The sequence below is a fragment of the Spinacia oleracea genome, chromosome 1 (genome assembly GCF_020520425.1).
Source record: "Spinacia oleracea cultivar Varoflay chromosome 1, BTI_SOV_V1, whole genome shotgun sequence".
NCBI lineage: Eukaryota > Viridiplantae > Streptophyta > Magnoliopsida > Caryophyllales > Amaranthaceae > Spinacia > Spinacia oleracea.
In genome coordinates this window covers 96,624,221-96,733,394 of record NC_079487.1, presented here as the reverse complement: position 1 = coordinate 96,733,394, position 109,174 = coordinate 96,624,221, and the positions used below count along the sequence as shown (strand labels likewise).

General features: G+C 39.1%; 2 protein-coding genes and 2 pseudogenes across 3 annotated transcripts; all 4 read left to right on the top strand.

The window, feature by feature from the left end:
• The first annotated feature begins 36,722 nt into the window (after window positions 1-36,722).
• Window positions 36,723-76,407, top strand: LOC110789662 (elongation factor 1-alpha-like; annotated as a pseudogene).
• Window positions 71,003-71,102, top strand: LOC130466488 (uncharacterized; annotated as a pseudogene).
• Window positions 76,408-93,394: 16,987 nt separating the features above from the next.
• On the top strand, window positions 93,395-94,447 carry LOC110778967 (uncharacterized). The gene has a single exon (XM_021983500.2). It carries the CDS (start codon window positions 93,395-93,397, stop codon window positions 94,445-94,447), a length of 1,053 nt encoding a protein of 350 aa, XP_021839192.2.
• A 10,903-nt stretch (window positions 94,448-105,350) lies between these two features.
• On the top strand, window positions 105,351-107,392 carry LOC130466045 (uncharacterized). Of its 2 annotated transcripts, XM_056834790.1 has the most exons (3): window positions 105,357-105,740; window positions 105,837-106,027; window positions 106,103-107,385. In XM_056834790.1, exons 1-3 carry the CDS (start codon window positions 105,620-105,622, stop codon window positions 106,694-106,696), a joined length of 906 nt encoding a protein of 301 aa, XP_056690768.1. In that variant the 5' UTR covers window positions 105,357-105,619; the 3' UTR covers window positions 106,697-107,385. The 2 variants fall into 2 exon arrangements, with proteins under 2 accessions (XP_056690767.1, XP_056690768.1); XM_056834789.1 differs by having other exon boundaries at window positions 105,351-106,027; window positions 106,103-107,392.
• The last annotated feature ends 1,782 nt before the right edge of the window (window positions 107,393-109,174 follow it).

The window sequence follows — 109,174 nt, the reverse complement described above, 5'->3', positions numbered from 1 at the left end:
AAATAGGAGTCACACTCATGTATATCTTATAGTACTAAAATTTTATGAGTGTTTGGAATTATATAGACCATTCTTAACATATTGCTAAAGTGTTGCTACTCCACATAGGTGAATCCTAATTTTACCGAAAACATAACACGTTCAAGCCTAAAACTATAACCTTGATAAGTTTAATAGTAGATAGAGAACTCTCCTTGAACATCAACAAATAATAAATTTTCATGTTCAAGTTATACAATCACATTATTAACTAATCACATAGCATATGCTAGGTTTTAATGACTTATAATACAACGTCAATATTAAGAATGCCATAATTTTGCCACCATTTCAAGATTTATATTTAGTCTATCTTATTATTTATATAAGTGTAGAGGATCAAATTCCTTTCTATCATAAGTAGTTGTCATTTCGGAAAAAAATCAAGTTAATGTAAAATATATACACAATTTATGACAGCATATTAGATGGTCGCCCTGTTAAAATTATGTCATCTCAAAGCCGTTTTTGCTGGCACTTGTTCCGGGTGTGGAATGAGAACAGCTGACTGTGGGATACTGGATTCCTGTTGCGAGTGCCGGTTGATATCTGCACAACAGAATGGATTAACTAGCCTCGGGGGTGGTTCGAGGATCCCCCTCCGATGCTTAAGTAAGATTACTGAGGGATTAAGAGATGATTAAGAGATGATTAGAGAGTAAGAAAGAAGTGTGTTTAAGTGTTTGTGTACCTCATAGCAATAAATGAGGTGCTCCTTATATAGACCAATCCAAGGGTACGATCAGGTGGGTCCCTTGTGTTTAGATAGCGACCTGTTGATAGTGACCCTTGGTTGGTTATCTTCATGATAATGCCGGTAGGGGTCTTTGCAACTATTGCCGGTAGCCCTTCTGTTCCTAATATGACCAGATTATCTGCAGGTTAAGTTTACCTACGGGGAGTTCTTCCGGTACCAAGTGGTGCCGGTAGGACACCCCGTACAACTAGCCCACTCAGAGTAAGCGCATATATGACAATTGCTGCGCTTGCTCTGATTAAACGGGAAAAAATAAGTACTATTTTGATACCTGGTGGTACAACTAGCCCCCTCAGAGTGAAGTGCGGGCGTAGACTGTGTTGCGAGTGTTTTTGAGGAAAGACCGTGAACAGTTTGCCGACTGCCTTCGCTCTGAATGAAGAATTACATTGCTAGGTCCTTTGGAAAAAACATTCGGGCGACTAGCCCCCTAATAAAAAAATATTAGGACGACTAGCCCTTCTAAAAAACATTTGGATGACTAGCCCCTTGAAAAATATTTGGACGACTAACCCCTTTAGAAGACATTTGGATGACTAGCCCCCTTGAAAAAATTAGGACGACTAGCCCCCTCAGAAGACATTTGGATGACTAGCCCCCTTGAAAAAATTAGGACGACTAGCCCCCTTAGAGAACATTTTGATGACTAGCCCCCTTGAAAAATACTTGGACGACTAGCCCCTTTAGAAGACATTTGGATGACTAGCCCCCTTGAAAAAATTAGGACGACTAGCCCCCTTAGAGAACATTTTGATGACTAGCCCCCTTGAAAAATATTTGGACGACTAGCCCCTTTAGAAAAAGAAAAAATTTGGGCAACTAGCCCCCTTGATAAAATATTAGGGCGACTTTGATAAATATTAGGACGACTGGCCCCTTCAAAAATTTTTTTTTGGGAGCTAGCCCCCTTGATTAAAGGACGACTGGCCACCTTGAAGATGCTGTGGGTGACTAAGCGTTATTTGAATTTTTTATCTTGCAAGTGGCGGGAGATTGTTACCCACGTTCTTCCACGTGGCCTTCATCCCGAGCATTATTTGGTGCGCTTAATCTGGGTCGTTGATTTCGAGTGTAACTGACCTTTTAACTGCTTGACTTACGGGTCGTGACGTTTCGCATACCCCCCCTTTGACCTATAAAAATCCTTAACCTCCTCGAGATTTTTCCATTTCGTCCACTTTTTTCTTGAACTTCCGACCTTTCTCTCTCTCTCTTCCCTTGGGGTTTTTCGCTGAACTTTGCTGCTGTTTGATTTTCGAGCTTTTGCTGTTGTTGTGGTTTGAATTTTCCAAGGTTTACTAGCCTCCCTTTTTATCGTTACTGAATTTCGGGTTTTTCTTCCTCTCTTTTATTTTTGTGTTTGATTTTCCTTCATTTCTGTGTTTTTTGTAGGTTCTCCCTGTTTTTCTCTTTCGCGTGCTTCATTTGTATTCCAAACTCCAGAAAAACAGTAGGTACCCCCTCCTCTATTTTGTTACTCTTTGCTATATATATATTTTTGTTTTTGCTTTTCTACTGTGTCAAATTTTTTAATTATCCGCCGCCTTAAAAACAAAATGACCAAAAATTTGGGTGGGGACAACCCTTCTTCTCAGCCTTCTGGGTTTACCGATTGGAGTGTTCCTCGAGAGAGTAATTGTAGTTGGGCCCGGGAGGAGCCGTACTCTCAATCTAATTTAAGACGGACTGCCATTCGTGAGGTTTATGACGAGGGTTTGAATCAGGCTGAGAGAGAGCGTTGTTATGCCCTACATCATCTGCGGGCTCGAATGATACGGGAAATGAGGTCTCATGAGCATCCTATTCCGGCTTCTGAGCCTGCTTTAGATGTTTCTCCCCTTTCGGTGCGGTATTATATTCGTGATTACCGGGAATTCTTGGATTCCGCCGGTAGTGGCCACGGGCAGTATGGAACTAATACTGGCAACTTCGGTGTTTCTTTTGGTCAGGCTGATAGGATGGCTTCCGAACAACCGGCTAGCACTAGTGGCCGCCGCCCTGGTAAAGAGCCTGTTAATGATGATATAGATATGGCTACCGGCGAATACTCTGAAGGTGATTCCATCTACGAGGATTCCGCCGGCAAGGATGTTGGTGATCATAGGGGTGATGATGGTGATGATGCTGGCGTTTCTGGTAGGAATGACGCAGACATTGGAGACGACGGTATTGGTTCAGACGATGACGATCCGGCCGACGTGATAGTCACTGAAGTTCTTGCGGATGAGGCTAAAGAGCAGCCTTATTTTACCGACGAATCCACGGATGTTCATAGGAAAGAAGAACTCCCTCCCTTAAAAAGTCTTCCTCGTACAACCGCGATTTTGACGACTTGGCGTGATCTGATCATAAAGAAGAATCATGTGGTTCATGGAGGGACCTTTCTTGGATTACCGACTGAGTATAAGCTGGTAGTGCCGGATGAAGGTGCAACTATATTTGACTGTCCTCCCGGCCATATTGCTGTGTATGCGAAGCATTTCGATTTTGGGCTTCGCTTTCCTCTGCACCCTTTTGTTGAGAAAATATTCCGGGCTTGGAATGTCTGCTTGGCCCAAGTTACCCCTACTACCATCAGAATTGTCATCTCATATGTCTGGTTGTGTTTGTTTAAACAATGGCCGCTGACGTTGAATTTATTCAAGCGGCTGTTATGGTTGAAGAAGGATGGAGAGACGGGGTGGATGTCGGCGTATAGCGCAACGAAGAGGAAGACTGTGCATCCTCCTTTGTCGAGCTGTAAAGATTGGCAGGATCGTTTTTACTTCGTTCAAGTTCCTGACGACTTTTTACTCCGACGGACTTTTACTAAACCCCGGCCTCGAATGGAGCAGTACAACCAGCGTGGTTTGGGCCGGCGGGAGAGAAAGGCTTTTGATTATTTGGCGTGTGACATTTTAGATGTCGGCCTCAGCAAAAAGCAGGCTGTTAATCGGAACTGGCTCCCTAATGCCTATTATATTTTGGGTAATCAGCCCTTGTCCGCTGTCGGCCTTTGCAACACCCACTGCTTTGGTAAACATATTTTTAGCTGCATGGGATGTACTTATTATTGCTTTTTATAGTTTTGTGTATTGCATAAGTTTGTTGCCGGCTTTAATTGAGTCGTTGTTTTTGCAGGTACTAAAACATTGGATAGAGAAATTCTCTGACGAGAATTGGAGACCTGTGTGCATGCAGCCTCCGCCACCTAAGGGAAAGTACGACACCATATCAACGTACTCCACACGGGCCTCCTCCCGTCGTTCAACTGCTACCGTTGCAAAGAATCGTGTTGCTGGCGGTTTTAAAACCAAATCTTCCTCTGTCTCAATTCCAAAAACTGTGCAACCGCCCACTATGCAATCTAATCCAACCGGCCGTGGTGGGAAGACTCGAAAGAGGTTGTCACTTACTAGTGGGCGTTCTGACCCCACTAAGAAGTCTAAGGCTGCTGGCGGCGATGATGTTTCGGCTGCTGTTGACAACTACGGATTCCCCGCTGACGATATTCTCAAAAAGACGGCTGATTCTGCTGTTGCGGTTCACCCGTCTCCGCAGCCATCCATTGAGATTTTGGACGTGGAAGGTGGTGGCGGCGAGAATGAGGCTCCACTTCAGCACTGTGCCACGTCGGCCGCTATGACAGGGGGTAATTCTAGTATGCCCCCTGTTAGTCGTAGTGAGAATCGATCTGGTGATTCTCGGCTGAATTATCATCTGCCGCTTCGTACCGGCGGTTGGATTGAGGATACACCCTTTAAGATCCCGGAAGCAATGAAGTCATGGTTCGGGTCTTCTGGCGGCGAACCCACCGATCAGTTCTACCCACACATTGATCTGCTGTGTGGGGAGTCGGTGGCGACCGATTCTGCTAAGGACGGTGGGGATTTGGGCTACCGTGCTTTTCGGGATCTGATAACTCCTGCTGACAGGCCACAGGGTCAGATTGACGCCCCTGCTGCTCAGCATTTCAACGATTTGTACAAGGTATTTCTTGCTTAATTTGTTACAACTTTCTAGCCGGCTATTTTTGATTACTCATTTGCTTTTTGTTTTGTTTTTTAGGTTGTTCAATCCAGCATGGATTTGTATTATATCTATCGTTGGAACCAGATGCAGCTGACGCAGAATAGCATTGATATTGCCGAGCTGAAGAAGCGGGCTGAGGCGGCTAAATCTGCTTTGAAGGATAACGAGAAGAAGTTGGAGAGTGCTTCTTCAGATTTGGAGGCGGCGAACAAAAGGCTGGAAGAGGTTGAGCCGAAGTTGAAGGCTGAAACTGAGAGAGCAGACGGTCTGACTCAGGAGCTGACTGATCTTAACCAGAGTTTGCCTGGGGTGAAGAAGACTGCCGCCCAGAGGGCTGTTGATAAGCTTCTCCAGTCCGACTGGTTTAATGATCTTCTTACTTTGCGCCATAATGGTGGTTGGTGCGCTGCTCATTGGGTCGTTTGCCATGTGAAGAAGCTGGATGAGGATGGGTGGCAAGAATTTGAGGATGGGTATGAGGAGAAAGAGCTGTACAAGGTTGCTACCGATTTTGAGCCTCAGGAGCTACCCGAGGCTGTGATTTGCAATGCCAATCAAAGAACCTTGCCTCCGTTGCAAGTTCCAGAAGATGCCTACTGGTCTGGTGATGAGCATGTCGTTTGACGGTTTTGGCAGTCATCACCCTCCTCCTCTTGCGGATCCTCTACTTTTCCCAGCCGGCCTCATACATGTTAGGGTTTTTTAGTTTAGGCGATTGGCTTTTGACTTTTTGCCAGATGCTGTTAGGGCACTTATTGTTGATGTAACATATCTTAGAACATCGTTTTATTGTAGGGGTGTCGGTTTTTAATCGACATTCTTTGTGCCTTGTGATCAGCTAATCACTTCGCAAGATTTTTTGGTGATGGCTGTCGGTTTTTAGTGTTTTTCTGCTGTAATCGTGCATTTATAACAAGTAGGTTTTGATTGCATGTTTACTTCATTTTGCGTATGATACTTCTATTTTATTAGCGTGAACTCTTGTTTGTTGTCGGCCTTTCTATATTGCTAACTTGTTGAATGATACACTTCGAAATGAATGTTGTACTTCGAAATGGAGTGCATCTTAACAGCGTTTATTTTCTCTAACATTATTAACTATAACAACTTATTGTGGACTGCTACGCTTCACAGTAAAGTGCCCATACGGCATTTATTTTCTTTACGGCTACTAATCACATCCATATAATTCGCTGAATGCTACGCTTCACAATGGAGTGCCTTTTAACGGCATTTATTTTCTCCAAAGCTACTAATCACAACAATTTATTATGGACTGCTACGCTTCACAGTAAAGTGCCCAAACGGCATTTATTTTCTTTACTGTTACTGATCACATCCATACACTTCGTTGAATGCTACGCTTCACAATGGAGTGCCCCTTAACGGCATTTATTTTCTCCAAAGTTACTAATCACATCAACTTATTATGGACTGCTACGCTTCACAGTAAAGTGCCCAAACGGCATTTATTTTCTTTACTGTTACTGATCACATCCATACACTTCGTTGAATGCTACGCTTCACAATGGAGTGCCCCTTAACGGCATTTATTTTCTCCAAAGTTACTAATCACATCAACTTATTATGGACTGCTACGCTTCACAGTAAAGTGCCCAAACGACATTTATTTTCTTTACTATTACTGATCACATCCATACACTTCGTTGAATGCTACGCTTCACAATGGAGTGCCCCTTAACGGCATTTATTTTCTCCAAAGTTACTAATCACATCAACTTATTATGGACTGCTACGCTTCACAGTAAAATGCCCAAACGGCATTTATTTTCTTTACTGTTACTGATCACATCCATACATTACCTTTGCGTATGATTAATGTAGCGTTTGTTTTTTGCTTTTTTCTTCCTTTATTTATGGACTGGTCGTATTTGAGGACCGCCCTAATTATACATAACAGCAAAATGCAGACTGCTATTGCAATCAGTCTGCTCCTACATCATCAATACAGTTTTTTCAAACATAGTACTTTCTCAGAGTACTGGCGTTCCAGGAGTTTTTGAGCGCGGTACCATCCATTTGCATTAACCGGTATGATCCAGGAACAATTTCCTCCCATATCTGGTATGGTCCTTCCCAATTAGCTGTCAGCTTTCCTTGAGCATTTCCTTTTCCTGTTGCCGCCGTTCTCCGCAGTACCAGGTCTCCTACTCCTAGAGGCTGGTGTTTCACTTTCTTGTTGTATGCTCTGCTCATTCTGCTTTTGTATGCTGCCGAACTGATTTCTGCTTTCATGCGGATTTCTGGCATGAAATCCAACTGATGTCGCAGCAGCTGATCGTTTCTCTCCTCATCGTAATGCTGGATTCGCATGGTTGGCAGAGCCATTTCTGCCGGTATGACCGCCTCAGACCCGAAGCTTAACTTAAACGGACTCTCGCCGGTAGCCTCCTTGATAGCAGTTCTGTTGCCCCACAAAATTTCTGGCATAAGATCTGCCCATTTGCCTTTACAGTCTTCTAGCTTCTTTTTCAGTGCAGCCAGGATTTGCTTATTCGCCGCCTCTGCTTGCCCATTGCTCTGTGGGTGACATACTGACGAGTGAGCTAACTTTACTCTGTATAATCCCAGGAAGCATTGTATGGGTGCACAATCAAACTGTGATCCATGATCAAAAACTATTGCCTGTGGCAGCCCGAATCTTGTTATTATATTTTTCCATATGAACTTTTTCACCTGGTTTGCCGTTATTTTTGCTACCGGCTCTGCTTCTATCCACTTGGTGAAGTAGTCCACTGCTACTATTAAGAACTTGCGCCCTCCAGCCGCCATTGGGAATGGTCCAACAATATCCATTCCCCATTGTGCGAATGGGATTGGGTTCAGAATGGGCATCAAATCATTGGCTGGCAAGTTTATCACAGCTGAAAACTTTTGACATTTCTCGCACTTTTTTACATAAGCTCGACAATCTTCTAACATTGTTGGCCAGTAATAGCCTTGCCTTTGACAGATGATGGCAAGGGGTTTTCCACCGGCATGGTTCCCACATGTTCCTTCGTGCATCTCTTCGATCAGCCTTGCTGACTCGAATGCTGTCAGGCACCTTAAGAATGGCAGGCTAAATGACTTTTTGTACAACCGTCCCCACAGGATGATGTACCAAACCGCGTCCCTTTTTGTCTTTTTGGCTTCTGCCAAATCTGCTGGTAGGGCTCCAGTCTGTATGTATGTTTGGATATTATTGTACCATTCTGAGGTAGCTGTGATGGCCATGACCCGTATTTCCTCCGACTCCGTACTTCGCTTATTCATGACTTCCATCATGACTGTTCTTTTCAAGTCGGCGACATTTGAAATTGCTAACTTTGATAGTGCATCTGCCAGCGTATTTTCTGCTCGGGGTACCAGATTAATGCTGAATTTCTCTAGCTGAGCAGACACTGACCTCAACTTCTCCAGGTATTTGACCATTGAAGGTTTTTTGGCCTCGTACTCTCCGCTGAATTGACTTGCTACCAGCTGGGAGTCTGTTGTCAGTGTTACTCTTTTGGCATCTGCTGCGAGGCACATTTGGATGCCGGCGATTGCTGCCTCGTATTCTGCCTCGTTATTTGACGCGTTGAACATAAACTTTATAGCATACTCAAAAATGTCTCCTGTTGGCGATTTCATGATTATTCCAGCCCCACTGCCTGTCTGTGCAGCTGAACCATCCACTGACACATCCCATACTTCAGCTTGTACTTCATCCTCTTGGTATGACGCTTCAACTATGAAGTCCGCCAATGCCTGGGCTTTGATTGCAGTTCTTGGCCGGAATTCCAAGTCAAACTCGGACAACTTTATTGCCCATTTTAGCAGCCGGCCTGATGTATCTAGCTTGCTGATGGCTTTTTCGAGAGGAAAGTTTGTTAGCACTTCGATTGTATGCGCATCAAAGTATGGTCTTAACTTTCTAGCCGCGATGAGGACTGCATATGCCATTTTTTCCACCAATGTGTATCTTGTTTCTGGGCCGTTTAGCACATGGCTCACAAAATATACCGGCTGCTGCCCTTTGTTTTCTGTTTCAGCTACCAGTACTGCTGCAACTGTTTTTGGCGACGCCGATATGTACAATTGTAATTTTCCGCCTTCTTTTGCCCTTGCTATTGTTGGCAGGTTCTTTAGGTGACTTTTTAGAGCTTCAAAAGCCTCTTGCTCTGCCGGCCTCCATTTGAATTTCTTGTTTTGTCGTAAGGTTGTGAAGAAGGGCATTTGCTTATCTGCCGACTTGCTCACAAATCTGTTTAAGGCGGCCATTTTTCCTGTCAACCGCTGTATGTCTTTTACGCTTTTGGGTTGCGGCAGACTGATGATTGCTTCTACTTTTTCAGGGTTAGCGTCTATGCCACGCTCGCTGACCAAGAAACCCAGGAATTTTCCCGACCTTACTCCGAAGACGCATTTTTTTGGGTTTAATTTCATCCTGTACTTTCTCAAAGTTTCAAAAGTTTCTCGGAGATCGTTAACATGATCCTCCTCTTTTCGGCTTTTTACGATAGAGTCATCTACATAGACCTCCACGTTTCTGCCTTTTTGGTCGGCGAACACCTTGTCGACCAGCCTTTGATACGTTGCCCCTGCATTTTTCAACCCGAATGGCATCGCCTTATAACAGAAAACTCCTGCATCCGTGATAAAAGCCGCCTTCTTCCTGTATGATTTATGCAGGCTGACCTGATGATACCCTGAGAAAGCATCTAGGAAACTGAGCATTGCATGGCCGCTAGTAGAGTCTACCAGTCTATCAATCCGTGGTAGTGGGTAGAAATCTTTCGGACATGCTCTGTTAAGGTTGGTGAAATCTACGCACATTCTCCATGACCCATTCGGCTTTTTTACCATTACTACATTTGCCAACCATTCAGGGTAGTCACATGGCTCAATAAAACCTGCCGCCAGCAGTTTATCCACCTCTTCTTGTATTGCTGCCATTTTTTCCGTGGAGAAATTACGTTTTTTCTGCCGTACAGGCCTAACATTTCTGTCGGCGTTTAACCGGTGGACCATTATCTCTGGATCGATACCAGGTATCTCATCCGCTGAGAATGCGAAGATGTCCGCGTGCTCCCTCAGCAAGCTTATGAGGTTGACCTTCATGTCACTCCCCATTTCTGTACCGATCACGACTGTTCTACCCATATTTCCAACCTCCAACTCGATATTTTCTGTCAGACCATCTGGCATTGGTCTTGGTGCTGATACCGGCCTCTCATCAAAGTGTTCCATGTTCAAGTCAGTTCGACCTCTTTTTGCGCAGTTCTTCTTTTTTGGCAGTTGTTCTTGTCTTGCCGGCTTAGTAGTTAAGTGTACCTCTTGCCTTGCCGGCTCAGTAGTCAAGTTTACTTCTGGGACCATTCTTCCCGGTGTTCTCAAAGCAGTCAAGTAACAGGATCTTGAAAAAAGTGACACATAAACAATCATGCCTTTATCATAAACAATCTAGCTTCTAGAAAACTTAGTTCATACTACCTGGTTTTACAAACATGTCATTTTGTCAATTTCTATTCTCAACTCCATTTCATTCCTCAATCATTCATAACTCTTTTCGAATTTCATAACATTCATTAATATCATCAACCTCATAGACAGAATTCTCGATAACTTATTTCAATGCTTTATATGCAACTCAATTTCATGTCCTCACTATAAATCATACTTTTCCTCACAACATTTTTGCAAAACCTTAAATTCTCTAGTTCAGCTTTTCTTTTATGGAGTTAATCAAGCGTCCTTTCCGATAACTACACAAAAACAATCCTTATAAATGATGCGAAAAGGTAAACCAAGAATACCATCAACCTTACTGAAAAACTAATTCTTGATAACTTCTTTTATAATTCTCAGAACTTCATGTGTAACCTTAATCATGTTTGGTTTCGCATAATATTCTTACATAACTTTAAAATTCTAGCTTAGCTTCCTTAACATATCTAAAAATACACTTAGGTACTTACAACCATAGAACAATCATTATAAAGGGTGCGGAATAGTAACTCAAAAATCAATTATACTCACACGCTTTAAACCTTGTATAACCTTGATTTAATCGGTGACTCGCCACTTAAAATACAAACTTATGTTCTTTCGGTACCCTATCATTAAATCTTATCGACAGACTAATTCTTGATAGCTTATTTTGGTAAAATCCTCAAGAACTTATTCATGTGTCAACTCAAATTGGTCATTTATCATAACTCATGTTGGGTTCATAACTTTTCTGTATAACTTCTTAGCTTCCTTACTCAATCATTCTAGATATTAGACTTTAGTACTTATAAACATCAAAATATTCATCGGAAAGGTAACCCAAGAATCACTTTTGTTCATAACTTTAATACTTTGAAATTCGAATAATCTTAACTTAATTAGTGATCAACCACAACCTTATGCTCGCTTGGTATTCCTAACGTTTATACCATCCTTAAAGATCAAAATTCCTCAAAACCATTCATATCCACAAAATCTTTGAGTTCGAACCATGCTTAACTTAACTCCCTTGAAGAAAATAGTAATGCTTAAACTTTTCCTAGACTTCCTAGGGTAGGAAACTCATAATATGACATATAACAATAAAAGTGAAATCAGCTTCAAAGCGAGAGAAAACTAAATTAAAATAATATCAACGTTGGCGTCATCTTCGTCTTTCATCATGTAAGCTCTTACATATGTTGACGGGCGTGATCGATTTAGCATTGTTGTTGTTTCGTTCATGATTGGTCGAGGTTGATGTTCCGGTATTCGTTGGAGGTGGTTTAGGACAATCTTTAACAAAATGATCTTTTCCTTGATATCAATAACAAGTATTCTTTTTTCGTACGATATTCGCTTCCATTCGTTAGAGCATGTCGAAAGTCTCGAGTAGTTGATCCATATGATTGATCTAGTATTCAAATTTCATCAAAATCGGCTTGCGATCATAGATTGGTGGATTCGGAGGTGAAAACTTCTTAAATAGTGACGCATTTTCGTTCGCATTAGTGACTTTCGTTTTTCGAGAATCTTTGACTAATTCAGTTGACATCGTACTTTCCGTTCCTAATCGTTCCATCATCTCCTTGTGGTCTCTTATAGATTGGTTGTCATAGAAATCGTCATGGGAAACATCATTGTGGGCGACGTCATCGTAAATGTTGCGCTTGATGTGAGCTTCGTTCGTGGCATCATTAGTACCTTGATAATCGATATTTCGCATAACATATTCAATCAAGAAAACATACATAACAGGAGAAATGAATCCCTTTTATCCCGTGCGTTCCTACGCTCACACTCATTTCATTTTAACTTAACATGATTTTAACATATTCTTTTTAACTACACTCTTTGCTTAAAGCCTATTGAATTCTATTACGTGCAAATCTGTAAAGTTTAGCACTTATGATCCAGAACCTTGGCTCTGAATACCAAACTGTAACACCCCGACCTCTAATTCAATTATTAAAGCATAATTAGCAGCGGAATTAACCTAAATTGGTCGGGACATTACCTGCCGTAATTCCCTCTTGGAAATTACAAGGCAACATCATACATAAGCCATAAAAACCTCCAATTTAATATAATAATCCTTTATATTCTCAAAATTAAAGTACATAACTTACTAAAAGTCTTTTAATTAAACTATTATAACTTTAAGCATAAACTAGGTGAATATTATTAAAGTGAAATTCCTCGCCTCTACTCGTTTCCATCGATCCCCGCAGTACCTAAAATGGAAAACAAAACGGTGAGCCGAAGACTCAGTAACGACTACCCTAGCAACGTAAATTCATTTCAACTCATTTTATTTAATAACACAGGGAGAATAGAATGGGTAAAACATTTAATAAAACATCATATTTAATTCATTCATAAACTTTTAATGAAAAACGTCATTCATAAACTTTTAATTAACATGCTAGTTGTCGGCAAGTACGAACCGTGAAGGAATTCTCCACTGGGCCTGGGCCCTGAGCCTGGGCTCATCATCGTAACATGGGCCTGGGCCCTGAGCCTGGGCTCATAAACCATGGGAGCCTGGGCTCGTAATCCATGGGTGGACAGGTGTCCGTGGTGCATGCATGACCGATAGATAGGAAGATGGTAGTTTATATACCGCCAGACAAACCAGGTCTTTCACTTTCATTTATCATGTTTTGTATAATTTTACCAAGCCTTGGCTTGTATTTCAATTCGAAATAACATAACTCATTTAGCTCATAAAACATCATTTTGATCCTGGGATCAATAAACATATCATTTCTTTCAAAGCATTGCATAAACATAATTTTATGAGAAAACTCAATCAAATCATATTATAATAAAGAATTCAAACGAATCATATTTCATCCCACAATCCATAAAACACATCAAAACATTTAATTCATAAATTCAACCATAACGTCATAATTTCATAATGCATTTATAAGGGGATTGCGGGTACTAGCAATAGCCGTTACCTAACTTCCACGATTTTGCTAAGGATTTTCGGTGGTTCGTTCGTCCTGAGCTCCGAGTCCAATTTCTTCCAACATAATAAATTATGGAATTAGTACTAAATCGATAAATAATTTGAAATCAATATTTTATAAATCATAAATTTTATAAGTAATGAATTTATAAATAAATTTTTTTAATAAAAAGTATAATTTCGAAATCTAACGAAAATATTATTATTAATCGAATTTTTAATCGAAATATATATATATATATATATATATATATATATATATATATATATATATATATATATTTATTTATTTATATTTCATAAAATCGGTTTTCATGAAAATATTATTTAAATTCCATTTTTATAACAAAACTAGTAACTTATTTTCGTAAAATTAACCTGAAAAATAGTAACTATTTATTAGTAAATAATAATAATTATTTCATAAAAATTTATTAAAACATAAAAATTAATAAATTTCAAAATCTGAAATAGCAAATTGGTTTCTTACCAAAAGCCCAATTTAGAATGGCCCAATTAATGGTGGGTTTTAAAGGAGAGTAAAAACCAACCAAAACCAAAAATTGGTTTTGGTTTTCTGGGAGCAGGCACGAAACAGGGGAAGGGGAAGGAACACGAAGAGGAGAGAAGAGGAGGGAGGAAAGGGAGGGCGGCTGAGCTGGGCGGTGCAGCAGTGCAAACCGCGCCGGAGGCGACGGCGATGGTGGGGGTTGGTTCACGGCGGAGAAACAACAAGGAGGAGGGGAGGGGTGGTCGCGCGAAACAGGGGAGTTTGGGGGCTCCGTTGGGTGGTTCTGGGAGGAGGAAGCGGTGGCTTGCCGGGAAATTTGGGACGGCGGAGGCTGGTTCACCAATTGGTGAGGGTGACGGGGTGTGGTGGTTGCGGTGTGGTGGCGCAGCAAGGGAAACGAGGAAAAGGGAAGGCAGGGGAGAGTAGGGGAGTTGCGACGAAGGAGGGGGAGAGCAGGGGGAAGTACGGTGGGGTATGATGGTGGTCGGGTGGTTGGTCTGGTGGTAATGGTGGTGGACGGTGGTTATGGTGGTGGTGGTTGGTTCAAATCAGAGAAACAAAAAGGGGGTGAACTTGGTTTTTGGTTTGATTTTTGATTCAGAAATGTGGTTTGTTTGTGCTTATAGAGGGCGGCAATGGTGGTGATTGTTTTCAGTTTTGTTAACTGATTTGGTTGGAAAAATTGAGACAAAATTTGTCTTGTTTATAGGGTCAAGTCCTTGGAGAGCAAGGCATGAACATGGACTGCTTTTAGGGAAGAGAGGGAGGAAGGAGTTACGTGAGGGACAAAGGAAGGGGAGGCAAGATGCCAATTTTGCTTTTAGGGGCATTTTGGTAATTTCATTTAGTTAGGCAAAATTCAGAAAATCAATTTCTGTTTTTAGAAAATTAATTAGAATAGAAATGTTTAATTAAAACTAAGTCTCAAAATAATCTTTTATAAAAGTGTCGTTAACGAAAAATAAATTTAGTTTTCGAATAAAATAAGAACGTTATTAAATTATGAAAAGTCCGAAAATAATTAAGATTTAAAAAGTCCGTTAAGCTCGTAAATATGAAAATTAAATTATAAATTGAAAAATAAATCGTGTAGCAATATTAAAAATTCAAGCGAAATAAAACTTTGTTAATTAAAATAAAGTTCGAAATTAGGATTTAAAACGATTTAAGCTAAATAAAAATAATTAAGCATAATTAATCAAGTTTTAAAAACTCGGGGTATTACAATTATACATTTTCGGTTCTGGCTATGCAACTATGCAAGGAGAAAAACAATGGTCTCTCTCCTCCTATCACCTCTCACTCTCTCACCTCAATTGATGAAGATATATTTTTTGAATTTGATGAAGATATCTCTGTCAATTGAGGTTAGGTCCTCATTTTTGGGTAAACATAGATCTTGTTTCAATAAGTATTTCATGGTTCTCGTTGGTGGTATTATTTATAGATGGAAATGTTGGTCTGTGGAATCTTCTCCCATTGATTTGGCATATAAATGCAATAAATCCTTATTTGACCATCATTTATTGAACTTGGATATTAATTAGTTGTAGGTGCTGGATTTTAGTTTTTGGGTAACGTTTTACTCTCTATATAAACACTTGCAACTAATTTGGATTTTTCTCTATTCTGCAAAAAATAGATTTTTGGTATAAAAAGTAATTAAAAATAAAATAAAAAATTGAATGATACAAAAATCGGGTACCCTGTAACCCGACCCGAGATAATCGGGTACCCGCTTTTGGCGGCTCGGGTCACGGGGCAACATTTTCACTACCCGCAAAAGCGGGTACCCGCCTTTTCGGGTACCCGATTAGCTGGGTACCCGCTAATGAACACCCCTACCTAAGGCCATAAGCCGGCCAACAATCCCACGAAGGGCATTAGGTGCGTATACAACTAGCTGGGCCGCGGGCCGCTACTTGCTGTTGCTTGCCTTGTGCTTTGTCCGTGCGCGCCACACAGCAGCGAGGCCTATGGGCCAGCACTGCATTTCCATGCGCGTTGCGCCCATGGGCCTTGCGCTTGTGCGCTCCGGCTCGTGAGTTGCTTTCGTGTTGCGATTAAATTATCTTTCGATAGTTTATTAATCGTTTTGTACTTGACGATCTAATGTCGTACGATACGATTATTCGTCTCGCCTAGCTTACGAATATATGTAATACGATATACGATTTCAGGATCCAATGTTTAATCGTATAATTATGTTTTCCGAACTAATTTCCCGAAAAGCTATTAAATGAATTTCCGATTCATTTAATCCGATGATCTGTTACATGCCAATGGTGTGACCTTATAGGTTCAGTCAAGAGTAAGATATGAGCCTAATTAGGATTAGTACTCATTGATCGGAAGCATTGATCCATCCAGTTGTTCCCATCACTTGATCCCACTGAATTAATTATTCGAAATTAATCTGAACCTTGGTATTGGACCAATGCACCTTGGGTGAAGGACATATTTCCTTCAGAAGACAAAAGTATAAGGTTAATCGAATCACCCCAAAACATTGCTAAACCCCCTCTCCTTTGTCGTGCAATCCACACACAGGAAATTGCCATAGTTTAACTTCCTTTTAACACTCTCCCACTCTATCCCTTTTAATTTCGTCTCTGAGAGAAAGACGAAATATGGATTTTCAATACGAACCACACCTCTCGGCGTATTCTATGCCCGAGGAATCCCCAACCCTCGACAGTTCCAAGAAAAACCTATTATTGCTCTTCGCGGTACTACAGTGCACTTGTCGCTACTTAGATAAAGCTCGCGCCAGAAATTATCCCCAACTCCACTGTTGTCACCTTCTTCATGCCATCATTCCCTACAAAGTATGTCTCATCATCAATGTCTATGGGGTCTTTCCTCTTCCCTCCACTATTCTTACCACTCGGTACTTCCTCTGCCATGTATCGTACTCCCTAGATTAGATTTCCGTTGCACCTTCTTAATTTCCCTCAATGTAGGCACATCAAGGCCAACACTGAACTGCAAATTCTATTCGGTCTGGTCTTATGTAGATGGTACTGTGGATGCTAGTTGGTCACTGGGTGTTGAGAGCAGTAGCAGTTGTGTCACTTCCCCCCCTTCAGCATTGTTGGCCTTGTTCGAGGTCTCCTCATCCTTGTCTTCCTTCGTGGATAGGGATACCTCTTCTGATTAATCTTTTGATTACCTCTCCCACCTGCTTTGTTGACTCCTTCTTCTCTGTGAGAGAATGGATGCTTTGTTTTGTTATGAACAACATTCGAGCACACCTAGGATTGTGTCCCCTTATTCTTCCTCAATACCTTCTCCTTTGTTCGCATACCACGGTGAAGCTCTCAGTTTGTCATTGAAAGCTCTTTTCGGGTTTGTGGTGTTCACAACAGTGTCACAATCTTTTTCACCATGCCCGAGTCGTCCACAAACGAAAAAGAAGAAAGGGAGTTTCTCAAATTTCACCCTTACTCTCTCCAACACTCCTCTACGAAGCTTAATCTCCACCTCCTTTTTCAACTGTTACCTTACATCGATCATCACATGGATGCGAAGAGACTTATTTATGCCTATTACATCAGTCCTATCCATGCTAAAAAACGTGCAAATCTTGCTACTAATCTGACACGCATTAGCCTAATTGCACCGACCTCTAAGGGGGAGATCGCATACCCTTACCCAAAAGGGGACATGGTGTAAGGGATACTCCGATGGCTTAAGGTCGTCATGGACATCATACAGGGCTAGAACATGCTTCTCAAAGTGCCATGGTTGGACCTCCATAACAAACTCCTTATCCTTCTAGCGATGAAATTGAAAGAAGTGGACGTTTTTTTCAATGCAATTTGCCTCCATACCATGTTTAGGGTTCCAAATTTTCATCATCACCGCTATAAGGGCATTGGCATCAATGTTTCTTTCCGTCCACAGATTCCCCATCACCCCTAATGCTACACGTGATTCCTCCTCCTCCCCATCCACAACCCAATCAATTTCCTCCTCATCCACCTCCTCGTTTTCTGTTCCTCGTCTTTCCTCATTTACGTCTGCAAGGTTCTCCATGAGAAAAGATATTACACAAATTAAATCTCGATAAGGGATCGAGAAATCTAGCCAGCAAGCGCAAGCAACGAAACCCTAGCAGGATGCTAGGAGCGGAACACCCTCCCAAGAGAAACCCAAGAGCTACCCTAGAGGGAACCTTTTGATTTAATTAAGCTACTATGTCACAAACGTTATGTAATACCCCGAATTTTTAAAACTCGATTAATTATGCTTAATTATTTTTATTTAGCTTAAAATCGTTTTAAATCCTAAATTTGAACTTTATTTTAATTAACGAAGTTTTATTTCGCTTGAATTTTTTTACACGATTTATTTTTCAGTTTATAATTTAATTTTCATATTTTTACGAGCTTAACGAACTTTTTTTTTAATTTTAATTATTTTCGGATTTCTAAATTTATTTTATTCGGAAACTAAATTAATTATTTAACGTTCTTATTTTATTCGGAAACTAAATTTATTTTTCGTTAACGATATTTAATAAAGAATTATTTAAAAACTTAGTTCTAATTAAACATTTTTAATTTTTATCAATTGCTGAAAATAGAAACCAATTTTCTGAAATTTAGCCTAACTAAGTGAAATTACCAAAATAACCCTAAGCAAACTTCACTTTCTCTTCTTCTTTTTTTTTGTCGTGTAAATGCCAGTGTACTTGGCAAGCATGGAGCTTGCCATGCAATTCTACTTTTTGACTTCCCTTCTTCTCTAAATTCAGTCTACATTCAACCTTGAGCCCCAAGCAAATTTTCCTTCTCATTCTCTCTATTTAGCTCTACAAATCAGCCATACATGCCCAAGGGAATTCTAACCAAAAACAAAAATCAAATTTCAATTTTTATTTCTCTTGTTTTTCTGTGATTCGAACCACCAAACCACCACCAAAAACCACCGAGCCGTCTCAGCATCCACCGTGACCACCACCATTACCACCATTGTTCGACCACCACCCCAACCACCTTCGAGCACCACCACACCTCCCTCATTCTCTCCCTTCCCCGCACGCATCCCCTGCCCCCTCCCCTGTTTCATCCCCCTTCCCCGCCTCGCAACACCACACCCGCCACCAAGAACCCCTCGGAACCAACCTCAACCACCACTGTCCACCACCTTCAACCACCGTTCGCACCACGCCCCACCGTCTCCCCTGCTTCCTCCCCCACACGCATACCCCTGCCTCCCCTGTTTCTTTCGTCTTGTCCTGCTCGCAACACCACCCCCGCCACCACCAACTCAAAACCACCAACCTCCGCCGTCCCACAGTTCTCGGCGAGCCACCGCTGCCTCCTCCCAGAACCACCCCAAAGCACCCCACAAACTCCCCCTTGTTATTTCCCTTGTTTTGTGCTCCCCTCCCTCTCTCCCGCCGTTCTTCCGCCGCAAAACAACCACCATCAGCGCCGCAGCTCCGGCGCTGCGCCTCCCAGCCATCGGCCTCCCTCCCTCCTCTCCTTCCTCCTCCCCGTGCCCTCCCATGTTTCAACCCCTCCCTCTGCTCGTGTTCCCCTATTTCCAGAGAACCAAAAATTGATCAAGTTTCAATCAGAAACCTAAGTGATTCTCCTCAAACCCAAACTTAAGTTGGGCCATATTCCCTTTGGGCTTTTGGGTGAGTTTAAAAAAAAAAAAAAAAAAACTAATTTTGTTTTCAGATCTTCTAACTTATTATTTTTATGTTTTAATAATTCTTATTACATAACTATTTACTAATAAAATGATTTATTATTATTTTTCAGGTTTAATTATCGATTCTACTAAAATAAATTACTAGCTTGATTTAGCAAAAAAAACCGAATTTATATAATATATTTCCATGTAAATCGATTTGTAAAATATATAAGTATATTTCGATTAAAATTTCGTTTAATAATAATATTTAAATAAAATTCAAAAATTATACTTTTTATAAAAATTCGTTAATTATAAATTCATTACTTATAAATTTATTATTTATAAAATATTGATTTTAGATTTTTATCGTTGTAGTACTAATTCACTAATTTAATATTCTGAAAGAAATCGGATTTGGAGCTCAGGAAGAACGATCCATCAAACAGGAAGTATAGAACAACGGTTGAGGTAACGGCTATTGCTAGTACCCGCAATCCCCTTATAAATGTATTATGAAATTATGACGTTATGATTGGATTTATGAATTAAATGTTTTGACATGTTTTATGGATTGTGGGAATGAATTATGATTTGTTTGAATTATTCTTTATAATATTATTTGATTGAGTTTTCTCATAAAATGATGTTTATATGATGCCTTGAATGAAATGTTGTTTTATGGATCCCAGGATCTAAATGATGTTTTATGATATTAAATGAGTTATGATATTTCAACTGAAATACAAGCCAAGGCTTGGTAAAATTACATACAACATGATAAATGAAAGTGAAAGACCTGGTTTGTCTGGCGGTATATAAACTACCATCTTCCTATCTACCGGTCATGCATGCACCACGGACACCTGTCCACCCATGGATTACGAGCCCAGGCTCCCATGGTTTATGAGCCCAGGCTCAGGGCCCAGGCCCCATGTTACGATGAGCCCAGGCTCTTATGGGCCCAGGCCCAGTGGAGAATTCCTTCACGGTTCGTACTTGCCGACAACTAGCATGTTAACTAAAAGTTTATGAATGATGTTTTCATTAAAAGATTATGAATGAATTGAATATGATGTTTTATTAAATGTTTTACTTATTCTATTCTCCCTGTGTTATTAAATAAAATGAGTTGAAATGAATTTACGTTGTTAGGGTAGTCGTTACTGAGTCTTCGGCTCACCGTTTTGTTTTCCATTTTAGGTACTGCGGGGATCGATGGAAACGAGTAGAGGCGAGGAATTTCACTTTAATATTATTTACCTAGTTTATGATTAATGTTTTAATAGTTTAATTAAAGAATTTTAGTAAGTTATGTACTTTTATTTTGGGAATATAAATGATTATTATATTAAATTATGAGGTTTTTATGGCTTATGTATGATGTTGCCTTGTAATTTCCAAGAGGGAAGTACGGCAGGTAATGTCCCGACCAAATTAGGTTAATTCCGCTGCTAATTATACTTTAATAATTGAATTAGAGGTCGGGGCATTACAGTTTGGTATCAGAGCCAAGGTTCTGGACCATAAGTGCTAAACCTTACGGGTTTTGCGAATAGTAGAATTCAATAGGCTTTAAGCAAAGAGTTTTAAGGAATAAGTTAAAAAGAATATGTTAAAATCAAGTCAAGTTAAAATGAAATGAAATGAGTGTGAGCGTAGGAACGCACGGGATAAAAGGGATTCATTTCTTATGTTATTGATGTTTTCTTGATTGAATATGTTATGCGAAATATCGATTATCGAACTTACCAACGATGCCACGAACGAAGCTCACAACAAAGCGCAACATTCACGATAACGTCGCTCACAATGATGTTCCCTATGATGATTTCTATGACGAGCAATCTATAGTAGACCCCAAGCAGATGATGGAACGATTAAGAACTGCAAGTACGTTGTCAACTGAAGTGGTCAAAGATTCTCGAAAAACGAAAGTCACTAATGCGAACGAAAATGCGTCACTATTTAAAGTTTTCACCCTCGAATCCACCAATCTATGACCGCAAGCCGATTCGATGGAATTTGAAGACTAGATTAATCATATGGATCAACTACTCGAGATTTTCGAAATGCTCTAACGAATGGAAGCGGATATCGTGCTAAAACGAATACTTGTTATCGATGTCGAGAAAAAGATCATTTCGTTAAAGATTGTCCTAAACCTTCTACAACGAATGCCGGAACATCAACCTCGACCAATCATGAACGAAACAACAACAATGCTAAGGATAATCATAATCCATCACCCCACCAACATATGTAAGCGCTTATATAATGAAAGGCGAAGACGACGCCAACGCTGATATTATTTTGATTTAGCTCTCTCTCGCTTTAGAATCGAACTTCCCTTGATTTTATGTTTATCGTCACATGTCAGGTTATGAGTTTTCTACCCTAGATAGACTAGGCAAAGTTTAAGCATTACCGTTTTCTTAGAAAAGTTAAGTTAAGCACGGTGTGAACTCATAGATTTTGGAGATGTGAATTGTTTTGAGGAACTTTTATGGTTATGAAATCTGTAAGGATAGTATAAATGTTAGAATACCAAACGAGCATAAGGTTGTATTTCATGAGTGGTTGGTCACTAATTAAAGTTAAGATTATTCGAAGTTCAAAGCATTAAAGTTATGAACAAAAGTGATTCTTGGGTTACATTTCCGATGAATACTTTGATGTTTATAAGTACTAAAGTCTATTATCTAGAATGATTGAGTAAGGAAGCTAAGAAGTTATACAGAAAAGTTATGAACCCAACATGAGTTATGACAAGAGACCCAGTTGAGTTGACCCATGAATAAGATCTTGAGGATTTTACCAAAATAAGCTATCAAGAATTAGTCTGTCAGTAAGGTTGAATGATAGATTACCCAAAAGAAGCACGGGTTTATATTCTACAAGTGGAGAATCACCAATTAAATCAAGGATATTCAAGGTTTAAAGCGTTTAAGTTATGATTAAAATTGATTTATGAGTTACTTTCCCGCATCCTTCATGATGATTGTTTTTGTGGTTGTAGGTACCTAAGTGTGTATTTAGATATGATAAGGAAGCTAAGCTAGAACTTTTAAAAGTTATGCAAGAATATGATTTATGGTGAAAAGATAAAATTGAATTTACACATGAAGTTCTGAGGATTATACCAAAACAAGTAATAAGGAATTAGTATGTCAGTTAGGTTGATGGTATTCTTGGTTTACCTTTTCGTGTCTTTAATAGGGATTATTTTTGTGTATTTATCTAAAAGGGATGCTTGATAATCTCCATAAAGGAAGTTGAACTAGGGAATGTAAGGTTTTGCAAAAATGTTGTGAGGAAAAGTACGATTTATGGCGAGGACATGAAATTGAGGTTGCATATAAAGCATTGAAATAAGTTATCGAGAATTATGTCCATCAGGTTGATGATATTAATGAATGTTATGAAATTCGAAAGACTTATGAATGATTGAGTAATGAAATGGAGTTGAGAATAGAAATTGACAAAATGACATGTCTGTAAAACCAGGTAGTTTTAACTGAGTTTTCTAGGAGCTAGATTGTTTCTAACAAAGGCACACTTGATGACTTAGCGTTATTCGCAAAGTACGAGATTCACTAACTTAAAATATTAAGGATAAATAACGAAGTCGCATGTCTAACAATGTAATTCCTGTAACGTGATTGAATTCGAACCCCTGCAACGAACGCAGTTAACGAAGTCACTCAACATAGAAGAAAGATCAGAGATCGAAATCAAAACGAATCGAATAATGAAAGTCAACGACAAAGATTTCTGCAACAAAGGAGCCAATAGCAAATGAAAGTGAAATGTCTCTAATTATTCGCCCATGAATGATATGATGTATGAATGACTATGTTTTCTATGAATGTTATGCTTATGTTGAATATGAAATTTTCAATTTATGAATTATGTCTCTATGATATGGATTACGTTTATGCTGACATGATTGTACTGGTAATCTAATGGTTATACGCGGATGCCGTCTTCGATGGAAGTTCTCCTGAGCTCAGAGACGAGATTATTATTATAATAAATAACTTTTACAATTATTTGAGTATTGCAATTGATAGATAAGTATTTATTTTCATTATATATATACATATATTTTCAGAATTATAATTTTTCATCAAATGTTACTATTTTTGGTGGGAAATATTTTCAAAACAGGATCTCGCAAAGTAAAATGAGAGCCTAGTCTATGCTAACAAGTTTGCCCCTTTTATGTTCTTTGCTCCTTGATCCTATTATATGAAATCAAGTGGAGATACGAAAGACGATGGCGAAATGTAATTGACCTTAATGACGATTAAGGATCAATATATAATTTTGCCCCTTTTGCATTCTTTACTCTTCGATTCTAGGTCTCGAGTTGAAGCGGAGTCCTAAAAGATGATGGCGGAATGAAGGCTAGACATTGTCGGGATTGAAATAAAATTTTGAGATCTTGATTTTAAAATAAAACATCTACTTTTATTCGAGCGTTTTCAATTTTCAACAAACATTTTATAAATCTAATTTTCAAGTTTCGAGGACGAAACTTTTTCTAAGGGGGTAAGAATGTAATACCCCGAATTTTTAAAACTCGATTAATTATGCTTAATTATTTTTATTTAGCTTAAAATCGTTTTAAATCCTAAATTTGAACTTTATTTTAATTAACGAAGTTTTATTTCGCTTGAATTTTTTTACACGATTTATTTTTCAGTTTATAATTTAATTTTCATATTTACGAGCTTAACGAACTTTTTTTTTAATTTTAATTATTTTCGGATTTCTAAATTTATTTTATTCGGAAACTAAATTAATTATTTAACGTTCTTATTTTATTCGGAAACTAAATTTATTTTTCGTTAACGATATTTAATAAAGAATTATTTAAAAACTTAGTTCTAATTAAACATTTTTAATTTTTATCAATTGCTGAAAATAGAAACCAATTTTCTGAAATTTAGCCTAACTAAGTGAAATTACCAAAATAACCCTAAGCAAACTTCACTTTCTCTTCTTCTTTTTTTTTGTCGTGTAAATGCCAGTGTACTTGGCAAGCATGGAGCTTGCCATGCAATTCTACTTTTTGACTTCCCTTCTTCTCTAAATTCAGTCTACATTCAACCTTGAGCCCCAAGCAAATTTTCCTTCTCATTCTCTCTATTTAGCTCTACAAATCAGCCATACATGCCCAAGGGAATTCTAACCAAAAACAAAATCAAATTTCAATTTTTATTTCTCTTGTTTTTCTGTGATTCGAACCACCAAACCACCACCAAAAACCACCGAGCCGTCTCAGCATCCACCGTGACCACCACCATTACCACCATTGTTCGACCACCACCCCAACCACCTTCGAGCACCACCACACCTCCCTCATTCTCTCCCTTCCCCGCACGCATCCCCTGCCCCCTCCCCTGTTTCATCCCCCTTCCCCGCCTCGCAACACCACACCCGCCACCAAGAACCCCTCGGAACCACCCTCAACCACCACTGTCCACCACCTTCAACCACCGTTCGCACCACGCCCCACCGTCGCCCCTGCTTCCTCCCCCACACGCATACCCCTGCCTCCCCTGTTTCTTTCGTCTTGTCCTGCTCGCAACACCACCCCCGCCACCACCAACTCAAAACCACCAACCTCCGCCGTCCCACAGTTCTCGGCGAGCCACCGCTGCCTCCTCCTAGAACCACCCCAAAGCACCCCACAAACTCCCCCTTGTTATTTCCCTTGTTTTGTGCTCCCCTCCCTCTCTCCCGCCGTTCTTCCGCCGCAAAACAACCACCATCAGCGCCGCAGCTCCGGCGCTGCGCCTCCCAGCCATCGGCCTCCCTCCCTCCTCTCCTTCCTCCTCCCCGTGCCCTCCCATGTTTCAACCCCTCCCTCTGCTCGTGTTCCCCTATTTCCAGAGAACCAAAAATTGATTAAGTTTCAATCAGAAACCTAATTGATTCTCCTCAAACCCAAACTTAAGTTGGGCCATATTCCCTTTGGGCTTTTGGGTGAGTTAAAAAAAAAAAAAAACTAATTTTGTTTTCAGATCTTCTAACTTATTATTTTTATGTTTTAATAATTCTTATTACATAACTATTTACTAATAAAATGATTTATTATTATTTTTCAGGTTTAATTATCGATTCTACTAAAATAAATTACTAGCTTGATTTAGCAAAAAAAAACCGAATTTATATAATATATTTCCATGTAAATCGATTTGTAAAATATATAAGTATATTTCGATTAAAATTTCGTTTAATAATAATATTTAAATAAAATTCAAAAATTATACTTTTTATAAAAATTCGTTAATTATAAATTCATTACTTATAAATTTATTATTTATAAAATATTGATTTTAGATTTTTATCGTTGTAGTACTAATTCACTAATTTAATATTCTGAAAGAAATCGGACTTGGAGCTCAGGAAGAACGATCCATCAAACAGGAAGTATAGAACAACGGTTGAGGTAACGGCTATTGCTAGTACCCGCAATCCCCTTATAAATGTATTATGAAATTATGACGTTATGATTGGATTTATGAATTAAATGTTTTGACATGTTTTATGGATTGTGGGAATGAATTATGATTTGTTTGAATTATTCTTTATAATATGATTTGATTGAGTTTTCTCATAAAATGATGTTTATATGATGCCTTGAATGAAATGTTGTTTTATGGATCTCAGGATCTAAATGATGTTTTATGATATTAAATGAGTTATGATATTTCAACTGAAATACAAGCCAAGGCTTGGTAAAATTACATACAACATGATAAATGAAAGTGAAAGACCTGGTTTGTCTGACGGTATATAAACTACCATCTTCCTATCTACCGGTCATGCATGCACCACGGACACCTGTCCACCCATGGATTACGAGCCCAGGCTCCCATGGTTTATGAGCCCAGGCTCAGGGCCCAGGCCCCATGTTACGATGAGCCCAGGCTCTTATGGGCCCAGGCCCAGTGGAGAATTCCTTCACGGTTCGTACTTGCCGACAACTAGCATGTTAACTAAAAGTTTATGAATGATGTTTTCATTAAAAGATTATGAATGAATTGAATATGATGTTTTATTAAATGTTTTACTTATTCTATTCTCCCTGTGTTATTAAATAAAATGAGTTGAAATGAATTTACGTTGTTAGGGTAGTCGTTACTGAGTCTTCGGCTCACCGTTTTGTTTTCCATTTTAAGTACTGCGGGGATCGATGGAAACGAGTAGAGGCGAGGAATTTCACTTTAATATTATTTACCTAGTTTATGATTAATGTTTTAATAGTTTAATTAAAGAATTTTAGTAAGTTATGTACTTTTATTTTGGGAATATAAATGATTATTATATTAAATTATGAGGTTTTTATGGCTTATGTATGATGTTGCCTTGTAATTTCCAAGAGGGAAGTACGGCAGGTAATGTCCCGACCAAATTAGGTTAATTCCGCTGCTAATTATACTTTAATAATTGAATTAGAGGTCGGGGCATTACACGTTATGAGAGTAATAAAAATATACTCATAATGATGCTAAAACAGACACCAAGAAATGACACATGTCATTTCTTGGTGCAAAATTTTCCCGCCAAAAAATCCATTCCTAAACAAATCTACTTTATTTATTATGGAGTATTTTATTTTCTCTCCTTTTATATAAACTGTTATTTTTAGAAAAAATAAGATTATAAAATATTATGGTATTAGACAATATTACGGTAATATTTTAGTCAATTCGACATATCAATTGTAGAAAATATATTTACTCAATATTTTGGTTAAATTAACATAGTAAGCATATCAAATATTTTGTCAAATTATCATATTCAACATATAAAATACATAATACGTACGAAGTAATAGGGAGAAAATTTCATATTAGATAATTTAGAAAAGTACGCTTAAGATATATTAAATATGCATTAACTTTAAGGGTTTAATATTCAATTAAATATTTTATTGAAAAGATGGTCAAATAATAATTTTCGAATATTCGTGTGTGTAAGAAACCTAATCTATTTATTGATAAAAAGATAAATGTTGAAATAAAGGGTAAATAAAAGAGGATATATCGAAAAATAAATGAAATGATTTTGAGTAATATTGGGCAGTAAATAATAAACCCTTCGTTAGTCCAACCGTAACGCCATAACCCCAAAAGCGCTTTACCGCCTTTTTAGTATTTTCTCTCTCCTCAGTTCTTGTCACCGTCTTCACCAAATCGTCATTTCGTCATTAAACACAAAGAATACTCAAAAAGCTGCTATTTCTTCTTCTTCAGTAATCGACGCAATCTTTCCAACTTCTACTTTCATTTCATCTGGCTATGTCTTCTGTTTAAAATTCTTGTCAAATATCAAGTGTTTCGATTTTAATTTGGTTTTTGTAGTTTAATTTCAACTGTGAAATTCTCGAATCTTTGAAAGGAATTAAATTATTTCCACAATTTACTTGTTCCCCCCTTTTTGTACGTGTTTCATGCCAAATTGTTGAATTGGTAAAGAAATGTTATTTCGGCATTTTGAGTTTTTTAAAAGTGCAGTATGTTTGATTGAGAGCATTTAGGGTCTAATTAACGGGCGATTTTCAATTGCTGGGTTTTACAGATAATTACTGTTAAAATGTTACTCCCTCCGTTCCATAATTATCGTCCTGTTTGACCAAAAACACGGATTTTAAGAAAAGTGGAATATAGTACATGAAAAAGTGGAATAAAGTATAAATGATGATTGATTTGAGTGGAAAAATGGAATAAAGTACATATGAAAGAGAATATAGTACATAGGAAAGTGGAATAAAGTACATGGGTGAGGTTTTCAATTCATTTTTAATTAATATAGTACATAGGAAAGTGGAATAAAGTACATGGGTGGGGTTTTCAATTCATTTATAATTAATATACTACATGAGAAAGTGGAGACCTTAATAGCCAAAATTAGAAACAGGACTATAATTTTGGGACGCCCGATTTAGAAAACAGGACAATAATTTTGGGACGGAGGGAGTAATATAATAGTATGAATCTTTAATCTTAATATTGATTCTTGTTAATTTTTGTTTAGTACTGTATATAATTGCATTGAAAATAATTATAGTGGCAATGTCTACAACAATGTCTATAAACAATTCATTCAATTTCTGAAAAAAAATTACAGGAAAAATCTTGATGTTTAAAGCATTTTTTGTTAGTATTATTGTGTTTGGACAAAAATGGTAATGGAAATTGCATGTATTGGATGTGGGGTTATTTATATTTATTTGTTATAATCGTTGGTATGATTTCTCTTGCATGGTAGATTCTTGTAATTGCCAGATACAGTATTGTGGATTTGATGCTGGCAATAGCTTAACTTATTGGTTTTGCTGATTTGGATGCCTGAAATTTTCAATAGCTTGAACTTATTGCCTTAGCTGATTTGTATGCTCGAAAGTCAAAATTGATTGAACTTATTGCGTTTGCTGATTTGTATGCTCGAAAGTCAAAATAGCTTGAACTAATTTCTTTTGCATATTTTTATGCTCAAAATTCAAAATAGCTTAGATTTCAACACATGTTTGTCAGTTTGTACTCAGTTGCTCACTGTTATATTTTTCTTAGTGTACTTGACTACAGTCTACAGAGTAGGAATCTAGGAATCGTTTGTGAGAGATGTAGAAATTAAAATGTTGTCATAGAGGATTTTGCGAGTGTGGGTTTCTTCGAAACAATGCATCGGTAAACCTGTCAAAAATCGACCCGACTCGAAAACCGACCCGACCCGAAAATACTGGATCTTGAACAAGATTTTGTGACCCGTAACCTGATTTTATCCGAACCCGAGCAACCCTAAAAGTAATGAGCCAAAACCCAACCGAACCGGTTTTGACCCGAATGATTGAAAATCATAGTATTTATAGTAATAAATGAAATTATGAGGAACTTTAAGCATAGTAAACACATTTTTATTACTATTGTCGGGTGTAATATGATTTTAATTTGAATTATACGCCATCTTATGTTTGAATTTGACTAAATATATACTTGTGAAGGAATTTTTGTTATTTTGTACCCATATTTTGAATATTATTACCTAAATTAATGAAAATATAATTTGCATTTTAAAATCACTCAACTCGTTGGGTCGACTCGATCCTGAAAGTTTTGGGTCTTGAACAAGCATTTGTAAACCCGGACCCGAAAGTGCTGGACCCGAATTAACCCAAACGCGAAAATATTTTTTTACATCCCTACCCGACCGGCCTGTTTGACAGGTCAGCATCGCCCTTGTTTTTTTCAAGATGGTGTACTTCTCACAGTGATGCGTCTTGTTTATCTATTTCTAATGTATTTGTGGCTTCTCCTACTTTGGGTTGTATTCTGTTACTGATATGTAGTGCACTGGTTTTCTACTATCTTGAACACAATTTTTACTCCATTTTCGACGAGTTAACGAATGAAGTCACTAGTCAGAAATGATTCCTTACAATTTTAGTTTAAAAACAGTCCCCTGTAAATTCTGAATTTTAAAGGTTATTTTTTGTTAGTATTATTGAGTTTGGATAAAGGTGATTATTGAAATTACAGGCATTGGACGTGGGGTTATTTTTATTTATTTGTTCCAATTATTGGTATTATTTCTCTTGCATGGTAGATTCTTGTAAGTTGTAATTGCCAGATTGAGTATTCTGAATTTGATGCTGCCAGTAGCTTGGACTTATTGCTTTTTCTGATTTGATTGCTTGAAAGTCAAAATAGAACTTATTACTTTTGCTGATATGTATCCTCGAAAGTCAAAATAGCTTGAACTTATTGCTTTTACCGATTTGTGTGCTCGAAAGTCAAAATAGGTTGAGATTCTACTCTAGTTGATGCATTGATGTACTCACTTGTTCACGGTTAGATTATTCTTAGTCTACTTAGAAACTGAAATGCAAAGATCAGTGCAGCAGAAATAACTCAACAAAATAGTGAGAAAGAGAGTGGAGGCTCTTTCTGTTATTCCTTTGCTAACGTAGAATCAATTGTTGTTGTTGTTTCATCACTAAAAGACCATAGAGTAGGACATTAGGAATGGTCTATAAGAGATGAAGAAATGATAATGTTGTCATTGAGGGTTTTGTGTGTTGCGATTAAAGCGAAAATTAGAACAAACTTATCTGATTCGATGAACTGAACGAAGAACAATTGTTGCGTCGTGGACACCCACTGTCCTAAAAGACGATTCCGCGCTACCTCCCGGTGCAGTAGAACAGAATGCGGTCGCCCTCCAGGATTAGCGCAACTCCGACGTTGTGTGCACTCACAAAGCCGGATGGAGTCAGAACGTATGCCCAAAACCGAGAGCAATTTTGTGTGAGAGTAAGAATGTGTTTTCGTATTTTGTGTGTATGATTTTCTGTGTGAAGGGAACTGAAACTCTGATTTAAATAATTAGAAGGAAAGCATTGCAACAGACAAAAACGGCTGAGGGAATGAATGTTGCAACAGCCAAAAACGGTCAGAGACATTGAATGTAGTAACGGACGTAATTAATGGTAATTAATCCAACGGTTACGTAATCAATACAGATTCCCGTAACAATGACTTAAGCAAAACGGTCCAGTTACCAAAAAGAATAGGGTTGACCCACAAAACCCACCCCACGCCCGCGAACCGCATTCCCAAGGCCCGCGGCCCGCGCCCGGCCCGGCGCGCGCGCGCGTGTGTGTGATGTGTCCACCCATACTATTCTCACACTTTCTTAAACAAGAGTTACACTCATTCCCCAATTAATAAACAAGAGGAATATGAAGAGTTTTTCCAATGTGGGACTCTTGAATTTTCACTCACCCTTTTTTCCTTTGTATTTCCCAATGAGAATTTCCAACAATCCCCCACAGGTTCGAATATGCGGAAAAGAAAGAAAGGAAAGGAGAAGGATATTGGTTTTGGGCAAACAAAACAATTGAATAGGTGTCAATGTCTTTCGACTTGAATTAACACTTAGTGACATTTAAGCTATGATCTCTTTCCTACCAAGTGACTTTCGTATTGAACTTGATAGGGAGATAGAAACCCGTCACTTAAAGCACGCAACTGAATATGTATGACACTCTGACTCCGCGAATAAAGTGACGCCTTATACTGGCCATACGTCCGACCTGGATATGCTCATAGGTGCTCTAGAGAATAGCCCACATCGCAATTCTCATAGGAAGCGGCCACACTTCCACACCTACGTAGGTGAATCCCATCAAGTGTGAGCTACATTCACACCACCAAACATATGGTATGGGTTCATTAAGAGCCGTATGCTCAACCTCTTTCCTATTGTAGCAAGCACATTATAACATCTAGAGGATGGACAAAAAAATAAAATTTTGTGCTTCCGAATTATAACAATAATGTCGTCCTTTGAACTCTGTGAGTAGGAGTTCATTATTTTACAATTCATTCAACGGGCTTCAGGCCCATCCCTTCCGATGTTTCCAAAACTAGTTTTCTACATAGGCCTTTCGTTAACGGATCCGCAATGTTCATTTCAGACTTTACATAGTCTAGTGATATCACCCCACTTGACAACAATTCTTTGATGGCCTTGTGCCTCAAACGAATGTGCCTTTTCTTCCCATTGTAGGCATGGTTGTTTGCCACAGCAATAGCCGCTTGCGAATCACAATGAAGTGCAACTGAAGGAGCTGGCTTCCCCCACAGCGGAATATCTGCAAGCACATTTCTCAACCATTCTGCCTCATGACCTGCCAATTCAAGAGCAATAAACTCAGATTCCATAGTAGACATAGCAGTACAAGATTGTTTACAAGATTTCCAAGACACAGCTCCACCCCCTAGGGTGAAAACATAACCACTGGTAGAGTTAATTTCATCATTGCCAGAAACCCAGTTAGCATCACAATAGCCTTCCAAAACTCCTGGAAACTTGGAGTAGTGCAAACTCCAATCCATGGTACCCTTAAGGTACCTGAGCAATCTCTTCAAAGCATCCCAATGTTCATGACTTGGGTTATGAGTATACCTGCTTAATCTACTCACAGAATAAGCAATGTCAGGTCTAGTGTAGTTCATCAGAAACATAACACTACCAATAATCTTAGCATATTCAGATTGGCTAACAGGATCACCATTATTTTTCCTTAAGTGGATGCTTGGATCATAGGGAGTCCTAACTGGATCGACGTCAAAAGAGTTAAATTTTTTAAGTAACTTTTCAACATAGTGAGCTTGGCTAAGACAAATGCCATTTGGAGTTCTCTTGATTTTCACTCCTAAAATCACATCTGCCTCACCCATATCTTTCATTTCAAACTTAGAACTTAGAAAACTTTTTGTCTCATTTACTCGATCCAAATTAGTCCCAAAAATTAACATATCATCCACATAAAGACAAATAATCACACAACCATCAGAATCATGCTTAGAGTAAACACAAGAATCACCTTCATTTACATGGAACCCATTACCTGTCATAGTCTTGTCAAATTTGTCATGCCATTGCTTTGGAGCTTGCTTAAGCCCATACAAGGACTTGACTAATTTACAAACCTTATTCTCTTGACCAGGAACAACAAACCCTTCCGGTTGAACCATGTAAATTTCCTCATCCAAATCACCATTTAAGAATGCAGTTTTAACATCCATTTGATGCACAACAAGATCATGAATGCAAGCAAGAGCAATCAAAGTTCTAATAGTAGCAATTTTAGTGACAGGAGAATAAGTATCAAAATAATCAATACCATGCCTTTGGGTGAATCCCCTTACCACAATTCTAGCCTTATACTTGTCAATGGATCCAGTGGATTTCAATTTTTTCCTAAAGATCCATTTACAAGTAATGGGCTTGCAACCCCTAGGCAGATCAACCAACTCCCAAGTATTGTTACTTAGGATTGACTGAAGTTCACTATCTATTGCCTCTTTCCAAAACACTGCATCAACAGATTTCATAGCCTCTTCATAGGTCCTAGGATCATCTTCCAAAATAAAGACATAAACAAAGTCATCATCAATCAAGTAAGGTTCAGTTAAGAAAGCAGTAATAAAATCATCACCATAACTGGTTTCCTTTCTCGCCCTCTTGCTCCTCCTTGGCTCCAATTCAGAATTCACATCAGAGGTGGGAGGAGCAACAACAGGCATACTAGAAGAAGTGCTAGAAGAAGGCACATCATTGATACAAGATATTTTCAAAGGAAATACTGTTTCAAAAAACTCGGCATCTCTTGCCTCAATGATGTTACCACCTGCATAAGAATTGTTAGCACCTTTAACAAGAAAACGATATGCAGCACTTTGGTGAGCATAACCAATAAAAATACAATCAACCGTTTTAGGACCAATCTTGTCCCTTTTGAAGCTGGGTATAGCCACCTTTGCTAGACACCCCCACACTTTCAAATAACTTAGGTTAGGTGCACGACCCTTCCATATTTCGTATGGAGTCTTGTCTAGCTTCTTGTGAGGTACCCTGTTTAAAACATGACAAGCAGATAATATAGCTCCCCCCCACATGTTATCAGAAAACCCAGAACTAATAAGCATAGAATTCATCATGTTCTTCAATGTTCTGTTCTTCCTTTCAGCAATCCCGTTCTGCTCGGGTGTGTAGGGAGCCGTTGTCTCATGAATGATCCCATTCTGCTCACAAAATGCCTTAAGAGTGTTAGGGTCATATTCACCACCCCTATCACTCCTAAGTCTCTTGATCTTCCTATCAAGTTGGTTCTCCACTTCGGCCTTGTATTTGAGGAACATTTCCTCAGCCTCATCTTTTGACCTGAGAAGATAAACCATGGTGAATCTTGAGCAGTCATCAACAAAAGTAATATAATACCTTTTACCACCCCTGCTCTCATAATTTTTAAAATCCCCCAAGTCACTATGAACAAGCTCTAGTACTTTAGTTTGTCTATCTATTGATTTAAATGGCTTCTTTGCAAACTTGGCCTCAACACATACTTCACATTTTGCAAAATCAGTTTTAGAAAAACTGGGAATCAAGTTAAGTTGTTTAAGCCTTTTAATTGAAGCAATGTTAAGATGACCCAACCTTGCATGCCATAAATCAATAGACTCAGCAATATAAACAGAAGAAGTACTAGCATTCTTATTCATAATTTCAAGTTTGACATCAAGAGTAAATAAACCCCCATTACAGAAACCCTTTCCCACAAACTCCCCATTATGAGTAATAACAAGCCTATCAGAATCAAATGAAAGCTTCAATCCAGCCTTCATTAGCAAGCTACTAGAAATCAGGTTCCTACGCATTTCTGGAACATGCAACACATTGGTAAGAGTAATAAGTTTTCCAGAGGTAAGAGTGAGAACGATCTTCCCTTTGCCTTGAACAGTTGCAGAAGCTGAATTACCCATGAAGACATTTTCACCATCAGTTTTTTCGTAGGTAGTGAACATGTCTTTGTTGGTGCAGATATGTCTCGTTGCTCCAGTATCAACGATCCATTCAGCAACATTACCTGTCAAGTTAGCTTCTGAAACAACAGCAACAAAATGGTTAGGATTAGAAACTTCATTAGCTTCAGCAAGGTTGGCTTGGTTCTGATCCGACTTCTTCTTGGATCTGCAATCTACAGACTTGTGACCAGTTTTCCCACATTCAAAACACTTGCCCTTGAACTTATACTTCATTGGTTTCCCTTGAGGCTTGAAAGGACTTCCCTTTCCCTTAAACTTTTCAGAATATGCATGAGGCTTAGGTTCTACAAGGTTAGCCTTAGCAGACCCGGAAAACACAGATTGACCCTTATCCTTAATACGATTTTCCTCCTCAATTTTCAGGTGACCTACAAGCTCCTCTAAGGTAAGGTCCTTTTTCTTATGCATTAACTGATTACGAAAATCTTTCCAAGAGGGTGGGAGTTTCTCAATTAAAACTATAGCAAGGGTAATCTCACAAATACTCAAACCCTCGGCAGCCATAGCAATGCAAATATTTTCATAAGCATGAATCTGATCAATAATTGGTTTATCATCTTGGACTTGAAAAGCTAACCACTTACTGACACAATAACGCTTAGTACCAGCATCATCAGTTCCATATTTCTTTTCTAATGCATCCCAAATATCCCTAGCATGATTAAACCCCATATAGATATCAAGCAAAGTATTCGACATATGATGCAGCAACATGCCCTTACATGTCCTATCATCTTTAGCAAATTTCAACTCAAAAGCATGCAATTCAGTTTCATCATCAGGTTCGACAACGTCATCAAGCACATAAGCAATCTCAATTTGTTCTAAATAGAATCGCATCCTAACAGCCCAACGTTTATAATTCTTGCCATCAAGAGGTTCTAACTTAGACATATCAGGAATCATGAATTTGGAAGTCAAAGCCATAATAATCGTCTTTTAGATTGTTGCGATTAAAGCGAAAATTAGAACAAACTTATCTGATTCGATGAACTGAACGAAGAACAATTGTTGCGTCGTGGACACCCACTGTCCTAAAAGACGATTCCGCGCTACCTCCCGGTGCAGTAGAACAGAATGCGGTCGCCCTCCAGGATTAGCGCAACTCCGACGTTGTGTGCACTCACAAAGCCGGATGGAGTCAGAACGTATGCCCAAAACCGAGAGCAATTTTGTGTGAGAGTAAGAATGTGTTTTCGTATTTTGTGTGTATGATTTTCTGTGTGAAGGGAACTGAAACTCTGATTTAAATAATTAGAAGGAAAGCATTGCAACAGACAAAAACGGCTGAGGGAATGAATGTTGCAACAGCCAAAAACGGTCAGAGACATTGAATGTAGTAACGGACGTAATTAATGGTAATTAATCCAACGGTTACGTAATCAATACAGATTCCCGTAACAATGACTTAAGCAAAACGGTCCAGTTACCAAAAAGAATAGGGTTGACCCACAAAACCCACCCCACGCCCGCGAACCGCATTCCCAAGGCCCGCGGCCCGCGGCCCGCGCCCGGCCCGGCGCGCGCGCGCGTGTGTGTGATGTGTCCACCCATACTATTCTCACACTTTCTTAAACAAGAGTTACACTCATTCCCCAATTAATAAACAAGAGGAATATGAAGAGTTTTTCCAATGTGGGACTCTTGAATTTTCACTCACCCTTTTTTCCTTTGTATTTCCCAATGAGAATTTCCAACATTGTGAATGTGAGTAATTGGAATAGAACACTTATTCCCACGCACACAACTGAATAACACAAAGAAATAAGAGAAGAACATGATGCTTTGATTCACAACAGCAGAAAAAGAGTTACAATTTAGTAGCTTTAGGCTACAAATCTCCAAGGTTTGAGTGACTTTAGGTCACCAGTCTCAATACTCTAAACAAATTTCACAATGCCTTTCTCTCTTTTACTCTCCCCTATTTATGCACTAGAGGCTGCCCTCCTAGTACACTCATTAATTGTAGTTGCTGCTGTCTTGTCCTATAGCAGAGGCAACGGCTCTTGCACCCACTCCCCTTGGTTGTGCTGGTTGTTCTCTTCTGGAACTCTGACTGTATCTTAAAAATGAGAGTTGTCTATGTTGTTTTTCAGGTACACTGTTTAGCAGATGGGTAAACGGGGTAAACAGTTCCAGTGTCCTAAGTGTTTCATTGCTCATCGTACGAGGCATAACTACAAAGAATGTGTTAAAGAAGGTAGAGTACAGGATGTAGGCATAGCAGTCCCTCCTCCTACTCTTCACAAAAGTCGTGATGATGATTTGTTTTTAGACTACAAGTTTCCACTGGAAGTGATTGAACATGGCCTGGAACAATATATTGTGCTAAAAGCTGAAGCTCTAAGTGTGTTTTTTCAAAGGGTTGGGTTGTCAACCCGGCTTAAAGAATCAAGTGCCGAGAGTTTAAAAGTGTATTTAGAGTATTCTAATGGTGTAGATTCGGTCTTGAAATTGCACCACCTCGAACCCCCTTACAAAGTCCTTGATGCTCTCGATTACGAGAGCATCACTACCTAAATAAAGGACAAGGTTAACAAGGGTTCTAAGGCTACACTGAATCTGGCCATTGTTGGGCATGGGGACTCAGGGAAATCGACCCTTATGGGTCACCTCATCCACACTGTTGGTTCAATTGATAAGATTCTGGATGAAAGCATTCAGAATAAGTTCATTTGGCTCCTTCAAAAGCTCAAGACAGAGCGTGAATATGCAAAATCTATGGACAGTTTGTGGAAGTTTGAGACCAAGAAGTACTACTGTACTGTGATTGATTCCCCAAGACACAAAGACTTCATCAAGAACATGATTACTGGTACTTCCCAGGCTGACTGTGCTATCCTCATCATTGACTCCACCACTGGAGGTTTTGAGGCTGGTATCTCCAAGAATGGTCAGAACCGTGAGCATGCTCTTCTTGCCTTCAGCCTTGGTGTCAAGCAAATGATTTGTTGCTATAACAAGGTACAAATTGATATGCAGAAATAAACTCATGTGATTTCTTCTAGTATTTGTTGAATTTTCCTGGATTGGGTCATTCTAACCTTGCCTTGTTTTTGGAATAGATGGATACCACCACTCCGAGCTACTCAAAGGTTAGGTATGAAGAAATGGTCAAGGAAGTCTCCTCATACCTGAAGAAGGTTGGTTATAATACAGACAAAATCCCTTTCATTCCCATATCTGCATTTGAAGGTGACAACCTGATTAAGAGGTCAACCAACCTTGACTGGTACAAGGGATTAACCCTCCTTGAGGCTCCGGACTTGATCAACGATGTAACACCCTAATAATTCCTTGCTTTTATAAAATCATTTTCCAACTTAAAATAAAGGAATTACTAAAGCATTACCGCCACCGTGATAACGGTTAAGGCTATTACCAGAATTATGCAGCGGAATTAAATGTCAACTAACTTTTAAAAACCATAATTAATGAAATATTGAGGCCTCCTGCAATTTGGAACCATAATGGCCCAAAACCCAAAGTATAAATAATTCAAACGTTTCAAACATAATTAAAGTAAAGTTAAATAGTTCAAAATACGAAAACATGCAACTCTCTCGATCCTCCCAAGCCACATGATTCCGATCTACCAACCTGCTATTTTATTCTACTCCCCATCAATGCAAGTGAAAATGATAGATCATCATATGGTCATTAAGGCAAAGGCCATGACCAGAACACACAAAGCACGTAGTCAGCAAAAGCTGAGTACTTACAAGCATAGAGTGAATGAAACTAAAACATGCATCACTCACTAAATACTAATCAACATGCAAAAGCCATATAATAATTAACAACCAATCATGAATACAAGACTCAACACTTGACTCGACTCTTGACTCACAATTTAATTAGAATAAGCTTCGAACGGGCCAAAGAAATATTCCATAAAGAAAAGGTGATGGGAGCCAACCATACACCAAATATAATAATAATAAAATCGGGCCATACCGAGTGTCGGGCCATACCGACGGAATTCCTGCGCATAATATAAATGAAACAACGTCTTGTATCATTAGTAGGAGTACGAGCTTTCCGGCAAGACTCCCCCCATTGTTCATACTCAAGGTATATACGTTCCAAGAGTTTTGAAGCTTGTTCTGGTTGCACTTTACGTTTATTAATATTTTATTAAAGGCGAACTTAAGACTCGACAATGTACACACATACAATTAATAAACAACAACCAAAATAATCCTATTTTAATGCTTTAAGACTTGTGATCAACCAAGCAAGACACTTGTGATATTACTACCATGTTCCTCCTCACCAAAGTGAGACTCCACATCATGCACATTAACATGAGGGTTGTGCCCTTGCACGACAAATCCTAATTCATTTCATACATAATATTCCCAACTGAACCCTACATGTGCGGTGGCTTACGTGAGCTAACCCTTCACATGTGGTAAAATAAATAGTACAACGAGGTACGAATAATTGGGTCAAAGTATGCTAGACATCCCGTACAATAGCATACAAATAAATAATCCATCCCTTGCATGTGAAACAAACCATACATGCATAAATATTGAACAACATGATTGACAATGAAATCCATACTCATAATAATTCCAACATGCTTGTTCAACAATTAATCCAATAAATCCAACATCACAAATCACATGCTCGTTCTCCAAAATAAACATGATTCCACATAATGTAATTCACATCATCAACAATCATGTAATGTCATTGACAAAAAGGTGTGGTCGCCCTAGACTTGTACGTACCTTGAATACCTAAGCGTAGGGGCCACTTTGCAATACGAGCACTGACAGGCTAAAGTCGTATCACCTAATAAAAAATAACCTAAGTTCACTAGCAAGGTAGCAAGGGAAGTCAGGATCGAATCCACAGGGAAACAGGCGTTCTTTCAACTATCAATTAATTAAACTAGACTATTGGGAACAAGAGTTGGTTGGTGTTTTGTATACTAAGACTACGAACGATAATTAAACTAATATGAATCAATATATTAAGGAATCTAGGGTGTAGGTTCACCAACAAATAACAATCCAGGACAATAAGCAATCGCGACAATCAACAAAGTAATCAATTAGACTAGCATGCTCTCTCAAGTCGATACTAATCATAGACTTAAAATTAACGGGCTCTCGCTACGTATTAACTCTAATTCCACCTATTGACACAAGCCTAAACATCAAATTGCATCTCTCGAATGTTAATTTGATATTGCATAACTACCACAATTAAACCTGCGCAAATCTAATTGTATAGTGAAATAAACCAATCAATAAGAATCAATTACAATGCCAACAATCACAATTATTCAATGTCTCTTCATATTATTCAAGGATCCCCAAACCCTAGAAAATAAATTACTCAAGCATAATAACAAATAACAAAGTAATCAACATAATGGAAAACATGATCAAAAGTAATTAATAAAGCAAAATAGAAAGCAATACCTAAATGTAGAACAAAAGGATGAACTAAAAATTGTAGCTTTGATTGAAACCAAAAATAAGTGCTTGGAACAAATTTGAGAGAAAACTAGATTAAGAGCAAATAAAACTAAGAGTCTAATACTGGAAAAATAAGATGGCTCTCAAATTAACTAAGGCTTGTTTATATAGTTTGCCAAAATAAAGCCTAAAAAACGGAAAAGTAAATGCGCGAAAACTGCTGGAGGTTGGCGTCGCCCGATTGGGCGACGCTTTGCCCGGGCGAAGTGCTCGACAGTCGGCCCGATCGGACCAAATTCGGCCCGATCGGGCGGTTTGCGAATTCTTCACAGCTGCTCTTATTTGGCCGCCCGATCCGGACCGGGCGAAGTGCGCCCGATCGGGCGCGCGTTGATGACTTTAACTCCCTCTTCTTTCCGCCCGATGGTTGCATTTCGCCCTCAGCTCACAGGGCGATTTGCAATCTTCAATATCCTTCGCCCATATCACCGAGTCTAACTCTCGGGGCTCGACCATAAGCATCCAAGGCTCCCGAAAGTCGACGAAAAAGGTCCTGAACTTCCTCGGGCTCGCGTAGTGGCCTAAATCACCATGAAACTGGTCTAAAAAGACCGATTTCTCATAATCAAACCTGAAACTCAAGGCACACTCAATAACGCATATTAGTACTAAAAATGGCTCCTAAGAGCTCATTTGACACATAAAAAGTACTAAGGGACGGGGGTGAAACACTATATAAAACGCACATATCAAGCACTCAACTAGAAATCACCTCCTATCATCAAAATAATGAAACTTAAATTATTTCCATGTTCATTAAATTTCCAGCAACTTTATAAAATTTAAAATCTCCTTTAGACTTTAGAATTCAATCGTTTTTCAATAATAAAAACGTCTCAATTTGCAAAATCAATCCTTAGTACGAAAACATACTTTTTCCGCCTTTAAAATCAATAAAAATCGACACTTTAAACCTTTATTCAAATCTGAAAATATAATTGATTATCATAATTAAAATCATCACCTAATTATGCTAATCAATTGACTCATTAGGTCTAGGTTAAAACCCTAACCTGAAAATCCCAATAACACTAGTTTATTATCATAAAAATCAGTGCTTTATTCAATAAACAAATCTGAAAATTCATCCTTTAATAATTAAAACAAACCTAATGAATCACAACACACAAATCCTCAAACCACGGTATTCATAACCGGTTCCCAGCATTTTAATTACTCAAAACAATATTAATATAATAATTTAAAATACGGGATTTAAATAGAATAGGTAAGGAAGAAGAGAATTATACCAATCCGGCCTATAGCACGGGACAACCACGAATTAATGTGATTGGGCGAAAAAGAAACCGAATTACGAACACGAACAACACACACACACAGCAAGGGCGACGAGCAGTGACCGGCGCGAGCGAGAGAGAGGGGGCGCGCGCGCTGGGCGCGAAGGAGAGAGCGAGAGTGTGGGGGTGCAGCGCTGTGCGCGAGGGCACGAGCGAGAGAGGGACAAGGCAGGGGTGTGCGCTGAGCACACAAAACAAGGGAGGCGAGCAGGGGTGTGCACGAGCACACGAGCAACAGCAGCAGCGCACGAGTGCTCGCTGCGGCTGCGGGCAAGAGAGGAGAGGCGAGGGAGAGTGTGTGGGCGAGAGGCGGGCGAGCACGAGGGCTCGAGGGCACGGGGTCGTGCGGGTGCCGAGCAAAGAGAGAGGAAAGAGGAGTGTTGGGCAAGCAAAGCAAAAATAAGGTTTATGAATTTTAGGGGCTCATTTAATGATGGAGGAGTCCTATTTATAGGCTCCCTAATCCCTTGATGGGCTAGGCTTAGGATATTTGAGTTGGGCTTAGGAATTAAATGAATTGGGCTAGCTTAGGATTTAAATTAAACTCTTTGGATTGGGCTCGATTAATAAAACGAATTGGACTTTTTATTTAAAACCCGAAGCTTTAAAAATCGTTTGCAACTCATTTAATTTTCCGACTCAAGAATTAAATTCTTTTCGTAATTAATTAAAATAATAAATATTCTAATTAATTAAAATAAATTAAATGCAATGCGTTTAAATATTATTTAAATGATAATAAATCGTAAAATGCTTTATAAATATAATAAAATATATTTATAAATATTATAAAAATACGAGGTATTACAGTCTACCCTTCTTAAAAGAAGTTTCGTCCCGAAACTTGGGTTCGGAAATCAGAATTCAACTCAAAACTTGAGACTTTCTGAGACTTTTAATACGTTCATTTACAAAAAATTTAAGTTGTTGTACTCTTTACATGATTAAACAGGACAATAATAAGTGCAAATTCAATAGAAAGCACTAAATTGACCATAAAATAGGGGAAAACAAGTAAAAAGCGCGAAATTTTACCGCACTCTACCCCCCTTAAAAGACACGAGTTACGACCCCGTAACTCAACTAACCTTGGAAAAAAGCTCGGGATATTTCTTTCTCATTTCGTCCCCCGCTTCCCAAGTGGCTTCCTCAATTTTTGATTAGACCACAACACTTTGACAATTTTCACATCTTTAGTACGCGTACTACGCACTTTGCTATCAAGGATTTTGACAGGTTAGGCTTTGGTCTAATTCTATGGTCTCCGGTTGCAACACATGCGATTTATCCGGGATATATTTCCTTAACTGAGATATGTGGAACACATTATGCACTCTTTGCAAGTTCATAGGCAAGGCTAGTCTATAGGCTACCTTTCCGATTCTTTCTAAGATCTCATATGGGCCTATGTACTTAGGGCTTAACTTCCCTTTCTTTCCAAATCTCATGACACCTTTCATTGGTGACACTTTGAGCAACACTTTATCACCTATGTTGAACTCTTCATCCCTACGTTTCAAGTCTGCATAACTCTTTTGGCGATCCTGCGCCGCTTGAATCTTTGATTGGATGGTTCGGATTTGGTTCATGGTGTCCTCTATCATTTGAGGCCCCAACACTATGGTTTCACTAATATCGTTCCAACAAAGTGGACTTCTACACTTTCGTCCCTACAGAGCCTCAAATGGTGCCATTCCAATGCTAGCATGATAGCTATTGTTATAGGAAAACTCAATCAAATCTAGGCTATCTTCCCAACTTCCTTGGAAATCAATAACGCATGCCCGAAGCATGTCCTACAGGGTTTGGATAGTCCTTTCAGTTTGTCCATCCGTGGCTGGGTGGAAGGCTGTACTCATTTTCAATGTCGTACCAAAGCTCTTCTGCACACTTTTCCAGAAATTCGAAAGAAACCTTGAATCCCTATCTGATACGATATCCTTAGGAACTCCATGTAACCTCACAACATTCTTAATGTAGCCTTTAGCAAGTTGTTCCATCTTCCAGGTTTCCTTCATTGGTATAAACACTGCTGACTTAGTCAACCTATCTACCACAACCCAAATTGTATCATTCCCAGTCTTTGACTTAGGTAAACAAGTGACGAAGTCCATAGAAATACAGTCTCATTTCCAGCTTGGAATCTCTAAAGGTTGGACCTTCCCTTGAGGTCTCCTATGCTCAATCTTAACCTTCTGACAAGTCAGACATCTAGCCACAAATTCAGCCACTTCGTTCTTCATCCTTGGCCACCAATAGACCTTTTTCAAGTCCTTATACAACTTGTCACCCGCTGGGTGCACAGAATATGGCGTATTATGCCCTTCTTTCATCAACTTCTCCTTCAATTCTCCACACTTTTGAGGCATGCACCACCTGCCTTTGTACCTCAAACTTCCATCATCATGGATTCGGAAATCTAACTCCTTACCCTGCGAAATCTATTCCTTGATTCGCTCCAACTTTACATCACCTGCCTGATTCTCCCTAATCTCATCAAATATCGACGGTTGGATGGTTAAGGCATTCATTATTCCCACAAGGCTTTCACCACTTACTATTTCAAGGTTCAAACGCTGCATGTCCTTACACAGCTCGTTAGCAACGACTAACGCATTAACACTATGAATTGATTTCCTACTCAAGGCATCCGCAACTACATTGGCTTTTCCCTCATGGTACTAGATATCCAAATCATAGTCCTTAATTAACTCCAACCACCTTCTTTGGCGCATATTCAAATCCTTCTGTGTGAAGATGTATTTTAAACTTTTGTGATCCGTAAATATCCTACACTTCACACCATACAGATAATGTCTCCATATTTGCAATGCAAATACTATAGCCGCTAGCTCTAAATCATGGGTAGGGTAATTGGATTCATATGGCTTTAATTGCCTTGACGCATACGTAATAGCCTTCCCTTTCTGCATCAATACACACCCTAAACCATTATTAGAGGCATCACTATACACATCGTATGCACCACTCTCATCTGGCAAGGTTAATACTGGCGCGGTTGTCAATCGCGTCTTTAAGGCTTGGAATGCTTCCTCACACTGGTCACTCCATTCAAACTTGGTTTCCTTCTTCATCAAGGTAGTCATGGGCTTGGCTATCCTAGAGAAGTCTTGCACAAAGCGCCTATAGTAGCCAGCTAATCCTAGAAAACTACGAATGTCAGTCACACTCTTGGGTGTAGGCCATTCACTAACAGCTTTGATCTTAGCAAGGTCAACTGCCACTCCTTCTTTTGACACAAAATGTCCCAAAAATGCAACTCTTTCTAACCAAAACTCACACTTTAAGAACTTGGCATACAACTGGTTATCTCTCAAGGTACTCAACACCGATCTCAAGTGTTCCGCGTGATCTTCTTCACTCTTTGAATACACTAGGATGTCATCTATGAAAACCACTACAAACTTGTCCAAATAGGCATGGAATACACGGTTCATTAATTCCATAAATATTGCAGGGGCATTGGTTAACCCAAAAGGCATAACAGTGAACTCATAATGTCCGTATCTAGTCCTGAATGCGGTCTTTGGTATGTCATGGTCAGCGATTCTCAATTGATGATAACCCGAACTCAAATCGATCTTTGAAAAGATTCCTGCTCCTTTTAGTTGGTCAAATAGGTCTTCTATCCTAGGTAATGGATATTTGTTCTTGATTGTGACCTTATTGAGCTCCCTGTAGTCTATACAGACCCTCATACTTCCATCCTTTTTCTTCACAAACAGAACTGGGGCTCCCCAAGGCGATGCACTTGGCCTAATATAACCTTTATCCAATAGATCCTCTAATTGGCTTTTTAACTCATTCATTTCTGCTGGAGCCATTCGATAAGGTGCTTTTGAAATAGGGGCGGTTCCAGGCACTAAATCTATGGTAAAGTCAATAGGTCGATTGGGAGGCATCCACGGGATCTCTTCTGGAAATACATCAAGGAATTCATTGACTACTACAATATCATCAGGCTGATCCTTGATCACATGCTCTAGGTTCCTCACATTGCATAAGAAGGATGGGTTCCCTTTACTGACTAGCTTCACGAGTTCCATTGCCGTGATGATTCCTATGTTCTTAGGCTTACCAAAACGACGATATGACACTACTTTGCCTAGGCTAGACCTCAAGTGAACCTTCTGCTTCTCACAATCTATTTTGGCTTTGAACTTGGCCAACCAATCCATCCCTAGAACTACATCTAGCTCTCCTAACTCGAATTCGATTAGGTTAGATAAGAACACGGTCTTGGCTATGGTCACAGGCACATCTCTATGGATTTTGGTACACTTCACTATACTACCAGTAGGTATGACTATAGGTATTTCAATTGTTTCAGGCTCTTTCAACCCTAGTTTCCCCAAAGCATCTACTGATATAAAAGAATAAGTCGCACCAGAATCAAATAGAACTTTAACTAAAACGGAATTAATAGAAAAAGTACCCGCTATGACGTCAGAGGAAGTCTCCGCTTCTTGCCTAGATATCACATTCAACTTTCCTTGGGCAACTCCTTTGTTATAGACACCTCCATTGGTGTTCCCATTGTTGTTTCGGTTCCCATTCTGCTGTTGGTTCCCTCCAGGCTTTCCATGGTTCTGGTGATTGCCATTGCTATTGCCATTGTTACCACCTTGGTAGTTCCTTTGGTTTCCACCTCAATTTCCCCCATTCCGGTTCTGATTGTTCCGGTTATTGCCTTGGTGGTTACCTTGGTTAGGCTTTCCATTCTTAGAATAGCATTCATACTCCCTATGGCCTAACTTCTGACAGAATCTACAAGTCACCAAATTTCCATCACAATCCTTTCCAGGGTGATTCATGTTACAGCGCCTACATTCGTAGGTCCGTACTCCATTCCTTGCAGACTGATTTCCACCACCTTGGTTGTTGCGATTACCACCATTGTTAGCCCTAAACTGGAAATTCCCATTTCCTTTGTGCTTCTAAATTCCCCTGATTCTGATGGTTATTTCCTTGATTCGAGCTTCCACCATCCTTTCTCTTTTCAGCACTACCATTCTTCCTTTGCTGTAACCCATACAGGTGAGCAGCTTTTCCGTACAGGGTATCTAATGAGGTAAAGGTCTCTCCAGACAACAACAGCTGTAAGTCCATGGTCAAACCATTCTCAAATCTTTGAGCCCTGAGCTCTTCCGTTGCCACCACTTCAGGTGCAAACCTAGACAGCTCTATAAACTTAGAATAGTATTCCGTCACAGACAGACCTCTCATTTTGAGTTCAATGAACTCTTGCGCCTTTTGCTTTTTCAGATAAGGTGGGTAAAACTTGTTCCTTAGTGCAGTTTTGAATGGTTCCCATCCAAAGTTAGGTGTGGCTCTAAGGGTATTTTCACATCGTTGCCACCATAAATCAGCTTCACCTCTTAGGTAGTACACAACACTATTCACCCTAAGGTTTTCGGGCAATTCACAGCTACTATGAGTTTATCAAACTCTCTCAACCAGTTCTCAAGCACACTGGGTTCAATCTCTCCGCTATAGAGTGGAGGATTGCTTTGAGCTATTTTCTTAAACATTTCCCCAGCCAGATCATGCATTGGGTTGGCTCTGGTTTGAGCTAGGTCTCGAACTACCTCAGCTAGTTGTCTAACCACTTCAGAAATCTCTTGGTTAGCCATATCCCTTCTCCTGAATGAAGAAAAAGGCTAACTTTAATATTGGTTGGACATGACGTTACTAAGGCACTAGTTCAACAACGAACCTACTCACAACAAGAACACATTTAAGCGCAACCTAGGGGAAGAGTTGGCGCTATTTTTGGGCCTTCTCACCCCACTATTCGATGCAAGTAAATTTAGATGGTTGCTACTAAACCACCTTGCACATAAAATTTCATTGAAGAAATAACAAATAATCCCTTTGCGATACCCACAAGACTTAGAATTGAGAATTGAACTTAAAGGATAACGAAAAAGGAAATTCTATTCTTTTATTAAAACTCCAATGAATAAGTCTTACATCCACTAATGCCATAGCATTCATTCTCCAACTATGATAAAAATAAAACCATAAATAGTAGCTTTGCCACTTTATTAATCAACGAAAATAAAACTAAGGATTACATTTCTCTAGAGACTCTGGAGTAAAGTCTTGATCATTAGGATCATCCAAGTCTTCTTCCGGATCTGAGTCTTCATCCATAGCCTCATCATTTTGCTGTGGCTCACTATCAACCACATTATTCTCTTCAAACTCATCTTCAGATCCACTGGATATCTCAATAGTGGGTTCAGGAACTATAGGGTTAGGATTTTCAATCTCTACCACATCATCATAATTATCCTCCTCGATCTCACTAGCTTGCTCATCATGGATCATGCCATCCTCACCATCACTTTCTAGACCTCCATAGCCCATACCTAGACCCGCAGAATACTTCCCATCCTCATAGCTATTTTCTGCAACCTCTAAGATAGTAGCAAGAACCTCAGAGTCATGCTTCCACCTACCATCACTAGTCCCATATTTGTACCAATTAGGGGTACCATCACCAAAATGCATGTCACTGAACTTGTTCTTGAGGTCTATATAAGGGTTCTTAATTCCTTGTATTACTCTGGAGTAAAGTCTTGATCATTAGGATCATCCAAGTCTTCTTCCGGATCTGAGTCTTCATTCATAGCCTCATCATTTTGCTGTGGCTCACTATCAACCACATTATTCTCTTCAAACTCATCTTCAGATCCACTAGATATCTCAATAGTGGGTTCAGGAACTATAGGGTTAAGATTTTCAATCTCTACCACATCATCATCATTATCCTCCTCAATCTCACTAGCTTGCTCATCATGGATCATGCCATCCTCACCATCACTTTCTACTCCTCCATAGCCCATACCTAGACCCGCAGAATACTTCCCATCCTCATAGCTATTTTCTGCAACCTCTAAGATAGTAGCAAGAACCTCAGAGTCATACTTCCACCTACCATCACTAGTCCCATATTTGTACCAATTAGGGGTACCATCACCAAAATGCATGTCACTGAACTTGTTCTTGAGGTCTATATAAGGGTTCTTATGGGGTAAACAATGTATAACCATACTAGCCATCATATCTTTATGCCTAAGGTGGGGCATATTCTTGGTCGAAGCCAAATGGTCACAAGCAACCACGATCTTCTGAACATACGTGCGAGGAGTCTCATTATCCATCTTCTCTAAGTATCCTAGACTGGTGAACTTAGAAGGTAGCATCCTTAATTCCTGAAAATTCACAACTCAAAAGTCTTATTAACGCGTTTTCATAGAAATTCCAACCCCAAAAGGATACAATAAATAGTTCGTGGAGCCATACAATTTCAATGCACAAATATATGCTCAACATGAAATATGATGCAATTAATCACATAATGCAAGATAAAACATGGTTATAACTGTTGTTCCTAAGTTTTGGTTGATGACACACACATATTGCAAACTTCCTGATTATGGTTGCTAAATGACTTTGAACAGGCATATGCCCAAGTTTCTATTAGGATAGGAACTTGAATAAACTGGTGAAGTTCCTGAGGTACACTTGGAACAGTCAATGGAGTTTCAGAGCTGGAAGTTGTATCTGTTCCAGTTTGAAGTCACAAGAGGAGCAACACAGTTACATATCAAGAGTTCCGAATATCCACAAGAACTATTACAGACTCATAGCCAAGAGTTCCTGTGTTAGCTAGAGAGGAACTCATCAATGTTCCTTGGCTGGAACGTCTGAAGCTTCTGAGTTGCAAGTTCCAGACAAAGGGAAGACATAAAGTCTAGGTAGTCCACTGTACTTAGAATTTTATGTAAATATTAATTATGCTAATGGTATATAGAGTACCCAAGGAACTTATGATTTAATTAGGCCATTTATTTTATTGGAAGCGATTTTTATGGAAAACATTTTCATAAATAAAAACAAGTTTTGCATATTTAATATAAAATAGATTTACGTTTTATTTTATTTAAACAAAACTTATTTTCCTAAAAATTCTCCTAAGTTTTTGTAGATAAATAAAATCTGTTTTAAAGAAATATTTTAGGGTTTGATTGAGTCAAATCACTAACTGCTTTATGGCTGAACGTGGGAAGTGGTCTTCCCCTTGTTCCTCAAGTCAAGGGACGTGGAGACCAAAGTGCTGGCAGTTAGCAGTTGAGGTTTTGAAGGGAACTAACCCTAAGGATAAACACTATAAAAGGGAAATCGTTTTTGGTTTAAAGCACACAAACTTTCTGAGAGTTCTTGCTTTCCTAAAAACGTTTTGTCTAAGATTTTCTAAAACAGTTTGTGTCCTAGTTAATTCAAAGTTCCTAAGTTCCTTATATCCACACAAAAGCATTATTAATATCTAGAGTTATCCAAACACGAATTATAATTTGTATTAGTAAGGATAGAGTTATCCTGTTTAGACTTAGAGTTTAAGTCTGAGAGAGAGAAGTTAAGGAGTTGTAATCGAAGTAGATTACTGTGAGGAACACGAGTTTGAGAGGAACTTGTGTTGGAGAGATTATTGTAATCGAGGCATTACCATAATAAAAGAATTCTCTTCTTGATTAGTATCAAGAAGTTTTCACAATTGTTGTTATTGTCTTCTCTATTCTCAGTTTCTTGATTGTTTCTTAAGTTCCGCAAGAAACTTTATCAAAGTTCTAATTACAATTCACCCCCCCCTCTTGTGCGTGTTCCTACTGGAATAACAGTTGGTATCAGAGCCAGTACTCACTAAAACACAGGAAACCCTGTTTGAGTCAAGTTCCTGAAAGTATGAACTCACAAGAGAAACTGGAAGAAGGTTACTCGACACAAAGGCCACCTATGTTCAATGGCAAGTTCTACTCATACTGGAAGAATAGAATGGAGATATTCATCAAAGCTGAAAATTACCAAGTTTGGCGTGTAATTGAAGTTGGAGACTTCGAGGTAACAAAGACCAATGCTGAAAACGAGGTAGTTCCTAAACCAATGTCTGAATTTTCTAAAGAAGACTTTGATAAATATGAGATGAATGCCATGGCTGTCAAAATCTTGCATTGCGGGCTTGGACCTCATGAACACAACAGAGTCATGGGGTGCAAGAACGCAAAACAGATTTGGGAACTACTTCAAGTAACCCACGAAGGAACTAATGAAGTTAAGCGTTCCAAAATTGACCTTTTGATGTCTAAATATGAAAGATTTGAGATGCTTCCAAAAGAAACTATTCAAGAAATGTTCACTAGACTTACTAACATAACCAATGAATTAGTTTCTCTTGGTAGAATCATTCCCACAGATGAACAGGTAAGAAAAATACTAAGAAGCATGCCACAAGATGATCGCTGGAGAACAAAGGTCACTGCACTGTTTGAGACCAAGGACTTCACCAAGTTCAACATTGAACAACTTGCTGGTTCCTTGATGACACACGAACTGCATCTTGGAGCTGCTGTTCCCGAGAGCTCAAGAAGTCGAGGACTTGCTCTAAAGGCTGAGGAACTCGATGAATCTGAACCAGATGAAGAAGAGGCTGCCATGCTGGTCAGAAGAATGAGAAAGCTCTATAGGAACTTCAAACCAGGAAACCAGAAAGGAAGGAACTTTGCCAAGAAAATCACTAGTTCCAAAACTGAGCAAGGTTGCTTCAAATGTGGAGAAACTGATCATCAAATTCGTGAATGCCCTCTGTGGGAGAACGACAAGACCAGAGGAAAAGGGAAGGAACAGGTCAAAGATCGCTTTAACAAGTCTACCTTCAACAGACCAAACTTCAAGAAGGCCATGATAGCTGCATGGGGCGAAGCAACAGACTCAGAAGACGATGAGGAACAACCAAATGAAGAAACTGCAAATCTCTGCCTTATGGCTAGAACAGAAGGAACTGATCAAGTTCCATCAGAAGAAGTAAGTTCCTCCACTCTTCAGTGTCTCTCAAAGTCAAAACTAATTGAACTGTTGCTAGAAACTCTAGATGATTACAAAAAGCTAAGTATATTAAAAGCACAAAGTGATAGAGCCTTGGAACTCAGTAAAGACCACATAAATTATCTGAACAATATTAGATCTGATGTCCAAGGCAGGTTCTTTGAATTACTAGATAGAAATACCTCTATTAATGAGTCATTCGAAAAAATTAGAAATGAAAACATCCTTCTACAAGTTCAACTCAGTCAATATAAGATGTTTAATTTAAGTTTAGATCCTACAAAATCCTTGGAAATCAACATGGAAATTTTTAACATCGACTTAGAAAATTTAAACAAAGATCTGATCACCACAAAGGAACAAAAAGAGAAACTGGAAAGGGAACTATCCATGGCCAGGGCACAGAGACAACCACCTAAAGTTCCTCCCAAATGGATTGAGAATGCTCAATCTAAGAGAACAGAAGGATTGGGCTTTAACCATAAAAATAGTCATAAGAAGAAGTATGTGGATCTTCCTAGTGTAAAAGTCTGCTTCTCATGTGGAAGTGGAAGTCACATAAGTACTGAGTGTTCCAAGATGAAGGAACAGGATCAAAGAAACATAAATTATGTAAAGCAAAAATGGGTTAAGAAGTCTGAAGTTATAGTTGAAAAGGAACTCGAGGAAACCCGAGTTCCTGTAACTAACCTTTGATCTCTTTACAGATTCTAGTGAAGGGGAACAGCTCGTGGTATCTCGACAGCGGGTGTTCCAAACACATGACAGGAGACAAATCTAAATTCCTCTCACTAGAAGCCTACAATGGAGGAACTGTGACCTTTGGAGACAACATGAAAGGAGAAATTATTGGAATTGGAAAAGTTGGAAGGTCAAGTTCCTACGCCATTGAAAATGTATTTTTAGTCGAGGGTTTGACGCACAGTCTACTAAGCATCTCTCAATTCTGTGACAAAGGAAACTCTGTAAGTTTTACTTCTGAAAACTGTCAAATCATAAACAATAACACTGGGAAGGTTATTTTGGAAGGAACTCGTAAAGGGAACACATATTCTGTGGATCTCAATACAGTTCCCAGGAACAATCTAACCTGCCTCAGTGCCCTTGAAGAAAATTCCCTACTATGGCACAGGAGGTTCGGACATGCTAGTTTCTCGCTGCTTGACAAACTAAGATCAAAGGAACTGGTTCGAGGACTCCCCTCAATCAAGTTCCTAACTGATAAAGTGTGTGATGCATGTGCAAAAGGCAAGCATGTCCGAAGTTCCTTTAAATCTAAGAAATTGGTAAGCACCACAAAACCATTGGAACTCATCCATATGGACTTATGTGGACCAATGAGAATTCAAAGCAGAAGTGGGAAAAAATATGTATTAGTTATTGTTGATGATTACTCTCGCTTTACTTGGGTCATATTTCTAACAAGCAAGGATGAAACGTTTGATGAGTTTGTTACATTTTCAAAGAAAATCCAGAAAACCACAGGTCACCAACTGATCCATATAAGATCAGATCATGGAACAGAATTTGAAAACTACAAATTCGATGAATACTGCAAGGAACAAGGTATGGACCACAATTTCTCAGCTCCCAGAACTCCACAACAAAATGGAGTTGTTGAGAGGAAAAATAGAACCCTAGAGGACATGGCAAGAACCATGCTAATAGCCAGTTCCTTGCCTAGGAACTTCTGGGCTGAAGCAGTCAATACTGCTTGTTACATTATAAATAGAGTTATGATTCGAGCAATCCTAAACAAAACCCCCTATGAGCTACTAAAAGGTATAAAACCCAACATCTCTTACTTTAGAGCCTTTGGGAGCAAATGTTTTGTCCACAACAATGGAAAAAGGAACTTGGGGAAGTTTGATGAAAGAAGCGACGAGGCAGTGTTCCTAGGATATGCCTTAAATAGCAAGGCTTATAGAGTTTATAACAAAAGATCTATGTGTGTTGAGGAAAGTGTACATATAATATTTGATGAATCTAACAAAACTGACATAGTACAGGAACAAGAATTTTTCGAGATTGGTTTATCTCGTGCTGCAGAAAATGATGAGGAGTTCCAAATAAGCAAACACACAGCAAGAGGAACTGCTCAACAAAATCAAGAAGTTCCCGTACTAGAGGAACAAGCAGAAAACCAAGAAGATCCAGAAACAACACCAGAGGAACCCCAACAGGGAACTCAGGTCATAGAAGGAACTGACGAAAATGCCACAACACCAGTAGCTCAATTTCAACCTAAACCTTGGAAGCATCTAAAGTCCCACCCAATGGAACTCATTGTGAGTGACATCAGAAAAGGAACTCAGACAAGGTCACAACTAAGGAACTTTTGCGCATTCCACGCGTTCCTCTCCATATTTGAGCCAAGAAATCACACTGAGGCTCTGGAAGATGCTGACTGGATCATTGCCATGCAAGAAGAATTAAATGAATTCAAAAGAAACAAGGTATGGCACTTGGAACCCAAACCAAAGCACCAGAAGGTGATAGGGCTAAAATGGGTGTTCCGGAACAAGAAAGATGAACATGCAACAATCATAAGGAACAAAGCAAGGTTAGTGGTCAAAGGTTATAATCAACAGGAAGGCATTGACTTTGAAGAAACATTTGCACCTGTTGCTAGATTAGAAGCCATTAGAATCTTAATTGCTTTTGCTGCTTTCATGGGTTTTAAACTTTATCAAATGGATGTTAAATGTGCTTTCTTAAACGGTTTCTTAGAGGAAGATGTTTATGTGGAACAGCCCCCTGGATTTGAAAATCCCGAATTTCCAAATCACATTTACAAATTAGATAAGGCTCTCTATGGACTAAAACAAGCCCCTAGATCTTGGTACGAGAGATTATCAAAGTTCCTCCTTCAAAATGATTTTAAAAGAGGTAGAATAGACAAAACCTTATTCTTAAAATCTAGAGGAACTGACTTGTTAGTAGTTCAAATTTATGTTGATGATATATTATTTGGAGCAACTAATGAAAATTTGTGCAAGGATTTTGCAAGCTTGATGAGCAGTGAATTTGAAATGAGTATGATGGGGGAACTCAACTTCTTCCTTGGTTTACAAATCAAGCAAACCGAGGAGGGAATCATGATACACCAACAAAAGTATGTGAAGGAACTCCTAAAGAAATATGAGCTAGAATCAGCCAAAGTAAATCACACTCCCATGGGAACTGCTACCAGATTAGACACTGATCCAAATGGGAAAAGTGTGAATCAAACAAAATACAGAGGTATGATTGGATCTCTATTATATTTAACAGCCAGTAGACCTGACATTTCTTTTAGTGTAGGACTATGTGCAAGATTTCAATCAAATCCAAAAGAGTCCCATCTAACTGCGGTGAAAAGAATACTAAGATATCTTAAAGGAACTGATGACCTATGCCTTTACTATCCAAGAAGTGGATCCTTCGAGCTAAGAGGATATGCAGATGCTGATTATGCAGGTGACTTAGTGAATAGAAAAAGCACATCAGGTATGGTACAGTTCCTAGGTCCATGCATGGTTTCTTGGGGTTCCAAGAAACAGAATACTGTTGCTCTATCCACAGCTGAAGCTGAGTATGTAGCTGCTGCAGCTTGTTGCTCACAAATTCTATGGATAAAACAACAGCTAAGAGATTTTGGTATTATCTATGATTGTGTTCCTATCTATTGTGATAACACTAGTGCTATTTGTATTTCAAAAGATCCGGTTCATCATTCCCGAGTCAAACACATCCACATCAGACACCATTTCCTTAAAGATAATGTTGAGAAAGGTTTGATCAAATTAGATTTTTGCCAAACTGATCACCAAATTGCTGATATTTTAACTAAGCCTTTGAACAGAGAGAAACATGAGAAAATGAGAATGGAACTCGGAATGATCAAGCTAAGGTAATTGCCAAATTGGAGTTCCTCTAAGGCAAAAGCAAAAATCATGGTACATATAGACTATTACAAACACAAAATCTTGTGTGCAAACATAGTTGAAGCTTACCATCGTGGCAAATTCACTCACACTTCAAATGAGCAAGGTAAGCAGTTCCTTTCAAACTAGTTAAGTCAGAGATACGAAATTAAGCAAGTCAAAGTCAAACACAATTTTTTTCATTTTCCTTTTATTTTTATCTATTTATTTTTTTTAATTAAAAACCGAATACCCATATTCAAAGAATGTTTGGAACGGTTCCATTGGCAATAAATAGGAGAAACTCTTCACTTTCCACAATCAATCCATGCAACCCCCTTTCTCTCTCTCACACGCCTTCTCCACTGACATCACCTCTCCTTCCACCTATAAAAACCTCCACCATGGTTCTCACAAGCAACAACACTGATCTCACATCCCTCAAACGAAAGAGAAACCCTTCATCTCCTGTTCCCATGGATACCTCACCCATTCAATCGCCAATTCCTCTTCGATCCCACAATCCAATGCTCGCAATCACTCAGGGGGAACAAACCAACACTGACATCGAAATGAAATCCCCAATCTCAAACCCTAGATCCTCCACAAGAAAATCCAAAAAACGACGAGTGGAAGCTTCTGGTGAAAACATCGAGGAAACAGAGGAGAATGCTCAAACTCAGGGGGAAGCAAAAGGGTCCAAGAAACTCACTGCAAAGGAAAACAATCTGGTCGAGGGGTTCGCAATCAACTCAACATGGTGTGAAGCCACGAAATTTAAAGAGTTGATGGAAATCCTTGAACAACAAAAGTGGGTAAGTCTGTTGAGTACCTATGCCAAATCCCCCTTAATTCCTGAAGCTATGAAAGAATTCTGCAAGAACTTTGCATGTGTTGATAATGTATGTTCAAGTAAAGTGAATGGAACTCGCATCGAATTTGATGCCTCTTATCTGGAACAGCTGTTTGGTACACCCAATAGGGGTTTTGATATGTGGCTCAAAGGTCAAATCACAGTGACCATAGATAATGTAGATGAGAAAGATATAGTTGGTTCCATTGGAGGAGATTCTAAAGTATCCACCTCCACCTCACACAACTGCTTTTCACCTCTTCAAAAATTACTGTTTAATATTGTGTGGAGAGGTGTAGTTCCTCGAACTCAGAAAAGGAACATAGCAAGTCTGTTTGATGCATGTCTCATGTATTGTCTTGAAAGGAAAATTCCCATAAACTTTCCTGCAATCATGATCAAACACTTATCCACCTGTATCCCCAAATTCAAAATTCCATACTCCTCCCTTCTTACAGAAATCTTCAAAAGCTTCTCAGTTGACCTTAGCCCATACTTTGTGATTCCCTTAAAATCCACCCAAATCCTTCAACTTGAAATGCTCCATCTATTAAATCTTAAAGTGGTTCAGGGTAAAGTCATTAGGGCTGGAAAGGAAGAGAAAGAAGATGAGGAAGATCAGGAAGGAATTGCAGTTAAAGAAGAAGTGGAGGAGGAGGAGGAACTCGAACAAATAGAGGTCCCTTTACCTCGAGGGAACAGGAAGAGTGTAGGAAAAAGAAAGAGCATGAGGGTAGCAATGAAGGAGAACAAGAAAAGAGGGCCTGTCTTCATGGAAATAAATGAGGAAGGGGATGTCAAGGAGATGCCCATAGAGGAGGATGCTGTTCCACTGAATCAAGAGGAACTGCCTGAAACTGTTAGGCCAAGAAAAAGGACACCCAGATCCTCCAAAAAGTCCAAAGCTCGTCGTGTTCCATCTGAACAGGAACATGTTCAAGATCATGGGGGTGCCTGGAACACAAAGGATGATCAGATATTGGAGCTAAAGGCAACAGTTGCTCGTCTGGTGGAACTACAGGAGGGAACAGATCACAGGATTAGCTCAATGCAGGCCCACATAGGTGCATTGGTTACAAGTGTCAAGACTCTCCAAAACGATCTTCACCACTACTCAGAACAAGCCAATGCAACTCGTGCCACAATCCTCACCAAGATCAACAATCTGGAATCTTTTGAGGAGACTGTGATAGAAGAAACTGCTGGTTCTGGTTCCCCATCCCAAGCCTAAATCACCCTATCCCATGTTTCTTTTATCTTTTGCCATGGAACAATCTTTTTAATTTGCTTTCGGTTTGTATAATTTTTAAACTTGGGTATTTGTTCCATCTTATTTTGACTTGCTTGGTTACACTGGTATCTATGCTTTCTAGTCTTGATCATTACTGCTTGCTTTCAATTTATTGTATGAGTTAGTTTAATACTTTGAGGCTAGCTTAACTTGCCAAACGTTGATCGTGGGGCACTGTGTTTGGAATGGCTATATTTCGTGCTATGCTTTTTGTTGATGTCAACAGGGGGAAGTCATGGGTGCAAACTTCCAAGGCACACTCAATCCAGTTCCTGAATCAATCTCTCTGAATCTCTCTGTAAGCCAAGGGTGCTCCTCTTTCTTCTCTCTAATCTTTCTCTTTTGTTTTTCAATTTTTATGTTCTGTTTCACAATAGTCTGTATAAGTTCTTGTTTGTTTGTACTTACTCTCTTTGTAAAAAGTTTGCAAGTGTTGTCATCACCAAAAAGGGGGAATATTGTTGTTCCTAAGTTTTGGTTGATGACACACACATATTGCAAACTTCCTGATTATGGTTGCTAAATGACTTTGAACAGGCATATGCCCAAGTTTCTATTAGGATAGGAACTTGAATAAACTGGTGAAGTTCCTGAGGTACACTTGGAACAGTCAATGGAGTTTCAGAGCTGGAAGTTGTATCTGTTCCAGTTTGAAGTCACAAGAGGAGCAACACAGTTACATATCAAGAGTTCCGAATATCCACAAGAACTATTACAGACTCATAGCCAAGAGTTCCTGTGTTAGCTAGAGAGGAACTCATCAATGTTCCTTGGCTGGAACGTCTGAAGCTTCTGAGTTGCAAGTTCCAGACAAAGGGAAGACATAAAGTCTAGGTAGTCCACTGTACTTAGAATTTTATGTAAATATTAATTATGCTAATGGTATATAGAGTACCCAAGGAACTTATGATTTAATTAGGCCATTTATTTTATTGGAAGCGATTTTTATGGAAAACATTTTCATAAATAAAAACAAGTTTTGCATATTTAATATAAAATAGATTTACGTTTTATTTTATTTAAACAAAACTTATTTTCCTAAAAATTCTCCTAAGTTTTTGTAGATAAATAAAATCTGTTTTAAAGAAATATTTTAGGGTTTGATTGAGTCAAATCACTAACTGCTTTATGGCTGAACGTGGGAAGTGGTCTTCCCCTTGTTCCTCAAGTCAAGGGACGTGGAGACCAAAGTGCTGGCAGTTAGCAGTTGAGGTTTTGAAGGGAACTAACCCTAAGGATAAACACTATAAAAGGGAAATCGTTTTTGGTTTAAAGCACACAAACTTTCTGAGAGTTCTTGCTTTCCTAAAAACGTTTTGTCTAAGATTTTCTAAAACAGTTTGTGTCCTAGTTAATTCAAAGTTCCTAAGTTCCTTATATCCACACAAAAGCATTATTAATATCTAGAGTTATCCAAACACGAATTATAATTTGTATTAGTAAGGATAGAGTTATCCTGTTTAGACTTAGAGTTTAAGTCTGAGAGAGAGAAGTTAAGGAGTTGTAATCGAAGTAGATTACTGTGAGGAACACGAGTTTGAGAGGAACTTGTGTTGGAGAGATTATTGTAATCGAGGCATTACCATAATAAAAGAATTCTCTTCTTGATTAGTATCAAGAAGTTTTCACAATTGTTGTTATTGTCTTCTCTATTCTCAGTTTCTTGATTGTTTCTTAAGTTCCGCAAGAAACTTTATCAAAGTTCTAATTACAATTCACCCCCCCCTCTTGTGCGTGTTCCTACTGGAATAACAATAACATATACATGGCACTTAATAAATCACATTGTCACATAATATGCATTCTTAGACTAATATGCCCTTCTTAGTCTACCCATTTCTCACTTGAAAATAATATTAATTTTCGAAATTAATTAAGAAATAACTCCTAACTTTGTTGAAATTATTTAAATTAAAATCGAAAATTAATGAGAATTATTGATTAATTAAATAAATAAATAAATAAATTTCGGACAATTAAAATAAAAAAAAGAATCCGAAAAAAATAAAAAGAAATTCGAAAAAAATATTCGAATAAATAAATAAATAAATAATTAATTAAAATAATTCGGATAATTAAAAGGAATTCCGAGATTATTAAAATAAATTCGAATTAAAATCGAAAATTTCGAATAAATAAAAGAAATTTGGAAAAATTAATTAATATTAAGTAATAATCCAACTTTTCAACTCGTTTCAAACGACCCAAAATAATTGATATTTGACCTTTAAAATATTGAGTACTCAAAATAATACGTTTTGACTTTAGGAAAATAATTTTCGAAAATCCTAAAGTTCCGCAATCGTAGTTTAAGGATTTACCACTTTGCACTATTAATTAATGCAAAGCAGCTCTCAAACTAGAGCTCTGATACCACTTTGTAACACCCTAATAATTCCTTGCTTTTATAAAATCATTTTCCAACTTAAAATAAAGGAATTACTAAAGCATTACCGCCACCGTGATAACGGTTAAGGCTATTACCAGAATTACGCAGCGGAATTAAATGTCAACTAACTTTTAAAAACCATAATTAATGAAATATTGAGGCCTCCTAAAATTTGGAACCATAATGGCCCAAAACCCAAAGTATAAATAGTTCAAACGTTTCAAACATAATTAAAGTAAAGTTAAATAGTTCAAAATACGAAAACATGCAACTCTCTCGATCCTCCCAAGCCACATAATTCCGATCTACCAACCTGCTATTTTATTCTACTCCCCATCAATGCAAGTGCAAATGATAGATCATCATTGGGTCATTAAGGCAAAGGCCATGACCAGAACACACAAAGCACGTAATCAGCAAAAGCTGAGTACTTACAAGCATAGAGTGAATGAAACTAAAACATGCATCACTCACTAAATACTAATCAACATGCAAAAGCCATATAATAATTAACAACCAATCATGAATACAAGACTCAACACTTGACTCGACTCTTGACTCACAATTTAATTAGAATAAGCTTCGAACGGGCCAAAGAAATATTCCATAAAGGAAAGGTGATGGGAGCCAACCATACACCAAATATAATAATAATAAAATCGGGCCATACCGAGTGTCGGGCCATACCGACGGAATTCCTGCGCATAATATAAATGAAACAACATCTTGAATCATTAGTAGGAGTACGAGCTTTCCGGAAAGACTCCCCCCATTGTTCATACTCAAGGTATATACGTTCCAAGAGTTTTGAAGCTTGTTCTGGTTGCACTTTACGTTTATTAATATTTTATTAAAGGCGAACTCAAGAATCGACAATGTACACACATACAATTAATAAACAACAACCAAAACAATCCTATTTTAATGCTTTAAGACTTGTGATCAACCAAGCAAGACACTTGTGATATTACTACCATGTTCCTCCTCACCAAAGTGAGACTCCATGACAGGCTAAAGTCGTATTACCTAATCAAAAATAACCTAAGGTCCACTAGCTAGGTAGCAAGGGAAGTCAGGATCGAATCCACAGGGAAACAAGCGTTCTTTCTACTATCAATTAATTAATCTAGACTATTGTGAACAAAGTTGGTTGATGGTTTGTATACTAAGACTACGAAGGAATATTAAACAAGAATGAATCAATATATTAAGGAATCTAGGGTATAGGTTTGCAAACAAATAATAATCCAGGACATTGAACAATCACGATAATCAACAAAGTAATTAATTAGATTAGCATGCTCTCTCAAGTCGATACTAATCATAGACTTAGAATTAACGGGCTCTCGCTACGTATTAACTCTAATTCTACCTATTGACACAAGCCTAAACATCAAATTGCATCTCTCGAATCTTAATTTGATATTGCATAACTACCACAATTAAACCTGCGCAAATCTAATTGTATAGTGAAATAAACCAATCAATAGGAATCAATTACAATCCAACAATCATAATCATTCAATCATCCCTTCATATTATTCATGGATCCCCAACCCTAGAAATTAGACTACTCAAGCATGTTGACAATTAACAAAGCAATAATCATAATTGAAAGCATTATTAAAGCAAGACAATGAATTGAAATAAGAATTAATACCTATTTGAAGAATAAGGGAATTGAAAGCTTGAATTTTTATTGAGAATTAAACTAAGTGTTTTTGCATAAACTAGAGAGAAAATTAGGCTAAGGAAATAATAATAAGCTTCAATACTAGAAAATAAAGTGTTCTCTAAAAACAATTAAGGCTTGCTTATATAGTTTGCCCAAAATAAAGCCCAAAAAACGGAAAGAAAACTCGCGCATAAGTGCTGGGGGTTGGCGTCGCCCGATCGGGCGTCGCTTCGCCCGATCGGGCGATCCACTCGATAGTCGGCCCGATCGGGCCAAAATCCGCCCGATCGGGCGGTTTGTGAACTCTCCATACAGCCTCCCGATTGACCGCCCGATCCGGATCGGGCGAGCTGCGCCCGATCGGGCGCGCGTTGATGATTCCATATTGCTTATAATTCCGCCCGATGGTTGCATTTCACCCACAGCTTCCAGGGCGATTTGCAATCTTCAATGTAGCTCGCCCATATCACTGAGTCTAACTCCCGGGGCTCAACCATAAGCATCCACGGCTCCCGAAAGTCGACGATGGAGGTCCCGAACTTCTCGGACTCATATAGTGGCCTAGATCAACAATGAAACGGGTCTAAAACGACCAATTTCTCATAATCAAACCTGAAACTCAAGGCACACTCAATAACACACATTAGTACTAGAAACGGCTCCTAAGAGCACGTTTGACACATAAAAGTACTAAGGGACGGGGGTAAAAATACTATATAAAACATGCATATCAAACCTCCCCAAGCTAGATCCTTGCTTGTCCCTAAGCAAGGAAATCATCGATGAACACAAAACCAACTTCACCCCCGACATAATTCAAAATGAAAAACATAATTCGAGGCAAAATCCAACAAGCATGCATCAATGTTAACTAATCAAATTCATTCAACCGCCAATCCACCTCAACAATCGTCACGCAAAGCGAACCACAAGTGTACAATGGAATTCAAGACTAGTGCTCACACACTCGTCACTCATTTATGTGGCGGATAAAAAATGTACCCGTTCGCTCCCCTCCCAACATATATGTGTACAATGCCCTCCCAAACTCACAACACTCGTGTGTCTAGAAAAACATGCACTCAACCTAGTAGTCGACTCGGAATGTGTCATGTCATAACTTGCATTAATAAACAACTACTTTCACATTAATATGACTCTATGCACAAAGGTCGGAAGGTCTTCAAAGCTTGTAATGATAGGCTTAGGTAGGGGTGCGGTGAATTTGGGTAAAATGTGAGCTTAAAGCCTTGGCTTTGGGGAGCATAAATCCTAGCAAAACCATGATCAACCACAAATGATGACCACAACTCTCCCACTCAACACATGATGAAATAACAAACAAACCACACTATACTTTCTTGCCTTTCTTTCACAATTAAAATCAATCACTCATAAAGATAAGAAATTACAATACTTGAGTGAAACAATGCTTTGAATTGTCTTCAGAATAACGATTTTTCCTTTTTTTTTTCTTGCTCAATCTCTTTTTTTTTTCTTTTTTTGGAACCTTCACACGATTTTTTTTATTCTCCTCATCTCATTCATTTTTCATTTCATTTTTTTCAGCAACAATCATGATAAGAAGAACTTCCCTTTTCAATACTCAATATGCTCAAAATGTACCACACTACAACTCCCTCACCTCACTACTATTAGCTCCCCCAAGCTAGGCTTGGGACTAGTAACCAATGGGGAATTTACGGGCTTGTAATATGGTTAGTCACCGAATAAATGGCACAAGCACAACATGGGTAGAAAAAGAGGGAACAAACGTATCTAATTTCATCTGAAGGCTACCTAAATAGAAAAATGCCTTCGTCCTCCACAATGTGCATGTATATGAGTCATAAAACATTACTAATAGTTGCAAACCAATACTCAAAATCAATGGAACACCAGGAAGCTATCACACATCCTAACCAAGTCAACTAGTCAAGCACCAAGTCCACAAGTAGTTAGTCGGAGTTGACTCATGTTTAGGCATCAAAACAATCGAACATCAAATCATGGCTAACACATCTACATTGCCCATCATCAAACACCAAGAATCAAAACAATTTTCAATCAAAGGGGCACAGGGAAGCCTGATTTTGCATTCATCGGAACGTATTTTTGTATTTTTTTTTTTCAAAGAAATAAACTAATCTAGAAAGCATTAAACACACCAAAATAAAGAAATGCGAAAAGAAAAGAAAAACATACCTACAATGTACAAGTAATGTGAAACCCTCCCCAAACCAAATCAGACAATGTCCTCATTGGCTCAAGGGTATCGAACCAACTCGATCTCATCTCCATCATTGACGGCCATTGCCGCCATCATCATCATCATCACCATCATCTCGGCCACCATGCCCACTAGGACCCGCTCCCCACCCTCCGTACTGGGTGGGTGTGAAGGTGCCCATAGAACCCGGAGCTCCATATCCCTCCGCGGGATAGGTATACCAGGTAGGGTGCTCGTAATCTGGGGCAATATAGCCCTGCCTGGCATACTGATCATAAAATGGGAACATGGTCCTCTGGTGATCAGCTGCGAACTCCCGGAACCCGAGCTCAAGTCTACTCAACCTCTCATCAATGGACCCCTGCTCCTCATGCACTACCGGGCCACTCTGGGGCCTCCCCGTGTCTCGACGCCCCCTCCTGAAGTAGGTGCGAGGCTCTGGATGGTACTGATGGGGTTCTGGCTGAGGGTCTGGCTGAGGCTGGGGGTCAGGCTGAGGCTCTTGCTCAAATCCAACAAATAGATAATGAGCCTGACCGGGTCTGAAACTAGTGCGGCCCTGAGGGTCAGGCAAGGTGAAAAGCCTATTTCCCTCGAACATCCAGTACATGGCTCCCGGCCTAAATAACCCATGCTCCCCCTGTAGCCTACGGAGTCCAGCAAAATAAGCCAAATCAAGAAAATTGCTACCCAGAACTGGAATCTGGTTAGCCTCAGTAAAGTTGGCCGTGGCCATGGCTATGTGGGTGATCAACCCACCAATGGTAATTTTGGTAGTATGTGTGGAAGTGGCTATGGAGTAAAATTGAGAGGCCATGTGATGTGCAAGGTTCATTTTGTAGCTCTCCTCTCCTTCTGAAACGTAGCCACCTAGGATCTCTAGCTCCGTACTCCTAATGTTCTGGGTCTTATCCCTACCAAAGATTGTAAATCCTAGGAACCTGTAAAAGACAATGGGTACCGGGTGTTGTATCTTGGAAGCATGCAAATGTTGCATACTCCCGGGATTATCATTGCCCGTAAGCTTTCCCCACATGGTGCAGTTGTTATGGGTCTCCTTAGGTTTCCTACTATATGTGGTAGACAATCCAAAAATCCTACCAAAATCAGATAAGCTCATGGTGTAGGTTCGGTTCATCACACGAAATTGAACCGATGACACGGTTCGATAACCATCCCTACGCACATTAAAACTACTCGAGAATTCTAGAGTCAACCGTCTAAATGTGAGACGGAGCATACTATACATGTTACTCATACCAACACCAACAAAAACACGTTTTACATCACGCTCAATTCCCATTTCATGCAAGGATTTTTGACATATAAAGCGAGTAGGGATTACCTCCCTCAATTTGAGGTGCATGAATCGTGCTCGTTGCTCCTCCGTAATAAAGATGACATCCGGAAAATCCGTGTCGGGCTCGAATTGCGGTGGTGGAGGTGGTGGTGTCGGTTCCCGAGCTCGGCTTGTGGAAGCCTCATGTTGATTTCTTGGTACCCTCGTGCATTTTCTTTGTGGTCTATTTGCCATTGATGAAAAATCTGAATTTTGAGTTTTTGAGCTTTTTGGGTGAATTTGGGGATTTTGTAGGGATGAGAGAAAACTCAAATCGGTTAGGTGTAGGTTGTAGAGGATGATGAGAGGATGATTTTGATGAAAGAATTGTTGAATTTGGTGGAGATTTGAGGGAGATATGGTGGTTTGAAGTTTTTGGAAGTTGGGGTTTAATGGAGGAAGTGAGAGAAAGTTAGGTTGAAGATGAAGAGGAAGTGAAGAAAGAAAGGGTGGAATCGTGGTTTATTGCTGAAATCGCGTCGCGCCCGATCGGGCGACATTCCGCCCGATCGGGCGGAATGCGAACCTTTTCTTTTCATGCGTGCGCGCCCGATCGGGCGCACCTCGCCCGATCCTGATAGGGCGATTTGCGAATGCTCGTTTTCTTGACTTTTTCCTGCCCAGAATCATCCTTGACTTTTCCTCGAAATTTTCATCAACCGCCCGATCGGGCAAAATAATTTCGCCCGATCGGGCATTCCACTCGCCTTCTGCGCTCGATCGGGCAAACAACCGCTCGACTCGGGCGTTCCACTCGTCACACCGCCCGATCGGGCAAAATAATTTCGCCCGTTCGGGCAATCCACTCGCCAGACCGACCGATCGGGCATGCTGCGCCCGATCGGGCGGAAATAAACTGCAAGAAACTCATCCGTGCGCGCCCGATCGGGCGCACCTCGCCCGATTCGGATCGGGCGGTTTGCAGCGTGCTTGGCCTTGTGCGTAATTTCACTTTCTCGAACTTGGAGATTTAGGCCTGCACATTATTAAACACCCAAACAGCGTAATGCCCTCTTCTCGCCTCACTAACACCAAAAACAATACTTAAACACACTTAGTATGGGAAATACTAACTAAACACACAAAAATAGAATAAAAAAAATCAAACTTATACTACTTAAAGCGATAAAATACGGGTTGCCTCCCGCAAAGCGCTGGTTTATTTCTAGGTCCCGCTCGACCTTGTTACCTTGAATATGCAGTTTATGAGGCGGAGGGATTGAGGTGATGGACCTCAACCACTCCTACAGTAGCCCCATCATGGTACAACTTCAGACGTTGCCCGTTGACCTTGAATCGTTCACCATTCTCATTCTCTACTTCAACAGACCCAAACTTGCTTACCATAGTCACGGTGAACGGCCCAGACCACCTAGACTTAAGTTTTCCAGAAAATAACTTAAGCCTAGAGTTAAAAAGTAGAACCTTGTCGCCACACCGCGAACTCTCTATGCAAAATGTGATTGTCGTGCCACTTCTTGGTCTTTTCCTTGTAAATCCGGGCACTATCATAGGCTTGTAGTCGGAATTTATCGAGCTCACCCAATTGAAGTAACTGCTTCTCACCGGCTAGCTTTGCATCCATGTTGAGCTGTTTGATTGCCCAATAAGCCTTGTACTCCATTTCTACTGGTAAGTGACACGCCTTGCCATACACCAACTGATACGGGGAGGTACCAATAGGTGTCTTAAAGGCGGTTCTGTATGCCCATAGAGTATTATCTAGCTTATCGCTCCAATCCTTCCTAGACTTCGCCACCACTTTCTCAAGGATAGATTTGATCTCTCGGTTGGAGAACTCAACTTGACCACTCGTCTGAGGGTGGTAGGCTAGTCCAGTGCGGTGATAAACTCCATACTTGCGCAGGAGCGCATCCAGATGCTTCTCATGGAAGTGTGACCCTCCATCATTGATCAAAGTGCGCAGAACCCCAAATCTAGGAAAAATGATCTTCTTGAATAGGGAGATGACTGTCTTAGCATCGTTAGTAGGTGAGGCAACGGCTTCCACCCACTTTGACACATAATCTACAGCAACAAGGATATACAAGTTACCCTTGGACGATGGGAATGGTCCCATATAATCAATTCCCCACACATCGAAAATCTCAACCTCAAGGATCCCGTTCTGTGGAATCTCACACCTCCTCGAAATAGTGCCGGCCCTCTGGCACGCATTACAAGCCATAATAAAATCCTGTGCATCCTTGAACATAGTAGGCCAGTAAAAACCACATTGTGACAGCTTAGCGTTTGTTTTAGACGGTCCATGGTGACCACCATAAGGTAAAGAATGACACCTACTGATAACACCTTGAACTTCCCATTCTGGAATACAACGCTTGTATAACCCTTCAGCAGTCTCACGAAACAAATAAGGGTCGTCCCAAAAGTAAAACCGGACATCATGTAGGAATTTCTTCTTCTGTTGATATGAAAGATCGGCCGGAAGAATTCTCCCTACAATGTAGTTAGCAAAATCTGCGAACCATGGTGACTGACTGGCAAGTGCAAGTAAATGATCATCCGGAAATGTATCATCAATCGGTGTAGATCCCTTACCATCGTCATACCTCAATCTAGACAAGTGATCTGCAACCACATTCTCAGCCCCTTTCTTGTCGCGGATCTCTAGATCGAACTCCTGTAGCAGTAGTATCCATCGAATAAGCCTAGGCTTGGCTTCCTTCTTAGAGAGCAGATACTTAAGGGCCGCATGGTCAGTATAGACTATCACCTTGGATCCAATCAGATAGGTGCGGAATTTATCCAAGGCATAGACTATAGCTAGAAGCTCCTTCTCAGTAGTTGCATAATTAACTTGAGCTTCATCCAAGGTCTTACTTGCATAATAGATGGCATGTAAAACCTTCAACTTTCTCTGACCCAGCACTGCCCCGACTGCATAATCACTTGCATCACACATTATCTCAAACGGAATATCCCATTCGGGAGAACGAATGATGGGAGCCGAAATCAGTGCCTGTTTAATCCTGTCAAAGGCTTCAAGACAAGCATCAGTAAACACAAACGGGGCATCCTTGAGGAGGAGCTGGGTAAGTGGTTTATCAATTTTAGAAAAATCCTTGATAAAGCGGCGATAAAACCCCGCATGACCAAGAAAACTTCTAACACCCTTCACATTAACTGGAGGGGGTAATTGTTCAATCACTTGGACCTTAGCTCGATCCACCTGAATGCCCTTATCAGATATCAAATGTCCCAAAACCACCCCTTCAGTAACCATGAAATGACACTTTTCCCAGTTCAAGACTAAATTGCACTCTTCACATCTTTTCAAAACTTTAGTCAGATTTAGCAAGCAAGAATCAAAAGAAGTACCATAGACGCTAAAATCATCCATAAACACTTCCATGATAGACTCAATAAAATCAGAAAAGATACTCATCATGCAACGTTGGAAAGTAGCAGGTGCATTACACAGACCAAAAGGCATCCTACGATATGCAAAGGTACCATAGGGACAGGTGAAGGTGGTCTTTTCCTGGTCGTCTGGATGTATGGGAATTTGAAAGAAACCAGAATAACCATCCAGATAACAGAAAAACTTGTGACATGCTAGCCTTTCTAACATTTGATCAATGAAGGGAAGGGGAAAATGGTCCTTTTTAGTAGCAACATTAAGACGCCTATAATCAATGCACATGCGCCAACCTGTGACTACCCTAGTTGATATCAACTCATTTTTTTCATTTATCACCATAGTTGTCCCCCCTTTCTTAGGCACTACTTGAACGGGACTCACCCACTTAGAATCAGACATAGCATACACTATACCCGCATCAAGCAATTTCATAACTTCAGCTTTTACAACATCTTGCATGACAGGGTTCAAACGACGCTGGGGTTGAATGCATGGTTTATGATTTTCATCTAGATGTATCCTATGCATACAAAAGCCAGGGCTAATACCCTTTAAATCATCAATACTGTACCCAATGGCCTTTTTGTGCCTTTTCAACACAATAAGAAGTTGGGATAACTGGTCTGCATCAAGTGCAGTACTGACGATCACAGGGCAAAGTTGTTCATTATCTAAAAACGCATACTTAAGGTTAGCAGGAAGAGGCTTAAGTTCGGGTTTCTTTACCTCTTTAACAGAATAAACCGGCCGAACTAACCTCTTCAATTTGGTGCTCTCCGTCTCAGATTCTCCACCATTAAGAGCCAACTCCAGAGCATCCACTTCAGCACTCCAAGAACTGCTATCACCTGCAGAAGACTCACAACAAAGCACTGCCTCCAAAGGGTCTCTTTCGAGAACTTGGGAGACGTTATCACGAGTAATAAAATCGACTACATCTATGCGATAGCATTGTAGCATGGGACTTTTTAAGGCACTATTCAGATTAAAAGTCACCTTATCATCCCCAACAGACAATGTCAATTTCCCACTTTTAACATCAATTACCTCCCCCGCCGTGTGAAGGAAGGGTCTACCTAAGATTATGGGAATTTGAGAATCCTCCTGCATGTCTAATACTACAAAGTCTACAGGTATATAGAATATACCCACTCTAACAGGGACGTCCTCTAAAACACCTAAGGGGTATTTGACAGAACGGTCGGCCATTTGTAGAGTGATATTGGTAACCTTAAGCTCACCCATATTCAGTTTAGTACAGACAGACAAAGGCATGACAGACACACTAGCACCTAGATCACATAAAGCTTTATCAATAAATACGGTGTCAATGTTACATGGGATGGAAAAACTCCCGGGGTCCTTAAGTTTAGGTGGAGACTTATTTTGCAAATAAGCACTACATTCCTCAGTGAAAGCTACAATCTCTACCTCACAAAAAGCACGTTTCCTGGTCAAAATATCTTTCATGAATTTAGCATAAGCAGGAACCTGTAAAATTAATTCAGTAAAAGGAACCGTTACCTGCAAATCCCTACCACTCCTCAATGTAATTGCATTAGCAGTCTCCCTATTTTCGGGCTGTGAAGGAAGTTGGCCTGGTGGCCTCCCTGCAATAGTAGTAGCCATCTGTGCCAACTGTGTATCAATGATCTTGTTATGAGCAGTAAGAGCATCGATTTTTGCATCCTTTTCACTTAGAGATTTTTGCATTTGTAGCATCATGTTTCTCATCTCTACTAGCATAGGGTCAGGCTGTGTGGCTTGAGGTTGTGGTTGTGGGGGTGATGTGTGTTGTCTAGAGAACCCAGGTGGCCCACTAGACTGCTGGTTGTAGTTGTTTCGGGGTTGGTAAGATTGTTGGTGTGGGGGTTGATATGGTTGTGGTGGTGGATGTTGAACTTGGTGAGGGTTTTGGATATTGTTGCTCCTGTAGGAAAGTATAGGGTTATTTTTGTAGCCCTCATTGTAAGAGTTGGAGAATGGGTTGTTTTGTTTATAGGATTGAAATGCATTACATTGTACAATAGAGCTCCTACATTCCTGTGCATAATGACCAGACATTCCACAACTTTCACAAATAGTAGCAGGTTGGGCACTCATAGCAGCTACACTAACAGGTTGGGCAGATTGAGCATTGGCCGCTTGCATATTATCAAACTTATAATGTAAAGCAGTCAATTGGGCAGTTAATTGTTCAATAGAATTTAAATCATGCTTACCACCCCTGTTAGATAGACCTCTAGGATTTCCATACTGGGCATTGTGAATGGCTATCTCCTCAATCACCTCCATAGCTCTAGGCACCTCAAGTTGCATGAACCTCCCACTGGCAGCTGAATCCAACAAACATCTAGACTCATTGCCCAGACCATTATAAAACTGCTGAATCAAGAACCAATCTTCCAAACCATGGTGCGGGCATTCTCTTTGCAAATCCTTAAATCTCTCCCAGACCTCGAACAAACTCTCATCCGCTTGTTGTGAGATACCTAATATCTGACCCCTCAAACGAGCCTTTTTCTCAGGTGGAAAATATTTAACATAAAAAGCAAGAGCCAATGATTCCCAATTATTGATTTTCAAAGCCGCCCGATTCAACCCATTAATCCACAGTTTAGCTTTCCCACTCAAAGAGAACGGGCAAAGTATCTCCATAGTCTGCTCCGGAGTCAATCCCTTTTGCTTGATGGTGGAGCAATATTGGATAAAGGACTGAATGTGAAGATTCGGATCTTCACCTGGTTCCCCACCGTACTGGCGTCTCTCGATCATGTTAATCAATGCAGGCACAATCTTGAAGGTCTCAGCTGCAATAGAAGGCATGATCGCCTTTGGTAGCACGGACAGACTTGGCTTAGAATAGTCCGTAAGCCGTGGGGTAGGTGGCGGTATCAGATTTTCGTCACCCATCTCTATCTCTGAAACTGAATCTGTATCTGAAGGAAAAAGATCGCCAATATTATGATCAGAATCAGAGTAATTCCCACACTGTGCAATGAAAGTTCTTCGTCTACGAAAGGTTCTTTCGGGCTCAGGATCGAATGGAGTAATATTACTAGTACCTACGGTCCTGGGCATAGACAAAGACTACAAAACAATGTGAGATCCGGTCTCAAGGAACGTGAGTTCCTTGAGTAGTAACAAACAATAATCTAGGATGAGCAATCAACAACAGAAAATAAAACCGTTTCCCCGGCAACGGCGCCAAAATTTGACAGGCTAAAGTCGTATTACCTAATAAAAAATAACCTAAGGTCCACTAGCTAGGTAGCAAGGGAAGTCAGGATCGAATCCACAGGGAAACATGCGTTCTTTCTACTATCAGTTAATTAATCTAGACTATTGTGAACAAAGTTGGTTGATGGTTTGTATACTAAGACTACGAAGGAATATTAAACAAGAATGAATCAATATATTAAGGAATCTAGGGTATAGGTTTGCCAACAAATAATAATCCAGGACATTGAACAATCACGATAATCAACAAAGTAATTAATTAGATTAGCATGCTCTCTCAAGTCGATACTAATCATAGACTTAGAATTAACGGGCTCTCGCTACGTATTAACTCTAATTCTACGTATTGACACAAGCCTAAACATCAAATTGCATCTCTCGAATCTTAATTTGATATTGCATAACTACCACAATTAAACCTGCGCAAATCTAATTGTATAGTGAAATAAACCAATCAATAGGAATCAATTACAATCCAACAATCATAATCATTCAATCATCCCTTCATATTATTCATGGATCCCCAACCCTAGAAATAAGACTACTCAAGCATGTTGACAATTAACAAAGCAATAATCATAATTGAAAGCATTATTAAAGCAAGACAATGAATTGAAATGAGAATTAATACCTATTTGAAGAACAAGGGAATTGAAAGCTTGAATTTTTATTGAGAATTAAACTAAGTGTTTTTGCATAAACTACAGAGAAAATTAGGCTAAGGAAATAATACTAAGCTTCAATACTAGAAAATAAAGTGTTCTCTAAAAACAATTAAGGCTTGCTTATATAGTTTACCCAAAATAAAGCCCAAAAAACGGAAAGAAAACTCGCGCATAAGTGCTGGGGGTTGGCGTCGCCCGATCGGGCGTCGCTTCGCCCGATCGGGCGTCGCTTCGCCCGATCGGGCGTCGCTTTGCCCGATCGGGCGATCCACTCGATAGTCGGCCCGATCGGGCCAAAATCCGCCCGATCGGGCGGTTTGTGAACTCTCCATACAGCCTCCAGATTGACCGCCCGATCCGGATCAAGCGAGCTGCGCCCGATCGGGCGCGCGTTGATGATTCCATATTGCTTATAATTCCGCCCGATGGTTGCATTTCGCCCACAGCTTCCAGGGCGATTTGCAATCTTCAATGTAGCTCGCCCATATCACTGAGTCTAACTCCCGGGGCTCAACCATAAGCATCCACGGCTCCCGAAAGTCGACGATGGAGGTCCCGAACTTCTCGGACTCATATAGTGGCCTAGATCAACAATGAAACGGGTCTAAAACGACAAATTTCTCATAATCAAACCTGAAACTCAAGGCACACTCAATAACACACATTAGTACTAGAAACGGCTCCTAAGAGCACGTTTGACACATAAAAGTACTAAGGGACGGGGGTAAAAATACTATATAAAACATGCATATCACTCCACATCATGCACATTAACTTGAGGGTTGTGCCCTTGCACGACAAATCCTAATTCATTTCATACATAATATTCCCAACTGAACCCTACATGTGCGGTGGCTTACGTGAGCTAACCCTTCACATGTGGTAAAATAAATAGTACAACGAGGTACGAATAATTGGCTCAAAGTATGCTAGACATCCCGTACAATAGCATACAAATAAATAATCCATCCCTTTCATGTGAAACAAACCATACATGCATAAATATTGAACAACATGATAGACAATGAAATCCATACCCATAATAATTCCAACATGCTTGTTCAACAATTAATCCAATAAATCCAACATCACAAATCACATGCTCGTTCTCCAAAATAAACATGATTCCACACATCATCAACAATCATGTAATGTCATTGACAAAAAGGTGTGGTCGCCCTAGACTTGTACGTACCTTGAATACCTAAGCGTAGGGGCCACTTTGCAATACGAGCACTCAACTAGAAATCACCTCCTATCATCAAAATAATGAAACTTAAATTATTTCCATGTTCATTAAATTTCCAGCAACTTTATAAAATTTAAAATCTCCTTTAGACTTTAGAATTCAATCGTTTTTCAATAATAAAAACGTCTCAATTTGCAAAATCAATCCTTAGTACGAAAACATACTTTTTCCGCCTTTAAAATCAATAAAAATCGAAACTTTAAACCTTTATTCAAATATGAAAATATAATTGATTATCATAATTCAAATCATCACCTAATTATGCTAATCAATTGACTCATTAGGTCTAGGTTAAAACCGTAACTTGAAAATCCCAATAACACTAGTTTATTATCATAAAAATCAGTGCTTTATTCAATAAACAAATCTGAAATTCATCCTTTAATAATTAAAACAAACCTAATGAATCACAACACACAAATCCTCAAACCACGGTATTCATAACCGGTTCCCAGCATTTTAATTACTCAGAACAATATTAATATAATAATTTAAAATACGGAATTTAAATAGAATAGGTAAGGAAGAAGAGAATTATACCAATCCGGCCTATAGCACGGAACAACCACGAATTAATGTGATTGGGCGAAAAAGAAATCGAATTACGAACACGAACAACACACACACACACACACACACACACACACACACACACACACACACACACACAAACACACACACACACACACACACACACACACACACACACACACACACACACACACACACACACACACACACACACACACACACACACGACCGTGTGTGTGCGCGCAGCTAGGGCGACGAACAGCGACAGGCGCGAGCGAGAGAGAGGGGGTGCAGCGCTGTGCGCGAGGGCATGAGCGAGAGAGGGATAAGGCAGGGGTGTGCGCTGAGCACACGAAACAAGGGAGGCGAGCAGGGGTGTGCACGAGCACACGAGCAACAGCAGCAGCGCACGAGTGCTCGCTGCGGCTGCGGGCAAGAGAGGAGAGGCGAGGGTGAGTGTGTGGGCGAGAGGCGGGCCAGCACGAGGGCTCGAGGGCACGGGGCCGTGCGAGTGCCGAGCAAAGAGAGAGGAAAGAGGAGTGTTGGGCAAGCAAAGCAAAAATAGGGTTTATGAATTTTAGGGGCTCATTTAATGATGGGGGAGTCCTATTTATAGGCTCCCTAATCCCTTGATGGGCTAGGCTTAGGATATTTGAGTTGGGCTTAGGAATTAAATGAATTGGGCTAGCTTAGGATTTAAATTAAACTCTTTGGATTGGGCTCGATTAATAAAACGAATTGGACTTTTTATTTAAAACCCGAAGCTTTAAAAATCGTTTGCATCTCATTTAATTTCCTGACTCAAGAATTAAATTCGTTTCGTAATTAATTAAAATAATAAATATTCTAATTAATTAAAATACATTAAATGCAATGCGTTTAAATATTATTTAAATGATAATAAATCGTAAAATGCTTTATAAATATAACAAAATATATTTATAAATATTATAAAAATACGAGGTATTACAAACGAGCCAAGGAAGCGTACAGACAAGCCACTCCGTCTTTCATTGCAGGATGTGTACAAGATTAGATATATTGGAACTGTTATTGGTGGCCGTGTTGAGGCTGGCTTGTTGAGGCTGGCTTGTTGAAGCCTGGTATGACTCTTACCTTCTGTCCTACTGGACTGACCACTGAAGTCAAGTCTGTTGGTAGGCTCGACGATAATCTTCATCGTGCTCTATTAGAGGTTACTCTAGAAAAATCTAGATGTGTAATGAAAATTCAAGTCATGGTGTATCTAGAAGCATCTAGGACATGTGATGTGGAATTATGTAAGATTAGAAAAGTGTAGAAAAATCTAGAAAGTAGGATATACCAACTATAAATATGTTGTATGCATAAGTTGAGAGGTGAGAAAATCAAGAGAGCTCCCACAAAATATGAGAGGTAGAAACAAGTGTTCTACCAAAGCAAATATTGTTGTATAATTCTTATTAATTTGTTATATTATATTCGGGTCCACCAAAACTTTCGCGTGCGTCCTCACATTTCTATCATGCTCTTCCTGGTGACAATGTTTGTTTCTATGTGAAAAACATTGATTCTGAGGTTCTGAAGCGGGGCTTTGTGGCTTGTGACTCCAAGAATGACCCTGCTAAAGAGGCAGCTAATTTTACTGCGTATATAATTATCATGAGCAGCCCTAACCCGATATCAGTTGGTTACTGTCCTGTGATGCATTGCCATTCATCTCATGTTGCTGTAAAGCTTTCTGAGCTCGTGTCCAAGGTGGACAGATGCTCAGGTGAGGAGATTGAGAAGCATCCCAAATTCTTGAAGAATGGCGACGCTGCCATACGCTCCAATTGCCCAACATTGGGTCGCTTTTCTTTGAGGGACCAGAAGACTTTTTTTGCTGTCGGTATAGTCAAGTGTGTTGAGAAATTAGGTTTAATTTAGTACTTTAGATGTTTTGTTAATAAAACCTATCTCCTGAAACTGGAACAGAAACAAAAACCATTACACATTTGTAAAGTTTAACTGTTGCAATATTGCATTCCAATATAATCGATGAATCAAATATCAATCTTTGAATTATGAAAATAGTATTACATACGAGTAGTTTCTGATCGATTACATACATGAAGCAAACAACTATTAATGTAAAACTAAAATCCCTATATATCTCTATTATATAAGCCAAAAGTTGAGGTCTTTTTGGTAATCACGCCTTTGGTGTCCCCACGTAAAATACAAAAATACCCTTCAGCTCATATATTCTTCTCTAATTCAATTGTGATTAATATTCAGTAACAATAAACATTATTTCTTATTAAAAACAAAGCATAAGAAATTAATCTTTTCAAAATAAGTCATCAACAATCTCTCATCTTCTATACACTCCTTATAAATAAATCTACTAACAACCATTTTCGTTATATCTTACACAATCAACTCTACAAAAATAATACTTTAGTTCTTACTGAAAGTTTATGCTTTAATATGTGATTAGCCAAGTACATTTCGAGAAAAAAAATATGATTGCGTAAGAAACCGTAAATCAATTGAGCATAAAATATGTGATTAGCCAAGTACATTGCGAGGGAAAAAAAAAGGTGAAACACACTATTTATATATTACTGTAATACTACAATTTAGATTTTTCGTCATATAATAGGTGTATTACATTGTTTCACTATGTAAATGATTTAGCTAGAGATTAATCTAATTTTTCTTCATATGAACTTTTTGAACAATTTTTCTAGCATACTCCTATTATTTTTTACGATTAGTTGTCATAACGTAATTTTTAGTTTTTATAATCTCGCACGCATAGCGTGCATATAAGACTAGTTAGATTACATTGTAAGACAACTTCTAAATCCAGCAACAGCATGTAAAATCTTTTGTAAATTGCAGATTCTCCATCACATCACCGTCCTTTGTATTGTGCATGGCATCAACATGGTGATACTTTCGAGTATCTTGAGAGTAGAAGACAATACCGTTGCCTCTAAGCCTCGGAAGGAAGATCATATTTCTCATCTTAGGATCATTTTCCATAACTGAACGAGAAGATCAATGAGTACCGAGTAGACTTCTCCACCACACTCAACTAAACAACTCATATGAAACTTGTTATCATGGGTCGGAGGCTTTTCATAAACTTGCCATTTTGGTTGTCCATTCACCAATTCAAATACTCCCAAGATATCCACTAACATCCAAAAAATAAAATGCGATATCTTGATGGTAGAATTTAGTAACAACCCATGCCTTATTCCCGGATTGAAGGTACTTGAAACTTAGATAGTCAGTATGATCAAAAATTCCGACGGTCACACAATCAGAGCAAGTTGGAGATGTTGAGAATGCAAAGGCCTTTATTCCTTTAAGGATAAGGAAATCTCTGATAAACTCCCCTCACCCTTGTTTGGTGTTTCTCATAGTCAAAATAAACCATTTTGTGTTAACATTTTATTTTATTTTATTTTTTACTTACCAATTGTACCATTGTACCATTAACTTTCACAAATGATACCATTTTTCTTTTTTTTTTTTTTTTGACTTACCATCGTACATTCCGGTGGCGGAACCAGAAATTATAGTTTGGGGACGTACAATCGAATATATTATCTTTGTCTCAAAAATAATACGAATGATAAATTTTATTGCACATAATATTTCAAAGGTTGAAGTAATATTCTTTCGACTTTCTTAAGTTTTATTCAAAGCAATAGAATATAAATTAAGGATATGAATATTTTTACTGATAAGAGAATAGAGATAGAGATGAACACATTTATAAAACATCATAGAGTTCCACGATGTAGAGAAACACAAAATTTGTTGTAAATACTTTAAACATACTGTACATTTAAGTATAACGTATTTGTGAATTTTAGATAAGAGGTATTGAATTTATGAACTTTGACCCAACAAATTGAACTAAGATGTACGGATATTTTTAAATAAACTGTAATATGGTTGTATAAGTAAGATAATAGCACTATTATAAGTTTATAACCCCTCCAATATAAAAAAAAATACAAGTGAAAAGGAAAAGAAAACCGTAATATGGTTGTATAAGTAAGATAATAGCGCTATTATAAGTTTATAACTCCTCAAATATAAAAAATACAAGTGAAAAAGAAAAGAAAACTGTAATATGGTTGTATAAGTAAGGTAATAGCACTATTATAAGTTTATTACCCCTCAAAAAAAAAAAGTGAAAAGGAAAAGAAAAATGTAATATGGTTGTATAAGGTAATAGCACGATTATAAGTTTTTTTTTTGATGGGGAAGAACAATATCCATTAATAATAAGTCATACGGCATCTACAATGATAAAAAAGATCTGCATACCACAGATTCAAAGAAAATACATGACTATTACAATCAAAACAATTACTATTATTCATCCTAAAGCACATCCCGTACTCCACCGCTTCTAGCTTGACGCGAGCAGTGATTTTTGATTATTTCACATCTTTCCAAGTAGAGCCCTTCGCAATCTGCGCACGAATTGTTCTGATCGACGAGTTGATTATAAACCCTAAACCTGTATGAATCCAAATCTCCTTCCCAATTATTGAAACTCTAAAAAAAATTTCCATCCATGAATGATAATCAAGAACCTAGAAAAATCTAGGAAAAACCCAAATAAATTGGGAACAACCCAATAATAATTGGGAACAAATCAACAGAAAAGAAACCAAAACAAGAAAAAACAATGAAAAGCAAGAAGAAGGGTCGGAAATAGCAATCCTTGGACTATGGACCGTGGTGAACATAGTACATGGTGCACCAAAAGAACATATGTGCATAAGCAAAAGAACATGACACTACGGCAAAAGAACATGCGATATAATATTTTACTTTTTTGTTATAAAAATAATTTATTATTTTACTATTTATTAAAAAGCGAAATAAAAAAATACTCATGTTCTTTTCTCGTAACCAGATGTTCTTTCAATTATATACTAGTGTTCTTAAGGTGTACCATGATCTATGTGCACCATGGTTCGCCTTCTAAATTGCGCGGAAATAGTCTAATTTCCGAAGAAATTAGACTACTTCCGGCCTAAACGGCCAAGAAAATTGAAACCCTAAAAGAGGAGAGAGAAGAGAGAAAAAGAAGAGGGACGATTATAAGTTTATAACCCCTCAAACATAAAAAAATACAAGTGAAAAAGGAAAGAAAAGAAAAATGTAATATGATTGTATAAGTAAGGTAATAGCACTATTATATGTTTATAACCCCTCAAATATAAAAAAATACAAGTGAAAAAGAAAAGAAAAGGGTGTTTTCTAGGCTTCGAACCCAAGAGCATTGTAAATATCTCCCAGTGGCGATCCTAGTAAGGGTTCAGTTGCCAACTGAACCCTTACTAGCTAAAAATAAAATCAGGTAGATTTAATTAAAAACACAAAGGGTTAAGTATTTGTTAACGCGCTATAAGACATGAACAATAAGGGTGCTGTAGTGGTTTTGGTTGTTACTAATCAAACCAAAGGTTTGAGGTTTGAATCTCTATATCGTTTTTTTCGGCTTTTCCTTTTCTTTCTTTTTTTTCCTCTTAACAACCCCCAATTGTATCGTTTTTTTCGGCTTTTCCTTTTCTTTCTTTTTTACCTCTTAACAACCCCCAACTCTAACTGCTGTTAGACTCTAACAGTCCCCAAAATCCCCGATTTCTAAAATTCTAAAACCGTAACTCTCCTCTCATATTAAGAAAGATCCTTTTTTTTCTAGTTAAGGATGATGATGTAATAGATGGCTTTTAAAATATGAAAACTCGTCGAGTTCAATTGTAATTTTTTTAACGTTGTTGTAATAGAATATGTGCCCCATGAATTATTAGTTGTAATTTGGATTTTAGATTTTGGATTATGATTTTATTATATGCGTCCGAGGATTTCGAACCCTTAACGTGAAAATCCTGGCATCACCATATTGTCTCCGCACATTTAAACCAGCTGAGCTATACATAACATGTAGTCTATAAATGTAGATTATAATTTTATTTTGAATCATTGGGGGGGCCATGGCCCCCACCAGCCCCCCTTGGTTCCGCCCCTAACTACATTCGCACAGTACTATCAATTGTATATAAAATACAAATGGTAATTCAAAAGTAAAAGGAAAATTTGGTAATATTAATCCAACCTTTGGCCGGTTTTCTTTTATTAATCCCACCTACGACATATTTTTTAATAATCCCACCTTTACTACCCAACGACTTTTATTGGGCTTAAGTGACCGATAACTGGTGAAAAAATCATCGAGATGGTGATGAATTGATGATGATGACTGAATACATCTAGAGAGAGTACTTCCACGTAGGGATATATTACCGCCGACAATAGGTTTATGACGTGTTGGGCCCAATAAAAGACGTTGGGTGGTAAAGGTGGGATTATTAAAAAATATGTCGTAGGTGGGCTTAATAAAAGAAAATCGGCAAAAGGTTGGATTAATATTACCAAATTTTCCAAAGTAAAATGGTGTACAATTGACAAAACTCGATAGTATAATGGTAGTAGAGCTGTCAAAACATATTATCGGGTTGGGTCCGTGTCAGGTTATTCTGTGTCTCGGTTCATGATCAGGTCGGGTCGTGTCAGTTCACTTTATCACGCGGGTGTAGGCATTAAAAATGTGATAAATGCCATGTCATCAATTCTTGTCCCGAAAAAGTCAAATGTTGACTTTTATTATTCAAATGTCAGATAAATTTGGGTTATAAATAAAATAGGCCCATTTTAATCAAATGACGTTCATTTAATAAAAGTGGGTTATTTAAATGAGCTTAAGAAAAAAGGCCCATTGATTCATAAGAGATAAAACCCTAAACCTAAGAGGAGGATATAAAAAGTTTTCTCTAAGTCATTTGGCAGACAGACTGAACGTAATATTCAGAAAACACACTACTCTCCATAAAACCCTAATACTGCTTCCAAGCATACAAGTCGACATCAAATCTCGGTGGAAGAAGAACGACAAGCACAAACGCCGTTCTACCTCCATACTGCGTCATTGAAAGAGATCAAGCCCGGTGGCCCTCGTTCAAGACGTCCGACAAAACAAATTCTTACGGTTGTAGAGATCGAATCAGTGGATAAACACATTAGAGATTGTACCCAAATACAAAATCAATACAAAATATTTTGTTCACATTATTTTGATTATGTTATTTTTGCAGACTCTTAAATTTGTGTTTACAAATTTGGCACGCTCGGTGGGACGATTTTCGCTCTCCATCTCCTCTCTTCAAGGTTAAAAGTTTTTAGAATCAATGGAGGCAAGTCAAATTTGTTTTCAAATTCTACATCAAAGTTTCGAGACCAAGTTGCATCCAACATCAAGTCTCCACAACAATCTCGAGGGGGCATCTGTAGACACCGAAATTTTGTAAATTTGTGGTGTCAGTTATATCTCAATAAAAAGATAGTATTTCAAAGATTTGGGGAATTTTGACCTAGTAGGACTATCAAGTTTCCTATATAAGAAAACACACTACAAATTTGGCACGCTCGGTGGGATGACTCTACCACTCATCTCCTTCTCTACAAAAAAAATCAATCTACCAACAAAGATGGCTGCTCAACAAAACGTTTCCATGTCCGATGCTGAAAAGACCGCTATGGTGAAACAAAGGGCGGGCAGAATTGGCTGAGATGTTGAAAGGGCGTGACGCGGGTATGCGCACCAGAGGAATGAAGAACGATGATCTGAATGAGGCTGCTTCAAGTCTGCGTTCGGCGCCTATCACCACCAAAATAAGGAGAAAGAGCCATGTCCGTGCCTCCTCCGACGTGTCCCCGAATCCGTATTACCGCAAGTCCCGCAACATCCCTGTTTTCGGGTCCTTTCCTGCTGAAGGTGCACGATTCCTTATGCCCGGTGAAGAAGATATGCGTCCTCACCAAAAGCCCGACAGGTTGGTCATCCACTCCAGTCCTTTGTTCGATCCTTTCTATGTAGAAAGCGATGCAAAGAGTAGTACCGGGTCTTCTCCAACGTCACCCCTCAAAGTATCAGATTGTGAAGAATCGGTCCATCCCTACAAACCGACATTGCGGAGGTGATGGCGATCGAATCAAAGACCGTTGAGGAGCAGCTTGCCGAAATGAAGGGCATGATCATGAAGCTCATGAAGGATGGCAAGGAGAAAGACGAGGAAATCAAGAAGCAGAATGAGAGGATTTCCTCCTTAACCAAAAAGCTCAAGAAACAGGAAGAGAGCACGGACGAAGAGAACGGCGACTCTGAAGGGAGTAAGGCTTCAAAATCTACCAAAAAGGGTGGAAATCCTGATGACTCATTCACCATGAAAAAGATTCAGGACTTGATAACAAATGCGGTGAAGAACCACATCACTGGAGATTCCGGCGCTAGTCATCTATATGAAAAGCCGTACACGAAGAGGATTGATTACTTGAGGATGCCCGTCGGTTATCAACCTCCAAAGTTCCAGCAGTTTGATGGAAAGGGGAACCCCAGGCAGCATGTAGCACACTTCATCGAAACGTGCAACAATGCTGAATTGTCGGGAGATCTACTCGTCAAACAGTTCGTCCGTTCTCTAAAAGACACAACATTCGACTGGTACACGGACCTTCCTGCAGAAGCCATCGACAGTTGGGCAGAAATGGAGGAAGAATTCAAGGCCAGGTTCTACAGTACACGACGTGTCGTCAGCATGATTGAATTGACAAAGACGACACAATGGGAAAACGAGCCGGTTGTAGATTACATCAATCGATGGCGCACGTTAAGCCTGGAATACAAAGATCGTCTAACGAAAACTTCGGCTATTGCAATGTGTATTCAAGGTATGAACTGGGATTTGTTGTACATTTTGCAGGGCATAAAACCAAGATCCTTTCAAGATTTAGCTACCCGTGCCCATGACATGGAGATCAGTATCACCAATAATCGTGGAGGAAGTTCTTCAAGTTTCAAGAAGGAAAAGAAGGACTTCAAGAAGCCCGAGAAATACGGGAAAGATTCAACCAAGGAGTCATTTGCCGTTGCCTCTAGCTCTGCCCCTGTAAAAATTTCGGCGAAGCCTAAACCTGAACAGAAGAAAGGGCCATTTACAAAGGATTCTCGGAGAGATAAGCCAACGCTTAAAGAACTCCAAGCAAAGAAGTATCCATTTCCGGATTCAGACTTGGCCGGCATGCTGGACGATTTGTTGGAGAAGAAGGTCATAAGCTTGCCTGAGTCCAAGCGCCCTGATCAAATGGGAAGGACATCCGACCCAAACTTTTGCCCTTATCATCGAATAGTGAGCCATCCTATCGAAAAGTGCATCACTCTCAAGGAGAGAATCATACAACTTGCAACAGAAGGAAGGAGTGTGCTAGATCTGGATGAAGCGGCGGAGTCCCATCATGCTTCAGTCATCCAGTTTGGAAGTTTGGATCCCATTTTGATAATGGATCCCGTCAAGAATTCTGCATCCACCCCTCTACCTCGCAAGGAAGATGAAGAAGGATGGACATTAGTGACGAGAAGGAAGAAGAGAAAGCAAATGAAGCTAGAAGAGCAACCTCCTCTTCGTCAAAAGAAGCACCAAAGAAGAAACAAATCCAAAAGTTCGAGTGTAACGAGAAATAAAGGTCTCGTGAAGAAGAAGAGCACCCCGCGCGATAGTTTTCCCACAAAGGAGGTACGAAAGTATATCACGTTAAATGATTTCTTTCCGCAAGAATACTTTGGTGAAGTTTCTGTCAACACAGTAACCTGTAGTGTGGCGGAAGAAGAAAAGAAGGAGGAGAAAAATCAAGTCTCTAAAGGGCTAAACCATGAGAAAGACCCTGAAAGAGATGCAAATATCCTGGCGTTGTTAGGTACAGTCCCTTCTCGAATGGGTTGGCGCCTAGCTTTGTCCCTTCCTGAAGAAATGAGGTTTGCCCTAGAACGTGCCATAGAGAATCCAACACAATATACATCAAAGGAAAATATTGAGCAAGGGATCTACGAAAATCACCCTGAGCGTTGTGCTGCATGCAGTACGGCCTTGGCATTCACAGACAAAGACCTTATGTTGGGTTCAAAGCCTCACAACATACCTCTCTTTGTATGTGGATACATCCGCAAGAAAAAGATCAATCGCATCTTGGTAGATGGAGGTTCCGCAGTGAACATAATGCCGAAGTCCACCATGCCTAAGTTGGGGATCACCGAAAGTGAGTTGACCGAAAGTCGATTGATGATCCAAGGATTCAATCTAGGAGGGCAACGAGCCATCGGTATGATAAGAGTTGATCTGACTATCGGAGAAATGACTGCAACAACAATTTTTCATGTCATTGATTCGAACACTTCATATCGCCTATTGCTAGGCCGACCTTGGATGCACGAAAATGGAGTAGTAGCCTCAACCTTGCATCAATGCTTCAAGTATTACAGAAATGGTGAAAGAAAGGTGAATGCGGACGTGAAGCCATTCTCTGAAGCAAAGTCTCATTTTGCCGATGGGAAATTCTATGCCAGCCAAGGAGAGCCTGTTGAAGTAATGCCCACGGAAATCGCATCGACGGGAAAAGTCATGCCAAAGAAGTTGAAATCAACGGTTACAGAAGAGGAGCCTTCAAGGAATGCTCTAGAGCCGTCACATGAAACAGTTGATGAGAAGAAAATCAAGGAGATTCCTTCGCAAAAAGTTGAAGAAAATCCTAGATCAACAGTTCCAGTGCTACGTTACATTCCCATGTCGCGTCGCAAAGAAGGTCAGTCTCCGTTTGTGAATTGTGGAGCAGAAACAACTTCAAAGAAGGTCAAGGACATGCCGCAAGAATTTGATAAAAGCATGACATTGCCGGTCCATAAGATCAGTGACCCGAAGATATTGACTTCTCCTACTCCAAACTCCACGAAATCACCAGAAACACCTAGCTCAAGGAAAGATGGCTTCGATCCAGTTGCATACAAGTTAATGGAAAACTCTGGTTATGATTTCTCCAACCTAGAACCCATGGGAAAACTCGTTGAAGATAAGTCATACGGCCTCAATAAAACTCATCAAAAACTTCAGCAACAGGGTGAACGTGTTTGGGTGAAAAAGGTTGGTTTGGGATTCAAGGAGCCTAAGCCAATTGTCATCTCAGGACGACGGAGGTCAATGCAAGCATCGCAATACATTGGAGTTCAGGAAATTGAAGAAAGTGTGGATGAGAATTTTGGGCCGGTCTAGAAGGAATCAGTTTTTTATAGGATACATCCGTCTTCAGCTAAAGCACGGTCCTCCGTCTTTGATAGGCTCGATGGTACGGTAAACTCTCCAACACCAAGTCGAGTCTTTGATAGATTGGGAGATCAGTCCGGAAAAGCACATAAGGGCTCGAATACAAAGGATGTCTTCACAAGATTGGGAAAAATTACTGGCAAACCCACCAATTGTCAGTCACAGAAGCCTAAGAAGGAAGTCTTCAGTCGTCTTGGGAAGAAGGAAGTTTCACTCAAGCCGCAGTGGAGGCAAAAAAACACTGCATCAAAAACAAGAGATAAGTTCGAGCTGGAAAACGATGTCAGGAGCAGCGTACCTTCTCGAATGAAACGCTTGGCGGTACTGGAAGTGAAGACAGGGGATCTCTGTGTAAAAGGCCACACTATGGTTCTTACCAATCAAAAGAGCTTCGCAAACCAGAAACGTGATGCCATAGAAGATATGGCAGCCACCTTCTATCACATCACCGCTTATGAAGATGTAGACTTGGAGGAGGTGATGGGGTCTTTGTGACTTATTCCATCTGAGCCTCACGAAACCCTAATATTAGAACTTCTTATATAGGAAACTTGAGAGTCCTACTAGGTCAAAATTCCCTAAATCTTTGAAATATTATCTTTTTATTGAGATATAACTGACACCACAAATTTACAAAATTTCGGTGTCTACAGCGGGTTTAGGTCGGGTTCGGTCATGTTGGTTTTCGATCGGGTCATGTCGGGCTTTTTTCCATTTCGGGTACAAGTCGGGTTTAGGTCGGGTTCAATTTCGGGTTCGGGTCTTATATAGTCGGGTTCGGTCGATCAGGTTGGTTCAATGTACCAATGGGAATTTTCCTTGTTATTGTAACGTTGAAAGTCATAGTCAGTACGACAAAGATTAAATTATAACTAAAAATAGTTATACCTACATTAATCATGTTGATTTTTAAAATTGATACTCCCTCCGTATTTATTTAAGGGATACACTTGCCTTTTTCGACCGTATTGATTTAAGAGATACACTTGCCATTTTTAGTAACTTATCAACCCCGCCATCTAATTAAATAATCTATTTAATATATCATATGTCCCACCACCATATTAAACAAATAATTTAAGAACTACACCCATCCCCCACCTCCTAAAATGACATGGTCCCCACTTGTTTTACTTATTAAAATATCTAACCAACCCCACTTATTTTATTACTTTATTTCATTCAATTTTTCTTCTTAATACTCGTGCCCGACCAAGTGTATCTCTTAAATAAATACGGAGTGAGTAATAAAAAACTGTAACTTCTTTTATAATGTTTAACTTTTTTTTACAAAATAGTTTGATGAGTGATAAAAGTGCACGTGACGATAGGTAAATACGTAATAAATATAACGCACAAGCAATGAGAATTGTTATTCATTACCATTCGATTTTGTTCTCCTCTAAAACATATTAAGAAGTACTCTGTACTATTAGACTAGTATAATACCCGTGCGATGCACGGTTTATAACCCAACTATAAAGTCATGTAGATCCCTCTTTATTACGCCACATCACCACTACTAAGTATCATGACATGTAGTTGACAACCAAAAAGCATGTAGCAAAGATTGAACACTAGACCTCTTAAATTAAAAGTTACCATTCTTACCATCTAAGCTAGCCACAATGATGTTATATCTTTCTATTTAAATAATAAATACAACCTTTTTAAAATGAATAATAATGAATTAAAGGGAAAAAATAAACAAAAGGGAATTAATTACTTAACTTATAAATGTATAATTCTTCCCTTCTCAACTTAAGCTTAAAAAATAAAAAAAAACTTAGGGTAATGGAGTGTAATTATGAGTGCGGAAGAGGGAAACATTGACAAGAGTATAATAATCAACTAATCATGAAGAAGAGAACTCAACTTTATTTTGATTTTCGGATATGGGAAGGAAGTTTGTTGATCGGCCACTGATCTTGCATGGAAATCAAATAATAGCACCACATACGCACATATTTAAAATAAGTAAATCCCACTAAAAGTAAAACCCGGAGCAATGCCCGGGCCACAAACTAGTTATTATTAAAATAGAGCTTATACATATTCTCCTAATTAAATCAATGGTAGAAAAATCGGTTATTGTCATATTGGGTGTCTTATTTATTTAAAAAATCAAGATGAATAAGGTTATATAGACAAAATTATTTTCATCCTAGGTCATTCATCACATGGATCAAGCATAAATATATTCTTATCCATCCTTCACTTTGATAGATACCCACTTAATACTCGTCCTATCTACTTCATTATCCCACCCATTTATCTTGACTTTGAGATAGGGTTGAGCCTCCACAAACCATACCCGACTAAAATTTGTATCCCCATCCCCGTCACCCACGATAGGAACGGTAACCACCCTCCCCAGTCCTCGTTTTGAGGGGTAAAAAAAACCATCTAGGTCTGCTCCAACACTCACACATGTATCCACACACCTCAAATAATCAAACATATCATTAGACGCAACATTTTTTTACTCACAGAGTTTTAAATTTTAAAACTTTATTCTAGAGTTTTCGACAATTCGGTTGTCTAAGAGTAATTGAGTAAATGAACAAAAAAACTATAATATATGGGTCAGTAGTAAAAAGTATGCTGATATATTCATACTCAATTAGATTGGACTCACCCGCTTTAGCTCGTTTATCCTTCATCTATTTTTTTCCCCTCAAAACAAAAATTAGATGAAAGGTAAGCGATCTAAAGTGGGTGGATCCAATCTAAAATCTATATATAATCGCTCGTCACCCGCGACAAATACATTTTTTAATCCCATCATCCTCCAAATATTCCTCCACCTCGCCCTCTTGGGGCGGATGTGCGGGGTGACTCCCAAAACCCCGCCCAACTAACAATCTAATATTCGTATATTCGGTAAATAATTCACTTTGCCTTTCAGCTAATATTTTAATGTATTGATCGAGATATTAGTTTATTATAAAATTGATTGTATTAGCTACGATATTGATAATTTTTTAAAAGAAAACGACATGCATAATTAGGAATTTATCAAATATTCAAATCCAATAAATTCGAATTTATCCAATCACTAAGGTGGGTACATGTTATCCTTATATTTGTTCACCAACACTCAATCTCTATTTATTAGTCAATATTAGTCAATAATCTATGTTTATCTTCGTCGTCATCCCAATCTAAAATCAAAACTCGCCCATCATCAAGTGTGATGCACGGTTACATATAAAATATTAATTTTGCATAAAATTTTGTATATATAAGTGATATTGCAATCCTTTACATTAACATATAAAAAATATTTTTATTGTTGTAAACATATAAATAATTTTTTTTTTATAATATAAGATACTACCCCGTGCAATATAAACCGCTATAAGATATAACCGTTATAAAGTCGGCTTATGGAGTTAGAAATTCCAAAATCATCTCCGCTCGACCAACCCAAATATGATATATTAGTTAGTAGACCAAATATGATGTATTATAATGTCCATCCACATTCGACCAAAGATTCATTTAAAAGTTTCATGCACGTGCCCCCTTAACTCACTTGACTCATTCAAAAAATTTATCTTATTCATCAACATTATCGAACTTAATATAAATTTTAAAATGCAAATTTCAAATTTTTATAAACTATATGTATGCATACGCTCATCTCTAACCCTTGTTATGTCTTTTTCATATTATAAGCTTTTGATTTTTATTACACTTTTTTTAAAAAAAATTATTAGAAAATATATAATCATTCTCATCAATCACTTAAGTATCCATACCCATTTAATACTCGTTTTATGTGTATCAGCCCACCACTTATCTTATTGTGATGTTTTTCATAATTAAGTACTAATAATATTCTTTTTGTTTTGTTATGAGAATTAACAAAAGATATATAACAGAACTGAAATAAACAAAATGAACTAAGAAACCGTTCATTGCTACAAAGTGGCCGGTAAAGTTTGTAAGCAAAATTCAACACATATACTTTATAAAAGTAGTTGATTTGACAATAATTTTATAAACTATCTACAATAGAATATTATAAATTAATCGATGATGTTGTATACGTAGTATTACACTTTAGTAAACTTATGGTTTTATTATATATACTACACACAATGTCTTATGCGAAGTAGTAAATTAAGGTATTAATATTTTCAAACATAAATATAATCCTTTATTGTTTACGGAGTATATTATAATTACTATGATTATATTATTTTTGATATCACAAAGATTTTATTTTTATATGGTGCACAAAAAATATATTTAACAAATATAAATCAAAAATACTTTTTAGTTATTTATATTATAAGAGAGGCGAATTATAGAGTAACATTTGTCACCACCACATTTGTTTCCTCTCTTTTACTATAGTTTTTATAGATATCAAATATATATTGAAGATCCAATAATGTATATATAGCATAAAATACAATGGAAAAGTAGTCATATACTTTGTAAAATGTAAAGATATTCATGATATATATAAATAAAATCAATACGGAGTAGTATGTTTTGTTAATTGTATATGCATTATAGCTGATGGAAGAACTTCAGCAGTTAATACAAACTCTGCCAAGTGTTTAATTCGAATAGTACAAACTTTGTGCCGTACATTGTCATTACCTTATTGCTACACATACTATTCAAGCTAAACACTTTGGTTAATTATGACAATGTACGGTACAAAGTTTATAATAGAGTGGTATTATATTTGCTATAAAAGAGACCATGTATAGTACTGAGCATCACTTTGGTTATGACAATGCTAGTATTTGTACTCATGAATTTAAAAATTACTATCCCTAAAAGTTGTTTAATACCTTAAAAATAGAGTATAAACACTTGATAGACCATAATCAATAAATAAACTTTGTAGACCATAATCAATAAATACTTTGTATACATAATAATGCACGGCCACTTTCATTAAAGTTATGATGCTTAAGTCAAATTGCCGAATAAGTTAGTTAACCACATTGATTTCCTTTCATTTACTATAGTTTTTAGATATATATATATATAATAAAATATAATGGAAAATTAGTCATATACTTTGTAAAATATAAAGATATTCATGTTATATATAAATAAAATCAATAGTATATTTAGTTAATCGTATATGCATATATAGTTTCCTTGCATTTAGAAAATATAATATTATGTAGTCCATAATAGTTTTTTATTTAGAGATAGTTAGAGAAAAATAATCTTTTATTTATTTTAAAGAGAGGCGAATCAATGAGTGACATTTGTCATCACCACATTGATTTCCTCTCTTTTAGTATATTATATAGATGAGAGGGGAATCCGCTTTGAAATCGCTACCCACCCTTCGAGTATAAGCTTCAACAAGAATCACACAAGGGGAGATTGATACAATCATAACCTCTGGTAAAATGCCTGTTTGTAATGTAATTTCGCAGATATATTAGGGATTGACGACTTAACCATTCAGTGACTTTGGCACAATGGCACTTTACGTTCCCAAAATGGGCACAATCGAGTCATATAATCCAATAATAGACACATGTTGGTATTCCAACCTTCTTTTTACTTTCAGGGCCTCCCCGAAAGAGAATCCAGTACTTTTTATTTGTCAATATCTGAATGAAAAGAACGAGTAGTCCCATGAATACCTTTGCTTCGGGACAAAACAATGAAAATTAAGCTCAATCAACTGAAATGTGCAGTGGACTAAAGGGTTGGGGTGGCCATGACCATCCCTATGGTTCTGATTAGTTATTAAATGGTTGCACAAAATGTCATAGTTAATCTCACAGTAGCTGAGTTGGTGTTTTGAGTGATCAAGTAGGGGTGTTAATGAGCCGAGCCGAGACCGAACTTTTGTAGGCTCTTCTCGAGCTCGAAACTCGTGAGCACAGGCTCGGCTCGAGATCGAAGCTCGTCGAGCCTGGGAAATTGTGCTCGAGCTCGAGCTCGAATTATGAAAACCTAACTCGGATCGGCTCGAAGCTCGATAGGCTCGTTGAGGCTCGATAGGATCGCTCGAGATTGATCATCAAATGTTTAATTAAAAAACATGTTTATCAATTTTTTCATGTTTATACGTTAAAAACAAATATTTATTAAAGTTAGTTTATGAAAAAACTTATTTTATACAAAATACATATATTAAAAAGAACTCGAGCTTATTCACGAGCTTTCGAGCCGAGCCATTGATAGCTCAGGCTTGGCTCGTTAAGCTCTGGAGTTGAACCCGAACTCGAGTTGATCCTGCTAGAGCCGAACTTTGACCGAGCTTTGTCGAGCCAACCATCGAATAGTTCGCGAGCAAGCTCGGCTCATTAACACCCATAGATGTAATTGTCATAACCATAATTCACATTTTTCTTTTTTGACTTCAAGGCGTTTTGTGTCTCTCCTTTGTTTCTTTTGGCAGCAACTTCTCTCATTTAACAGAGGCGGACCATCCACGGGGGCCATCTGGGGCCTGGCCCCCGGTACAACCCAAAAAGAAAAATAGTTATATAGGCTGAGTAGTAAATAGCCGAACAGAAAAAAGTAAAGCGGCCCAAAATTTTCATTGTTATTTGCGTATTCCAACTTCTCCACTATGATTATGCAGTATATAGGACATTGGGACCCACATGGCCACATGTGTTGTCATAGACACACCCATCTTTTAGACTCCTATAGTCCTATTAGTCTAGTAGTAGCCATATTTAAATTTTTTACTTTTGTTAATTTTTGTACTTTGTGGTAGTTTGAGAAGGAGAACTGGAGTAATACGTACAGAGTAGCAGCTTTCGTCAATACTCAACTCATCAACTTTGTGTCTTATTTTATTTTTTGAGTAGAAGTTACTCCCTCCGTTTTTTTTTATGTTCCTGTTTGGAGTTGTGGGTGGAAATTAAGAAACTGGAATCTTTTAATGATTGGGGGTAAGAGTAATGATTGGGTGTAAGAGATTGGTATTTGTGAATAAAGTAAGGAGAGAGAAAACATTAAACAAATAAGGATAATTGAGATATTTTATTTAATTAAAGGGAAAATCAGAAAATCTGTTACAAAAGGGACCACTTTTGTTGAGTTGGGGACCTCAACACAAAAAACGGACCAATGAGAAGTCTGTGTTCTCAAACACATGGATCAGTTTCATCATTTTTCCACCAAAAAATTTGAGGGAAATTTCCCTCCAAAATGAAAATTAGGATTTCCCTCCAACTAAAAAAACAGAGTACACATATAAAAGACTTCTTGTTTTGCAAACATAAATACAACTTGACAAAACTTCCAACCTCAATCTCTGACATAACTTGGCTTCCAAAAAAAAAAATACCATGGCTTCAGATCAAGAGGAAGATGAATTCCTCGGATTTTCAGACGATGAAGGTGATGGTTCCAGCACGGATTCTGACTCGGGGGACGAAGGAGTTGCTGTTGAAACTGATGCAGTGCCCTTAAATGCTCATCAATACGGGGACATGGAGCAATTTCAGCAAGTACCAGATTTAAATGAACTGGCACAAGACTTTCCAAATGAAGATGAGACAGAATCAGCAAATTCAGCAAACTCACAGGTTGTTCCATATTTATTTGATTTAAACACCCCTCAAATAGATGAGTTAGAAACACCTCCATACCATCAAACATCAACTCCAATTAACATTGTTCATCATAAGCCGGGGAAGCAAAGGTTAACTGTTGGATTGAAGTTGGAAATTTTGATTTTCCTGCTTCGTAGGAAAAAACCAGGTTTAGAGAAACTCATTAAGGGGATAATCACAGAGGCAGCAATCAAGTATGATTACACTCTAAGAACAATCGGAAAAATATGGAACAAGGCTAGGAGACAGCAGGAAGCAATGTAAACATATGATATGTCCACCAACTTTCACAAATGTGGCAGAAAAAGAAAAGAAGTACCATATGAACAAATTGTAGCGATTGCAATGGGGGACAGAACATGTATTATAGATCTTGCAAGGATGCTTAATTTGAGCCCGTCAACAGTTTGGAGATTAATCAAGAGAAAGGTGTTAAAGGCTCACTCAAGTCCCTTATGTCCCGGCATTTCAGAAACTTGCAAGATGACAAGAATGAGATGGGTACTTAGATTAATTATGGATTACTCAATACCACATGACCCAACATATTATGGCATGTTTGACGTCGTTCACATAGATGAAAAATGGTTTTACCTAACACAGAAAAGTCAAAGAGTATATCTTGCAAACAATGAACCAAAGCCACACAGAATTGGAAAGTCAAGAACAAAAATCCCTAAGTTTATGTTCATGGAAGCAGTGGCAAGGCCAAGATGGGATGATGATGGGAATTGTGAGTTTGATGGAAAATTGGGTATTTTTCCATTCACAAATTCAGCTGCAGCTAAAAGAACATCAAAGAACAGAGTGAAGGGGACACTAGAAACCAAGCCAGTGAAGTCAGTGAATCAAATAGCAACAAGGGCCATGATGATCAACATGTTAATTCCAGCAATCAAAGAGAAATGGCTACCTCATGTCGGGGAAAAGGTGATATACATAATTCAAGACAACGCAAAAGCACACATATTGCAATCTGATCCAGAGTGGCAACAACACTACAAACAAGATGGGTTTACTTTTGTATTAACTCAACAACCAGCAAACAGTCCAGATTGTAACATATTGGATTTGGGATTTTTTAGGTCAATACAATCACTCATACATAAGAAAATGCCAAAGACAGTGGAAGATTTAAGTGGAGCAGTGATTGACGCTTACAAAGAACTTCATCCAAAGACATTGTCTAATGTGTGGATGACACTCCAATATGTGGGAAATGAAATTCTAAAACACAAGGGAGACAATAACTACCAACTTCCACACAACAAGAAAAAAAATTTAGAGGATGAAGGCAATCTGCCAGAACAAGTGAAGGCACCAATATGGGCAGTGAATGAGTGCACACAACTCTATGATGAATGGAAGCAAATCAATGAAGCAAGGGGAAAAAGATAGGTAACTTTTTGTGTTTTGGGGACATGTTTTGAAAGTAACACGAATATTTAAAATGTCACTTTTGTGGGCTTGAATGTAAGCATTACATGTAGGCAAAACATTTTGTAAGTGTCAATCATTTTGGAAAATTCAATGAATGAAATCAATGTTATTAATGAGAATGTTGTTTTTTAATTTATAACATAACATAACCAAGGCAAGACAAGAAAAAGGCATCAAATACAAGGAAAAAGGCAACACAAATATCCTTGTTCTGACTTTTATAACAGAACATAACCAAGGCAACACAAATATAACCAACATAACAAAAAAGATCAAACATAACATAACTTTATAACATAACATAACCAAGGCAACACAAGAAAAAGGCAGCAAGAACAAGGGAAAAGGTAACAAGAAAAAGGCAGCAACAACAATGCACAGGGGACATGTTTAGAAACAAACAACACACAAAGATCTCAGAATGTCCCCAATCATCCCTGACACAAACCCCAACCACTAATACTTAGCTCCTGAAAAGCATCATTGATGCTAATGGCGCATGAGTGTTAATGGAAGAAAGGGTTTGAGTCTCAGCACATGATGACTCATCATTGATCACACAAAACATGTTATTTTGGGTCTAAAGGGGACAACTAGCAACTAAGTAAACAAGACATGAATTCAATTTCATTGTTGCCCAAGACATTAAAACTGGCAAAAGATCGGAAAGCCAAAACAAATCATGTCAAAGTAATTAGTTTCTTAATTTCCACCCACAACTCCAAACAGGAACATCAAAAAGAAACGGAGGGAGTAATTAGTAATTAGTAATTAAAAGGCAGCATGCACAAGTCAAATGATTAATTACCTCATCACCAATTTACCAAAGGGGATACATGATCACTCAATCATGTGAAATGATCTCTATTCCCTTTGGGAAATGGTGATGAAGGATATGTTTAGAAACAAACAACACATAAAGATCTCAGAATGTCCCCAAGCATCCCTGACACAAACCCCAACCACTAACACTTAGCTCCTGAAAAGCATTATTGAAGCTAATGGCGCATGAGTGTTAATGGAATAAAGGGTTTGAGTCTCAGCAAATGATGACTCATCATTGATCACACAAAAGCAATAACAAGGCAGCAATGAACAAGGCACAACAAAAGTCAAACATGCAAGGGAAGTCACAAGATCAAGTTCAATCTCAGTTAGGTTGAATTACATCAAGATCAAAAAGCCAAAACAAATCATGCTCATTTTGTTCTCAGATGTCCCCAAGCTTCATAGTTACAAATCCAAACTACAAACACTTAGCGCCTGAAAAGTATATCAAAAGACATACTAATGGCAGCATGAGTGGTTGTAGTTATTTGGACTTGCTTCTCAGCATTTAAAAGACTCATCATTGAACACATATACACAAGGAACATAAAGGGGACAATAAACAACACAACAAACAAGACGTTAATTGTATTTTGATCTTCCCGTTTCTATTTTTGGACATAAATCTTGACCAAAATACCTTATATGTCCAAATAATTACACCAAATACCTTAGAATCTTTTCAAATTCAACCCTCAAAATCATCACCTTTCCTTATTTAATTATTTTATCTTTCCCAAAAACCCCACCCACCCCTCCCTTTGTAAACGTCGTTGTGTTGCTTGCTTCTCAGCATTTAAAAGACTCATCATTGAACACATATACACAAGGCACATAAAGAGGACAATAAACAAAACAACATACAGGACAAGAATTGCCTCCACGAGAATTGACTCATCACAAACCACCATGGACAGATTGCAAACAGGTGCAAATCAACTGAATACAGGGACATATGATCAATAGAGGGACATATTGGCATACCATCATATCAGAACTGAATACAGGGACATATTGGCATACCATCGTATCAACATTTGCATACATGGACATATAGTATCATCATTTGCATACAATCATAAACCAAAACAGGGTCATATCAGCATGAATGAAAACAGAGCATTTTCCAATATATAAACCCTCCAAACTCCACATGATACAACAAATCCTCCTTCATCAACAACAACAAATCCAACCCTGCCAGCAAGAGATCACACTTGCTGGCCTACAATTTCAACAGCTGACCATGTTTACTACATTGCTAATTAAAATTAAAAGAGGGGACAGACTTATCTAATCATGATCATCTTGATCATCTGCAACAGTCGTGTCTTTATTCTTTGAATAAGGGAACGCTGATGATTCTTGCCCAGAGGACACAGCAGAATTGCCATCCTCATTCTCACACTCACCAACGTAATATAGTTTCCACGAGTCAGACCGAGTGGGTTCCTTGCACGCAATAGGGGACATAAAATACGGGTCATTAGCATCATCAAAAAAACAGAGTCTTTAAAATTACAATGTTTTTTTAACCAACCAATTCATGATTTATGCAACCAAAAGATCCACGATTTCATGACATGCAACTCAACAAAAACCCACATGCAAATGAATAAAAATCATTTACATCAACACATTCAACTGAAACCCATTATAACATCAAAAAACGAGATAAATTCAAAAAATCCCCAAAATAATCAGGCAAATTCAGATCCACGATTTTATGACATGCAACTCAAAAAAAACCCACATGCAAATGAATTCAAATCATTTTCATCAACACATTAAACTGAAACCCAATATAACATCAAAATACGAGATAAATTCAAAAAATCCCCAAATAAATCAGGCAAATTCAGATCCACTTTTTTATGACATGCAACTCAACAAAAACCCACATGCAAATGAATAAAAATCATTTTCATCAACACATTCAACTCAAACCCATTACAACATCAAAAAACGAGATAAATTCAAAAAATCCCCAAATAATTTAGGCAAATTCAGATCCACTTTTTATGACATGCAACTCAAAAAAAACCCACATGCAAATGAATTCAAATCATTTTCATCAACACATTAAACTGAAACCCAATATAACATCAAAATACGAGATAAATTCAAAAATTCCCCAAATAAATCAGGCAAATTCAGAACCCCCATTTTTTGACATGCAACTCAACAAAAACCCTAATTTTTCAGATCTTAACCATAAATACAAACAAACACAAGAATTTATACCTCATCTTTGTCATCTTCTCCAAAAAAGCGCAGATCTGCGGCCGTGGGCAACCGATCGTCGTATTTCGATTCGACCTCTTCACCGGGCTCTACCTCCCACTTCTCGAACCACGCCTTTAGATAGTTACGAGTGCTCGTATTCTCCTTCTGGGCCATCATTCTATTATGCAAAAACTCCGCCGAATATGAGTGCTCGCCGTTGGGGCACTTACAGTTGGGACCCCAGTCACAATTTGGATCTGAGATTTGTTGGCCAGAAGTACCCAACAAATAAGAGGCCAAACTTTTTGAAGTCGAAGACCCCATACAGATCGGAACAATAAAAAACCCTAGAAATCTCCGACGAAAACCCGCAAAAAAATTTGGAACAAATCAACTCGCAACGACAAAAAGGGACGATTATAGGGGACAAATTTATAGGGGATCTGATCGGATCAATATTTGGATCAAAGTTTTTGAAGATTTTCACTCGGAAGCTCTTCAGATCCGAGAGAGAGGAGGAGAAAATGAGAGAACAGAGGCGGAGATTATTAAGGTTTTCTGAAGAACAGAGGAGAGAGAGAGAGAGAACAGAGGAGGTTTCTTAAGAGAGAGAGACGGAAAATGAGAGATGAGGAGGTTGAATGAGGGGAGAGAGAGAGAGACAACGACGTTTAAAAAGGGAGGGGTGGGTGGGTTTTTTCGGAAAGATAAATAATTAAATAAGGTATGGTGATGATTTTGAGGGTTGAATTTGAAAAGATTCTAAGGTATTTGGTGTAATTATGTGGAAATATAAGGGTATTTTGGTCAAATTTTATGTCCAAAAATAGAAACAGGAACATCAAAAAGAAACGACGTAAATAGAAACAGGAACGTCAAAAAGAAACGGAGGGAGTACTATTTTATTTAATATTTTATAATATTTATTTAATATTTTATAATATGAAGTAATAGTTTTTTCAATAAATTTGGAAATGATATCTTATCTTTTTTTTATTATTATTACGGAGTACTCCGTAATATTTAGTGTAGAGCTATATTTATGTCACGTGTGCAAGTTTTAGTTGGCCCCGGAAGAAAAAGGTTCAAGATCCGCCACCGCTCATTTATGTTCTTTTTAAAATTAAATAATATGCTTATTCTCAATGATTAAATATCATATCAGGTATTGAATGATTTATTGTTGTTTCAACCTTTTTATCTTGGCAAATTATTTATGAAAATACTACTTAGGTTCCGTCGATCGGCTTATTTTGTCTTGACTTATTTTGTTTGAAATAAACTTATTTGTGTGTGAAAATGTCGGATTTTCCCCCCTAAACTTATATTATTTGAACTTATCTGAAATTATATTAACTTACATTAGGGGTGTGGCTATGCCACGACTCATTCCTCCATAGCTAGTTGCTGCTATTTAATTTCGTAGTTTAGCTTTACTTTCTGTTCTTTTTTATTTGTTTTGGAATTCTTCCTCAAATACATCAAAAAATAAATAAATTACCTGAACTTATTTGTTTGAAATAAGTCAAAATAGGCCGAACATAACAGAGTGTTACTATATTTATGAACTTCTTATAAAGGGATATGTCTCTTATTTTGGCCACATCGATTAGTTTCTACCTTCACGGACTTTGTTTTATGACTAATTTAATAGCAAGATTTAAATGCCCGTAATACATGTTTCAACTTTCTAAAACTTGTACGATAAGTCGATTATGAGATATTTGTTCAACCCCCTAATTAAAAACTTTCTAAAACTTGTACGATAAGTCGATTATGAGATATTTGTTCAACCCCCTAATTAAAGAAGTCTGATTCCGCCACTGGAAATGTGTATTGTCACTGGAAATGTATATGAGTATATTATGATATTTTATTTAGTTAACTAGCTTTTGAACCCGTTTAAAAAACGGAAAATTATATAGTGGTTATTTGACCATCTTATAAAGTGCTAATTTTATTGAAGGTTTGCGATTTTACTGGAAATACATAATTTGTATAGAGGTGGAAGTTGAAAGATGAAAAATGTAAACGTTAAATGGGGAATTAATATTGAGTGTCAAAGAGGGAGAATGGAGTGGAAGAGTTGCTGAGACTGTAAATTGCTCCGTATAACAAACAACAAAAGTAAAGTTAAAAAAAAATTGGATGAAAGATAGGATGACACGTGTCATTTAATCATCTATGGTTTTCTTTTTTAAACACTAAACTAGTTTTTGTGCCCGTTCGATGAACGGGCTGGTTATATGTTGGTAGTGTAATGGAGTTTAGAAGTTATGTTGTTTTTAAGCAGGTGTTAGAAGATGTTTAAATAAAATGACAAAAATAAAAACTTTACGACCTATGAAGTCTTGGTCTTTTTAATCATTACATTTCTCTACTTGTATTCATCTCCCCTGAAAAAATAGTTCCACTTTAAATCACCAATTACCACCAATAACATATTGTTTGTACAAAAATCAAACAAAATTGTTACATTGTACGACTATACTCATAATATTCAATTAAGGAAAAGACTTAACAAATTCTAACTATTGAACTATATTGACAAAACTTTTCTTATAGGAGAACTAAAACTAATTGTAAATCCCCTAACAACAAAAATATACAAAGAAAATCATCTACAAGTCTCAAAATGTTGATGACGATTTACCTACCTTTAATCATTTGCTTGGAAACCATACATTATAAGATTCTGCTTCTTTGCAAAATAAATTGCAACTAATAAAGTAAGAAAAATAAACAACATACTTCCAATATGCTTAAGAAAAATCAAGAACAACATGGTTAGAGAGAGAGGGGGGAGGTGATACTACAACTTGAATTGCATGCATGAAAATAAAAAATCGAAATGTTGAATTGAAACACCCTATAACCTCCTACCATTTCAAAAAGGATCAGTAAAAATTCTATTAGTAGGAGATTAAAGTTTGAATGAATGCCACAAAAGAATGAGAGAAGATTTGAGGATTGAATTAAATTGACATTGAAAATAATTAAGGTTGGAGAGTTAATGTGAAGATGAAGTAGGGGACGGTTGTTTAGGGACTTTAGGCATAATAAAGTTTAGTATTCATTCTAATTTTTGGTACTCCATCCGTCCCATTTTTATACTCTTCATGTTTCTCTTTTGAGCGTCCCAAAATTATAGTCATGTTTCTATTTTTGGCCATTAAGTTTTCCACTTTCCCATGTGCTATATATATTAATCTAAAATGCATTGAAAACCCAACAAAACTTCCCCATGTACTATATTTCAATTCTTCATGTACTATATTCCCTTTTCTATGTAATATATTTCACTTTCTCATACAAGTCAATTATCAATGCAATATATTCCAATTTCCCGTGTACTATATTCCATTTTTCTTAAAACCCGTGTTTTTGTCAACGGGCTATAAACATGCGATGGAGGGAGTACACTTATAATAAATTAGGGGTTAGTAGTATACTACGTGAAAACTAATTGTAATAAAGTGGAATAATGAATGTCCATTATTTTTTAATAACAAAAAATAAATAGAAGATTAATAAGGTTTGGACACATGGTTTCAAGATGAAGTGGCTTATGTGTCATTGAAATGATGATAGTTATGTTTTTTAAATACTAGGTATTGATTAATAAAGTATAGACTAGGTATAGATTAGTCAAAACAATCTACTAAAATTTCTTTGTCCAAAATTTAAAAGGTCCAAACTACCCTTTATTTCTTGATTAAAAAAATTAAAACAAAAACAAAATATCCTTATTTTTCATTTCTACAGTAGATTCCAATTGAAAGGAAGAAACTATGAAATCGTTAACCACCGCATGGCGCATGTACTAATCCTTTAATCTTTTCTTGGCAACCATTAATATATCTCTCTTCTTCTACCTGAGAGGCTGAAAAACCATTGCCATGGAAACCAATATCTTCAACCTTCATCCTCTTTTCCATGTTTTAACACAACGAAGGATTTCGAATTGCAAACCAGAGTTCCAATGGCCGAAATTGAAGTATAATTTTTTTGCTAAAAATGAGTTGTTAAAAACAATTGCCCAATCAACTAGGTGTCATTAAAATGAAGATTGTGTCCTACTTATTTTATGGGTATGTGAAGCGGCAACGTTGACATTTTTTTAACTTTGTAATTTTCTGTTGGGCACTTTGGACATTTTCAATATTTTGTTAAGAAATTTTTTTCTGCGTTCAGAAACACCCTATATAAAAGAGACATATTATTACTATTGGTTTCGACTAATTAAAAATAAGATTTCTAATTTATTTTTGAATTAAAAAAGTTGAGTGTCACATAGATAAATAATTAGGTGTCACATAGATATTACGTGCCACGTAGCTAGTTAAATTATTGTGCTCCACTTCTTTTATAGTTATTGTTGTGGGGTTTTTCCGGTGAGATACCTGGGAGGTTTCTTGGTAACTTTTACAGATTAAACAAGATTGTATTTTTATAGAGAGAGAAAGTAGAGAGAAGGCAGAGCAGTAATTGCTCTAGAATGTATTGATTGTGACCCTTTTTCCTAGGGAAGTGGGAATATTTATAGTACTAGGTTTTTGGGGGAATGACCTAATATTCCCCTTACATGATTGGCTGGGGAATGGGAGGAGGACACGTGTCCTTTCTCCTTACAATTCTCTGGCCTCTTTTGGCAATAGTGGGCTGTTTGGGCCTATTGTGCTTTAGTCATTCACTTGGGATACATACTAATTAAGCCCCTTTCCAGGTATAGGTTTTATACATACATTTATACACACTTAAATACATACACTGTAGATACCTAGATTAATACCCATGCCTCGGAGTAGACTTCGTATGATTTCTGCTTTAGGGGGCGCAATACGTGCCATGTGTCACGTCCTCATTGGTACACGAAGGCACGGTAATTTTGCCCACAACATTTGCCCCTCAAGAAGGGCATTTCTGGAAACACATTCCGGGTATCGCTTCTTGACTCTTGTTTTGCATCTTCATCTTTGGGTCAGGTGTTGAGATGGTGACACGTGTCACCTTTCTCCATTTTGCCCCTCCCTATATATAGAGGTGAGGGGGGGGTAAATTTCATTTTTTACATTTCATTTTCACAGAGCTTTCATAGGCGATTTCCGGCGTGTTCCTACCACCATCAGGCGATTTCCGGCCACCAGGAGACTCATCCTCTTCCTCGTCACACTCATCCCGTTCTTCGCGAAACTCATCTCGTTCTTCGCGAAACTCATCCTGTTCTTCACCAAGTACTTCGCAGATCTTTCAAGGTTAGTTTTCGCCTTTCTTGTTTTTGTTATCCTCTCGTCATTTTTCCCTTTGTTAGCGGCCGACCTCTTAGTACTAGGTAAGGGTTTAAAGGTTTTATTTAAGATTTTTCCGCCGTTCATCTTTTGTCGAGGCGGACGTCCAATCGCGTCTTTTTCTTCATTGTTGGTCACCCCTAAGCCGTGCTTCGTTCACTATGCAGAAGGCATGGCTAGAACCAAGCAAACGGCAGATCCGACGCGCCTGCGCTTGCGGGAAGAAGCATCGACACCTCCTAGGGAGAGATATTCTTCCACCGCCTCGGCAGTCGACGAAGAATTTGCCGAACTCTTTCAAGAGATCGACGAGTACGTCGAGGCGGGGGAGCAGGCGGCAAGCTCGTCGGAGGGTACAGCGAGCCAGGCAGTGGGGGAGCCAAGCGTCGCTCCATTGTCATCGGCCGCCGAGGAACAAGAAGCTGCTCCCCAGCTTATTAGGCCCAGAGGACGGGAGGAGGCCCAATTGCTTCCGTCAGAGATTCACCCAGACGTGGGCTGGATGCGGTGGCTAGACAGGCACGGAGCCAAGATGAGGGATGACCTCTGCGTGGGGGAAGGGTACCAAATGCGCGTGCCGGCCGGTCTGGACTCGACCGTCAGCCTGCTTGCCGAGGGAGAATTCCCTGTGTATGCCGCGTCAATCAAACTCGGCATGAGATTCCCTCCACACCCCTTCGTTGTGGAGGTGTTAGATGGTTTCAATATTGGGGTGGCCCAGCTGACCCCCAACTCATGGGCGGATATCTTTGGCTACATTGCCAAATGTGCATTGAACGACGTGGAGCCGTCCTTCAACGCCTTTCTGCATCTGGTCTCCCTCTCTCGTTCCCCCAGTGCCGCCAAAGGGTGGTTTAATCTGAGCAGCCGTGGTACCTACCAGACAGTGGTCGGCAAGCTCAGCAAGTGGCATATGTGGAGGAAGAGGTGGGTCGTGTTTTATACTGACGACCAGGAGATGTATGAGAGAATGAGCCGTTGGAACTGTGACGCCAACTTCATGGATCGTGACGAGCCCCTTCCCCCCCTTACTGCCGAAGAGTGGGATCAGATAATGGTCCTGTTCAGGGCCAACACTTACCACTTAACAGTGGATAAGAGTTTCCATGTGCCGGCCGAGTGGTTGCCGCACATTAGCCAGTTTCGGAACGAGGCCTTTCTAGCGGCCGTAGGCTTAGGATATTCCATGACTCGAGGTTGTATGCCAATTTATGTGCCGTTCTGCGTTGGTCTATTCATTTTTTCTAACTTTGGATTTCTTTTGTTCACAGAGGAAGGAATGAGCAAGCTATCGGCGGCGGATATTGGGAAGGGCGATATGACCGATTGGATGGCGGACATCTATGAGGCCAAGATGCAGAAAGCCAAGGCCGAGTTGGAGGAGAAGGTGAGTATTCTCTTAGGTTGTCGTTTTTTTTTTTTTCTTTTTTGCAAGTTAAACTTCTCCCGTCCAGCGTCTATAGTGGACGTCTTTTTAGTGACGAGCCGATATCCTGATATCTGACCCGTGTTTGCTAAGGTAGGCCTCGTCACTTTTTATTGACGGGCCCCTTAGTTAGCGTTTTTTTTTTTTTTTTTTTTTTTTTTTTTTTTTTTTTTTTTTTTTTTCAAGTGACTCGTGATTGATAGGGTACGCCTCGTCATTTTTGGGACGGGCGTCCTTTTTAATGACGAGCCACTTTTCTGCGATTGACTTGCCCTTGATAAGGTACGCCTCGTCATTTTTAAGACGGGCGTCCTTTTTAATGGCGAGCCACTATTTATTGAGTGACTTGTGATTGATAAGGTACGCCTCGTCATTTTTAAGACGGGCGTCCTTTTTAATGACGAGCCACTATCTTGTGAGTGACTTGTGATTGATAAGGTACGCCTCGTCATTTTTAAGACGGGCGTCCTTTTTAATGACGAGCCACTATTTGTGAGTGACTTGTGATTGATAAGGTACGCCTCGTCATTTTTAAGACGGGCGTCCTTTTTAATGACGAGCCACTATCTTGTGAGTGACTTGTGATTGATAAGGTACGCCTCGTCATTTTTAAGACGGGCGTCCTTTTTAATGACGAGCCACTATTTGTGAGTGACTTGTGATTGATAAGGTACGCCTCGTCATTTTTAAGACGGGCGTCCTTTTTAATGACGAGCCACTATCTTGTGAGTGACTTGTGATTGATAAGGTACGCCTCGTCATTTTTTAAAACGGGCGTCCTTTTTAATGACGAGCCACTATCTTGTGAGTGTCTTGCGATTGATAAGGTACGCCTCGTCATTTTTAAGACGGGCGTCCTTTTTAATGACGAGCCACTATCCTGTGAGTGGCTTGTGATCGATGAGGTACGCCTCGTCATTTTGAAGACGGGCGTCCTTTTAAATGACGAGCCACTACATGGTGAGTGACTTGCGATAGATGAGGTACGCCTCGTCATTTTTAAGACGGGCGTCCTTTTTAATGACGAGCCACTATCCTGTGAGTGGCTTGTGATCGATGAGGTACGCCTCGTCATTTTGAAGACGGGCGTCCTTTTAAATGACGAGCCACTACATGGTGAGTGACTTGCGATAGATGACGAGGCCTAATATTTGACTGTCCTTTCTTTTTTAGCAAGCTAAGGACGCGGCTAGGGCGTCAGGGAAGAAGAAGGGGACGACTCTGTCCCAGCTGAAGAAGAGAGCTGTGCCGGCTGGCTCGGAGACTCCGAGTACCTTCAAGAAGCCAAAACCCCTACCTCGCCGTCTCGTGAAGAAAGACGAGTCGAAGGTTGCTGAGGGGGGATGCCCTGATGACGAAGAGATGGGCGTGGACAAGCCGTCTCTGGTGGTGGACTTGGTGGAGGACCCTCTTTCGGGAATCCCGGCCGACGTCCGCTCTCAGATACCGGCGGAGGTGGCCCGCCGAGCTAGGTCTTCGGGCGGTAAGTATTATTCGAACGTCGTTCAGACGTATCGAGCCTCCTCTGGCAGTTCTTCTTACTCTCCGCGTCATCCTAAGGCCATTGTTTTTCCTATAGCCAAAGACAAAGGGAAGGATGCAGCTGCTGCCGAGGATGAGAACGTACCTGCTACTCCACACTATTCGTCAAAGGATAGGGTGGCTATATGCCGCAAGGTTTTTAAGGCCGTCCCCGCTGAGTATGTTGCTTCTCTTCCTGGCCGCAAGACTGACGCCCAGTTTGGTGCGATCCAGGCCACTCTTCTCGACGTAAGTCTATTTCCAACTTGCTTGTACTTGTCTTCCCTTTTAGAGTCATTTACTAATATGTAGCTTCTTCTGCAGTTGTTCTGCCGCATGGAATTCTGCAAGAGCTGGAAGGCCCGCACTGCTGAGGAGCTCAAAGCTCAGGTGGCTGAGTCCACCCACCATGGTGACTATGCGTTCAAGTCCATTGAAGAGGTCCGCCTGCAGATGCAGACGACCATAGACCTTCAAGCGAAGGAGGTGGCTGCGTTGAGATCTGACAAGGCCGAGCTGCTTAAGAAGATCTTGGCGCAGGACAAGGACATGGTGGCAATGGTCGAGGAAGCCAAGACAGCGGCGGCGGAAATACGGGCGCTTCAGGACCAGTTGCGGGAGTACCCTCAGGTCAAGGAGGCGGCTGAGGAAGCCGAGCATCTTCGTGGGGAGCTAGAGACGGCCAGATCGCAAGTTCGCACCTTGCGTGAGCGTCTTCTGGAATCCTATGATCAGGGGGAACAAGCGACCAAGGACGCTGTTAAGCACGCCTGGGAGAGCCACATGTCAGAGTATGATCTTGGGTGGTTCCAGCGGCGAATGGAGCACAGTGCCGCTGTGTTGGCTGCTGAACGTCTTGGTCAGCCGCCCCCTGAGTTTGTATCATCTGATGACGAGGACGATGCGGCCGCCCCCTGATTTGCTTCCTTTCCTATTTTTTTAAAAAATTTTATTCAAGCGTTCCAGTGCCTAAGGGCAAAAACAATTATGTTGTAAAGTTTTGGCGCTGATGGCGTCTGTATCATTGTGCCTGCTGAGCACACAACAATTCTCTTTCTTTTTCCTGGTCAGGAATTCTGAGCTACTTTCACACGCCTTTCTACGGGCGTTGTTTTATAAGTAAATAGGTTTTTTGATGTTTCTCCTATCTCGCATTTACTTGCTCTTCATAATTTGATTATTCCTTGATCAATAGGCTTAATAGGCTTAATCAATAGGTATGGTTGCCAAGGTGCATCCGAGAGTACACTAAGCACGTTAATGCCGCAGGCAACTGAGTAGGCGCTAGGCCCTACTTTGGTCGTCACTTTCTTTGGCGAGCGTGTCTATAACGATATTGATTGGCGCAAGTCAATCAATAGGTATGATTGCCGCTAGACATGCTCGTCAAATGGACTGGCCGGCCAAACATTCGTGCCGCCGCGCTTTTTAGCAAGCAACCTTTGTTTCGAAGTTAATCGTGCCGCTGAACTTTTGAGCGGACAACCTTTGTTTCCAAGTGTTTGGTGCCGCTGGCAACTGAGCATGCGCTAGGCCCTACTTTGGTCGTCACTTTCTTTGGCGAGCGTGTCTATGACGATATTGATTGACGCAAGTCAATCAATAGGTATGATTGCCGCTAGACATGCTCGTCAAACGGACTGGCCGGCCAAACATTATTGCCGCCGCGCTTTTTAGCAAACACCCTATGTTTCAAAGCTTCGAAGTTATACAATTAGGCTTTGTTTCGAAGTTAATCGTGCCGCTGAACTTTTGAGCGGACAACCTTTGTTTCCAAGTGTTTGGTGCCGCTGGCAACTGAGCATGCGCTAGGCCCTACTTTGGTCGTCACTTTCTTTGGCGAGCGTGTCTATAACGATATTGATTGACGCAAGTCAATCAATAGGTATGATTGCCGCTAGACATGCTCGTCAAACGGACTGGCCGGCCAAACATTCGTGCCGCCGCGCTTTTTAGCAAACACCCTATGTTTCAAAGTTTGTTCATGCCGCTGGGCTTTTGAGCGAACAACCTATGTTTCAAAGTTGTTCATGCCGCTGGGCTTTTGAGCGAACAACCTATGTTTCAAAGTTGTTCATGCCGCTGGGCTTTTGAGCGAACAACCTATGTTTCAAAGTTGTTCATGCCGCTGGGCTTTTGAGCGAACAACCTATGTTTCAAAGTTGTTCATGCCGCTGGCACGTATTATGCTGTACTGGTCGGCCAGCGGCTTGCTTATATTAGGAGGGTAGTTGGATAGGTGATCAGCCTACAACTTGGTGCTAATCTGGGCCACTACTTAGGCTTCAAACAATTAGTCTTGCTGAGTTTTTGCTAATCTGGGCCACTTCTCAGGCCGTCATACAATTAGGCTTTGGTTATGCATTGGAGTGTATATGTTTATATTCATTGTGCGAACAATAAATATTACGAAACAAATAGAGTAGTATTATTTATAACTTTGCAAGGCGAATTTAGCCGGTTACAAAAGTAATTACTACCCTACTATGACCATTAGAGGCCGCCCCTTGGGCAATGGATCGTGGTAAGTAAGACAAGGCTTAGCACATATCTTAGAAGAAATATTTCTTGAGGTTGTCGGCATTCCAAGTGCGTGAAATAGGGCGGCCTTGCATGTCTTGAATGCGGTAGGTTCCATCTCTAACTTCATCATAGATCTCGTAAGGTCCCTCCCAAGTGGGCGTCAGCTTACCTTGTTCATTTGCTCGTCCTGTGGACTCCATTTTTCTGAGGACAAAATCTCCCACTTTGAGCACTCTATTAGAGACTCTCTTGTTGTATTCTCTTGCCATCCTTATCTTGTACAGCTGTTGCCTGAGCGCTGCATTTCCTCTAACCTCGGGCAGAAAGTCCAAGGCTGCTTTCATTGTCTCCCAGTTAGCATTTTCGTCATACAGCATGACTCTCAACGTTGGCTCACACATTTCTATGGGTAGGACAGCCTCGGCGCCATAGGCTAGCAGGAAGGGCGTTTCACCGGTTGAATTCTTAGCCGTGGTGCGGATGGACCATAAGACATTTGGCAGCTCATCAGCCCATAGACCTTTGGCTTCGTCAAGCTTCTTTTTAATTCCTTCAGAGATAATTTTGTTGAACGCCTCAACCTGACCATTGGCTTGGGGTCGTCCGACTGATGCAAAACAGGTGTGTATACCGTGATCTGCCAGCCACTCTTTCAGCTTAGGCGTCTCAAACTGGGGCCCATTATCGAAGACTATAGCCTGTGGAATCCCAAAGCGAGTCATGATGTTCTTCCAAATGAATGCTCTCACATCAGCAGTTTTTATGTTTTTGAGCGCTTCTGCCTCCACCCATTTGGTGAAGTAATCTACGGCAACGATGACATAACGCCTTCCTCCTGGTGCGGTCGTGAATGGGCCTAGGAGATCCATCCCC

Coding starts and splice junctions, on each gene's coding strand:
- LOC110778967 (XM_021983500.2), top strand. CDS start 93,395: ATGGGGGACAGAACATGTATTATAGATCTTGCAAGGATGCTTAATTTG.
- LOC130466045 (XM_056834789.1), top strand. CDS start 105,620: ATGGGCGTGGACAAGCCGTCTCTGGTGGTGGACTTGGTGGAGGACCCT. Junction 106,028..106,102: donor TCCAGGCCACTCTTCTCGAC/GTAAGTCTATTT, acceptor CTTCTTCTGCAG/TTGTTCTGCCGCATGGAATT.